Below are 144179 nucleotides of genomic sequence, written 5' to 3'. Positions count from 1 at the left end.
AAATCATTGATATAAATAATGAACAATAACGGCCCGAGACTTCCCTGTGGAACGCCACATTTAACTTCTCTGACAACGGAATCATTGTTTTTAATTGTAACAAATTGTTTTCTTTCAACTAAATAACTCTTTAACCACTCCAAGGCCTTCCCACGTATTCCATAATGCGATAACTTATAAAGTAAAATATCATGATTGATAGTGTCGAAGGCCTTGGAGAAGTCCAAGAAAATACTAACTAAATGAGAATGGTTATCGATTGCATGAACAACTCAATCAACAAAATGCAAAAGAGCATGCGTAGTACTATGTTTCTCACGAAAACCAAACTGAGAATATTCGTAAAAACTTCATGTACCTTCAAAATAATTGATCATTCTCTTGTAAATAAGTTTTTCTAAGACCTTAGACAACGACGCTAATAATGAAATTGTGCGATAATTGCTGACTTCAAACTTATCGCCTGTCTTAAATATTGGGATTAATTTAGCTAATTTCATTTTATAAGGAAACACACCGTTAAAAATTGACAAATTAAATATATGAGCAAATGGATCAGCAACCGAAGAAATAACACCCTTAGGTACAAAATCATCTATCTCATCATAACCAGAACTTTGTTTATTTTCAAAAGAGGAAACTATATCAATAATTTCAAATCTGTTAGTTGGTATGAAAAATATGGAATCAGAATTACGCTGACCTGAAAATTCAGTAAAATGAGCCTCTGTTGCAGGAATGTTTTGAGCATAATTTTCGCCTATTTTTGAAAAATAAGAATAGAGAATATTTGCAACATAAAGGGGATCATCAATCAATTCATCATTCAATTTGATTTTATCAATGTCAGAGTTTTTACTCGGAACATTCATGGCCTGTTTTAGAACTTTACAAGTATTTTTCATATCAAACTTATATCTCGATAATTGCTTACAATAATATCTTTTCTTTCCAGAACGTAAAATCATTGTCAAAGTATTTTTGTATGATGTATATCTATTCTTCGATCGCTCACTTTTTTTTTCTCCAATTTGTGCTTTATATAATACAAACGATTTTTCCTATTAATTGAACGAAGAATTGATCTTGAAATCCAAGGTAACCTAGGTGTCTTTGTATACTCTGTTCTATTTCTTTGTTTTGGAATTACATCATCTAAATGATGATTAAAAATTTCCATGAAATTATAAAAAGATATATTAACATCATCGCTGCCAAATACTCCTGACCAGTCAGCATTCTCGAGAGCAACATCAAAACTAGCTAACTTTTCAGGTGAAACTCTACGTCTAAACAAAAGAGGTGAAATAGGTTTAATATTAGCTGGTGTTTTAAGAGTAAACCAAGTCATTATTGCAAAATGATCAGTCATATCTGAAATAATTATAAAAGTATCGGGGAGGGGTAGAATATTACAAAACAAGTTATCATTGAGGGTGGCAGAGCGATCTGTAACACGTGTGGGTTTAGAAATAAGCGGAAGAAAGGACGAGGACAGAGGTGTGTGAAGAAAATCACTAGAGATATTATCATGCTCAGACTTCAGCAAATCAATATTGAAATCGCCGAGTAAAAAGCAATCCTTATTTCGGAAAACGTGTAAATTATCCAGATCTGAAAAATAAGTTAAAAAATCATTGACGTTTGAATTAGGAGGTCTGTATATAATGCCTACCATAAAATTTCTACATCCTGGGATAAGAATTTCTATAAACAAAGATTCAACAACATCGTCCATTCTAGAAATATCTTCATGAACAATAGTATCAAAGGAACGTGATATGTACAATGCAACGCCCCCTCCATTCTTATCAGGCCTATTGTTAACAAACAAATTATAACCCTCAATTGCGAAATAATTTTCTGCATTGGAAGCTAACCATGTCTCACTTAATCCGATAACGGATATCGACTGACTTGCATCAGATTCTAATAAAAATTTTGAATCATCAAAACATTTATTCAAACTCCTTATATTCAAATGTAACAAAAAAACGTGTCCTCAGAAAAAAATATGAATCACATCTTTGCGTTGATTCACTGTAATATAATTGCACAACATATTTTGAGTGAAATCTTTACTAAAATCATGAGGCAATTCATTTGCAGCTGTGTTCAGGGTATCGGTAACAAAATCATCGTAAGGGATGGTTCGTGTACTGGTTAATGGGTCAGAGTCTAAGCTTGTGTTCCTAAACAATTCAAAAAAGTCATCTTTCGACACGGAATGAAATGGAGCATTCAGAAAATTAGCCATAATTACAAATACGAGACGAACTTTAAAAGTCTGCGTTATCAACAAAACTAGGATGTCGTGAATAAGTGGACGATACAAGAAAATACCCAGTCGCCAGAATGTGGCAAGACGCTGGAGTAATCTACGAACATGGGTGACGTCAAAATCATGATAAGCAGAAGATCGCTGAATAGACGTAGAACGTGAAACGAGAAAGGGCAGAAAAAGGTAAGAAAGAACACTGAGAAGCATCTACAGAAAAAGACATAGAACACACACAACACAATAACAAGAATAAATCCAGTGTCTCTGTGGGCTTCCGAGACGACAGCAAAAACATACATACACTAAAATTTGAGCCGACATTAGACAAGGACAAAAGTAGCTTGGCTATTACATTCGATCAATTTCCGGATCATCAACAATATACGATAAGTACAGCTCCAAAAAACCCAGGCCAATTACATTCTCGGGCACTTGTGATCAAGATCGTTTATCAGGAATTATTAGATATGAACATTTGATACTTATTTGCCTTTAGATCTTCAGCATCATAATATTCACTCTGATTTACTGAAGATGAATCTTAGATGATGACACATATAAAATTTCCACATAACTGTCTTACTCTACGTTATCTAAAAGCGATATACAAACTTTTCAATTCGCTCATCCGAGAAAGAACATGTGTTAGGACTCTGAATGATGGCCTCCTCCAGGGTGGCTGTAAACTAACTCCACTCTTTTTTAACATATACATGGTGACATGACAATCACTTCATGTAGGAAGTTTGCTCGTGCAGATGATCTTGCCCTTACGTCTCATAGAAGGTCCTTGGATGACATCAGCCGAGTACTAACCGATCTCAAGGCAATAGAGGAGTACTTCACCTTCTGGAGACTTTGCCCCAACCTTTGCAAGATTACCATCCGGCCCAAGCCTTCCATCTTTGTAACCATCTTGCCAACGCTATGTTCAAGGTAGCCTTCTGTGGCAAGCCTTCCAAGCATAGGCTAAGGAAGTCCACCCTCCTTCACTGGCACTCGATTATTCTCCCTCCTTATGCTGGAAGGAAAGGATGGCAAGTGTCACCAGTGCCGTCAACGCATACCCGGACCTTCCAATCACGATAACCGGGGGGGGGGGGCATTTCATGAAGCGTTTTGTCTGACAAATTTGTCAGGATTTTAGTAGCTTCTAACAGTTTGTCAAAAAAAAAAAAAAATCTGACAAAACGCTTCATGAAATAACCCTCTGAATAACCTGCCATCAATGCGTCTGAAATCCCACAAGCCAACATAGATCCCCCCCCCCCACCCCGTCACTTGAAAGCTTTGACCTCAAAACTGGGTGGTGCAGATGCTGGTCTGATGCCATCTCTGACACCACCAAAGTTCTCTACAACACTGTCTCTGGCCTGGCAACAAAGCCAATGGGCTTCAACGGGTGGTGAAGCAGGTCTTCATGTCTTCATCCTGTTTCTATGGCAAATAATCACCCTCTGACACCTGAGGTAGTGCTGAACATAATCAAATGTGGTTGCAATTAAGGCAACTGCAGAACTGATATTTATCTTTAACCTGAGAATCCTGCAAATTTGGGGCTGATGTCGCCTGCTGCCAAATATCCAATTAAAGAGACCTTTGAAGACAATAAAAATGACAGATAAGACTGAATGACCTCATGCTGTCAAAGTGTACGCTATCAACATCTGGGAACTGTGAGAGAACTGAAAGAGGTACCTCATTGCTCCTCGGTTGTACGGTATTGCGTTTGGACAGTATCGTTTATGCCTTCACCAGTTTTTGTTGTTTTAATTCAAGAAGAAAATCAAGCTTGATCGATAATATCAAGGCGGTATTCCTAAATTATATATCAAAGTGATGGAGGTTATGATCCATTTCAGATTCGCCCCCTCCCCCACTCCTTGCCACTAAAAAAACAACAACAAAGTAAAGGGTTTTTAGTTTTGTCATTAATGTCCGATGTGTTTTTGACCACAACCATGTATCTCTGCAGTACTGCATGGCATTTTTCTGTATTTCTTATTTTTCTCGTAATAACGGTTTTAGGGGAATGCATATTAGAAGCTTTGCTTTCTATCTTCCCCTCCATTTTCAACATTATTTGACAAATACCATGCATCTAGGCTTCTTAAAGTAGAAATTCAAAGAGCACGAAACACAAATTTGATAAGAAAATATTGAATTTGAACATCTGTCCTAGGTGTACACAAAATATCGAGAGAAAAGAACAATCCCAACTATAACCCGAAGTGCCCCGATGATTAGTATTACATTTTTATATTCAATGACCTGCATGTACAATATGATGGTATGTGAATTTATGTTAAAAATCGTAACGCCTATGAATATTTAAGGCTCAAAACTCCATTCACAATTCCTAGTAAAAATCCTAATTTATCTAGTAAATTGGGACATTCGCATCACGAAAGAATAAATTTTTGTTAAGAACATCCTTCAGATACATGATCAGCACTAAATCTTAGTAAAAAATGTCTACAGTTGCATGTCAGAAAAAAAAAAAAAACACAACACACCAGCAAATCGGTTTTCTATTTTCACATATATGTATGCCATTCATATTGTGCAGGAAAATAAGAGTGGCGACCATTTTGAATTTTTGCATTTAGAAGAATAAAAATACATGTAGGCCCTCTATATTGTAAGTGGCACCCAACATATTTGTATTGCACATGCAACACTTTAAAACAGCGTAGGTACACGGGACTGGAAATACAGTAAATTTGTTCTATACGCATTTCCATGCATATTTTTTTGCCATTCATATTGTATATGACCATAGGAATGGCGGCCATTTTGAATTAAAAATGAGCTTTAAATACTAAATGAAGCTAAATGAAATGAAAATCCTTTTGCAAATGCAGATGGAGTAACTCTAGGAACAGAAATGTACAAAGTTTGGTGGAAAAATCGGTCATAGAATGCACATTATTGAGATTATCACGGCCAAATTAGCATATCTGGCAGCCATTTTGGATTTTTGCATTTTGCCGAAAATGCTCAAGGTTACGCGAGTGGCATCAATCAGATTTGGAATAAGCACCCTCGAATCGACTAGAAACCATCAAAAAACATTGTATCGAAGAGCTTGCAACCAAAAGGCGCTAAATCCATTCCGGCTACTTTCGAGTAAATTGATGTTTTTTAATTACACATATTACAGCTTGTTTATTCATTAGCTCTATGCTCCTAGTGGAAGAGCCATCACAGTAGGTAACAAAAATGCACATTAAAAAAATCCTGCACACACCATTTATTTTTTATGAATTTTTATATTTCAGATTTTTTCGGATTTAGCGCCTTTTGGAAGAAATCATGGATTTAGCGCCTTTTGGAAGAAATACTTTTGAGTTGTTCAATAACATTGGTATTAGGGAATGTCATTAATGTGCAATCCAGGTAAATACTAGATAACTGCATAAATTTACATCACAGTAGCCACACATACCCACACACACACACACACACACCCACACACACACACACCCACCCAAACACACACCCACATACACATACACACACAATGCACCAAAACACACACACATCAAAATGTGAAATCTTTCCGAGCATGCTGCTTTTAATTTTACTCATAATAGCAGCATACTGTACACCTATTCATTATACATTCCACACATGCAAAATACAACTGCAGCAGCAACAACAACAAATGAAATACTTTGATCTCCTAATGACACTTTGCACTGAATATCATGAAGTCTAAAGAAGGTACAGTGACTCAAGGAAAGTGTGGACTTGCAGAGATTGTGAAATCATGTTGACTGATAGCATTTACTTCAGGTGAAAATAAAATACAGGTTGTCATGCAGAAATCTGACTGCAACAGACATGAAAACAAATCACTATGATAAACCCTCACATTGTATGCTTTACCTATTAATACTAAGAAAGCATCGCAAGGCTTTGCTGGAGGCTTTTTGATTTGGACTAACCAAACATCTGTTAAAAAAAAAAAAATGTCAATTTGCTAAAACTGTAGTACTTATTAAGAAGGCAACAGATGCACATGAAAGCACATCTGTGGACAAAACTCTTTGTTTATACGTTAAGTCAACAGTAATATGGCCTACATCTAGGCATCTGTACTGTGAATCACATTGTCTTTTTTTTTTTGGTCTTCTTACCATGTTCATTTCTAAAAAGTAAAAATGGAGTCATTTACAGCCAAAACAGGAGGTTTACCGCATGAAATGCATACCATCAAGTCCATGGCAGAATATCTCAACTAGTTAAAGTGCCTGCCCTAGGAATCATAATGTCTTGCCATAAGCTCGAGTCAGAGTTCCCTTCATCATTGGTGGCCACTGTTGCTTTATCCTAATTGCCTGAGATGTCCACTGTATTCAATATCAAGGAAGTCATCAAAGCACGGGCCACTAGGTCAGCCCCTCACCCAATTCCTGTCCACCGCCTCAATGCACGCAATATCACCTTGATGTTGTTTTCCAGGGATGTTTTCTCCTCCTCTCAGCTTACGTTCAATGATGTCAAAAACACACAGCCACTCGAAGTACGTTGCACCTACCGGCATACTCAAGAAAGCTTGATTCAGCATTCAATGAGATTAAGACCACTGTGATGGTTCCGTTGTCTGGTTCAGTACGCATGAGCTCAGAAATGAACGATAAGCTCTGTGATTTCTCGCAATCCTCCCGATTCACTGAAGAAATCTTGGCCTTTCATGTACTGCTATGAATGCATCCTGTCACCCTCCTGGTATAAGGCATGGTAAATGTCATTGATGTGCGCTTCTTCTTCTTCTTGCGTATGAGGCAGCGGCAGCTAAATAACGTCCCTCAGTTCTTGTAGCCAAGTTACAGTCTCAGGAGTAGGGTGTGTCAGGTCCATGTTGTCAGGAGGGCGGAGATCAGGGCACTCACTCAAGATGTGTTGAGCAGTCTGTTCTGGTGCACCACACTGGCAGGCTGCTGACGGGCGTAGCCCCCACCGATGCATGGCTGCGTTGAAACGCCCAACTCGGGTTCGAATCCGATTTAATGACACCCACTCCCTCCTTGGGAGGTTTGCTCCTGGGGGACAGATGTATTGGGCGTGACGAGGAGTTGGGCAGGTCGTTGGGTGTCTTGCCAGCTCAGTGACACTTGCTGCTTGCAGATATGCTGTAGGTTGTATGACTTCCAAGGATGATTTGCCATTAACCTGAATTGGGAGAAGAATAAGAGAATTCAATCAAAAGTAATTAATACTGATGGCTTAGAATTCAATCAAAAGTAATTAATACTGATGGCTTAGAATATCTGTCCACGTGTAGCAAACACAACCTCAAACTTCCAATTTTGATACATTTCTCAATAGCTTCTAGACAGCCATAGTGATTTGGAGCAACACTTACTCTACTAAAAGACCAAAAAGAAAGGGACTAGTTTGATTTACAGATTTTTTAACATAATTTTTTAATGTTTAATACAACCATAAAAAACCCACTAATGCAATCATATCAGGATTATAAGATCCATCAGTGAATATTAGACAGGCTTTATCTAATTCTATCATTACCAGGGCAATGCACCTGTGCTGCATAGACCAACTCGAACAGTTAGAAAAGTAGGTAACCAGGTCATTACCATTGCAACACAGCATAAGCAGTACTGTATAGACTGACTTGAATAGTTACACGCTGTAGATCTACAGAAAACTTAACTGAGAAAATGAGTCAAGGTAACTTCATTTATTGATTACAGTTCCTTCAACAGATGATTAGTGACATACTTGTGAAATGGACCCCACCACTGTCTCTCTATCATCAGTACTAAATAATACGGCAGCTTACCTGTTACATCCCCACCATGTGGTGTTTAATATGGTGCTTTCTTGCACAATACAGGGCTAATACTGAGGTATGTGGCCCCACCAAACGACACTTTAATATGCATGATTGATACAGCAACAGGACCAGTTTCCACTGCATACAATGTAGCAATACACTTCATTTGGCATACTCGTGAAGTAGGCCCCACCACTGCGTGTCGGTACTAATACTACAGCGGCTCGCCTGTTTATACTCGTGAATTCAGCCCCACCGTGTGGCGCTCATCGGTACATAAGCACGGCGTTGGGGCTTTCTTCCACAGTATACAGAAAACTTGTGAATGCGGCCCCACCAAACGGTGTTTACGAACAATTGATACAGAGGCGGGGCCGATTTCCACAGCATAGTCCTCCCTTTCTCCGTTTTTTTTTTTTTTCTTTGGTCTTCATGTTTTATTCTTGGAAAGACTCCCTAATGTTCCTCGACTAATTCAACAGCCAATTCAACTATAAGTACAACCCTAACCTAAACTTAAACCCTAACCCTAACCTAACCTTGCTTAATTGCTAAATGCACGAGTGCAAGCACACTGCTGTGGGGCCAATTTCACAATTTTGCCCTTCATTCTATCCTTGGAAAGACTTCCTCATGACCCTTGATCATTCTTACCATAGGTATACAACCCTACGCTAAACTAACGGCATACTTGTTAAATAGGCCCCACCACTGCATGTCAGTATTGGTTCACAGCAGCTCGCCTGTTTATACACATGCAGCCCTGTTGCTGTAAGTCCACCCTATGTTAGTAACGTTAGTAGTAATTTACCTTGCTTGGCATTGCATCGCCGAAAAGTACCCTGTTTATACACACACAGCCCTGTTGCTGTAAGTCCACCCTATACGTTAGTAGTAGGCCTACTGGTAATTTACCTTGCTTGGTATTGCATCATCGAAAAGTACCGGTAAATTTACCCTGTTTATACACATGCAGCCCTGTTGCTAATTGCTGTAAGTCCACCCTATAATATCAGGTAATAGCTACTAGTAAACTTAGGCCTATGTTAGCTGGTTAGTAGTACAATTTACCTTGCTTGGTATTGCATCGTCGAGCAGAACCCGTATATCAAAAGGTTTAATTTACTAAAACATATTATATAGTACTAACATTTAATAGAGCTCTAACGTTAGAGCTCTACACTACATCCTTGTACAGGTAAACATTTAGCTGGTAGCCAACACGTAAAATACATAATTTACATTGATGCACGACGAGCCCTGTTTGTGGTGCCGGTGCATGGTGGGGCCGATTTCACAATTTTCCCCAGCAGATTATTGATCCCATTGAATGATTAATTATAAAATTTGTAATAAAACCCAAATTTGACATTCTACGTTGCTCATAAATCAACTCAACATGTTCAAAGTAGAGTATGATGCCCATCTCGGTCCCAACACCAAGATGCACATATGGGACTGACTTAATCTGGGCGTCGTACAGATAAGTAAACTCACCTTTCACAGCTGTATTTCCACTGCTTAGCCTTGCATTTCTTCAACACTGCTTCATTTTTCCACTTTTCGTACCACTTTTTAGATCACCGGCAGTCTTGGGTCTTTCATCCATTATGAAACTGTCATGTACTTTCGACTGATAGCCATGGTTCTGTACAGCACTACAGACAACAGTGGTAGTGATCCATGACCGTGAAGAATTGCCATTGAACTATGTAGTGCAGTATCGCTGCATGTAATAGTACGTGTTGCATGTTCTCATTGGTCAGAGCACCCCTAGCTGGCGTGCTCTGACCAATCAGAGACCGGAATAGAGAAATTGGATATAGCGCCTTTTGGTTGAAAGCAAAAATGGATTTAGCGCCTTTTGGTTGAAAGCGTGAATTTCATGTTTGATTTTTTCATATTTCCTCAAACAATTTTGATTGAATTTTTAGTGCCTTATATGCACATGACAAAGATCTGTTCGAATCATGCGAAAGATGGAGTTCGATAAAAATTGGATTTAGCGCCTTTTGGAAGCAAGCTCTTCCAAAAAAAAAACAAGGTTGGGTGCCTTCTAGCCTGGACTACTTCCTTTCCTGTCCTTTGTTCTTCGTAGACTTGTATTGTTATCGTCTTCTCTCTTTTCGGTATATACTGTCTCGCGTCTTTATGTTTGTGGATAATTGAATGTGTGTACGAGTGTGTTGTCCTTGTCATATTTTCCCGGTACAGGCGGTTCAATGAATAGTGTCCGGGCATTAGCATTGATACTTTATTTTTTTTTTCCCGACCTGCGTATCTTAAAATAACTATATTATATGTATATTACTGCAGATGATTTATACAATAGTTATAAAGAATCTTGAATTATACATTGTTTATTCATTAATTATCTAGCGATCCACGTCCCACAAGCTTTGCTTTTTAGTGGATCACTATTTTCCATAATCGAATTTATTTTCCGCATGCCCACGAAGTATATATGCATTGTTTCTCCTAATTATTGTTGTTGTTATATAACTTATCTTGTATATTACATGGATCTTCTGCAAATGTTTGAACAATATCATTTCATGACATGTATACTTTGTACTATGTTCTGATTTTCGTTGATTGGAAATAAACTATGACTGAATTGAATGTGTGTGTATACACATTCACTAGCACATGCATTTGCACGTACACAATAATGCACAGACATGTACAATGATTATTATACTCTTGAGTTCATAACCTCAGTTGATTTAAGACAGATATTTCAGTTACTTCAAATATTTCGATGTCATAACAAGTGAAAATGGGTAGACAAAGAAATACAACGACTGAATTACAAAAGAGAAAAAGAAACAAAGAAACTCAAATGAATGGGGGTTTGAATGTCCTTGTTACAAATTCCGGGACAGTTTTACCTTCTAATAGCAAATAAGCTTCCATAGAGTAATTCCACAGAAGAGTGGTATACAGAATATCAACAGACATTTTGTAGAAACAGAGAATTTCAAGGAACACATAATGCAGTCAGTGTAGTATATGAGTTGGTTTGATTGGGGGGGGGGGGGGGGGAGGGTAGGTATCTTCACCGGTTTAATCCGGTAGGCAGGAAATAAAGAATGATGCATGCCTTAAATTCTCTGTGTTGTAAACCGGACAAACACCGGAAGTATACTAATCACTTTAACAGGAGTTATAAGTTATTATTCTCTTGTCGAAAATTTTGATTGAGGGAAATGAAACCGGAGATTAAAGGAAGCTACTGTTCGTATGATCTACAAACCTCAGGGATAATTTATTGTAACATATGGATACCACATAAAGTTTTCCACTGAATGCAACGGATATAGCCGTGTCAATCCCAAGTGTGTATGCAATTTACTAGTAGTTGATACACACACTCCAACACACACACACACACACACACACACACACACACGGATTCTCTAGTAATACTACACTAATATCACCTACTGTATGTATTCAAGAAAAGTTATTGATAGTATACAACATAGTTAGCATTGAATGAAGCGAACGTGACGCTTTATAAAGTTATACGTGTATAACAATTATCAACTCCCTCTGCATGTTTATGCACACTGAGTTGCGCGTTCGAGAAACATGAACTTGCACGTACTTTTGAACTCATATTAATGAATCGCTCCGGAGTTCCACTAATCACCACGGCAAAACGATCGACGTAACGAACATGGGCTCAAAGGCATCCAAACATTCCAAGTGGCCAAAAGATGAAGTACCGTCGACTGCTGAAGAGCGATGCTGCCAGAAAGAGCCTGGTGAAAATGTGAGTGCATATCATGGGCGTAAATCCCGGGGGGGGGGGGGGATGGGGGGATATATCCCCCCTGAAATAGAGGAGGGGGGATGGCCTGTACAATCACCCCCCCCCCCCTGAAATTGGAGAAAAAAAATGGAGGAAGCAAAAATGTGATTGTATCAATTTTGGCATATTGCATGACGTTCGTACGCCCGCCTTCAGACAGTTAACAGAGCTGAACAGTATTCTATCTTGTAGGATAATGTATACATAATTTTCTCAAAGCGCTCGCTCGCTTCGCTCGCTCGCGAAGAAAGTAACATCGATAAAAGGTATGGTCCAGACGTTGACAACGTCAAATAGCATAGGATTACATGTAAACTGGTATGCTATGAAGCGAGCAACTCGGGACCATTCTGCAAATTATGTACGAAAACAAACAAACAATAACAAAAACTATACCGCGATAATTTTAACCCCCCCACCCCACCTCCATTTCATGAATCATTCCTGAAACGATGATGACTCTGATACATCTATGGGCATACCCAGGGATGATGATCAGGGGCGTCGAATCTATCTCGGGGGGGGGGGGGGGCATTGGCCCAGCCCCTACGGAAATGTTGGGGCAGACAAATCATTTGTCCCCCAAGCAATTCCCGAGATGAGGACAAATCTCGAACTTTCTTTATGGAAAATTGTACATCTACCGCCAGAATTATGCACCGGATCGCTGAATTGCAATCATAAATATGCAAAAGCTCCGCTACTGTGTCCCTTTCGATAGACTTTGTACACTTTTGAGATTGACGTTTTATTTCCTTATATCATTTTATCAAAGAGTGTGCAGCAGATCTTTCACTTACAAAAGCTCCCTCACATTATGCAAAGGCGTCGATGGAGGGGGATGGTTCCCCCATAAAAGCTATAAACGGCAGTTTTTAGAATGTAATGTCAAAATTTTCAAGCTCGCTCGCTCCGCTCGCTCGCTTTTAATCATCATACCATTCGTATGATGTTGCTGCCGGGTAATTGCCAGCAGTTGCGCCCGGTGCGCCCCCACCCCCTTAATTTCCGAAGCGAAAAAATATAGCTAAACGGCCGTTTTTGGACTGTACAATGTCAAAATTTTCAAGCTCGCTTGCTTCGCTCGCTCACATTTAATCATCATGCCATTCTCCTGATGTTGCTGCCGGGTAATTGCCAGCAGTTGCGCCCGGTGCGCGCCCCCCCCCTTAATTTCCAAAGCGAAAGAATGTAGTTACAAACGGCAGTTTTAGGACTGTAAAATTTTCAAGCTAGCTCGCTCTCCTGATGTTGCTGCCAGTAATTACCAGCAGTTGCGCCTGGTGCGCCCCTATCACTTCATTTCCGAAGCGAAAAAAGTACAGCTACAAACGGCAGTTTTTGGACTGTAAAATGTCAAAATTTTTCAAGCTCGCTCGCTTCGCTCGCTCGCATTTAATCGTTTTGTCATTCTCCTGATGTTGCTGCCAGTAATTGCCAGCAATTGCGCCCGGTGCGCCCCCCCCCCCATTAATTTCCAAAGCAAAAAGAAAAAAAAAAAAAAAATATATATATATATATATATATATATATATAGCTACAAACAGCCGTTTTGGGACTGTACACTGTCAACATTTTCAAGCTCGCTCGCTTCGCTCACTCGCATTTAATCGTTATGCTATTCTCCTGATGCTGCTGCTGCCAGTAATTGCCAGCAGCTGCGCCCGGTGCGCCACCTTAATTTCCTAAGCGAAGAAATGAAGGGTTTGTTTGCAAAAACCGATAAGTCCATTTTTGAAGATTTTGAAGTATGATCTCTGTCATAAAGTACAAAATGATACCTTTTAAATGATATATTGGTCACTACATATAAAGGTATATTTTTGAAGTTATGGTCAAAGGAAGCAAACATTTTCTTATTATTCTCCTTATTTTTCTTGACCTTTAATCGCAAATATCTCCATTTGGCAAATATGGACTTATCGGTTTTTGCAAACAAACTCTTCAAATATAGCTACAAACGGCTGTTTTTGGACTGTACAATGTCAAAATTCATGATCGCGTTCATGATATTCAGTGTAAGAATAATACAAGAAGTTTATCTAAATGATACCATTTTATAGGCATAATTGTTCAATAATAATCTACATAAAAAACCCTCCCACAGTGAAATACTGAAAGCTGAAATACCACGATGTAGTCATTCAATTATTTATGAATATTTCTTTTTCTTACTTGTTTTTTGATAGGAAAAAAAAAATTCACCAAAAGTGTGTACCAGATCGCTGAATTTCAGGTCTGAAAATGCCAGATTTTCCTCGTGTTGGAGGGGGGTACACCCCTCCCACACCCTCCCCCCGATAGGCCGCTCCGCTCCCTCGCACAGATATTCAAACCCCAAGTCCCTCCCCCACCCCCATCAATAAAACGGAACGATGCCGCTGGGATGATCGCTTTATTGAGGCAAGCTCCCCCCCCCCCCCCCAAGGGCTGCGCCGGTCCGGTTATGGGCTTGTAATTGTGATGATGGTGACTATCGCCAATCATTTCCCCCCCCCCCCCCCCACTCCTCAGTACGGATTTACGCCGTTGGTGCATATTCACTGTGCTATAAATTTCTAAAAACTAAAATTTAGGTTGTGATATGACGACAGATTCATGTAGAGAGGAACCAATGCGATAGAGGTGCACCGTACAGATGCACTCACTCTAAACTCACTATATTTACAGGCTTGTTAGCCTTATGAATTACGTCGCATTTCCCCTTGGTATCTTGAGAGTAATCAGTTCATTATAATGAACAGATTTTATTCTAATAATGACCAAGTATCTTCTATAGACAGAAATTTAGACAGAAAGTGATTGCAAAATCTCTCGTATAATTGATGAAAGAAATAACGGCGATTAAATTTCGGTTGAATTACAGACTTTTTGAATTTGAATTCTTTTCTTTTTCTGGAATGTATCACTACTGTGTTAAAAGTGTGTATCAAAAATATTGCAAACAACCTGGGTCCCAACAATTATTATTGCACTACTAAACTTCAGCTCTCTGTTAACTGTTCTTGTGATTGATTGTGAACGTTCGCTAACTCCGCATTATCAGTACAATATTCCGTGAATTTCTATTACAAATTAGAAATCACAGTCTATCGAGTGTGACTTGCATTTAAAAACAAATCACTTGATCTATAGATCTGTATAAGCCGATTTAAATTATCCAGGTTCTTGTGTGAGCGTGTGTGTATGTATGTGTGAGCATTTAACCACTACTTACAATTTCGGAAATTTTGTAAATATGGTGGTCATGATCACGTTTGCAACGTTGATCAGTGAGTGATTTTATACGATACGGCGCCTATCAACTGTGGGATGTGTACGGGTGGATTAAGCAGGATAAACACTGATATTATGACTAATCGAAAGTTGACTTTGTATGTAAATGAAAACACAAAATGTCTACGAAAACATCAGAAATAACATCTACATCAACAACAGAACTCACAATCTGTAATTCGCATCATTTCGGTTCGAATTTTATTTTCATTCTTCTTATCTACAAAACATGATATATACCGCATTTACTCACGGTGTCCTATATCTACCTTTCAATCGAATGGCCCGGGTTCGGGCAGGAATTAGAATCAAAAGAGTTTTAAGCCCCTTTTACACTTTCACGGATTGCATCGCGTACTAGTATCACACATCACAGATCGTCATTCCATGATTATCCGTGTTGTTTCCGGCATGACCATGACGACACCGGGAAGTCATCCGGCATGCTCGTGGAAAAAAAAAAAATAAGCTTGCTTAATTTTTCACCCCGGAGTTCACGGATAAAAATCGATCCGCATTCTTTCTTGAAGACACCGTGCACTCCGTGTAACATCCGTATTCATTCTGAAACATTCCGTTAACACATCGGGACTGAATTTCCGTGTATTTTGCCAGTACGAGCTCATAAAGTTCTTGAAATTTGCTCACAGGCTTCCCCCATCAATTCAGTCATCAACTTCTCATACTGACCGTAAAGTGGTTCCCTGAGAAGCCAAGCTTTGATCCTCACATTCCATCTCCTCGCTGTTTTCCTGTGTTTTAATTGTTGTTGTTGTTGTTGTTGTTTGTTTGTTTTTTAATGCCACGATGTTGTTGCAAAATGAAAACTTCTACATTAAAGATTTACCTTTATGGTGTCGACAAGAGAAGAATGTGCTGTAGATTTTCCGGTGTGCTTGCCATACTTAGCTTTGAAGACATATCCTCCGAGAAGGATAAATTTTCAAATGAGCCTCTACAAACCCAAGTCATCTGTCAACAGTTGCCTCCTTGCTCTAACTCGATGTCCGTGATAGCTACAGTATATACGTATCCCTTTTCGGCGTGGTCCGCGTTGCTACCTTGACTGTCCGTGTAGACACCGTACAAATGTCTTGTCCGTGTATAGGTTCCTTAGTCCGTGTAGACACAATCGTATCTACACCGGTATTGCGAGGGAAATGGTTACACGCCGGATCACGTACCACGAAATATCCGTAATGATGGCTACAATGGTTTTACAGTCTTCTCTATAGTCATGCTTTTATGTAGAAACAGACAATCAGATCCTTGGATAGGACATAAAACATAAAATGGAGGTCTCGCGTATGAGAGAGTCACAACCCTTGCACAACCCTTGCACAACCCTTGCACGTAGGCCTATTAAATCCCGCTTCATTCACCCATCACAAAGAGCAGCTAGGATGCATAACCCGGTGAGCTGCACTTCACCGGGTCATGCACCTGTTCCGTCCTAAGTTCTCGTAACAGGACCCCATATGGAAGACCAGGTAGTGCAGCTAAATATGGGCTATCCAGCCATCTTTTCAGATCTAAAATGAAAACAAACGAATAATAATGGAGTCAAGATTTATATGACAAGACGACAACGGAAGAGAGAAGTAAACACAACGAAGACATCCACCTTTATCCCCGGTCACACAGCGCTTTACGGCTTAACCACGGCCAAAACCCGTCTAAAAATGGTCTCCCGTGAAGGAGACGATGTTGTTCGCGTTGATGTCGAGTTTAAGACGAGCTACGGTCGATTTATAGACGTGGCAGGACGCGGGGAAAAATCGGAACAGCGTCGGACGCGGTAAAAAGTTTTGAACTGCTCAAAATTTTACTCCGCGGACAACCACGTGGTAAAGACGTGCAACACACGTGAAACACATGTGATAATCCGTGTTCCGGCAGTGATAAAACTTGGGGAGACGCGGTAAGACGCGACAATTAGGGAGCTTTAAACTTTGACGCGCGGACGTTTGAGCCGACGCTTACGCTGAACGTTCTCCTCTCCCTGCGTCGTGTGGAAAAGTAGCTTTAGATTACGCTGGGACGCAACGTATAAAAAACAAAATTGCGCCCCCATATGATCAGTGCATGAAGAAGCTCTCTACGTCGCAAACTGTGCGGACGTGAAAATAGCCCAGTACGCGTAGTGAAAAATTCAGGCGACGCAAGCTAAAAACAGATTGACTTTACGCGCGCTACTGCGTACGCTCAGAACATGTTTTTTTCCTTCGAACGTCCGCGGGTCTAAAATCTAAAGCTCCCTATTTAGCGGGCAGAGCACGGTCATCTGACGCGTGTTACGCGTTGGTATCACTGGAAATAGCGTGTGTTTAGCGGCTTATCACTGACAAATTGATTTTTCCGCGTACATACACGTGGCTGGACGTGGTTAGCCGTGCTTAGGCAGTATTTCAGCAGTGGAACAGCCGCCAACGGCCATACCCCATACAAAGCACGGCCAAACCAAAATTGACCAAAAAATTACCACTTACGACCACGTCCACCAGATTTTCATAACTTTTTGTACGTGATTTAGACGTGGAGTGCTGTGTGACAGGGGTATTTAGAAGTATTATCGAGATATAGTTGAGCATCGTGAAAGTGAAAAGGGGAAAAAATAGAGGTTTTGCAACAATGACTTGAAGAGAAATAAAGCTGGACAAAAGCGGTCATAGCTGCACTCATCGGTGTCGGCACTCGGGTAGTTATAGCAATAACATTATGTTCAAATTTATTTAAATTTCCATCAAATAAACAGAGAAAATTAAATACAATGTATAAGCAGAATATATTTGTGACAATTGCAAAAACGTAAATTAACAAATTAGGGGGTCTTTATGACATAATGAGAACCAAACTGAAACCCCCCCCATAATTATATATATTTCTTAGATATATACATATGCATGGTACAAATTAAACAAGGACAATGAGGGATGGGAATGGAAATGGACATGAGGCAATGTAGAGCTCATATAAGTGAATAATAAGGGGAAAATCAATCTCTTTGATTTTTCTTTTACCTGTTTACGTATAAATTTTTCTTGAAAGTGTAATATTTGTGTTTAAAGACTGACGTATTTCGCAATCAATTCACACTGAATTGTTCCATTAATAAGTACAACACTAGGAACGTTCTAAATATTCACACACCATTTAACTGGAATACAAAAATTAAATCTTCTATATTCTACAATGGCCCTATTCTTTGGAATACCCTTCTCCCATCAATCAAGAGCAACAATATCTCAAGTCGATTCAATTTGTCAAAAGGCTTTGTAAACTATTTTTGGATGAAATGTACCTGAATTTATATGTATAAGTATGCAATATCGCTTCCTCTGCCTCTTTTCTTTATCCTTTTATTGTTTCTTCCGCATTTATTTCATCATTTGAATTTGTTTAATTATTCCTCCGTTGAAATGTAATAAGGGTTGTTTGAAGGGGATCATTTCTAGCAATTTTCGTGTGTGCTTTCTACGATCCCTCCATTTAAAATGTAAATACAGTGGTATCAAGACAATTGTATTTGGAATTTTGTAAATGTTCTCATGTTTTGAAATGGAAATGAACGAATGAGTGATTGAATGAACGAATGAAGTGAATATGTTGAAGGAAAATAAGTTATTCTGAAATCGTTAATCAGGGAGTTCCACAACCTTGGGTCACCGTGAATAGATATAACAAAATATAACAAGAGAGTTCAACCCCAGCGCGTCAGTTTGCGAATGTTGTTATTATGGGGTCATCCCACTAGACCGACACCCACAAGTCATACAGCCCACGAGTTTGTGATTGAAAACAGGTCCTTGAGTCATACTGCTCACGAGTCATACAGCCCATTAGTTCGAAACTAGGCAAATGAAGCCCATGGCCCAAATTCACGAAGGTGGTACAATTGAAACCATGGTTTAAACCATGAACAATTTGTATGGAGCGACAAATGTTGCATAGCCTATTTCGTCGGCGAAATGTTGTCATTTCGTTAACTATACGATCCCTTTAAGGATCAATTCCTGCACCTTTCTCAATTCCTTCCTAAATGACCATTTGAAGGTTAGTCTGAAAAGAAAAGGTAAAATCTAATTCAAGATTCAAGATTTAAGATTCAACTTTATTTTCACTTCCATCAAATAAACAAAGAAATTATATACATTGCATATTTACAGGATATTTGTAATACTTGCAGAACGTAATTTGGCAAGGTACATATGAAAATGAGAAGTACATTTGTAGATGCAATTACGTCTTTGTTAATATATACATAAAGCGTATAATACAAGTCAACTAAGGATGAGGATGGAAGTGGAGGGTCCCACTAAGAAGCAGAGCTTGTACGATATGGGACCCTCAGAAAATACACAAGACAGCAATATAAAACAAAATAAAACGAACCGATGTCAACTGACATCAAGATGATTGGGAAGGGAAAAAGAAAGAAAAGGAAAAAAAAAAAGAAAAAAAGGGGGGGGGGAAAGGGGGAAAAACTACAGCACATGCCATCGTGGACGCAAGCAATCTAGATTCCATAATGTAAAATAAGTGATGAAATACAAGCTGGATTGAATGTAATGCAAAACATTTTTTTATACGTAATTATGTTGGTAAGAATGCAGAAGAAGAGAGAATAAACACATCGTTATATTTAGAACACAGACAGGAACATAATTAGAAGGAGGACTTATGTAAAAAAGAATGATGACTTGACTGAGATGATAAAGGGAAACTAACTCAGTTGGATGTTGTAAGATTTCAATAAAAATGATTCTAATTTATTCTTGAAGGAGTTCAGAGATTGAGCTGTTGTAATATTGTTGTGAAGTGAATTCCAATACTTTGGCCCATCGTAGATGAATGTGTTTTGCGCCAACAAAGTTCTCAGAAATGGCAAATGGAAGTCATTTGATCACCGTGTTGGATAATTGTGAACGGATTGATTTCTTTGAAACATTGTTTCAAATATGTTTGGAAGATTATTTTTGTTATAATTATACATAAATTGTCCTAGATTAAACAAACACAAATCATTAATTTTCAATATTTTTATGCTCATGAAATAGTGGGTCAGTATGGGACAAAAATGCAGTATGACATATGACACGGAGTGATTTCTTTTGCAATATAAGTAATTGTCCCCGCCGAACGAGTTCGAGCAGGGGACTATGAAACGGGCTCCGTACGTGTGTGTGTCCGTGTGTCCGTCCGTCTGTCTGTCCGTCCGTCCGTCTGTCTGTCTGTCTGTGCGTCCGTGTGTGATCAAAATGTTCAATTTGCTACTTCTCTGTCATTTATGAGCCAATTTTGATTCTGTTTGCTTTATATGATAGCACTACATGGGAGCTTTGAAACTTCTACATAGAATTTCAGTTGTGACCTTTGACCTTGACCTTTGACCTATATTGTACATTTTGCTTCAAAATGCTGCTCCTTCGCCATTTCTAACCCGATTTCGATTCCGTTTGCTTTATGTGATGGCACTAGGTGAGGGCTTCAAAACTTCTACACAGAATTTTGACCTTTGACTTCTTTGACTTTTGACCTTGATTTTTGACCTATATTGTACATTGGCTACAAAATGCTACTCCTTCGCCATTTCTAACCCGATTTCGATTCCGTTTGCTTTATGTGATGGCACTAGGTGAGGGCTTCAAAACTTCTACACAGAATTTTGACCTTTGACTTCTTTGACCTTTGACCTTGATTTTTGACCTATATTGTACATTTTGCTACAAAATGCTACTCCTTCGCCATTTCTAACCCGATTTCGATTCCGTGTGCTTTATGTGATGTTACTAGGTGAGGGCTTCAAAACTTCTACACAGAATTTTGACCTTTGACTTCTTTGACCTTTGACCTTGATTTTTGACCTGCCTTGTACATTTTGCTACAAAATGCTACTCCTTTGCCATTTCTAACCCAATTTCATTTCCGTTTGCTTTATGTGATGGCACTACAGTCTGTAGGTGAGGGCTTCAAAACTTCTACACAGAATTTTGACCCTGGACTTCTTTGACCTTTGACCTCGATTTTTGACCTATATTGTACATTGGCTACAAAATGCTCCTCCTTTGCCATTTCTAACTCGATTTCGATTCCGTTTTCTTTATGTGATGGCACTAGGTGAGGGCTTCAAAACTTCTGCACAAAATTTTGGCCTTTGACTTCTTTGACCTTTGACCTTGATTTTTGACCTATATTGTAAATTGGCTACAAAATGCTATTCCTTCGCCATTTCTATCAAAACCCGATTTCGATTCCGTTTGCTTTTTGTGATGGCACTAGGTGAGGGCTTCAAAACTTCTACACATAATTATTGACCTTTGACTTCTTTGACCTTTGACCTTGATTTTTTACCGATATTGTACATTTTGCTACTAAATGCTACTTCCGGCGGGGACATATTTTACGCACCGCGTAATTTCTACTTTTCCTTGTTTATCTAAAAATGTTTTATATATATTTCCCCACGCGAGAATACCGTAATTTAAATATGGCAATATTAAGGATGAATATATTACAAGCAGGGACGACAAAGGAAAACAAAACTTAAGCTTATTAATTATACCAATATTACGTGAAATAATTTTACATATACTGTCAATATGAAATTTCCATGAAAGCTTATTGTCAACTGTTATTCCAAGAAATTTTACATGGGGAAACATTTTCGAGTGGAGTACCATCTAAAACAATATCAACAGGTAATGCCTCAGTAGAATTACTAAAGAGCATATATTTTGTTTTTTGAAGATTAAGAGATAGCTTATTTGCTTTTATCCACTGGGCAACATTTTCTACTTCTGAATTTATTGTATTAACAAGGGTAAGAAGATTATTGTGTGAAAAAAATAGATTTGAGTCATCTGCAAAGAGAATAAAAGAAAGAACATCTGATGATCTACAAAAATCATTTATGTAAACATAAACAACAGTGGACCTAATAAACTTCCCTGTGGCACCCCACATTTAATATCTAATATTTGTGAATTACAACCATTTAGAGAGACATATTGTTTCCTGTTGATGAGGTAGCTCCTGAACCACTCCAAGGCCTTCCCGCGCACTCCATAATGATGTAATTTGTTATTGAAAGTGAAATATCATGATTGATGGAGTCGAAGGCCTTGGAGAAGTCCAGGAACAAACCTATCAGATGGGAAGATTTATTGATAGCATGTGCCACTTTTTCTATAAAACTCAATAATGCATGTGTAGTGCTATATTTCTCCCTAAATCCACACTGAAAATTCGAAAAAATATTATTGAATTTAAAGAAATTAATAGTTCTTTTATAAATAATATTTTCAAGAATTTTTGACAGTGCACTTAGCGAAGAAATTGGTCGCTAATCATTTACGTCTAATTTGTCACCTTTTTTAAACACAGGGATGACTTTTGCTGTTTTCATACTTTCGGGGAAGGTGCCGTTAAAAAGGGATAGATTAAATATATGAGCTAAAGGATCCGGAATTGACGATATTACCCCCTTTAAAAGAAAATTGCTGATGTCATAGTGTCCAGCACTTTTTTGGAACTAAAATCAGAGACAATATTAATTATCTCCTGAGTGTATGTTGGATTAAAAAATATTGAACTAGAACAGCAGTGGAAATTTGATCTAATCGGATTATTGAACTTATGTACAATTGTGAAGTTTTGCTTATTTTCACAAAACAGTTCTAGAACAGTCTAGATGAGTATGCAAATGTGTGATCTGATGATGTCATCGCCTCACAACTTGCCATAATAGTTTGTATACCGATAATTTTACAATTCTAAACTTTGTTGATGCTGTTGTTGGTGATGTTAAAAGGCAGTATGCCCCAGTTGCCAATCTCAAATCCGGATCATTAAATCACTATATTTAAGTCATCCAGGCAAGAATAACTTTATGTTTCACATTCTTATAGCAGAAAAAAAAAATACGTTTAAATCAGTTAATTTTTTGGACGCCATCAAAGTAAAATTGTGACGTCTTTTTTGCCAGTTTTTGAATTCTTATCACAGCGTTCTATTGCTCTCTTCGTCTATCACTTTTCTTGTTCTTTTTTCGGTTATAGTTTCTTTTCCTTTTTCTATGGAAGCTTTTCATTCGCACGTAAAAGACGAGATTATTCTTCGTTCCCCTAGTCGACGTTTTCGGGACTGGAAAGACGAGAATGTGAGATCTAGAGATCTCGTCTTTTCGACACTTCGGGTCCGACAAGGCGAGGAAGCGTGATGTGAAATCTTGGGTGCACGTCACGAGACCGACACCCATGAGTCATGCAGCCCACGACTCATACAGCTCAAAAGTCATACAGCCCATGAGTTATACAGCTCACGAGTCATACAGCCCATTAGTTCGACACTAAGTTTACAAGGCCCACGAGACCGACACATTAAGGCCCGTGTTGTATCTGTCGAACTCGTGGGCTGTCTTTACCTGGTGTCGAACTCATGGGCTGTATGACTCGTGAGCTCTATGACTCATCATTACTCATTGACCTTTTTTCGATGTTGAACTCGTGGGTGTCGGTCTAGTGGGATGACCCCGAAGTCTTGTCTTCTCGACTTCTTGGGCCCGAGAATGCAGGAAGACGAAACGCATTGTCATGTCTCTCCTTTACAGTATCGACCTATTCGGGCCCGAGAGGGCTAGAAATTATTTTTGTTTTTTTCAGGTGGCATTCGAAAGCATATGTATCTTTCCCTCAATCGTTCTGTCTTGTTTCTACATAGAAAGCTCCCGAGCTACCCGAGAAAAGAAGTCGCCTCTTTGTCCAGTATGAGGAAGGAAACCCCAGAGTGTATGCAGATTTTGGGGCCACACTTTTGACCAAGAACCAACGTCATCGTTTGGTGGGTGTGGACCCCTCGGGAGTAGCACACAGCATCGGATTGCGGTGAGTTTCCTTTTGAAAATAAGATGACAACTTTACTGCATATTACATGATAGAATCAGTTTCCTGTACATATAGAAAATAAATCATTTGTTGGATTTAAGATGAGTGTTTAGGTGTTAGACTGAAATGGTGTAAGTTTATGAGACATATTTGATGGATAAAGATACTGTATGTATTATGTGAATATTTAATATCATTTTATGAATGGACGAGGGGATGGGAAAGGGTAAACGTTTGGCGTTTTTTTTTTTTTTTTTTTTGGGGGGGTATTTTTTGTATTTTAACCAACGTATTGTATTTTTGTTTTGTTTATATAGTTATGATTGCTAATGTACAATGTATGACAACGTATGATGATGTATATGTGATTTTATCGAGCACGGACCAGCTGAAGAACAGCCATTGGCTGAAGCCGGTTCCATGCTAAAATAAAATAAACTGAACTGAACTGAACCCTATTGCACTTACCATATTAGGACCGAGTAAAAAAAAAAAGTCTTTTCTGTCACCATTACGACCATGGTGACCGTCTTTGTCTCATATGCTAGATGAAACAGCATTGCGCATTTCATCTTACTGATTTCTGTAATTTCTGACATTTTAAATGTCCAATTTCAATTGAGTTATCTTTCAATAAAATGCTAAAAATTAGAAAGCTAGGAATAACAATGAGACTGTATCAGAACATCCCCCAGAGGGCAATCAGCCCGGTTAAATACGGGTTAGTGATAGGCTTAGAGTTAGAATTTGGATGATTAGGTTTCGGATTGGGATTAAGGTTAGGATTCAAATTCAAATTCAAACTTTATTTTCACTTTCTTTTTTCAACGGAATGTACAAGAAACAATATTATGAATTTGACATCAGGAGAAGGATCGGGGGTAATTGTCCAGGGGGTAATTGACCTAGAACCGAATGAGACATCAAATAAAATGATAAATGTTTATTTCAATAGATGATGAAAATATAAAAATATCTAGAAGATAACTACAATGAGTGGTTATCGTAGTACTGATAATACCACGATGTTGAACGTAGTCGATAGTTGTGATAACAATGGTAGTTAATATGATGATTATGAGGCTAACAACCGATTTAGGCCTTATCTCCTTGCCAACAGTAGTTGGAGCGAATTCTGTATATCCTCACTATCGTTCATTCACGGCGCGTCAGAGAAAATCTGTTTTGAAAATAGGCTATGATTCCTCTTCCTATCTTTCTCTTTAAAGTTACAACGATGAAATCTTCTTCTTCAATGGCGTAAACGTGGAAAAGGTCATCCATGAGTCTCTAGTAGAAGCCATCAGAGACATCGGACCGAGATTGCTGTTTGTTAGTACATTCTTATCTTTTTTAATTTTTTGTCGATTGGTTTTTCTTTGGGTTATCATACATTCCTTTTTTTGTGGGGGTGTTCGATTAAAATTGGAATTAAATAATATATGAGCTGAATCGTCTTACATGCTATGAGTTTCTGCAAAATATACGCTTATGTACAAATAAATGCAGCTATAAAATCTTGCAATTGAAAATAATGATTAATTGTTTCAACGGAAAGAATAAAGAAAATCTGTGATTGAGTTAATATACCACTCTCATAATTTTACTCGCACAGCAGTGCTAGAATAGACATCCGCAAGTAAGATAATAGTAGATATACTGATACTGAAAAAAAAAATCGGTTTTCGGTGTTCTTGAGTGTTACGTCATCCACTTGAACATGATTTAACAGGTTCGTAACCAAAGCTCAACAACTATTACATATATCTGCCAAAATGTATATACAAAAATGTCTTTAATACATATATTATCAGTGTTTTGTTTTCCACTGGCCTATTGCACTTTTCAAGAGAATATATCAGATATTTTTTATAGCTCTGATAAGTAAATTGCCATCCACCTTACATTGTCTGTACTTTTCTCTTCTTTCAGTAATTTTAATAACTCATTCATTTTACAAGACATTGACGCCCTTACGATGTAACGGATTAGGCATGTGATGTGTCTACAAAATTAACGTTCCTTCACATACATGTGCAATGTCAAAATTGCTATCTAAATGCAGCGATACCTTGACAGTGGTTAAAAATCTAGGAAGCTAGACTAGCGTCATAAGTTTAGGATTCACAAATACACAAATTAGTGGGATACTAATCTCCAGATTTGCATCGCGATCGCAATCTCATGATTTTTGCACGTGTGGACACAAAGCTCCCACAGGTTAGCGCGATCAGCATCGCGATGCTAATCCCTTGCAAGAAATCTTGCTCTATCTCTATATCAGCGCCCTAATTTGGCCCGCGGTGACCATGTGAACGCTAGACCAGATAATGTCGAGATTTTATATCCAATCATTGAAATCTCACATCAAAACACACCACAGCACTGTGAGGTGCAAGAACAATACATATACCGATTTATCGGTCTTCAGTTGGAATGCCATTTCTGTTCCTGTGAACGCTAGCAAAAGATCTGAGAGATTAGGAGCGAACGCTTGCAAAAAATCTCGAGATTAATGCCCCAGTCACATAGACATTCAGGATCATCCCGGACCACCCCGGATCTGATCCGGGGTGATCCGGGGAGAGATCCGTGTTGACGCCTTGGACATCCGTGTATGTCCATGTAGATCCAGAGGCATCCGGGAGGCCAACACAGCAACTTTTGAAGGTCAAAAACATCCGGCGTCATCCGGGTATAGCCGTGCTGGCAGAGCAATCCGGGATGGTCCGTGTGGCTGCCGTGTAGCTGCCGTGTTGATCCGTGTAGATACCGTGTTGATCCGTGTGTATAGATACCGCGTTTGTCCGTTAATGCCCCAGTCACATATAAACACGGATGCTCAAGGATCTACACGGTGATCCGGGGACGTCCGGGGAGATCCGGGGAGATCCGGGGAGATCCGGGATTTTGGTATGACTGTACACACGGTATGAACACGGCAGCTACACAGATAAGGCCGGAAGAGCGCGGCGTCTACACGGACAAACACGGCATCTACACGGATCAACACGGCAGCTACACGGCAGCCACACGGACCACCCCGGACTGCTCTGCCAACACGGCAGTCCCCGGATGACGCCGGATGTTTTTGACCTCCAAAAATTGCCGTGTTGGCCTCCCGGCGTCAACACGGATCTCTCCCCGGATCAGATCCGGGGTGATCCGGGGTGATCCGGGATGTCTATGTGACTTGGGCATTAGATTCCGCGCTCTTCCGGCCTTATCCGTGTAGCTGCCGTGTTGATACCGAGTGTGCAGTCATATCAACGCTCGTCGACACTTCACCGAGGTCGAAAGTATCCCGGATCTCCCCGGATTACCGTGTAGATCCTTGAGGATCCTATTATGTGACTGGGGAATTAGGAGTGCGTGTACGTGTGAATGTGGCGTTCGACCAGTTGGGGGATTCACACGTGCACCAATTGGCGGGTTACAAATCTCGAGTTTTGTAACCCGCTAGGAAACTCGAGTTTTTGCACGTGTGGACAAAAAAAAAAAAAACCAAACTAGAGATTGTAATTTGTCATCACTGACAAATTAAGGTGATCCGATTTCTTTTTTAATCAATGATTCGAATCGTGATAGTGCAAAGTCTCAGCTACAACATACTAAAATCTGAGAGAAATTCACCGAAGCATAAGTAAGATAGTGCTCGATAAAGAGAGTCATGTCAATTTTTACATCTAAAAAAATTCCCTCCCATAGAGATAACACGTCATAGCGAAAATAGAAAAAGAAGTACATATGACCTTTGACCCCACTTTGCACAGACAAGATGGCATCTGAGCAAAAAGTGGTTATTTTATGAAATGATCCCTGTAACATGGTCTTTACGTGTGCAAAATATGGAAAAGATAGGACATGTATTCACCAAGATACAGGATGAAACATCTATGACCTTTGACCCTAATTCACATACCCAAGATGGCGTCTGATCAAGTCGTTGTTATTTTATGAAATAATGTTCGTGACATGAACTAAATATGTGCAAAATATGGTGGTGATAGGGTATGTTTTTCTTGAGTTATTGCACATAACGTTGCAAAAAGAAAGAAATATTTCAATACATCGAAGATAAACTTTAATTTCAAGTAAGTTTTTTGACGTGATCCCGACATCGTATGAAAAAACGAAGGGCACATTCACGATAGCCCAAAGTCTCAGCTACAACATATTAAAAATCTGGGAAAAATTCACCGAAGCATAAGTGAGCTTGTGCTCGAAAAAGATAGTCATGTCAATTTTCACTTCCAGAAAAACTGCTCTCCCATAGAGATAACACGTAAACTGGTCAAATTTGACAAGATTACTTTGAATCCATTTTTATGAGGTGATGTCTTCATCCAATCAAAATGCTGTTATTATATTAATGAGAAAGCATTTAATAAGCTACAACATACTGAAATTTGTGTGAAAATTGGCAAAGGATAAGTGAGATACGCTCGAGTGAACTTGAAATTTGATGACGTAATTGGAAAAATTTACTTTTTTAACTTTATTAAGAAATTTGATATCTTTTAATCATTTTTTCAGTATCGCCAACCCATGAAATGATATGTACAACTCATCAGCTTTCAAAATATGTAAAGAAAATGGGGGGGTCACCGCCCATCCTGACGAGTAAAATCGGATTTAAAATTGGCGGTTTTTTGGCATTGTTGCACTGTATATCGCCATTGACGCGCGCGCGGAATTTCAACTTTGACGGGCCCGTATGACGTCATATTGAGTCGGATTGACTTGAAACTTGGTAGAAACATTCGTTGACATTTCAGACATCCGATACGTGTGAAAAACGGGAAATTTCTATTGCATATGAGCTGTGCGTGCGTATATGCGCGCGCGCGTACGCGTCCGTCGATTTTTTTCTGAAATACTCCAAATGACCTGAAACGTGTGCAAAACAATTTTGAGCTCGATTGGAGCATGTTAAAATTTCAACGCGCGCGTACGCGCTCGTTTACTATGAACGTGACTAAATTTTATGAAATATATCAATAGAGCTTGACTTGAACTATATGATATGTAAATTTCATTGAGAAAATCCATTCCATTAATGAGATACGAATGTGAACGTGTTTTCAGATAATGGCGTCATAGTGACGTCATGGTTGACTGATCACAGTGATACATTAGATCTGTCGTCCTTATGACGTGATACATATATGGTATCAGTTTAGAAGTGATAGGTGAATGACTTTTTGAGTTAACCTCTGCACAACATTTGAGGAGAAAGAAATAAAGAAGAAGAAGAAGAAAGAATCCGTACAGATACAATATAGGTGATCCGAGAGGATACTCGGATCACCTAAAAAAAAACCCAAAAAAACCCAAAACACCCGAATATCAGCAGCGCGATGCTTAACCCAAGATTAGAAGACATCCATGCTCCTATTTTTCAATTAGCACGCTAATTTACCCCGCCGGTAAGTGTGAACGGTCGGGTTTACATACTCGACTTTTTATATCCCATCATTCAATTCGAACCTCATAACAGCTGAAAACAGCGAGGCCAAAGAGGTCCTTGACCTCTTTGGCTCACCACAACAACAGCGCGCGTACCACACTACTTGTGATGTGCATAGCCAAAAAAACAACAACAACAACAACAACAACAACAAAAAAAAAAAAAAAACAACAACAGCGACAAAAACAAAAACAAAACCCTAGTATGGGCAAAGAGAAGCGCAGGCAGTGAAGCGCGATCTGTGACCCAGTTTGCGACTAAGTTTAGGAGTTATTTCGATCGGCAATTAGCGGGTTATTTCTGTCTATTTGAAAGTGTGAACGGTTGCAAAAAAAAAAAAAGGAACTCGAGTTTCCGACTGCGCTCGGTAACCCACTCTTTTGTACGTATGAATGCAGCTTCTATACGCAATTAGCGGTTTATTTCTTTGTATGTGTGCACGGTTGCAAAAAACTCGATTTTCTGAGCGCACTCGGTAACCAGCTAATTTGGAGCGTCTGAACGGTTGTAGAAAAACGCGAGTTTCCGAGTTAGCTCGGTAACCCGGTATTTTGTAAGTGTGAATGCGGCTAATGTGTGAAGCTTCCATTGTTTGCTCGGATAAAAGAGCTTGAATAGAGTGATATCAATTGTGACTAGCCATGTTTAGACGTATTTCTAGTCGGAGTAAAATTTTATGGCGCAGCAATTTGAATTCAAATTTATGCTTATCTTAAAGGGTGTGTACAGTTCTGGTCGAGGTGAGGATTTAGCTTTTAACGTTTTGCGAGATATTCAGAAATCACTCTATGAGATGTCAAAGAGCATGCAGTTCTAAGGGGTATCAAAAGTTTATTCAATAAAAATCGGTTTTGAAATGGCTGAGATATGCAAAAACAAGGTGAAACAAAGAGATCCTAATAAAGTTGTGGCATGTCGCCTTTTATTATTAGCACTTTTTTGGATATCTCGGCCATTTGAAAACCAATTTTCATCAAATAAACGTTGAATCCTTCTTAAAATTACATGCTCTTTCATATTTCATAAAAGGCTTTTCATTATCTCACTTAGGAATGTTCAAAACATGAATCCCCACCTCAACCAGTACTGTACAGTCCCTTTAACCACGACCCTGTGTCCACACGACGGTCGTGGTAAGAAACTCTGACCAATTTACCACGGCCTTCGTGGGGATCACCGTGGAGGGTCGGTGTAACTTTCCGAAGTGGTAGCGCCGCGCACGTCGACCATATTGTTTTTTACCAGCGGTATTTATCTTCTCCATTCTTGTTGATGAGAATTTCTGAGCGCTTGCTTCTCCGTCGCGATCGACTAGGTTAGAAAATAATGTACTGCACGCGCACGTGTACTCGCATTTGACTCCGGCAGTTTTACCTAAGTTGTACGAGGTTTTTAAGGTCATAGATACTCCGAGGGCTTGTCCGCACTAGCAATTTACTCCGACAGGCTAGTCATGGCAGCGAGATACTCCTGAAAAAAAAAAAAATCAGGAGTATCTTGGTCGGGCGGAGGAAGGGATCGTGGTAAGTTCCCCCGAATGGAGGAAGTTACCACGACCTTGTTCAGACGGGCACTACTCCGACCTTCCTCCGACCAAGCTTCCTCCGACCCTTCCTCCGAAGTTACTCCGACCAAAACTCCCTTCGTCTGAACGCAGTTACTGTCAGGGAGCTTGAAATGAACAAACAATGCTTTGGAATGCTAGCCACACGGCCCAGCTGTTCGGGCCCATTCGTTTTTCATGGCGTGTTGCATGACGTGTCGCAGAGAACTTGGCTCGTGTTGAGCAGGGAGGTTTACAGAGATGGAGTGGCAACTCTTCGTAATTCATGCAAACACAAGTTAGGGTTCAAGGCGTTACAACTGGATGTCTAGCATACGCTTTGAAGTCATGCTCGCCACCGCTCTAGTTGCAAGATGAAGTTCGGAGACGAAGAACGCATTTCACCTTTCGCTGAATTACAAGCTTTATTCACCGTAAAATTTTAAGTGAAATACTCGAAATGATTTAGAATAGTTTAGGAAAGAATTCAATATTATAAACACGTGTTTCTAGTTTCTTCGTAATGCGCAAATCGAAATGAAATGAAACTTAGGCCCTCTTAAAAACTTAATGTTTTTCTATAATGCGCGCATTTCCGCATGTTAGTTTTTCTTTCTTTTAATCTAGGATAGTTTGATCTTTCAACTAAAGTACTCCTCTGAAGCGTGTTCCAGCGTGCTTTTGAACTATTTGCTGTTAAAACTGTCAGTTTCACACTGCATTTTGATTCGCTGCTCCAATTCAAGGTACACAAATCCATTGTTGCCATTACATTAAAAGAGAGAGCGAATTGCAGTAGGGGCAAGTATTTCTAGATGTTATTGGTGCTCTCTTTTGTCAAAGCACCTGGTTTCCACCTGTAGTTAAGCGCATAACTTCTCGGCGGTGCCGCGCATGACTTCAAAGGAGAGCAGGAGTTGCATCTCCTTATTAAGCACCTCCCTGTTTTGAGCACTTCTTCTTACCTTCAGCATAACGAGCGATTTTTATTACGTATACTTACTGAAAGAGGTTGCGAACCATATCCAATGCAGTTCTGGAATGAGATTATCAAAATCAACTGTGCAGCTATGAATGAAGCAACTTGAGCCGAGGCTTGATCTCAAGCAATAGCTGTATTTCAGGTATATCTTCAATCGTCATCGGTATTATAAGTAAAAAACAACAGACATTACACACACAAGGACATAAACGAGGGAACATTTTCTGTCTATATGAATTTAGTAAGCCCATGCATTTTCTAAAACGCTTATCTGTATTATCTAAATTACTGAGTCAGCAGGACTGGTAACAACATAATGCATAAACCAATCGAGTCCTTACCAGCTAATGTCCTCAAGATAATGTTTAATGCCTCTGAAAAACTGCACGCGAGTGAAGCTGAATTCATTGCCTCCAATAACTTAAACACACTCTCTCAGAAAGGATTCTTAAGAATAATGTATTGCACACAAAGGCATCTTATATTCCGAATGATATTATGTACACGAAAGCACAGTTCATGTTTGTGATCAGTTAAAAATTGAGCTATTCTCCATAGATATAAAAAGGGTAAGTTGTTGTTAAAGTATGTGCACCTTTTTTAATCCTTCCAATTCAATATTCGTCCTTCCGTAGTCTTTTCTCTTCCAGACATGGCCATTCATTGAGGTTTCTGATATATATATATATATATATATATATATATATATATATAATTTTTTTATATAATTATATGTATAATATATATTTATAGTCGAGTGTAAGATACCTGAAATACTGACCAATGGTTCGTTTGTTCCTCCGTGGGATAGGGATGACTTGTTTTTCTGCTTAATGCTCTTTAGATGCGCTTTGATAACGCTTTTACTTGAGGATTTTTTTTTTTCATTTTTCAATTCTCTTATAGGGTGCGATCCGGATCACGAAACAAGAGCAGGGCTCCAAGGTGGAGAAAGGATACGTGTATGTTCGTCTTGGGGCTGGGGGTAAGGAGAAATATGCGCAAGCTGAATTCTTATTGGGCTTTTGGATATGATGAAATGAGAAAGAAATGCAACTTAGTATTATACACCTCCCCTTAAACCCCTTATCTCTATCTCTCTTCCTCTCCCGCCGAGTCTTTCTTTCTTTTATAATTCCTTATCAATATACTCTCCAAATTTATCTTTATTTCTGCTCCAATCAGAAATTACACAATCATGTCATACATAAGTCATTTAAGTAATAACAGATAGATACAGTATGTACCTAGGTACAGTGTAAATGTGCATGTTATCATACAATGTCATTTAACTGTATCATGTGTGTGCGTATGTTTGTGTGTGTGTGTGTGTTTGTGTATATTATTTATGCGTGCATGCATGTATATTATTAGTTGACCATGTAATACGTTATGCATCGTAAATCATCTGCAACTCAGCTTGGAATAAATCGACTGCGCAAGATGATCCTCAAATCAACCATCATCAAGCAACCAACTCTTAGAATTAATAGTTGTTGGCATCCATTCGTCTCGAGAAACGATGGCGTGGCACAAGCTAGGCAAGAAGTTTGCACTGCCAGCAGATGAAGTCTGTTGGGGCCGATACTGAGACTGCCCGTGCCCTTCTCCTAGCTCTCCTGTCGGTCTGCTGTACGTGCCTTACACCTTCAACTCTCTTAACGCCCTCCCTGACGGTGTCTCTCCATAGCGGACAACTTCAGCTACACCTTCCCATGTGTTGGTGTTGATGTCCAACATCTTCATGTCACGTTTGCACACCGCATCTTTGTAGCGAAGATGCGGCCTTCTCATGGGACGAGACCCCTCGCATAGCTCTCCATGCAGCATGTCCTTCGAGATGCGACCTGGTTCCATTCGACGCACATGACCCAACCACTTCAGGCGTCTCTGGCTGAGGAGTGAAAACATGCTGAGAATGCCGGCACGCTGGAGGACCTCTGCGTTAGTCACCCTATCCTGTCTCTTTAAGTGCAGGAGTCGTCTGAGACAACGGAGGTGGAAGGTGTTGAGCCTCTTCTCTTGGCCAGCATAATATGTTGCCCAGGACTCAGAGCCGTATAGCAGGGTGCTGAGGACGCAGGCTTGATAAACGCGGAGCTTGGTGTTCTTGGTCAGCTGACTGTTGTTCCATACGCGCCTGTTCAGTTTGGCCATGAGTGCGGTAGCTTTCCCTATCCTATTGCTTATCTCATTGTCAAGGGAGAGGGAACTGGAGATTGCTGAACCAAGGTAGGTGAAAGAGTCCATTTCTTCCAGATGTGTGACATTAATGGAGATGTCTGGAGGAGAGTCAGTGCCTTGGGTCAAGATCTTAGTCTTTTTCAGGCTGATGGTTAGTCCAAATTCTTAACAGGCATGGGATAGACAATCAACAAGCCTCTGCAATCCCGCTTCTGTGTGCGATACCAGAGCAGCGTCGTCAGCGAACAGCATTTCTCGGATAAGAACCTCTCTAACTTTGGTTTTGGCATGCAGTCGGGCGATGTTGAATAGCTTCCCGTCCGCTCTGGTACGGATGCAGATGCCCTTTGTGCAGTCGTCAAAGGCATATACTGAAGGAGCATGGAGAAGAAGATTCCGAAAAGTGTCGGTGTGAGGACACAGCCTTGCTTCACACCGCTGTTCACAGGGAAGGCATCAGAAGTTCCCCCGTTTAGCAGACTCTACTTTGCATGTGCTCTACCATGTCTACAGTAGACATGATCTTCTCACTACGCCAGCTGCAGGAGAAGTGCCGTGAGCAGCAAAAGCCGCTGTACATTGCAATCATAGACCTGATGAAAGCCTTTGACCTGGTCAGCCGAAGTGGACTCTTTAGTCTCCTGCAGAAGATTGCATGCCCCCCGAGACTGCTCCAAATTATCATTTCCTTTCACGAGAACATGCAAAATAGAATATATATATATATGTTTATATATATTATGTTTACACACACACACACATATATATATATATGTATATATAGATATATATGTATTATGTTTACACACAAACACACACACACACATATATGTATATATATATATTATATATATATATATATATATATATATATATATATATATATATATATATATATATACCTGTACCTAGGTCGAAAGCTCGGGAGAATCAAAGGCAAAGTTAACATACTGCAACGTCTGCCAGCAGTCATCCCTTCGTCACAACTATAATAGAACAGAACTCAAGCAATGTATCAGGCTCTCAATACCAGCAATTTAATTAAGGAAAACACAAATTTTCGTGCCCCCTGCCCTTTGTCAAGTGATTTTGATTTTGAGAGAACAATAAGAAATCATTATCAAAATCAAAATCAAAATCAAAATCACATGACAAAGGACAGGGAGCCCGAAAGTTTGTGTGTTCTTCAAATAAACTGTTGGTGTTGACAGCATGGTATTGTTTGAGTTCTCTGTTCTATTTTTGATATTGTGTACCACCACGTGGACTACGAATTTCTTTATTATTATAATGTCTGTATATTCAGAACAGCATACGCTCACAGTACAAAGTGCATCAACCATCTGCAGTTTTGCCTGAGGTGCACATGATATTTCTAAAACGATTTAATATTTAATCACCGGACCACGCTTTGGAACGTGTATTATAGGAAGGGAAAGTTAAATTGAATGTCTTACTCGTTAAACAGCCCTTCAAACCCGTTTTTGTTGGAACCTGACAATTCTCTGAGAATTTCAAACTAGGGAACTCTAAAAGGAGAATGAAACCCAAATATATACTGTAAAACGAGGAATGTTCGTATGCATTTTAATTTCGCGAATTTCGCGAGCGCCAAGATTCGCGAAATTAAAATGCACGCGAAAGTTCTTGTCTACACTATATGCACTGAATGCCAGTGGCAGTTCGCGAAAATTCCATGATACAAAAAAGGCCGTCGGCTCCAATTCGCGAAAAATTCATGCCGCGAAAACATGTTTTACAGTATGAGGATTGAGTGAACGCAGCGATATCACTAACACATCAGTGAAGCTTGAGAAAATCGGTTCATTCGTTTTATACAAAGGCTTGATTTTTTTTTTTTTTATAAGTGGATAGTGCCGCCAGTGGGGGATAGGAAAACTACAACGTGTCGTGACGTCAGGCATGGACAACAATGAAAACAAAAAGAGAATTAGACATTTTCATTTTCATTTTTCTTTTTTTTTTTTTGCATAATGGAAAAGCACTTGACTTGACTTGACTTTAAGTTCCCAGAACTGGAGCACTATGACAAACTGAGGCTGATTGCAATTTTAATGAATGTTTTTATTTATTCATTTTTTTTTGTCTGCAATCCTTTGTCCAGCAAACAACGTGCCAAAGATTGAGTTCCAACAGATGGGGCTGATAGAGGTTCAAGGCTTAGGAGTGAAGGTCGAACTGTTTGTCCTCCCGGTTGGTGAGAGCTTCCCAGAAATCAACACCACCTACGAGTTGACCGGGTCGGCTGAAATCGAGCTGAGCTTAACGGCGTCAGGAATGAACTTAGCTATCACCTCCGATGGAGCGTCTTTCATTCGCTCTAATTGTGAGTACAGGCCTACATAATTCTAAATATTGGTATATCCCGCTCTCCCTCTCTCTCCCTTCTCTTACCCCCCCCCCCTCTCTCTCTCTCTCTCTCTCTCCCTCCTCTAACATGTCTAAGTACTTCCTCTATATAATCCACATAACACGCCATTGTCCGGTCAATGTCTAGGCTTTTACAATGAATCTAGCATAATATTACATTTTTGAGAGCAATGATAATTATTCGTCAATCTAAATTAAAATTCGTCCATTCTTAAAATTTCCAGTTTTGCGATCATTCAGATTTCTTTGAATAAGCATGTATATAGCTGCAATGACATTAGAAATGTGAAGTTCGTGTGAAGGAAGAAGTAAAATTGGTTAGGTTAGGGGAAGTCCAGTTCATGTCAATGAACTAGCGTTCCGCAATGACCATGGTGTTCTTGAATTACATCAAATCTAGGTAGAAATTCCACCTATTTTGAGAAGACGTCGTTTTGATTATCATTGCCTTTATGGTCTCCTACCCGGTGTTCTCATAATTCACTTTGATTATTCCTTACATTTGCTGTGAAAAAGACCGGTTTTGCAATGAAAATAGAAAGGACTGAAATATAAGGAAACAATCATGAAAGAAAGGCAAAAGAAAGAGAACGGATAAGCAAAATGAAAAACATGAAAAAAAAAAAAAAAAGAAGCAAGAAATTTGATAAATGATATGCATGTTGATGTGAGTATGCACGTTACGGTAAAAGATGTCTAATGAATCAACGGGTAAGAATCATGCAAAATTCTAAAATTAGTGAATAAAGACAAAACTTAAAGCTCGAAAACATGTCTGTAAGCGGTGAGTTCTCAAAACAATTGCCAAAAAAAAAATCAACTAATACCGCTGCAAATTACCGACGTTGTTTTCCTTGTGAAAGTTGTTGGTATCTGTTAATTGGAATGGTTGGTAGACACGATACAGAAGCATTTTTCAAGTTGAATGACCATTATTAAGACTTTAAAATCCTGTATCGTAAATATATGCATTTGCAGTTTTAACCCTCAATGTATATCTCAACCGTCCACTTTATCGACAGTCAGCTTGTGTAAGTACACCTACAGGCCAGTCAACCCCGATACGGTAACGATTGTAGCCATGGCAACGGTTATCAATGGTACAAGCTCAGCGCAGTATTGCATCTATGGCGCCACAGCGGGAATAATTGATAGTCAGGTATTTGATTGGTATGCTTTTTTGGGGGGCATTTTTTTTTACTGAATTTGTGGAAATAAACTTGAATTGACTTGAACATAATTGTATTGATGTCGATTTGATTCTCAACTCACTCATAGGTATATTTGTACAGCAATCATACACTAATGAGTCCAACATGCAAATTGTCTTTTATTTACAATATCGCAAAGAAGCCCAGGTGACACATTTAGTAATGACATATGATTTTTTTTTTTCTGAAGAAGAGATGAAGAATTGATTGTAACTTTTTTCATGTCATTTCATTTTCTATCATTTTCAACAACGAAGATTTAACATACACGTAATGACCCAAAATCGGTACAATATTGTACCGAAGGAAAATACTGTGAACTGTCTATCTCACTGTCGCGTGGCTTTTTCTGACTATATCGAATTAAAGATGTTGGAGTTGGTGCAGTTTTTCATAACGATGTGGCAGTATGACAGGATAATGATAAAGCAGTATATATAACATCCTTAAATATTGTTTATTCACGTCATTCTATCGCCGGAGAACACCAAATGTTCTAAATATTAGGATCATCATATATTGTACAAGGTCATTCCATGTCAACTGAGAATCGAGAGTTATAACTCCTAAAAACTCAGGAAATGTGGTCGTTCTTCTGTTTTTACAAATAGTGCTACATTATCAACGATTATACAATTTGTTGAAAAGTAGAATGAGATTGAAGGGTGTAATGAAATGTCTTTTCAATGTTTAATGAAAACTTGTTTCATCTGAATTACTTAGATACTTGATTTACTTCATTATTAAGGATATCAATTAATGATTCGATCCTCTTGTGTGAGTAAAAAACATTTGGATCATCGGCGAATAATATTAGACTCAAAAGAGAGTTTTTGATGTCACTAACGTACAAGTGTACGTAAAAAAGACAACAACAACAACAACAACAACAACAACAACAACAACAACAACAAAACAATTTCCGATAATGGATTCTGTATAACGTGAATACATTGTCACATTTCATGTTGAATTCCAGGAATTCCCTGACTACATGAAAACGATTTACAAACCACCACTCTTCTTCTTGCCGAATGAAAAGCTGTTTCGTTTTGTGGTGGACGGACATAAGCAGGAGTCAATAACCCCTCTCGCCAACACGAGTAAGTAACTCAACTCACTAGACAAAACCTTCCCCTATCATGAATGCGCTCTTTGGTACTATAGTCCTGCGCGCCCACATATTTTATCGAATACTACGACATACTATGATTGCCTTTACCTGCATGTGTCTTTGCCTGTGTCCTGTGTCTTTGTCTGTGTGTATACCTTGTTCCGTATTCCATATTCGTATGACCATCTTGTGTCGATTTCGTAACAGTGTGACCGTGTCAGCTTTGCCACTGTGCAAAGTTTGTGTTCGTTATGTTAATTAGTGTGGTTTTGCGTCTCAATGCACACTGGGTACATGTGTGTGTGTGTGTGCGTGCGCACGCGCGTGTATATCGATTCCATGACATATTGATAGGTATACATACAAGTAGATTTTCTTTTTTTTTTTTTTAATTCTAACCGTATAAAGGTCTACGTACCTACAGCATTAGCGATAGAGCTTGTTATAGATCCTACGGTGCAAACGCTAAAGGCCGTGTCACACCTTTCCGGGCAAGCCTTGCGTACGACTTAATTGGGAAGAACAACCCGGAGGTCCCTGCAGATGACCCGCACATGACAGTACCTAGCACGTATCTCATCCGTAGTCGCCCGGAGGTGCGCACGTAAATCTTTTCACCCGCAACTATGTTTAGGCCCTGTCACACCTTTCCGGGCAAGTTACGCGGGCTTGTTGAGTGTAGGGATTTTCCAGCATACCGCACAATTCCTGAGGGCGGACAAGGATTTGAGCGAGTCAGTGCATGTGTCTTACTTGCTGGACGCGTTCTACATACATTCTACTTATATTGTGTGACTTTTGTACCAGTCGCGTGGGGGCTGACAACTCAGTGCAGGAATTCCATTGGAGGAATGGCAGAAATCCCACAGAATATCATTATCTTGGCTGCATACGGGACTGCGAAGTACTCATGCGTGGGAGTTGCCTGTGAGGTGCTGCCGCTAAGGGCCTCCAACTGGCGTTCTGCGTGGACCTCTCCGGGCATCCCCGCCACTCACCCGGAAAAAAAAAATTTAGTCATGCTCAAAACTTGGCTGCGGTGAAATCGGACTTGCGTGAGCACCTCCGTGCAACTACAGGCGAGATACGCGCTAGGTACTGTCAGGTGCGGACCAACTGCGGAGAGCTCCGGGTAGCAAATTCGTTTCCCCGCAAGTCAAGCCGCAAAACTTCCCCAGATGCGGTATTACAAGGCCTTGAGCATGCTCAAAACTTGTTCCGAGTGAGTCATAGGGGTTCGCTCGCAGAGGTACACGCAGAACACCAGTATGAGACCCTTACCCAGCAGCACCTCGCAGGCAACTCCAACGCAAGTACATCTCAGTACCTGTAAGTCGCTCGTAACAGAAAACGGATCGGTTTCAAAGCTCTCACGCAGGTCTCACGGAATACACGCAAGTAGAAGGTAAGAAACAGGTGCGAAACTCGTAAACATTCTTGTCCGCCCGTGGAAAATTCTCCTGCGTGTGGAAAATCCCTCCTCGCAACAAGCCCGGTTTAGCTTGCCCGGAAAGGTGTGACACGGCCTTAACCCGTTCCTTACGAGAGCCTGGTGGCCTGTGTATTAAGTCTATGGATTTTCAGAATTCAGTATGGAATGGGTTAAGACGATGCTAATTAGGGGGGAAAATGGTGTTCTGCACACGCGCGAGACAGCCGTTTCCATCGTTTCGGCATTCGCGTCGCAGATCTAAGAGTTCGCCAGTAACCTCACGATTAACTGCCACTAGATATTTTTTTTTTATTTGTTTCGTTCATATTTGTTTTTGAAAACATTCTTTCCTTATCATAGATCTGAATCTGGATAGCCGTGGGTCACCAGATTATGAAGCCATTCTGGGAGATCAACCGTCTTTTGTGACAATCAGCAACAAATTCGACTGCACGCAGAACTGCACGATCACTACTGACGCCAAGTGCAGTGAAGTTTAAAGCGAAACTTGGCATTTATGTTGATCAATCCCTTGACTGAAATTCATTACTTGTTCAAAAATACAGGAAAAAATATTTTTGTTGAAATGTATTAGGTCTTCCATTTCTGATGATGCCCTTTTGATCTACAAAATCAATTATTCAAAGCAAACTAAATTATTGCCACGATTATATGGAAGAACATAAAGAAATGTCATATTCAAAGCCTTAACATTCTTCAAAATGGATCAATGCGTCCTGTACTAAACGTACAAGCTATGCTCCCGCCTGAACTTGTATGCATAACACTATCCACCGATAAACTAGATAAGAGAGAAAATAAACATACATGTACATGCTCCAAACGTGCAGTAGGGCCTATAGATATCAGCTTTATTTTGAAATTCCGACATTTACAATCCTGTTTGCTCGGCCATATTCAGGAGAAACTTAAATGAACTGCGTGTAGTGGTAACATCTTTACTAATATTAATGTAATATTGATGAAATTCATTGACTTCCAGTTTTAGTAACTTGCAGAAGCATACACTTGTCAAAATGCGTGAGATCAGACTGTATAAGATGTGTAGTGATTGAACTGTACTCAAAGGCCAAAATGCTGTAAAGTTAGGTATTCATGGCTGAAAATGTCAGTTACTACCAGTTACTTAGCAGTATGTTTCAATGTTAATAGCAGATTTCCTCTCTGCGAAAAAGCATCACAATAAATTCTCCTGTGTTACACAATATTATGTTGTCAAATAACATGAAACGAATAAAAGGGCCTACATACCTTGCGTACAAAATTCCCTTTCGAGAAACATTGCCGTAGGGCCTATAATATTCTGGTTGAAAATTAAGATGTTTGAGATTTGACCAGTATTGACCAATCCTTGATCATTGTATACAGTTCATGTGTTTAAATATTGTCTTGGAAATTAGTATTACGAAACTGGAAACCCACTGTTGTTACTCCAAAATTACTCGCATTCGCATTCAATTCTACTGATCTATATCTGATACAGATTCCCTGCTTTATTGCCAAAACAAATAAAGGTCCGAACAAACTCACATTTCACCAACGGCATATTCATGTGGCAAGTACAGGCCAACACAACGACATATTTTGCTTCAACTCAAATATCCACATAAATTTAGCTCGTCAACCCAGAACTGGTCCATCTCAGAAAATAATCAGGCATAACGAACCCGACGTCTGAAACAACTTATCCAATCGATTAGAAGCAGTGTACTTCACACATCGAAAGTACTTGTTCACGACGTGTATGAGGAGTTAACATTGGTCTCCTCTATTTTTTTTGTCATTTGTGAAATACAATAGAAATGTCATGTGATTTGACACGTCGTCCTTATTTTCTTTCCATTGTCCTTATTTTCTTTCAAAAGACACTTTGAATTGATAAGTCTTTATATCCTTTAAAATGTATGGCATCAAGTGTAATTTTGATACCATCCTTTAACGGATCTTATTCTATTGATTCTCAACTTCTTCACTCGTAGGAAAGTTTATGTATTTAACGCGGTGTGCGTTTCATGTTTCTGATGTTTACATGATGGTTGATCTATACATTGTGTCATTTGGCTCAATGAAACTTCTCACGTTTGATTACTATTGTACTGTATATCTCATGTTTTCCATTCTTATGTACTTTTGTGTTGTCTTTGTAATGCTACACACTATTGTTTGCTATAATACCATTCGTGCCTATATGTTTTATATTGTGTTCATTGATCTGTCCTTCCCAGCTGGATGAAAGTCAAATTAACACATGTACCGCTTTGTATCATGTATTTTTTTTTTAGTGGAAATTAATAAATGGTAAATGATAAATGATAAATAAACATAAATAAACATAAACATGAACACTCTGTGTTGCTATATTTTTTCTTTTTATGTACACTCGGCCCCTTGGTAGAAAAGTTGGAAAACTAAACGAGCTATACACCCTACTTAGACCAGGCGTCCCCTAGGGCGCGGACAAAACGCGGACAAGACCCGGAAAGCAAGTTTGGTATTCTGCACTCGTTTGGCAACCTGTCCGCACGTTCCTGAAAGTGTCCGCTCACTGTCCTAAACATGTCCGGCGTTTCCGCACTTTGGGAGAGAGAAAAATTTCCGCGTCCAAATTTTGATCGAGACCAAAATTTGGACGCGGAAATGAACTTCCTGACACCTTCGGCAACTTGTCCTGACGATGTCCTCAGGACATCCCGCCTGTCTGGAACCCTTCCGCTCCTTCCGCAAACGCTCCTGAAAGAATCCCGCGGTGTGGGGAAGCTTCGCGAATGAAAGCGGAAGACACCAGGAATGTTTTAGGACAGCGCGGAGCCGATGCGGATCGATATATGTAAGTGTCCGGAAGAGATGCGGACATTTTGTGATCAAGACATGAAAGAGTCAACACGTTCCGTGAGCGAAAGGGTTTTTGGAAGTTAAAGAATAATACATCAATGCAGCATCATGTCAATGAAACGCAAAAAAGACCAGTAAGTTACAATGGAGCGAAGTCCCCATGCAAGCCCCACAGCCAAACCTCAATTCCACTGATAAGGAAAAGGTAAATATCATCTTCTGCCAACAGTAACTAGGAAAAAGAGGAAGCAGCACTCTCCGCTCCGAGTAAACTTTTTTTTTTTTGCGTTCTTTTCAGAAGTCATTTTGATTTGATGGATTTGTAACAGTTGCCGTTACATCGTAAACATATAGGACAGGCTGATTTGCACACTTATTCCGCGTCTGACGCGGACAGGATGCCGAAATGACAGAATTTGCTTTTGCAACCCTTCCTAGACTTGTCCGCGCCCAAGTGTCGACGTCCGCCCTTAAAGAAGATCGAATGAGTAAATAGAAAAAAGAAATTTCCTTATAATAATGATAACACACACAAAAAAAATGTTTCTTTTTGCATGACATCACACTGTCCTTCATTGCCACATTTGAACATCATACACACTTTCACGTGGAGCCACAACACAATACAGAGACTTCATCTATAAGCATGCAGCCCAAAACCGATGTACACATTATTAACAATCCGTCGCCTTTGCCTTTTAGATAGGGACATCTGTCTGGTAAAACTGTGTTTATGTATATTATGTTACGGTATACGAGTATAGTAACGTAATGTGGTCTCATCCAAGTTAAGCTCTGTCCGTAGTAACGGCCTTCTATATTGATTATCCCCCATGTCCGGGTATGATGTCTCTGTTTTCTATTATGTTATGTTATGTTATCAGGAACAATCTTGTGAAGTTGAAAAGTCCTATATTGATATGTATCTCTCACTTTTCTACACTTTTTTTTTGTATCAGCATGAAATTTTGTTACTATAGATTCTTACTTGGAGAGAAAAAGGAATACAGAAATTGAACCAAAACATACCAAATCAAATTGTGTTTTTTTTTCTCTCTCTCTCTTTGCTTATTATGTCAAAATCAGTAACAACCATTTGGAACGCGATATCTTTAATTCTAAAGCACATTACACACACACACACACACACACACACACACACTAACACATACACACATACACACTGGTGGTTAAAGCTGGTCTTACATTGGCATCATCTTGCTCTGTTTACGTTTATTTGATTTCATTTTGTTTTAAGGGTCTTGAACAAGTTTCCCCTTAGTTAGCTTGACTCACCAAAAAGCTTACACAACACATTGATTACTGTTTGTGGATGCATTAAAGAAAACTGGTTAAATTAGGGCTCTAAGTAAAAAAAAAAATCGATTCACATAAATTATTTTAACACCAGTTAGAAACAAATCTTGACATCGAGTTAGTTAGAAACAAATCTTGACATCGAAACACAAACAACCATCATAGTTTGTTTCTGTATTTCATGTAACCATCTCGTTGTCTGCTTCTGCATTTCATGTATTCACTTTCTACATGAAATAAAAAAAAAGAGACATTCTAGGATGGTAATGCAAGACAATCATGAAATGTAGAAGAGCCTAAAATACAGCGATTTCATCACGGATGGTATAAGAAATAAGGACTACCAGTAACACAAATACAAAGTAACATAATTATGTATGTATAAAAGAAGAGTTTCAATTCTAAAACTGATAATGATCATTTTCATCAATTTTTATGATTTAGATTGCAGCTGCTAAGAAATAAAGAAAAAAATCAAAATACGTGATGATTTCATCAATGTCTTCAAAATTATTTCTTGTCATGTAACGAGTGCAGTATCATTGAAAAGACTGTATTTTTCTTTATTTCGTGATGACCTAAAAACAAAATTGGTGTTTGTTTGTTTTTTGCATTAACAGTATTCATATTATGTGTATGTATTTATGTGTGTATTATAAATACATCTAAACTATGCACATGCATTTGCACGTATACACCTTTCCACACATCATAGCCTTTAGTTCATAATTCTAGTTGATTTATTTAAAGACAGGCATTAAGACATCGATAACGTCAATTATTTTCGTTTTCACCATGTTCACAGCGAATGGAAATGGGCAGAGAAAATGTATAAATACTGAATTGCAAATAATCATCACAGCACAACTCACAACGTCCTTACAACACTATGCATCCTCTCCACTGCTATTCACTGTATAAAAGGGAATATAGCGACATAGAGGTTTACTTTAAGATAATCTTATTTTATGTCGTAAGTTTATCTGGGGCCATCTTTATAGTCAAGCTTTGCTGATGGAGATGGTCCCCTGCTTTTCCAATTTTCCTATTTAACATTGTATATAGCCTACATTCTTTAAAGGACAAGTTCACCTTCATAAACATAAGTATTGAGAGAATGCAGCAATATTAGTAGAACACATCAGTGAAAGTTTGAGGAAAATTGGACAATCGATGCAAAAGTTATGAGTTTTTAAAATTTTTGTGTTGGAACCGCTGAATGAGGGGACTACTAAGGCTCGTGATGTCATATGAGTACAACAGTATAAAGAAAATGTAAAGAAAATTCAACATATTTTCACTTTTTTCGCAAAATACAGAGCACTTGACTTGCCTCTTTCTAAAGGCAATGTGAATGATATTACCCATAACATATGTCAGTAACGAGTCAAGGGAATGTGTACTTTTTTAAAAGATGAAATTTTGTGAAATTCTCTTTATATTTTCCTTATATTATTGTACGCATGTGACATCATACACTGCACTAGTCTTCTCATCCAGCAGTGACTGCACAAAAACTTCAAAAATTCATAACTTTTGAACGGATTGTCCGATTTTCCTAAAACTTTCAATGATGTGTTTTTACTAATATGGCTGCACTCTCTCAATCCTTATGTTAATGAAGGTGAACTTGTCCTTTAAACCAAATTCGAAGTGTTCCTTATCGCACAGTTTACCTTCAATTAGACATTGCTTTATATTTTTCTAACCATGATTATGTTGTCTTTAATGATCCACTATGTGTATTATGCATTGGAACAATTCATGTAATGTATGGTATATTGTCAAATTTTGTTATATTTTGTATTGAAAACGGAATGGAGAAATAAACTGAACTGAATTAAAATTAAAAGAAAAATGAATGGGGTGCACGTCACGAGACCGACACCCACGAGTCATACAGCACATGAGTCATACAGCCCACGAGTTCAACACAAAGCAAACAATGTCCACGAGACCGACACATTATAAGCCCCGTGTTAAAATGTTCTTACTCGTGGGCTGTGTTTACCTAGTGTCGAACCCGTGGTCTGTATGACTCGTGGGCTGTATGACTCATTGGCCTTTTTGCAATGTCGAACTCGTGGGCTGTATGACTCGTAGGTGTCGGTCTCATGGAAATGACACCGTTTAATGTCCCTGTTAAAAATTCCGGAACAGTTTTACCTTTCAATCGGATAAGAATCACAACAGTATCACGATATCCCTCTCACGAAGGGATAAGTACCACTACTTCCGCGGGTCAGCCCAGCCCTATGGCCGGAGAGCATGGGAGTGACCCCTTGGCGGTCTTCCCAACTAAGCTCCGAGCGACACTACCTGTTGGCCATAATTTATGGGTGTCGCCGGCATGCGGGCAAGACCGCTCTTCGCACAATACTATATTGGTCAACTCGGGTCTGTAACTCTGAAATCATAAAACTCCCCAAAGCCGAGGCAAACCGCTTTCCTGTGTATCACACCATAAGCGAACAGAAGAAAAATAAAATACACCATATTAGTTAACCTTAAAGGCATAATTTACCATTTGCAGATGAAACAAAAACCCAGAATTAGTGCTTTAAAATAGTTCTAAAATGTGAGTTAGGGATAGAAACAACCACTGTCAAAATTTGAATCCGTATAATCGATATTACGTGTTGTTAAATACACAAAATGTGAACAATAGTTATAATAAAAATGTTTACAGACTAAACCATATACAGTTACGGTTTATTGAGAAAAACTTTGATATCTCCTTATATTTCAGGTTTTATTGCAAATATTAAATATGGTAGGATGTTTTATGATACAACAGACCTACACATGTGCATCAAATGTGATATCTTGAACATTTTTGAAATCACTGCTCCCAAAGGTAAACTGGACCTTTAATTAACAAAGTTCTGTGTGTATCGGCGTTGGACAACCTGCCTTCTCATGCAGTGACCACGAAGATAATGCCATCAATTCCTCTTAAAGCTGTCAAGCATAACGCGATGGCTGCTAGTCTCTTGCCGACGCATGAAGTTTATTGGCCCTGAGAGACTTCGCCGACCTTGTCTCGGCGGTCGGCCAAGACATGCTAATCCATGTAGTAGTCTTGTCCCGGGAATCTCTATGATAGGTGTAATAGTAATTTCATCTTTGTATTTGATAACAATTATTGATACATGTAGTAACACTGTTAGCAGTGGCGTATCTAGGGAAAACGGCGCCCGGGGCAAGCGCGAAAATTGCGCCCCTAATTTCTGAAAAAGTGTTCAACCCCAACCCCATATAAGTCCACATGATATGCTTTTTTCAAGCACTTAAAAGGGGTCTTTTGAGATTGATTTAAATGTAATGAGTGTTGATAAATTTTGGCGAGCGAGCGCAGCGAGCGAGCCGAAAATTTTTGTATTTTAGCTTACAAAACATGGAATTGTTGTCATTTTGTGCTTATTAAATCTTACAATTCTAATAAAGATGTAGTGACGGCCTTATAGATAACGATTTATACCAACAAACTGAGGACTTAGAAAAAATACTCTAAATTAGCACGCGCGAGTAAGCCGAAATTTGTATATTTCCGCGTCATCATCACGTTTTGTGCTTATCTCTCTCTTTTTTCTTTTTTCTTTTTTTTTTGGCGAGCGAGCGCAGCGAGCGAGCCGAAAATTTTTGTATTTCAGCTAACAAAACATGGAATTCTTGTCATTTTGTGCTTATTAAATCTTACAATTCTAATAAAGATATAGTGGCGACGATAACGATTTATACCAACAAACTGAGGACTGAGCTGAAATTTGTATATTTCCGCGTTATCATCACGTTTTGTTCTTATCTCTTTTTTTTCTTGGATAAATTGTGGCGAGCGAGCGAGCGAGCCGAAAAATTTTGTATTTCAGCTTACAAAACATGGAATTCTTGTCATTTTTTGCTTATTAAATCTTACAATTCTAATCAAGATATTGTGACGACATTATAATATAGATAACGATTTATACCAACAAACTGAGGACTTGAAAAAATACTCTAAATTAGTACGAGCGAGTGAGCCGAAATTTGTATATTTCTGCGTCATCATTACGTTTTGTTCTTATCTTGGGGTTTTTTTTTGCGCCCCCCCCCCCCTCCGTTTGTTCGAAACCGTTGGCGCCTTCTTTTGATCCAATTGGCGATCGCTTCAGAACGGAAGATATTGCAGCCGCTGCTCTGTGAAACATTTTGCCTGCTAAATATAAAATGACATGTGTGAACACAATAGACATTGTCATTTTCCCCGCGTCATCATCACGTTTTCTTCTTACCTTCTTTTTTATATACGTAAGTTTTGGCGAGCGAGCGCAGCGAGCGAGCCGAAAATTTTTGTAGTTCAGCTTACTTACAGAACATGGAATTCTTGTGTGAACACAGATAATAAACATTGTCATTTTGCCCGCGTCATCATGTTTTGTTTTTATCTTGTTTGATTTGGTTTTCTGCCCCCCCCCCTTTCGGGGGGGGGGGGGTTTCTTGTTCTTGTTCTTGTTCTTTTCTTTTCTTTTCTTTTTCTTTTTTTCTTCTTCTTCTTCGTTTTTTTTTTCTTTTTTTTCTTCTTTTTTTTTTCGTTTTTTGCGCCCCCGAGGAGTGGCGCCCGGGGCACGTGCCCCCCTTGCCCCCCCCCTCTAGATACGCCACTGACTGTTAGCCTTGGACAAAGGTAACTTGATACTGAAGCATGTCTATCAGAGTAGACAGCATCGAGTTGCTCTGCTTGATTTTGTCCAGTTGCCCCTAACCGTTAACGGGCATTCAGTTCCGCATTCGGGAAACACAAAGTTGCACTTTTATGAACTCGAGTTAGATCTCTCTGTGGTGGTTGCACTCTTTATTGCCTCCTCGCGATCGACGTAACGAACATGGGCTCGAAGGCATCCAAACATTCCAATATGCCAAAAGATGAAGTGCCGTCGACTGCTGAAGGGCGATGCTGTCAGAAAAAGTCTGTTCAAAATGTGAGTACAAATTCCAATACTAACTTTCTGATGACCAGACTGAAGCGTTGTAGGCCTACTTATATAGATTCATTATCTAGAGAAAATTTTGCGTTGGAAGTGACCCGTATAGATATGCACTCACTTTGGCATACTCGTGAAATAGGCCCCACCACTGCGTGTCCGTACTAATACTACGGCGGCTCGCCTATTTATACTCGTGAATTCAGCCCCACCGTGTGGCGTTCATCGGTAGGTAAGCACGGCGGTGGGGCTTCCTTCCACAGCATAATACTCGTGAATGCGGCCCCACCAAACGGCGTTTACGCGAAATTGATACAGCGGTGGGGCCGATTTCCACAGCATAGCATCTTTCGTCCTCTCTTTCTTCTCATAAGGACTCCTTAATGTCCCTCGACTAATTTAACGGCCAATTTAACCATAAATACAACCCTACCTAACCCTAAACCCTAACCTTAACCCTAGGCCCCTAGGACCTACCCTTGCTTGCTAACGCACGGGTGCGCGCGCACTTATGTTGCTAATTTCGCACTCTTCCGCTTTGTTAGCTTGAAGAATAATAATGAATCAAGTTTGTTGTAAAAAGTATATTGATGTTTAGTTTTAACTGAGAAATTTAGTCAAAAATTATAAAATCTCTCATATATTGATGAAATAATGGAGAGTTAAACGTCTGTTGACTGGTTGGTGGACGAAGTGCAAACTTTTATTAATTGGATTGCAGCACTATACTAAGTTATATCGGTTGTTACAATTCGACAGATCCCATGATCATTAGAACTAAATCTTATGCGTTATGTGAGATAATAATGTATTGTTCTTGTGTTGGAAGACTTCCTTATGCCCCCGTAATTTTGCCATACCACTCTACACTACAGTGTATATGTACACCCAACCCTTGTTTGCCTCGGCACGGATGCACGCACTCGTTAGGGGTCTTCGGCAAGAAAAAAAAGGGGGGGGGAGGGACGTTAAAGAAGTCTTGCCCTTGTGTTAAATCACGAATGTTCGTCACCGCCACTCAAGTACATAAATCGTGTGTGCGGTTTTTTGAATATGCAGTATCATAATCATTACTATTTTTGGCGGTGAGGGAATGGACTAACATCAAGCGACTGGCAAAGCTTTTTACAGGCGAGATTACATGCGTCTTGACAATTGGTGCCACAAAAGTTTGCCTCAATACGGGAAAATACAGAGAATATGCATGGGAACTATCGAATGTATTCCCGTGGTATAGCATAATAATATAATCCTTATAGAAACTGTAGTCTTAGTTCCCGAAGTAAAACAACACTATTTCTCTTTCGTGTCCTCTAATATTTCAGGAACACAGACACAGGACGCTAAGATCAGGGTGATATACACTTCATGTCTTAAAAAAAAAAAAAAAAATCCGATTTGGTCAGGTATAGTTGTGTCGCAAGTCTATAATTTCAAAATGCATTTTCTCCAACGCCAGTTAGTATAGTGATCACTTTTGTACGACTACAGTAATGTTGATCAGTATCAAAAAAGCGAATTGATTATTATAATTGTCAATGGGCTCTCCCTACATGTAGTGTTTTGTTTTTGTTTTTTATGAGGAAGCTGTGTTCTTATTTTCCTGTTTTCCCACTGACGTGAGGAGTCTAAATTGGCGGAAGTCACAAGTTGTCCCCTTCCTGTTCGTATCCGCTAACCGAAACAGAATCTCAATTAAAGGTATCATTTACCATTGGGAAGAGTGATTAAAAAAAAATGTTTGAGTTACAAATCATATTTGATGCCTATGTGTAGATTAGTTGTATTATAGAGCATGTACCACGTAAAAATGTTGCAGTAAAGTCTACAATATTTGGAGATATCACTATTTTCCAGAGTAAGCCATATTATAACTGTAGAAGGTTCAGTCTTATGAACAGTTTTATTATAAGTATTGTTCGCATTTTGTATATCTAGCATGTCTTAACATTGATTATACTGATTAAAAGTATTTTTACATTGGTTGTTTCTATCACATTCTCACGTTTTAGAATTGTTTTGAAGCACTAAAGCTGGGTTTTTGTTTCATCTGCTAATGGTAATGCCTTTAAAGGGATCGTATAGTTTTGGTTGAGACCTAATTTTAGGTTTCTAACATTTTTGGTGAGATAATGAGAAAATCCTTATGAAATATGAAAGAGCATGTAATTCTATGAGGAATTCAGCGTTTATTTGATAAAAATTGGTTTTGAAATGGTTGATATATCCAAAACAGAGCGATTCTAATTAACTGTGGGACCCACGTTTTATTACGATCACTTTGTTTTACTTTGTTTTTGGATGTTTCAGTCATAACAAATTCGATTTTCATCAAATAAACTTTGAATTCCTCTTAAAATGGTTGCTCTGTACTATTTCATTTCATTTCATTTCATTTATTTCCACTTTCATATTGGTTTACAAACTTTGCATTAAAAACAAACAGACATACAAACAAATCAACAAATAAGAAACATGGCGTCAAATATGAAAGTGGCGGAATCATGTGAAGCACAAAGTAGGCTTATTGAAAATGATCCCTTAAAAATATCTTCCTGTAAATATATGTAATCATTTATAATCACTTGTACTTGAATTGAAACAAACATAAATACAGAATGAGATAAGATCGACACACAAGGGGGCGCTGTGGCATAGTGGATAAGACTCCCGACTCCCGATTGGAGGACCCGAGTTCGAATCCCGCCTAGTGCTTACGTCCTTGGACAAGATGATTTAACCCACTGTGTCCCTCTCGACCCAGGTGTATAAATGGGTACCTGGCAACGCTAGGGTAATAATAATAGCAGGGCCCTCTGGTAGAGCAGTGGCAACACTGAAGAGGCTACCGTGGGTAAATAAGACCTTATTATTTATTAACTTGAAATCAATCAAAAAACATATAGTAGTATATGTAGTAGTAGATATCATGAAAGAAGAGAAGAAAAGAAGAAAACTCCGTATTTAATTATTCATCAACTTGTAACTTAATTGCATCAAAGAGATGTTGTTTATATAATCTTTTGAATTGTCTTACGGTCTTACTGATCCTGAAAACTATATTCAAATTATTCCATAAGTGTTTTCTTGATATCTCGCAAAAAGTTAAAAGCTCAATTCTCATCTCCACCAATAACCATCCCTTTAAAGAATCACATGTTTCAAAGCGTGAAATCGAAAGCAGTACAGAAAGGGGGCGGGGGGGGGGGGGGGGACACAATGATTACCATGCAGAATTAAGTTCTTGTTTGCTTGTTCGCTTGTTCTAAATCCGGACGTTGCCGGAAGATGGAACAAGGAATCAGAGCCAAATATGATAATATTATCATGTGGATTCAGTGCACATGCAAATATATCAGAACACATCAGCTAAACTTTGTAAGTTTTCATTTTCATTTTCTGTCGTGAACAAGCAACATTATTGATTCCTGTTATTTCCGAAGGCAGGGAAATCAAATTATCCATTATCCTATTACATCAAAGTGTATATGTGAGGAACAGAAAGAAGGAATGTGTAATTTTCATAGAAATGTACTTTTTTTGTGGAAATCTCTTCGTATTATTAGTCTTTGAAGCCTACTTATTGTCGCCCTCCTACGGGAAAATGAATTGTTGCACTCATGTCATCCAGTGATGGTGGCACTTGGATTTCGACAAAACTTTTAAAGATCATAACTTTTGAACGAATTGCCAGATTTTCCTGTAGAGTATGTGTTACATCAATATTTCTGCATTCATTGAATATCAGTGTGTATGATATTCAGGTGCATAGCTTCTTTTTGATAACATTAAGTATGATGACTTCGCATTTTGGCTGTAGTAAAGAACGAATACACTTTCCTTCAGCACGCTTGGGTGTTGCTACTCGCCTCCCTGTTATGATTGAGGAAAACACTGTACGGTGTAAACTCGATAACAATTCCTTGTGATACAGCTGTGAGTACAAAGGTTTGTCTCCTGTCGTACAAAGTTAGCCTTTCTGATAGACTCAAATGTTTTTATTACCACTGTATATGGTCATGAGAGAGACGGAGAGGGAGAGAGAGGATCAAAGCCAACGGGAGAGTCTTGGTTCTTGCAGGTAGCTACTGCATGGTGACCATTAGCAAAAGATTTACAGCGAAGTGTATGATGCCACTATCACATACACATGTAGATACAAGTTTTGAACTATACTGAAAGGCGCCAATTTAGCAATGACAGTCTGACGGAAAATCATTTATGTGAAGAAACTGATATGCAATGGAACCAACTGTTATATCAAGTCACAACGTCGCGTAATTTCTGCTCTTTCGCATGTTGCTCATAATTTTACTCAATTGCCCCTTTGTCCCATGTGGAAGGTAGATATTAATTTTGTGGTGGAATATAGCCTACATAGGCAGGCGAGCACGTATATTGCATGAGCAGATTATAGCATGAGGGACGAGCGCCACGTTTACATAATATTATCAGGGCAATTACCCCCGAGGGCAATTACCTCGGATATACCCCCGAGGGCAATTACCTCGGATATACTACTGTACTAGTTAGCGAAAAGATTAGAATAAAGATTAGGGTTAAGGATGGGTTTAGGGTTAGAGTTTGGGTTAGAGTTAGGGTTAGGTTCAGGACTAGGATTAGTGTCAGGATTAGGGTCAGGGTCAGGGTCAGGGTCAGGGTCAGGGGAAGTGTCTGGGGTAATTGCCCAGAGGGTAAATGCCCTAGACCCCCACGTCAGGGCAGACGTCCACTAGGGAAGGAAGGGTTGCAGAAGCAAATTCTGGCATTTCGGCAACCTGTCCGCGTCAGACGCAGAAAAAAAAAGTGCGAATCGGCTTGTCCTGGGGACATTCCTAGGAATGTCAGCGGACTGACTGCGGACATTCCTGGGAGTGTCCTAGGAATCACTCCGGAAGAGCGCGAAATACTTCGGAATATGCCAATCGTAGCCGGGCAGCGCGGAAACATCTAGGTTGCACCAGGAATGAACGGGGACAATCAGGATGTCTTCCGGACAACATAAGTTAGACATGCGGACAATACCAGGAAAATGGAAAGGTATACATTTTACGCTGACTTTGAATTTTCCTCATTTGACTGCTAGCCGTCGTGGAGGTCACACCAGCCGAAATCCGCTTTGCCCTTTTGCTTCAAATACCAGCTGTGAGAGATGCTGAGATAGCACTTACAGCTCACAGGTCAGTGAGGCATAACGGACCTGATACATCTAATGCTTTACCCGACTCCCTACAAACACGAACAACTCTGTCTTCTTTTAAAGCTAGTTTAAAGTAATATCATTTAACTCAATATATTCAGTAAAATAGAGTATTATAATTGGTATGAGTTTGTTTATGTTTTGATCTGAACATATTAGTATTATCATACTGATATACTAAATAGTAATCATATTCAACAAATTGACCCCAACAAAAACATTCAATTCGATCACCTATTGCACTCGCACAGCACTCGCATCTTCTTTTCCCTCAAAAACATACTATTGTAATGTAGAAACGTTTGTGTTACTCCTTTGCCATTTGGTTATGTTTGGCTTAAATTTGTCACATTGATGTAATTAATGTTTTATTTGATTTGATTTGAGAAGCAAAACAAATACGAACGAACGAATGAGCATTGGTCCTGGTCCGTCTAGGATGGCCGTTATCAAACAAGTTAAATAATGTTCAAGCTTATAGCAAAGTAGGTCTTACTTTTAACATAAGTATATAAGCCCTATGCCTATTCATATATTATATAAAAAATGTCCTAGTTCTACTGTTGTGGTATTGGAGTTGGGCGGTCACATTTAATGCGAACTAAGCAATGCACTATCATGTATAGATGTAATGACAACTATAAAAAATACCTTATTAAAATGAAAATGACTTCTGAAAAGAACACAAAAAAACCCCCAAAGTTTACTCGTAACGGAGAGTGCTGCTTCTACTTTTTCCTAGTAACGGTTGGCAAAATGACCTAGTTCCATTTTTGTGGTGTTTGAGTTGGGCGGTCACATTTAAAGCGAACTAAACGATGCACTATCATGTATAGATGTAATGGCAACTATTAAAAATACCTTAAATGAAAATAACTTCTGAAAAGACCGCAAAACACCCCCAAAGTTTACTCGTAGTGGAGAGTACTGCTTCTTCTTCTTTCCTAGTTACAGTTGGCAAAATATCCACTGCCTTCTGCTTTGCTTTGTTCATTTGGGACTTGAAAATGCTGATATTTATCATCTCCTAATCAGTGGAAGAGAGGTTTGGTTGTGGGGCTTGCATGGGGACCTCGCCTCCCTTACTGGTCTTTTTGCGTTTCATTGACATAATGTGCATTGATCTATTTTTTCAACTTTCAAAATCATTTCGCTCATGGAACGTGTTGACTTTTTCATGTCTTGATCACAAAATGTAGATCCGTATCGGCTCCACGCTGTCCTAAAATGCTGTCTTCCACTTTCATTCGCGAAGCTTCCCCACACCGCGGGATTCTTTCAAGAGCGTTTGCGGAAGGAGCGGAAGGGTTCCGGACAGGCGGGATGTCCTGAGGACATCGTCAGGACAAGTTGCCGAAGGTGTCAGGAAGTTTATTTCCGCGTCCAGATTTTGGTCTCGATCAAAATTTCGACGCGGAAACTTTTTCTCTCTCCCGAAGGTGCGGAAACGCCCGTACATGTTTAGGACAGTAAGCGGACACTTTCAGAAACGTGCAGACAGGTTGCCGAACGAGTGCGGAACACCAAATTTGCTTTCCGGTTCTTGTCCGCGCCCTTTAGTGGACGCCTGGGGACCGTTTCATGAAACTTTTTGTCAGTGATTTACACTAAGAACTGTTAAAAGCTACTGAAATCCTTGCGTCTGATTGGCTAATAGCAAATTTGTCGGTGAAAACCTCCGACGAACTCGTTGATGAAACATACCCCCCCCCCCCCCCGTCTCAATAAGAAAGGCTGATATGGTCGAGCTGCTCACATCCAGCGGAGAGGATAGAATATTGTATAGGGGTTAAGACTAACTGGGGGCAATGATTTAAAAACTTCCCGGATCCAAGATACTTATCTGACCACTGGGTCGGCCGCCATATTGAATTTGGCTGCCCTAAGCACGCACATTTAAAGATCCCTACCTTAGATTCTTATTGACCAGTGGAACCTATATTTTTGTACACATGGGCCTTTGGCACACCGTTGGTTGCGTATTCACAGCTCGGCGTAGTCGGTAACCAACAGTGCTGCGTAACTTTATGCAGACATGATGTAAAATTTGAAAGCCCTTTTGCACACTCTAAATACTAGACTTGATTTCACACTCTATAATATGCAGAACGCCCCTGTACCAGCCGTGAGAAAAAGTCGTCTTTATGTGCAGTACGAAGAGGGAAACCGCCATGTCTTTGCTGATTTCGGGGCCACACTTCTGACCGACAGCGAAGCCCACCGCTTGGTTCACGTAGACCCCTCGGGATTGGCCTATAGCGTTGGTCTGCGGTGAGTCTGAAACGCATTCCACTCACAATTTCAATATTGCACCCTTTATGTGCAAGTGGGACAATGTCCTTTCCCATTTCATCACTACCTGGTTGTAAGGCATGATTACCGGTATTGTCCGTATGTTTGTATACACCTCTCATACATAGACCAATCAAAAGTTAATCTGAAAAGAAAGAGTAAAATTTTACAACTATAACAGTGAAAAAAATGAAACAGTAAAAACATGCAGTCAATATGAATATGAAAATGGCGAGTTGATATCATCGCCTCATAGCTTGGCTACTACAGTGCGTATCAAAAAAAGGGGGGATCCAACTTTGGAGGGGTACTGTTCATAATTTCCAGCTAATGAGGAGCGCAATATTGGTCAATGTTGGTATAAGAAAGTGGAACTCTTCCTCTGTCTATTGACACCCAATTATTCAATAAATTCAATAAATAACCTTTTATGATCCATATCCTTCAACCTGGCTACGTTGTCGATAATGTGGTCATTCCCATTATCAATTTTTCTCTCTTCATATTCAAGTCATGGTCTGTCGCTGGGAGTTGTAAGTGTTGAATAATATGAACAGAGAGAAATGTGTGGCTTTGCCTTTGTATAGGAGTGACCAAGTTAATGGACAATTGGCCATGTTAAAGATTATGGACCCTAACATGTTAGAAGGAACCCTTAAACACTGCAGCAGTGATGTAATGTAGCTGGCCTATTTGGCCACTTTCATTAACAGATCTCATCCATTCAGTAAGCACGTGGTAAGACATTCATTCATGATGACACTCACACTATTTGAAAAAGTACAATTTTTCATTGTTGTCTTTTAAGTTCATGTGCTCACTCATGTATGACATTTGCCAACATAACTATAAATCAATGGAAATAAGAAGAATTCCACTATTGTGGAGTTATTCACTATGCATTTCACGTGACAACTCGAATATTCTTATTCTCTATTTTGACACACAAAAAAATCACTGCTCCTCATGGCGAAGAGTATTCGGGACACTAACTAATCATAATGAATGTCGTAAATCGTCATGCACATGAATTGCTCATCTAATTTCATGTGCAGATCATAGAACCTCCTTTTTGTTTTAATTTTCAGAGAAAATTATGAAATCCTAGACATGAATGGAGTGAATGTCCAAGACGTAAACCACGACGCCCTGGTTAACACCATCAGGGATATCGGGAACAGGATGGCGTTTGTGAGTTGTTAAACTTCTCAGATATCATGTTCACGATCATTGTCAACGAACTTCGTAGAATAAGAACGCTGTCAAGCTATGATAATTATGCCCATACGCGGCATAATTCCAAACCAGCGCAATAATTTGCGAAAAAGAACAATGCACTATAAGGGGCAAAATGACCTACACTGACACTTAACAAGAATAGCAACAAAATCACTAGATTTTGGCACATTCCGCTTTGCCGTCAAAGGGTTTTGGTCATATCGTTAACCGGATTTTATAAAATCTTTTTCATGAGTAAAGGCTTGTCGAAACTCGACAGTTCTAGTCAGGTGTTTTGGCAATGAAAATACTAGATCCACGGTCCTCCCCTGGTTTCCGTGCAAGACTCACACAGATCAGTGGCCTTCAGTCGAAGGTGTATTATCAACTACATAATATAATGTTTTTTTGCCTTGATGAAATAAAGAAATTGAAACTGAATGTCCTTATCATGTGAGATGCACAGAGGCAAAAATGCCGAAGACAGGACAGGCACGAAGTGAAAACTCTTTGTGGCTAGATAGTCGAATTTGACCTTGACATTGGCACTAAATGGTGCTACAATCCAACAGGTAAATATTTATTCAGAGTAAGATGTTAATCAATCAAGAGATGGAAGGCCACGCATGGCATGATGCTTTTCCTCCTCCCCTTTCCTCCCACCTCTCCTCCGCGTCACCATTTCCTCCTGCAAATTCAAGAGATTTTCGAGGTGTCTTCTTGCAGCGTATACCACTTTTTTTTCGACACTTTCCATTAAGATATAAAATAACCTTGATTTCAGTCTGTCTTGAGTCCATTAGATACCAGCGTGTCACCATATCTTGTTAACATCGACAGTGCTATTGCTTCCGCTACTGCGCTGCTGCTGCACGCTGCTGCTTATTTTACTTCCAAGTGAATACTATGACAACTATGGTAAAAATAATGAAAAGACAACGTGATATGGATAATGTTAATAATGAATAGTATAACAATGATTATGATAGGTACAATGTTGATTGAATAGTAAATATGGTTATGATGATAATGATATAAACAATAATGATATTTGTTATTGTTTTTGCTATAATGAATGTTGTTATCACTTTTATTTTTTATCATCATTATAATAATTATGATATTCAGCATTTACAATGCGTCATCTTTCTTGCAAAAGTATTCCGATTCAAAGAATTCTGATGAATCCAAGGAATAAAAGTAGATGAATATGATGATTTGTTACGTGTACATGCAAATACAACCTGTTTTCATCTACACTTATTGTATATTGTGTAAAATTAACAGCATTACAAAGAATGCTGACTTCTAAACAACTATACGGAATGTGTGTACAGATTGTGGCTGCGGTGAAAGCTGAGGAAAACATCATTGAAAAGGGATACGTGTACTTTCGGCTTGGGGCTGGAGGTAAGAAGTTGAGAATGCTACATGTATCCGGATCTTTGGTAGTTGTCAGTGGTCGTGGCGTAGTGCAGAACGTTTAAGGACAAGTTCACCTCCATATGCACACAAGCGCGCCGGAACATTTTTGTTGTTGTTGTTGTTTTTTTTTTTTTGGTTTTTTTTTTTTTGGGGGGGGGGAGGGAGGGGGAGATCCTCGACGGGGCACAATATAGCTCTTTTTACACTTGTGTTTCTTAACCCCGGACTTTCTCTGACCCAGGAGTATCGTTAGTCCCATACCAATTTTTTCAGCTTTTTACACTCGCCGATTAGTCCCGTACTATCTCTTGTCCGGGGCTAAGGAGAAAACTGACCTTTTTACACTCGTATTTCTTAGCCCCGGACTTTCCAAACCACATGAATATTCATGATTACGCTGTGTACTGTACACGTACACGCACACACCGGCAGCACTTGATTAACTCGTTTCTGATTGGTCAGTGAGGGTCGAACTTCGTCTCCGTCGCTTAGCCCAGGATTATTTTTTCGTTCTGTTTACACTCACTTGCTTGGCACCGCAATTGCGGTGTTAGCCCTGCTATTTTGCAGGGCTAAGCCCCCCCCCCCCCTCCCCCTTAGCCCCACCGTTGGTACGGGACTAAGTAAAAATTTACAAGTGTAAAAAGCCCTTATGTGACGGTGTGAAATCCTCGGCGAGGTAGCGAAGCGACAGAGCGGGGGTACCTCGGAATCAGTAGGTACTGAGCTGTTTGTAGAAACAGAGTACAAAAGTCGCGTTTATAGAATATTTGAAAGCAAATTTATAGGAACCCCCCTCCCACAGTAGGGACTTTTTTTGTAAAACAACAGAGTACAAAAGTCTCGTTTATAGAGCATTAAAAAGCAAAGGTCTAGGAGGTTAAACATAGTGAAAAAAATAGTATGAAGGGCTATGATTATGGATTATTATGGGAAGGGTTACATGTTATATCATGTGAGGGGTGAGATCCTCGGCGAGGGAGCGAAGCGACCAAGCAAGGGAAGGGTGTGTGTGGGCCCCCCCCCCCCCCACGGTAGGGACTTTTTGTAAAAACGGAGTACAAAAGTCGCGTTTGTAGAGTATTTAAAAGCAAATTTCTAGGGAATTAAACATAGCAAAAAAATAAACAAACGTGAAGGACTACGATTATAACATACGGGGTACATTATGTGACGATGTGAGATCCTCGGCGAGGGAGCGAAGCAACTAGCGGGGGAGGGTGTGGGAGGGGGTATCACGGTAGGGACTTTTTGTAAAAACAGAGTGTAAAAGTCGCGTTTTTTATTCAAATGTCAGGGAATTAAACGTAGTAAAACAAACATTACTCCGGACTATCATCATAACTTCTGACAACTATTCATATTGCTATATGTATACAGGCAGAGCGAGCGAACCACTTTCACTTTGCCATTCGACTGAAATGTCTTCATTAAAAGCTTAATCGTGATCGCATTGTTCGAGCAATAAAAGTGTTCTTATAATGTTATACATGGCATAGAAAAAAAAAAGTAAAATGTAAGATTTACTAAAGGTATGTTTCAGGGGGCACACTCGAGGAGGCGAGGCCACCAGCTATTCACTGAATTTACTCATAAGTAAATATTAATGTATAGATATTATAATGTATATCCGTAGTGATTATGATTTATTATGAATTGACAACTTTTAGACAAGAAAAGTGCATTTATTGTTCATTTTGGTCTTTAAACAATTAACTAATTATTTGTTACAGGGGGCACTCGTCCCCCCAATAAAAAAAAATAATGGAGGGGGGGGGGGGGGAGGGGTAAGTACCTTCCCTGCCTTCCCTGCCTTCCCTGCCCCTCCCCTCCCCCCCCCCCCCCCCCGCGCTTCCGGCGCCCTTGTATGCAAATGTCGATTGATTGATTGCAGCAATATTAGTCGGACATATTATCATTGAAAGTTTGAGGATAATCGGACATTTCGTTCAAAAGTTATGAATTTTTGAAGTTTCAGTGCTGCCATGGATGGATAATATATTATGTTCAGAACGATATGAAGATAAGAGCACATTACTTGCGTCTTTCCGAAGGCAGGGAATGATATTGCCCCTATGATCAGTCAGTACCAAGTCCAATGCTTACGTTATAAAAGGAATGAAATTATCATTATTTCCCTTTATCGTTCTATTCGTGTGACATCACAAGGCACTGTAGAAATCTCCTCATCCAGCAGTGACTGCACAAAAATGTAAGATAAAAAAAAAATTTAACTTTTGAACATTGAAGGTTTCACTGATTATAATCATGCTCCATTGATTTTGCTGCATGCAGTTAATCACACGTTTATGAGTCTGTCCTTTAAGCAGTGCATCGCCTTAATCGTGGAATGTGTTCAAGACAGGTCGAAAGGTGCTCCAAAGTCCACGTATTGCCTTGTACTTTCACCCTCGACGATAATGTGAAAATAAGCCTGTTTGTATTTGCAAATCAGGTCAGATCATTGGTGTCAAAAACTAGCGGAGATCGGATAGACAAGTAGTGACAAAAGCAAGTGAAGTGTAAAATAATATAGCTTGAAGAATTATAATGAGCATAATCGGATATTTCGGTTCTTTTGATGATGACGACAATGATGATTATGATGATGATGATAATAATGAAGATGATAATCATAGTAACAATAATAGAATAACTTATTGTACTATTTATACAATGCCTAGTATATAAATCCACCTTATGAAATGCTCAAGGCGCGTACATTAAGATTTTGTGTTATTAATGTGGGAATGATTGAAATAATGACTATGTCGGAAAATGAAAGAAGAACAAAACAGGATATGTCCATGTTTGTTTGTTATTTATTAGGTGATCCGAGTATCCTCTCGGATCACCTTCTGTATCTGTACTGAATCTTTCTTTCTTTGTTTCTTTCTTTATTTCTCCTCAAAAGTTGTGCAGAGGTTAGCTCAGAAAGTGCATTGCCTCTCAATGTCAAACTCATACCATATATGTATCATGTCGCAAAGACGACAGCGCAAGTAAAAACATAGTGATCAGTCGACCGTGACGTCACTATGACGTCATTATATGAAAACACATTTTCATGCATATCTCATTAATGGAATAGAATATTTCAATGAAATTTACGTCACATATATTTCAAGTCATGCGAATTCTACTCATATTCTCAAAATTCGTTTTTATCTCAAAACGCGCGAGTACGCGCGCGTTAAAATATTTGTATGCTCAAATCGAGCTCAAAACTTTTTTGCACACGTTTCAGACCATTTGGAGCATTTTTGAAAAATTGAAAAAATTGGACGGACGCGTACGCGCGCGCACATATTCGCACGCACAGCTCATATGAAATAGAAATTTTCAATTTTTTTCACACGGATCGGATGTCCGAAATGTCAAGGAATATTTATACCAAGTTTCAAGTCGATCCGATTCAATATGACGTCATACGGACCCGTCAAATTCAAAATTCCGCGCGTGCGTCAATGGGGATACACAGTGCAACTATGCCAAAAAACCGCCAATTTTAAATCGGATTTTACTCGTCAGGATGGACGGTGACCCCCCATTTTCTTGACATATTCTGAAAGCTGATGAGTTGTACATGTCATTTCATGGGCTGGCTATGCTGACAAAATGATTGAAAGATATCAAATTTCTGAATAAAGTAAAAAAAGTAAATTTTCAAAATGACGTCATCAAATTTCAAGTTTGCTCGAGCGTATCTCACTTATCCTTTGCTAATTTTCACCTAAATTTCAATATGTTGTAGCTTATGAAATGCTCTTTCATAAATGTAATTACACAAATTTGATTAGATGACGACATCACCTCGAAAAAATGGATTGAAGGTAACCTTGTCAAATTTGACCAGTTTACGTGTAATCTCTATGGGAGTGCAATTTTTATGGAAATGAAAATTGACATGACTATCTTTATCGAGCACTAGCTCACTTATGCTTCGGTGAATTTCTCTAAGATTTTAATATGTTGTAGCTGAGACGTAGGGCTATCGTAATTGTGCCATTTGTTTTTTCATACGTTGTCGGGATCACGTGAAAAAAACTTGGTTGAAATTAAAGCTTATCTTCGATGTATTGTAATATTTCTTTCTTTTTACAACTTTATGTGCAATAACTCAAGAAAAACATACCCTATCACCACCATATTTTGCACATATTTAGTTCATGTCACGAACATTATTTCATAAAATAACAACTACTTGATCAGACGCTATCTTGGGTATGTAAATTAGGGTCAAAGGTCATAAATGTTTTATCCTGTATCTTGGTGAATACATGTCCTGTCTTTCCCATATTTTGCACACGCAAAGATCATGTTACAAGAATCATTTCACAAAATAACCACTCTTTGCTCAGATGCCATCTTGTCTGTGCAAAGTGGTGTCAAAAGGTCATATGTACTTCTTTCAGTTTCTTCGTTATGACGTGTTATCTCTATGGGAGGGAATTTTTCTAGATGTGAAAATTGACATGATTGTCTTTATCGAGAACTAGCTCACTTACCCTTCGGTGAATTTTTCCTCAGATTTTAATATGTTGTAACTGAGATTTTGCGCTATCGTTCCGTGCCCTTTGTTTTTTCATATGATGTCGGGATCATGTTACAATACTTGGTTGAAATTAAAGCTTATCTTCGATGTATTGAGCTATTTCTATGTTTCTGCAACTTTCTTTGCAATAACTCAAGAAAAACAGCCCCTATCACCCCCATATTTTGCACATGTTTAGTTCATGTCACGCACATTATTTCATAAAATAACAAATACTTGATCGGACAATATCTTGGGTATGTAAATTAGGGTCAAAGGTCACAAATGTTTCATCCTGTATCTTGGTGAATACATGTCTTATCTTTCCCATATTTTGCACACGCAAAGATCATGTTACAAGAATCATTTCACAAAATAACCACTTTTTGCTCAGATGCCATCTAGGTTGTGCAAAGTGGGGTCAAAGGTCATATGTACTTGTTGCTGTATCTTCGTTATAGTGTATACAGATTTGGTACCAAAGATGGCAGATATGACTCCCTTTTCTAAATGAGAATCCAAACATCACACGGCCAATGTCTCGAACACAGATGAAACCTGCATGGCCATGCCTATTGCGATCAGGACTTGAATCATTGATTAAAAAAAAAAATCGGATCACCTTAATTTGTCAGTGATGACAAATTACAATCTCTAGTTGTTTGTTTTTTGCTTCTTTCTCAAGAAATTGGGAATTCGAGGGTAATTTTAAGAACAGGAAGGATTTATTGATTTTTATTATTTTTTTCATTTTTTTTAAATTTATTTTATTGTATTTTTTTATTTATTTAATTTCATTTTTATTTATTTATTTATTATTATCTTTTTTAATTATTATTATCTTTTTTTTTTGGGGGGGAGGGGGGGGGGGGGGGGGGACTCGGACGGGTGAATATTCCAGCTTCCGGTGACTGTAATTATATAGTAATGATGTATTCACAGACATTGTTCGGCTGAGGTTTCCTACGGGATAAAATCACAGTCCACACAGACATGAGTAATATACGTGTCTATGATCTACGTAGGCCTAACGTATTGCATAAATTGACTTTGAACTTTTCTTTACGTAATATTCACGCTGCTTTCCCTTTGTATGTAGTAATTACATAACATGTATGTTTTTGTTGCTGTTTATTTGTTCGTCCTCTTTGTTCACTGGTCGTTCTCAGAAAACAATATTCCAATGGTGGAATTCCACCTGAAAACGTTGACCATCGTCGATGACAAGGAATTCGTCATCGACATCCCTGTCTTACCGGATGGAGAAGGTGTCACGACGATCACCAAGTATGAACTGACTGGATCCTTCGACATCGAGCTCGAGTTGGAGACTCCGACGGGAATGAATTTGGTCATCCTTCAAACCGAAGCAAAGTTTATATCACAAACCTGTAAGTTCAGTTATAATTTTCCCTTAGTCAGATGTTAGTATACTTTGAGGAAATCAAAACCAAGGTAATATAAGTGGTTTAGTGAGAGCAGCAATAACAAGTATGAACGTATCGTTACAAAAATGCGGAAAATGGGATAATCTATATATTCTAGATTATGAATCTTTAAAGTTTCGGTGCCGTCGGTCGGCAAAACAATGTAAAGAAAGTACGAAGAAAATTGAGCATTGTTATTCTCACTTTCAGAAAGCTGGGAGGGGAATATTACTCTTTGAAAGGAACTGTATAGGCCTACAGTACTGGTTGATGTGGGGATTCAGGTTTATAACATTCCTAAGTGAGACAATGAGAGACCTCTTATGAATATATGAAAGAGCATGTAATCTTAAGAAGGATTCAACGTTTAATTGATGAAAATTGGTTTGTTTTCAAATCACTGAGATATCCACCAAAAATGATAATAATGAAAGGCGATAGGCGACGCCTTTATTAGGATCTCTTTGTTTCACCTTGTGTTTTTGGATATGTCAGCCATTTCAAACCGATTTTCATCAAATCAACATTTGATACCCCTTAGAATTGCATGCTCTTCGACATCTCAATGGAGTGGTTTCTGAATATCTCGCAAAATGTTAAAAGCTAAATCCCTCATCTCGACCAGAACTGTACAGTCCCGTTAACATAAGCGAGATATGCAATAAAGTACTTTTCTGTGGAATTTTCATCATAAAATGTTCTTTATAGCTGCTGTCCTATCAGCTATTAGCTACTGTAGTAGTTTTCTTATCTAGCAACGGTGGCACCGAAACCTTAACCAATAATGCATAACTTTTTGATCGATTTGCAGATTTCCCCCGACCCTTTCACTGAATGATGTGTTCTGCTGATGTTTAGCCTGCTTTAACTCAATCCATATTCATATTGGGTTTTGAGTGCTTATGTCGCACACCCTTCTAGACTTTATCAGTCCCCTCCCGTTGAAAACTTGCGTATCTATCCATTTTTCTATTGATTTTCCTACTGAAAACAGCTCGACTTTGTATGTACAAGTACAACCCGTCGACCCCCGAACAAGCCACCGTTATCGCCATAGCAACAGTGTCATCATCTGCGCAACTCTGCATTGATGGCATCAGTCCAGCGCCAGTCAGTGTGACGGTACGAACAACAGATTCAAACCATTTTTGCTTTCGAATTCACACTTTATTTGTCCTAGTCATGTCGTAAACTGAACATGTGCAAATTTGGGTAATGATAGGCAATGAGCAATACGAGATAATATAGTGCAGCTCGAAACAAAATAATGATATGATTTACATATAGAGAGCACACACTTGGCGTTCAACATGGCATGTATGACATGCGCATATAAGATACCCAATGCCTAAAGAATATAGTCTTACTGTCGTTATAGAAAATAATGATGACTTGACTTAGATGATAAAACGAAACTAACTCGGTTGGATGTTGTAAGATTTCATTAAAAATAATTTCAATTTATTCTTGAAGACGTTCAGAGATTGAGCTGTTGTAATATTGTTATTGTTGTAAAGTGAATTCCAGTACTTTGGCCCATCGTAGATGAATGCGTTTTGAGTCAACAAAGTTCTCAGAAATGGCAAATGGAAGTTATTTGATCGCCTTGTTGGATAATTGTGAACGGATTGATTTCTTTGAAACATTGTTTCGAATGTATTTGGAAGATTATTTTTGTTATAAAATGGTGAAATGATGCGGGAGATAAAAAATAGTTATTACTGAAATTCATTTAATTCCTTAGTCTTAGAAGGAAATCTACTTAAAAACTAAGAGCCTATATAAAAGAACAAGATCTTTCAGGATAGAGAGAAATAACAGATTGATAGAGAAAAAAAAAAACCTTGGCACAAAGTTAAAACATTGGAGGTCAGTACAAACGAAATATATAAACACGCATAGGCTATACAAATAAATAATGTACGCACATATTCACTACCGTAGCCGATACACTGCTATCATTATACAGTAGTTGAAGTTTATCAAGTTGGACGCATAAATCAACACAGTGGGGGATTTAATGTTTCAGATGTTTTTACCTGCATCGCGTGGCAAGTGCATAGGCCTACCATGCCAATCAGCCGAAATCGACATGCACTCACATCAACTCGCAACACATATACCACATGTTCGCGCACGATACATTAATCTAAAAAAAATAATCGAGTTAGAATATTCCCTCTTAAAGGAGTGAATACAAGAAAGAGTGAATTTAGAGGGAAATTGGAGTGAATTGTGAGTGAAAATGTTCATTTTCACTCCTTTTGGAGTAACCTCAAGGATCACTCCAAGATTTTGGAGTGATCCCCGAGGTTACTCTAAAACGAGTGAAAATGAACATTTTCACTAAAAATTCACTCCAATTTCACTCTAATTTACAATTCTTTTGTAATCACTCCTTTAAGAGGGAATATTTTCACTCGACTTTTTTGGAGAGAAACTGCCCTAACTTTATTGTAAGCCATTCGCCTGTCAAATCGTTGTCATTGCAAGACTTATCACAGCACAACGCCACAAACACCAAATTTGTTTGGTTCGACTTGATACGCAATTACAATCGTCACAACAAATATCTGATACGAAAATGAACATTTTTTTTATAATGTCAGTGCTATCAAATATTTTGCCAATTTGCCAATGCATAATATATTTCTACGTATGTTTCCACCCCAGAGCTTCCCCGATTTCATGAAAACAACTGGTTCATCTCGCCCATCGATAACTCCAAACAACAAAATGTTTCGATGGTTAGTCGACACGCATGATCAACAGTGGATAACATCACTATTGAATCAGGGTAAGTTGTGTGTCTAGTATTTGGAGTCGAGCTGTCCTTTACACCCGTAATCGTTAATTTGAATTCATCAACTGTTACTAATAAAGCAGGGTTATCAATAACCGAATTGTATATAGGGATGAGTTATGGCGAGTTGTGGCGGGTGTTGCCTGAATCAGACACTAACGGTAACTGGCGTAAAACTTTTCATGTAACTCGAGATAGTAATTTGTGACAATAAGACGCGACTCGGTGTAACTCTTCTTGAAATCACGAACAAAGGGATATTAGCCCTCAATTTTTGATCGAATTCTAAACTTCAATCTCCCTGCAACTTACCGCAGTTCGTGATAAACTTGTAATAGACTCGCATTATTCGTAACAAAATCGAGATGAACTATATAACTCGCAATAACACGCCACCTTCAAGTCTATCCGAGGAGGCCATCTGAGTTTCCACGAGTGGAGCTAGGCCTACTTAAGCACTAGATTGTGTTGCGAGTCATGTTAAGTACTCCGCTCTTGGAAACTCCTTTGGCACTCCGATATATTTGGAGGAGGCGTCTTTTTTACAAATTGTATATAATTCGTCTCGAGTTTGTTAATGCAGGGTGTAGTAGGCATAATGCGAGTGTTCTACGAGTAGCATTAGTTGCGGCGAGTTTCAACGAGTTGGTATAATTTTAGAACATGTTCAAAAATGAGGACCTGTTACGACGAGTTACGCGAAGCAGAGTCAAGTTGTCGCGAGTTATCCAAGAGTTTTACGCAATTTACCACTAGTGTCTCATTCAAGCAATTCGACACAACTCGCCATAACTCGCCACTGAATCATTGGACTTTGTGTTTGGTTGTAACCACGCTTTGCAACAGTAATGACAATTCTTAAATTTCTCCCATATTTCAGACATCTTGATACCAAATTATCTCGTCTGCTATCAATTATTTAATCACCATCCCTATAGACAGTACATATTTAGATACTCTCTTGTACGAGAAACAATAGCTGTGGTTTATTCACATAGAAGTCTCAGGCATACTACAAGCATCCCTCAATGATGACCCTGCCTTTCACATTACTTGATATCAAAGATGATATTCCCTAGATCTGTCGGTATTACAAATTATTGTATATCAATATGTCAGCATTAGATTTTTTTTTTACAGGATTGATTATATATCATAATACTTGTATGTTTTTCTTAATTTATAATTTCAATTTGCCAAGCAGTTGTTCAGATATTATATGGCCTATATATTTCAAAATACTTGTATGTATTTCATGAAGTCTTAAGTTGACATTGGCAAATAATTGTCTACATCACCATTCTTTACATTTTTTTTTTCTGTGTGTGTCTTTGTGTGTATGTTTTCATATTAGGTGTGTACCTGGGCGGCGACTCGGGGAATGATATGCTGGCGGTATTGAGTAACGAGAATTCCTTCCTGAAAGTGAACGAGCAAGACGACTGTACCGACACGTGTACGATTAAACAATCCACCGATTGCAATGAAGCCACGCCCTCTCAAAATTGATCGCGACTGATCGAGTCCAACAGTCGCGATCTATATACCATTAACCAACCTACCAATCAATGGAACCACGCCCTCTCAAGATTGATCGCGATTCGAGTCCAATAGACATGCCCTAGGATTAATCAATCTACCGACTAAAATGAATCCACGCCCTCTCAAGATTGATCGCTATTGATCGAGTCCCACATATGTAATCTATCGTTTGGCCGACAGTAGAGTCTTAGCTCAACGGAGCCAGTCTCTCAAGTGAGCTATTGCGATCATTTTTTTTTTAATCGTATGGTGTCTGCTGTGTTGTATCTTATGCGTAAAATTGTAAATTTCCAGCTTATTCTTCAGAAACTTGTAACAAATTTTCACCAAACTTGGTAGATAGCACTCCTATGATATTAGAATCTCCATTTGTTCAAATGGGCCCCGAGAGCCGTTGGACACAGATGTTGTTCCGGGGAAACGTGCACACACATACACGCACGCACATGCACACACATACACACACACAAACCAAGAGGCAAACCACATCTCACTTGTCAGAAATTGACGCGACGGAGTTGATCGTTGTGGGTTTTACTTTTTATATGTTGACAATAAAGTATCACAGTACCATAATTCCGTGAGTACCCTGCTTGAGATATCAGAAAAAATGGATATTGATGAAGCCAACGCAAACTTCAAATCTAACATCTGGATGAATTAGGTCTTCATTTCATGCTTGCTTAATTCCTCAACGGTTAGGTAAGATGTATCAATGTAGAACTATACGATAAAAATAATAAATTGACATCATTCATATTGGTAGTAATGCATATTGGTAGTAATGCATAACTCTTTGATTATCTTGGAGAAAATATCAGACTCGGTTGTTGTTGTTTTTACGGAAGAAGATTTCAATAAGATTTTAGTAAATGCAGGAAAAATAAGTTCATGCTTAATTATCAACGAAATGATTTTCATCGCATAGTCGAAAATATTTCATAAATTCTTGATTTAATCTGTGTTATGTTTTGTTGTGAAAATGAAAATAAATGAATTGATTTGACTCTGAACGAGGAAATTCACCTCCAAAATATGTAAAGCTCCAAAAAAAAAGAAAAAATAATCCCTACAGAACGTTCCGAAAATAACAAAATTGGAAAAGAGATAAAGGTATGACATTTTGAAATATCACATTTTTTAGGAAAACATTTCCTGACTTGTACATATGCGAGTACGCAATTAATGAGGGGGTTAATAATGTCATGCCCTCGTTTTATTTCCCTTTATATGAAATTCGCAATAAAAATGTAATTTTTACGAGTAAAAACACATTTCCATACCACGTATATATGTATATATCAGAGGTAACGTTTGTTCTTTCTTATGTTGGATGATTTTAAATCAAGTTTAATATAAAAACATTTCCATACAACGTATATGATTATGTATATATCAGAGGTAACGTTTGTTCTTTCTTATGTTGGATGATTTTAAATCAAGTTTAATACTTATACATCTTAAGTATGAGATTCAAGATTTATGTCATTTCTATATATGAAATAGAAAAGAAATTTGAGAGTAGGACATCATCAACTTGCCGATTTGAATATTCATAAAAACTGGTCAAGAAGTGTTTTCTCAAAAATTTTTTTGCAATTTCAGAATATCATAACTTCCTTATTTCTCATCTGAATTTTATCGCTTTGCACTTTTCTGAAGGAATTTTCTTTTCCTCTTCTAATCAACTGGAACAATGTTTGGAGTGGATTTGTGCTGAAAATGTTACTATTAAATTCCGGACCAGTTTAAGGTTGAAATTTTCTAGAGAATCTTATGAAATTGTGAAATTTTGGTAATTTTCTCAAAAATACTTCTTTAACATTGGTAAATTCGGATATACAGCCAAATGAGTTTATAATGTTATTACCTCACATCTTGCCATTGCTTGTACACGTATCTCGTAACTTCCCGGGCTTTTTTTAGTTGTTCAATTTATTGCAATTCTGGCCCTAGTCAATAATCCTAGTTAATCTGACTGCTCAGTACTTTGAGGTTATTCAGCCATATAGCAGAAGTAATATCACGTTTTACACTTTATTGCAAAATACACTGTAATTGAAGTCTTGTCAGATTTCTGTACACAATCGAAATTGTGAGGGAATGACACCATTACCTCGCTCATGAACATAATCTATTCATGTTAACTATTTGAGAACTTAAAAAAAAGAAACTTCACATTTCTTAACTTCCTTACATTTTCGTATACATTGTATAGTTGACCATGCAAACGTTTACTCTTTCTTTTCGCACTAGATTTTGTATAACTGGCAGTAGAAATACAAAACAGACACATTAACAAGCAGACCACTCTCAGAGCACGCATCTCATGTTATGTACATTCAAGACTTTCGGGCAATTTTCATTAAAAAGTAAACAACGGGAACAACCAGCTGTCAAAAAACAACAACTTCTTTTTCTATTTCTACTCCTTCCTTCACGGAAATATATTACTCAGAATGATAGCTTGACAGGAAATCCGTACAGGAAACGATTAGATTATGAGCAATATCGCTTTGCCATGACAGAAACTATAGACTATTAAGCGATTGTCAATTTAAAATAGCTTGTCTTTTAATCTACATGGGTCTCTTTTTCCAATAAAACAATGATATTGTTCATTCGGTTTATAGAGGAGATGCACTTGCATGTTTTTTTTTCCAGCTTTAAGATGTATTTCGATATACATGTGTTGTGTACTAGAAACTGACTTTGTGCTATTAGTGTATTTGGCAGATTTGATGTGATTTTTTTTTCAAATAAAATCTGAAGTAACTAATTGAAATGCCACGGGTGTTACGGGGTAAACCTGCTGTTTTGTTGGTGCCTAATATTGCGTTCGTGAATTCTGGATCATGCACGGGATGTACTTCTTTTATATGATAATGGTTTATGTATGTATACACACACAAATATATATATATATATATATATATATATATATATATAATATATCAAGTGTAAAAACGGTCGTATAAACACCGCAAGAGCCAAAAAATTGGACTAATTAGTCCAATTTTTTTGGCTCCTGCGGTGTTTATATAACGACTGTCTTTACACTTGATATCTATTTACTACACACCGACGCAGAACTTTCATATATATATATATATATATATATATATATATATATATATATATATATATATATAGTGCGATGATGCTGATACTCGTACCGTACGCCTCTGTCATCTTAGGAAGAATTATAGTCGAGACAATGTAATGGAGACAAAGGATGTCGCATGAAGCCGGCTGTTACGAAGCTTTCGACCTTGGTCTTCCTCAGCTTTATTATCTGTTTATGAAATGAAATTTCATTTCATAAACAGATAATAAAGCTGAGGAAGACCAAGGTCGAAAGCTTCGTAACAGCCGGCTTCATGCGACATCCTTTGTCACCATTACATTTTCTCGACTTGATTTATAAATATATATATATATATATATATATATATATATATATATATATATATATATATATATATATATCCATGGCGCTGCTTCGGCGTATTCAAAGTATTTTATCCTCCAAATTCAGCAAACAAACAGAATACACACGAACACTTACAAACACACACAAACACACACCCGACACTTGGCACACCAAGGCACAGCGTTCATTATTCACATAACACTCTGTGACAGAAAGTTGAATGTATTTTGATCAGAATATCATGACATCGTAATTTTGCGATGGTACCCCTGAACATAATTGGTGAAGTGTCGACGAGTGTGCTCCGCACACCATTCATGCATGACTTTCCAGAAATCACATTGAGTGGTTTCGTGCTATACTTTACATACTGACATTTCAACTACAATGCAGGTCTATTTATATTTCGTCATTTGTTTGATTGGTGCTGTTCATTTATGATTAAAGGCAAGCAGTAAAGGTCATTTCCTTTTTTTCTGCTTTGGGAAAACGAAGAAGAAACTGAAACTGAAATAATCCTCAGCTTTCTTTGCAGAATGTTTTCAAGCCTATATTAATGCATACATGTTATATTCATTCTTACATTGATGATCATATTACAAAGATATGATTTTAGAATGCACGCATTGATAACACAGCTTGGACGACTTAAGTTCCTGCTTCCTCTCCCCAAACTGATATATTATACTTTTTGAGGTTTCGTTCTGACTCTCTGTATATTTTATGAACTTGTTCTCTTACAAGATGTGCCGTTCATTCGGAAATGGCAAATTTCCCGTCTGACTAGAAGATATAAGAAGAAGAGAAAACATTGTACATTATGAGTTAAATAATTATTATAAGAAATAATTTCTTGTGTGCAAAGTCGTCCAAAATATTAAAAAAAAAATGAAGAAAAAAGCATATTATATCAATAATGCTTCCACTCTGACAGGATCATGTGTAGACATGTATGATAAAAGTAAATTCTGGTTGACTCTCAACCTTCCTATATCCTGTCACCATGGAAAGAGGTACCAGCAGATTCCCCTCCACCAAACTTCATTCAATCTATGATTTCCATAGTTGTACATTATTGATAACAGCAGAACAAAGACTAATTCTGAAAACTAAATGACACTTGATGAGGTAAATGTTACGGAGTGTCATGAGAAAATGGTTACACGTCAATGCCAAGGACTCTACCATTTCATCGAAATTTGACCAATATTTTGTGAATATACGAGTGATTCTGACTTTTCTATTCAAAGGAAACTCTTGTTGATATTTTCTTGTACGGCGTTGCCTTCTTCAGAACAGCAAAGTCGAACGCGGAGTAACGATTATTCCCGTTACGATGCTGTCGACCAGGAGGTGATCTCCCTGTGTCAACTAAAGTCCTGCAATATTTCTCATGCGACGTCGACGATCTTAGTCCTCTTCCAGGGCTTGACCACCGGTCAAGGTGAAGTAGTGACCCCTCCTCTTCAAGAGCTCGACATGACTTCCGCTCTCCATGACGACGCCGTCTCTGATGACGGCGATGACGTCGGCGTTCTTTACGGTGGAGAGGCGGTGGGCAATTACGATGGAGGTTCGTTCTTTCATGGCGTTGTCGAGCGCGTCTTGCACGATCTGGAAGAAAAAATACACATAGCCATATACTTTTTGTGAACATAACGATCTAGCGATAAATGGAAGTGTTTCTTTGATGTTGCTGTTGTTTCTGTCCTTTTTTTTTTTTGCAAAAATTAAACCAACCGTATCTTAGGCAGCTAGGATACAAAGCTCACTTTACATATAGGATGAAAGGTCATTGATAATGAAAGCGTATAATAGTCACAAGTAATGTTACCTTTACGTGTTTACACTCTTCACATCAGAGAATTGGGAGCTGGAGAACTTGGGAAGGATAATGGACACTTGCAACCAGCGTTATGTTGAAGTGCATACTATAGTTGCGATATTCAGCATTAAGATTTCACTGACCCGGTATTGTTAATCCGAAACCACCAAATTTTGGTTGTGGTTGGAGACATTCATATCCCATTATTCCAATTACAATAACAAATTACTAACAAATAAGTTAGACTGAAAGTAATCGTAAAGAAAACAATTACACACAACAGCATGAGCGTAAGAGAAATAAACAGATGGACAATGTACATGTACTGTGCAGGGAGGCTAAGGAATTTCCTTAAAGGGTCATGAGTAACCTTTTGTATACATGAACGGGATGTACCATGTCTTTATCTCATGAGGTGCAGTAAATGTTTTTTTTTTATGAATTCTTTTGGGTGATTAGTCATGATTCAACGACGTGATTGATACAACGGAGAATTGTTATACAGCAAGAAGATTCCTAAATTATACCTTTTCGCTCTCCGTGTCGAGGGCTGACGTGGCCTCGTCTAGGAGGAGGATGCGGGGGTTCCTGGCCAGAGCTCTGGCGATGGCCACTCGCTGCTTCTGACCCCCGGACAGCTGGGTTCCTTTCTCACCCACCAGTGTGTCGTAACCCTGTCATGAACCATATAGAGGTTTTCAGTGGGTAAGAGGAAACCTTACTGTCAGACATCAGGATTGATCTGTAGTAAGACGTTTTAGTTCATCTCCGAAAACTCATGCTTCAGTCCTCAAGTGTAAATGATTTCAGATCTTATCGTGTACGGAGTCTTATTTTTTTTTTTTAGGTCGAATTGTATACCTTAAGCGTTATATTATTCAAGATGAGGCAACCATTGTTAATAAAAATTCCTTCTCAGTGAGAGTTTAAATTCCCCACGGAAATTACCATAGCATTTGAGTTTCAGACATTTTTTTAATATGATGTAGTCACATAATGCGAAGAAGATTTGGAAGAGACAGGTCGGAGGAGGTGCTTGTTGGGAAAATTTGCTTGAGAAAGCCTAGGAGGGCGCCCTATAAAATCGGGCAAGATGATGAGATGTGTGAGCGTGCTTGCTGTAAGAGTGAGGTAAGTCCAATCATATCCATTATAGCCGAAAACCCCAGATCAAAACTGAATGATAATGACGATTAAGATACAGTCTCAAGCAATCCATGTGTTAAAGGTTAAAGGAAATGTCTAGGCCCTATGATGGTTCAATGCCTGATTTCAATCATGTCAACAGATGGCAAATGCTGATTTGTTAAAGAATGCTTTATTTACCTTTGATATTTGCTATATTTTAACGAGCTTTACACATGCAATCGGGTTTCCTGTGCTGCAATATTGATATTCATAAGCATTGCGTTGCCAACCTGTTTTTACTCTCATTTGCAGCGTTGCATGCTCGTATAACATAACTATTATGCGGAAATAAATGCAATACAAAACCATACAAAATACCCTATAGCCAATCAGAATTTAGGATTCAGAGATTTGCGTTTAATTTTCAGACTAATGTTTGATATCAACTTTTATGCAACAGAGCTCTGATTTCTTTCTCCTTGGTCTTAAATCTCACCATGGGAAGAGAGGAGATGAAGTCGTGGATGTTGGCCATCTTGGCCACTCGCTCGACGCTTGTCATGTTCATCTCTCCCTCTACGCCATACTGGATGTTCTCCTTGATGGAGCTAGCGAAGAGGATTGGTTCCTGGCTCACGATGGCCATGTTGGCTCGTAGCCACTGGATGTTGAGGTCTTTGATGGACTTACCATCCACAGACTGTGCAGGAAGAGTAGGAACGCTGATATGCAATTACTTGATGTACTTTTGATTAAGGTCACAACAATTTATTATGATTAATGATTAGTGATTAATGAAATGGAATGGGGTTCGTTGCTTTTGAATGAAGACTGGAAATTTCAAATGTACAAACTGTATGGCACTTTGTGAGGGGATCACATTATCACATCACTACTTGCATATATATTCATTTTGACTGTTCAAGAACTGTTTTTCTGAGGAATTAGCGAAACTTCAAAATAACTTCCTTATTTTCCACCCGATTTTGATCAAATTGTCATTGTGCTAAGAACATTTTACTTCAATTTTCAGATTAACTTTCAACTGCACTGTAATTCCCTTCTAAGAGGCCGACTTGCCCATCTTTATCAACTCATACTCTCGTCTTTACGTCTACATAATTGATACGCTTCGGTTTAGACCACTGTACTGACCACTGTCCCGTCCAACGGGTCGTAAAATCTCTCCAGGAGGGACACAAGGGTGCTCTTCCCGCACCCGCTCTCCCCGACCAGGGCCACCGTCTGTCCCGGTCGGATCGTGAGATTCAGGCCTTTCAGAATCGGAATATCGGGCCGAGTCGGGTAGTTGAACTTGAGATCGGTATAACGTATCTCTCCATCTACATCTTTCTGAGAGAGCAAAAAGCAAAACAAAAAGAAACAAGAGAGAGAGGGAAAAAAAGAGTCTGAAAGTCAAAACTGTACTCTTAGATCCGTTACCACGTCATCCTGATTACGTCGCAGAAAACACCAAGAAAACTACCGAACAATGTGATTTGTAAGAAAGATTTTCAATTAGCAACGGTAATTAGGTATTCTTTCATAAATTTGGAAGAGAATTAACTATCTGGTTATTACTTCAGTCTTCAGAATTTACCTGTTTTGTCAATGTTTTGTGTTCTCCACGCGAAGCTGTATTTCAAAGCATTTTTTCTTTTTTTTTTTTCCATTAACAACGACTAATGGTCCTGCCTTCCTCTTGTTTTGCGTGAGTTCTAATATATCGATAGGGGGGGGGGGGGGGTGATGGCATTATCATCGGTGTGTTAGAGTCCGGCGATCAATACAAGAAATAACAAAGCAATAAGATATCGCAGTATAAGCTAACACTTCAAGCAAAAAAAAAAAATGACCACGAAGGCAGGAAGTCTAAAAGTAAACTCATTACTATCTAAAACCGCAATAATCAGAAATTATATAAGCTCTGTTTTAATACTCGTTTGAATTTAGTTTACCTATGATTTGCCAGAGTCACAAAGCATCTCACCAGCATGAACTCTTTTATGATAAAGAAAAACTTCGTCCTTTGCAAACAAGACAGGAATATCAGTATAACACTAGGCAACAAAGCACTCTGTTGAAATACGAAAGCGGCGTTTGGTTTCGTTTTCGGAAAAGCTTAAATCGAAGCGGTAGCGTCTGCCATTTTTGACAAGATGATGTCGTAGCAGGCATACCAACATTAAGTATAATCTTTTACAGAAACTTGTAAGAACATTGTTGCGAGAAGACAAACAAAAGGAAAAAAAAACATAGCCAGGGAATTGCGTAAATTGTTAACATTTTAAAGGAAAATTATAAAAGATGCAGGGTGCTAAAACTCACGGGTGTGGTACCGCGCGTGGAGTAATTGTCGATCAGCGGCTCGGTGGCGAACAGGTGCAGGAGGAGATCGGCCGAGTGTCGAGCCTTGGCATAGTCTGGGAGGAGGGCCATGGCACGACCCACAGACATTCCACCGAAGGCGAGTCCAAAAATTACTCTATATGGGGAAAATTATTAATATCAAATGATATCTCAACTTATTGAGAGGAGTCATGCAAATGCTGTAGGATTCGAAGCTGTACTGTTGGTGATGAAATGTTCGAATTCGGTTATTTAATTGACGGCTATGTAATGATTTTCGTATTTTTGAGGTGGTTTGCTGTATTTTGCTTTGTTCTGTTCTAGTTGTATACTCACTTGAATACGTCGTCTCCGTCCATTTCACCGATGGACACCAGGTAGCCCCCGAAGCGGAAGGACACTGCGTAGATGAAGAAGATCATTGCTTGCGAGACGGCGAACCCGAGGCCGTTCATCTGGCTGTTTATTTTGCCCTGCCTGATTGGGACGAGGACGACACATTCGAACGCTAGCATTAGTGACATTTTGTAAGGGCTGTAGACTGCGTGTTTCATTCGTGTATCGTTTTACAAATGCAGAATGATGAAATACGAACGATATCAAATTCTTTGAAATAAATATCAAATAATAACAGCTACCTTCGAAAATAATTGTATGACTGTGAATACACTGTTCTTTTACGGGGTTAACCTTTTGTTGTTTTCGGATCGTTCTATAATACTTTCTTCATTTGGAATGTGATTAAAAAAAGACTCCTTCATGGTTAAGATGGCAATGACAATAGAAAGGTTACAGTGGTCAGCAAACAGGTTTTTGTTTTTTTTCTAACTCAAGTGAGATAAGTGGGGTAGTTTGACATACTGATGGTAGAAAGGTTTCTTAGGTACTTGTATGGTCGTTGCAGCTGTTCGTCGTAGTTCTTGATCATGCGGTCTTCCAGTGAGAGCGCCGCCACCGTCCGGACGTTTTCTATTGCCTCAGCAGCGATCTGTCGACAGACATCGATTTGATTTGTGCTAAGCTGCATATTATTCAAGCATAGTCGATTTTCAGGCATAGACGTACTGCAAAGACTGTCAGTCCCTACAATTTCTCAACTTGGCATTCGAGTCCATAATAATGACGATCGAGCAGTTCAAGGGATGGGAGAAGGATTTATTGTTAAAACCCTTAAGATAACATCATCGCATTGTTCCGACATCAACCGACAAGATTCTGTAAAACGGGATTTTAAGAAAATTGAAAGACTTCCATCAAAATAATTTGAGCCTGCATGGGCCCTTCGTACATTACACCATAGACGGACATTGCGGACATCTATTAACAGCTTTAAAAAAAAAAGGATGTGTATTACTGATGAGTTTGATCAGTCGAAGCATACTATATTCCGCTTCACTCTTTGTTGAATGGAATGAAAGAAAAATATTGTTTCATGGCAAAACAAGTTAACTCTATTATTGTCGATATGAGATTTTCGACTAAACCCGCTGAAAAAAAATAAGGAAAATGAGAAGAAAATAAAAGAAATTTTATCACAACTTCAAGAATATTCCCTGTGATACTTCAAGTGAGGTACTTCTGGAAAGGTTTTATTTTGCTCTGCCTGGTGATGGACTTACATTAAAAGTGTATATAAATGGCGATTAGCCCATTTTGCAATCAATATCTTTAGTTCCACACACAAATCGCAACGCCAAGAAAAAGGAGTGTCACTTACGGGCGTGGTCGCATGATTATAGCGAGCTTTTAGTAGATCTGCGACGTGAACGCTTTAAGACGCAGTCTCCCAGCGGCCCGGGGTAGACACTTAAAACAACCCTCTCGCGCATGTGCAGAACACGATTTTGGGACTAATTAACAGAAGAATAAATTTGCATAAACCATAGTTTGAATTTAAACCATTTTCGTGAATTCGGACCATTAAGCCGAGTACCTTCCCGGATTCCTCGATGAGGGCAGCATCGCGGGTCTGTGAACCCTGCAAGATCTTCATCTGCAGGCCGCCGGTGAAGGCGAGCACGGGGAGACAGGCGAGGATGAGCAGAGCCAGCTTCCAGCCGAAGATGAACCCGATGGCGAGGGCAGCCGTCATCGTCACCAGGGACTGTACGACGATGCTCAGTCGGGCACCGGTCGCCTAGCGACAGATATGATGAAAGAGTTATTTCTGCTCATTTAAATTCTTTGCGAGGTCCGCAGTCAATTACACCAATTACACACACGCACTTGCACACACACACACACACACACGTCATGACCGAAACAGGCATCACAAAACCTCAGTACACTTAAAAACGTGGGGAATTTGCATGTATGCCTCATGTTATTACTGTGCGTGGGTTATTGCATACGTATCAATATCAAATGCTACAAATAAACAGTTCAGTTCAGTTCGGTTCGGTTCAGTTTATCTTTTTTTCATCAAGCAAAAAAAAAAAGAACAAAGTATAATCTAACATAAAGAACAAAGTATAACACAATAGAAAGAAACAATAAGAATTAGAATTAATGAGTTCTTGCATCGATCTGTTTCTATTGCAACTGATTGACAAATTGCCTTACACAACGTAATTATGAACACAGTTTGGGAAAACTCCATTCGAAAAAAGAGGTCAAAAATTGTATTCGAGCAAAAACAAAAGTTTGTCATAACTTGTTTTCGTTATATCAGAGCCCCATTCACGAAGTTTGCACACCACAATAGTAATGTAATTCGATATACGTCTCACCCCTTTAACGTTGGAAGCGTCCGCCGACAACCTCGTGGCGAGCGCCCCAGTGCTGTGGGAAGGCTGGTCGAAGTACGCTACGTCCTGCATTATTGCAGAACAATTAAGATTGAGGAAAATCATGAATATGTAGAGCAAGCAAGGATTAAGCAAGCTAGACAGACAGACGGTACAGACACAGAGAGAGAGAGAAACAAGGGGCAGATAAATAGGTTAGATTACAAAGTATAGATTTATAGATCATGAATAGATAGATGATCGTGGATAGATTAGAGGGATGGTGTGTGAGTTTAGATTGAGATGAGGTTCAGGTTTTAACTTTGCGCAAGATAAGTCAAAACCACTTTTATGAATATTCAAAGAACATACAATTATAAAAAGGATTAACTGTTTATTTGATGAAAATTGGACATGATGAGAACAATGTGAAAATGTAACAACAGCTGTATTGATGTTTAGAATTAATTGTTAATTTTTCCTCCGGACTCCATTTTTACTAGTGTCTACGCAATAAAATACAATACTTTCCATGCATTAATTCTTTGCAATAAGTCAGCAGCTAAAGCATAAGGCAAACACTCTGGTCGTCAGGATTTCATGAAAATAAGAGATCAAGCTTGAACACATAAGTTTAACTAGGACTGCCAACTTTCCGACACTACTATGGAGGTTACGGAGAGCAATTTGGTGAAACTTGCGTTTTACTACCATCTTTACCAATTGATCACTGAAACACCGGGCACCGCCCGTCTTATTATTCCGTATAAAACGCCCGAAACTGCCCGTCCGTTTTTAAAATAGTTTTATGCTTTACCATTTTGTGTTTTCATATAGAATATATAATTATAAAATTTGAAAGAGGTCAAAGGTCAACAAAGCATGTCAGAATTATTTCTGTGACACACCATTCTCTTAATAGCCTTTTAAATAAACATAACCTATAATAGACAAAAATAAACCAGCTGTGAGCTATTGCACATAATCTAGAAGGTTGTCGAAATGAGAGCAATGTTGCTGTACCTTCCAGGGAACCACAGGACATTATGTACAGAATTTTCATTTGCTAAACGGTAAACAGACATAATACCAAAGGGAGACACTATTCTCTTGCCGGGATATAAAGAGATATCCAAGTGTGAGGGGAGTCTTCTAGTAAATGATGAGGAAGACTTGGAAGCTCTGGTATACCAGGGAGGTAGAAAGAGAACATCTCCTTGGGTGTACTCGTCACTTGATCGTGTAGTGAGTCTACTGCGGTTGGGGTCGTCCCATGAGACCGACACCCACGAGTCATACAGCCCCCGACTTCGACAATGAAAAAAAGGTCCATGAATCGTACATCCCACTAGTCATACAGCCCATGAGTTCGACACTTGACAAATAAGGCTCATGCGTTCGACACTACATAAAACAGCCCGCGACTTCGACATTACAACTCTGGGCTTAACTCATAGGCCTTGTTTGCTTAGAGTCGAACTCATGGGCTGTATGATTCATGGGTGTCGAACTCGTGACGTGTACCCCTGCGGTCGATTACCTGTCGAAGAATCGTCCAGAAAGCCTTACGGCGGAGGCGGAGTGTGAGCTCCTCCCCCGACACGGCGAAAGCACTCCCAGTCACCGTGTTGCAGATGAAGAGAAGCCCACCCAGTGCCAGGAACATCAACGACCAAAAGATGGCTTCCTCTTGGAGCTCGTCCGGCGGGAGGCTAAAGATCTGCGCGGTTAGCATGGTTTGTTCGAGAGCAGAAAATGTGATACTTTTAACATCAACAATCAATATATTTGTATATTTGTATGAAGCATACCCTTCGTATTGTATTGCATCTCTACAACGATTCAAAAGGAAGTCATTATTACCACAGGAAAAGGCATTTGAAAATTAAAGATTTAAAAGAGAAACTGTCAAATTGTTTTTTTTTCTCATTGATAAACAAGAATATCGCTTTTTGCTGGGATCCCTTTATTTTTCTTTTTTACAACTGTCTATGATATTCATATTCTCTCATTTTTTTTTTGGTCAGTGTTGCATCTTTGCTTAATAACTATAATTCAAGGAAAGCATGCATCACTAGTAGGATACCAACAGTAAATCAACGTGAGACAATGTTCTACGGATCTGCCAAACATGTATCTTATTAAACTGAAATTCTGCGCAGGGATCTTTTTCCGGATATAATCAAAATTCCGTGAATAAGGTCATATTGTGCGCATGCGTTAAATCCGCCACTGAATATTTTCCGTATTCCGTGATATGACGTCATGATATTACACAGCTAGCTGCGCGTGTACGTTTGCGCGCATAAGGCATAAGTCATGCAGCTCGCGAGACGTAAGTCAACATGGCTGATGCTCCAGTCACACAGTGCTTTACGATGGGTTACGTCCGCCGCGGATAGATACGGATGAGTGGACGCAGGGGGACGCAGCGTGGACGCAGGCATCCGCAGGGACGTATGTAGACGTAACTGTCCGTAACTCATCCGTAAAGAAACGCAAAATGACGGCGCCAAGCCTGCGAAATTTTGAAATGTTCAAAATTTCGCAGAGGGACTCCACGGATGCAAACTTACGCAAGTAACCGTAACCAAACGTAACTATCCGTAACTGAACATAACTACCCGTAGCTTGGACGCAGACCATCCGCAAAAATTTTACCTCCCGTCCGTTTGCGTTTGTTTACGTCCACCGTAAGTATCCGAAATTAACCGCAAGTTAACGTATCACAACACTTTCGTCCGCTTACGGATATTTGCGGACATGCAGTCACGGATGCTGAGGACGATTACGTCCTTCAACGTTTTCTGTTTTCCACTCACATGGGAACACAGAGACTCGTGGGAAGCCACACAATTCGTGTTGCCAAGCTGCAGGGCATTTACCTGGAGGAATGCTACGACACAGTCGGAGCGGTGGAGAGGCAGAACCGCATGGTCAAAATTAATTATGAAATTTCTCCCACAAATGGTCATTTTTTAAGTGGCACCCATATACACATGACATCGGTTGACCCTTGGTGCTGAACTTTTTTTCTTGCACTCTTCGAATGTATATTTTTCGAAAAAGGCAATATTTTGGGTAGGGGATGGGGTGACAGCATTTTATTCACTTTTCTGGCCGGGGAAGGTGTGGGACAGCGATAAACCATACAAAATGAGAACGAATTTAGTATTTCTCTGTAGTCTTACCCACTTTACACTCCATGGAATGTGTATTGCATTTTTATATAAATGCAAACAGAAGAAAACTGACCAGAAATGAATATAAATCATTAGTGGAAAAATGAGCAAAGAAAATGGGATTCCATCGGGATAGGAACCCGAGACCTCCGGATTGCTAGCCCGGTGGAATCCCAATTTCTTTGCTCATTTTTCCACTTACTATATATATATATATATATATATATATATATATATATATATATATATATATGTGTGTGTGTGTGTGTGTGTGTGTGTGTGTGTGTGTGTGTGTGTGTGTGACCGTGCACCTCAAAACAAACAAAAAGTCGCCAGACATGAATTTTCAGTTAAGACCATATTCTGAAAGAGCAGACTTTAAGCTTTAAAATTATGTATAACTTAAATCAAATGGACTCTCCTAACCTATCTAAATATTGGAAAGAAAGCACAAACTCAGGAAAAGTGTAAACTGAGAAAAGAGGCTCTGAAGTACAATGTCTATTCAAGCGGTTAATCCTTACCAAACCGTGCTGGCTGTGCGATGAATGGGACAAAAAAAACAGGAAGTAAACCACCAGAGTAACAACAATGAAGGGATTATCAAATTAAACTGAAATTAAGCATGCCTCATTAACACATTCTGTCCATAATTAATGCCAACTTTTAAAGCAGTAGCACTATCCTTTCAAAATTTATTAGAGTTGAAAGTGCAGAGTGTGGACAAGGTTTTTCAGAAGTGAAAAAGGGATTCTAAAGACACACATAATCACACAATTCTACCAAAAATGTTCGAGATAAATTGCTAAAAAACACACTTTCCTGTCCAGTTTTTGAGACCAAATTTTAGCATAATGTAGAAGAAGACCTGCTCTTTTAGGAAATATGGAAAAGTCAAGTTCGGCTAGGTTGACCCATTTCACTTATTTTCAGTCCTCACGCAAAATCAGTGTGTGCGACTTTATGTTCGTTTTGAGGTGCACGGTCACACATATATATATATATATATATATATATATATATATATATATATATATATATATGTGACCGTGCATATATCAGTACTCGACACTAACGGTGGCCCGGTGGCCCGGGGCCACTAAAAATGAAAGGCGGGCCACCAAAATTTTTTGAAAAGTGTCATTTATTTATGTTAAGATGTTGCAACCCATGTGCCTGTCAATAAATATTCATACTTCGTCTTACCATTCAGCAGTCAAATTTGTTTAAAGGATGGATGAAAAGGACTGAATGAGTGCCTGAGAGTGAGTGTTGCGAGTTTGTTGAGGTTTATTTATGAGTGGACATGTCCAGCTTCCAATTCTTACTATGATAAAACTTAAATATTTGACTTATCAAAAAAAAAACAACAACAACAGGAATTTTAATGTTTTTTAGTGTATTTTGGGGGCCACCAAATTTTTCTCTCGGGCCACCAAAAATGTGAAATTAATGATTTTGGTGGCCCCATCGGGCCACCAAATAAAAAAGTTAGTGTGGAGCCCTGTGTGTGTATATATATATATATATATATATATATATATATATATGATTATATATAATTATGTATATAATACATATATATGTATATATATATATATACACATATGTATATATATATATATATATATATATATATATATATATATTATATATATATGAATATATATTGTACTTGGGTGTGGGAGGGGTGTTTGAAAGTCCTTATGTCTTTCTTTTCTGGAAATTTGATAAGCATTGCTTTATTATAAAAATTTCCATAACATAACACAGTAAGTCATGAATATCGCTGCACAATGACAGCGTAACCACAGTTTGTCTATTCCATGACTGTAAGTAATATTTTCTTACTCTAATGTCTAACTTATCGATCTATATTGTATTTCATTTGTGGCATAATTATGTTATGTCTTTACATTTATGATGTTTATTCATATCTGAGTTGCATAGATAAAATTCAAACTTCAAGTTCAAAATTTCATATATCTTTTATTACCGTAAAGCAAGTTGAAAGGAATACGTTTTTTTTTTTTTTTCACAACTTGTACTTACTTCAATTTCAGTTTTCCCAAGTGTACAATATAAGCAGTCCAATATGTGATAACCCTGCTGTCATAATACATTGACTTTGCAGGGATCGTCAGAGAAAACCATATTGTCCATAATTATTTATAACAATCTGTAACTATCCGTAACTATCCGAAAATATCCGCAACTCTCCGCAAGTGTTCAGAACTATTACGTGCCAATTCGTAAGAATATCCGCAAGTGGACGCAAGTATTCGCATCTGGTCGTATCTGTCCGTATCGCCCGCATTTTTTCCCCGTATGTTTTGTACAAATTTTCTGGTGACGGCAAAGGATCCGCGGGAGTCCGCAGAAAAAAATGACTTTTTTGGACGTAACGCCGGACGCAGAGCATTATGTGACTGGGGCCTGACAGCCGACGATTTCAACATTATTCACGTGAGGAAAATCAGCGAGAAGAAGGTTAGCCTGTGTAACTTTACCAATGAGATTACACTACAGAATTCATGTAGATCTACACTTCAAAAGATACAATCTTTACCCCCTGCTTGTTCTTACGAAATACGGGAAATATCTACGGTCTGGTGCCATATTCCATTCGGCCTCCGGCCTCATGGAATATGGCACCAGACCGTAGATATTTGCCCGTATTTCGTAAGAGCAAGCAGGGGGTAAGTAATATTGTATTTAGGTTTCGTGGCACAAGACTTTCTGCATGCATAATTATAATTGCACCTTTTGCATGAGAGACAAGGCGTTACCACGTTTTATGGGGAGGGCTGTGGGTTGGGGAGCGAGTAATGGCAGTCGGGATGGGAGAGTTAACAATTATTTTCACGGGCTTCTTGTTATGTTGTTTTAGTTGATGTAATGATGTATCAATACTGTGTTTGTATATGATATTATTATCTTATGCGTATTATTGTTATAGAATGTGTATGTGTCTGTATTTACTTATATTAGTTTCATAGTCAGGAGTTTCAAAATGTGATTATTCATCTAAAGTTGGACCACTCGGAAGACCAGCACGACCATGAAGGCTGAGCTGAGCAGGGCAATCCATCCGTTTATCTTCTGTTTTATATCCCAGTAGTATTGTATCATTGTTACTTTGTGATTTTACGATGAATAAACAAACAAACAAACAAACAAACAAACAAACAAACGAAACATTAAAGACTTGGGTCGTCATCGACCTCTTTTTTTGCAACTCACCGCAATGACCTCACTGAAGAGGATGGCGAAGGCAGGGTAAGCGATTCCCTGGATACCAGCGAAGATGCAGCCAACGAGGATGACGTGCCACTCGGGACCATTCAGCGTCAGGATCTCCATGTAACCGACTTGCCGGACACCTTCCTCCTCCGCCTCCTCTTCCTGTTACCATGGTTACAGCGAGAAAGCGAGGGCAAAAACAAAAATGGCAACAAGGTAAGGCACGCAGCAATTAAAGTGAGCAAACAAGGTTGTAGGCATAACACGGTGTATATCCCCCATAGAGTGTCTAGACCAAAGTGGCGAACTATTGGTCATATCCATGGTAGCCCCTTCCATGCTAGCGTTGTTCCTCCAAGGGGAACCTGTTACGATTATTACCCAAGCATTGGAAGATATTTATCTACACTCCTAGGTCGAAAGGAACATCAAAATTGTATGTATAAACAAAAAGCCCAAGGACGTAAGCCGAAAAATAAAAGTTACAAAATATACTCTGTTTAAGTACAGACAAAAAAAAAATCTCAGTTATTATGACAAGTTAGTGCGAGACGTAGGCATTGTGTACTAACAGAAATTTGATATAATCAGGTAAAATAATTAGCGAAGAAAATGTGCGAAATTGCTTTTGAAAATGCGGTGTCCAAAATTTACCTCCTCCTTCTCACTCTTCCCGCTGCTGGCGGAAGAGATCTGGCGGGAAAGTTTCTGCGAACTCTGGCGAGACACTTGGCGGGGAAGCGGACTCTTGACAGATGCCTGTCTCTCCTTTGACGTCGCAGACGACTCTCCTGTTATCGATAATTATCCATTTATAGATTTCGAGAATCATCATTGCAATACAGTTGATTACAGAATAAGTGAAAGAATACAAAGTGAGCCAACAACGACATAAGACAATCGTCATTCTAGACTTTTCCTCGGCTAAAATATAATGCTTGCTGCACCATGTCGAATAAATGATAATAGTAATAATGATAATGATGATGTTGCTGAACAAATTTTCGTCGCTTGCCCGGAAGAAGGGAACGAGCGCGCGAATACGCGTAAAAATAGATTTCGAGAAAAGACCTGCATGAGGTAAGATCATAAGCAATATCATAAAATTTGTAGATTATTCATTATAGCCACTTTAGCTAGTACCAAATTGGAATATTATCTGTTCACTTGTGAATTTTCAGCAGTATTGATATTCAAATATCAAAGATATAGTCAAGTGAAACTTTAAATTGTGATTTTCTCGAAATCTATTTTTACGCGTATTCGCGCGCTCGTTCCCTTCTTCCGGGCAAGCGACGTGATGATGATGATGATGACAACAATAATAACATGAGCAATAATAATGCTAATGATGATAATACTAATAACAATAATGATAATAATAATAATAATAATAATAATAATAATAATAATAATAATAATAATAATAAAACTTGTAATAATTTTTCTGTCCATCCGCTTACCGGCGCCATCCAAAGCTTGAAGCGTGACCAGCTGTTTGTAGACACCACCTCTCTTCATCAACTCGGCGTGGTTTCCGAATTCCGCAATGGTTCCGTTGTCGAATGCGTAGATGACGTCCGCATTCTGGATTGTGGTGAGACGGTGAGCGATGACGATAGTGGTGCGACCTTCCGATGCCTGAAAATAGTAGCAGCAGTTTAAGTACAGATAAGATGATAGCTATGTAGTGTATATAATGGGAGCGACACTGATTTTAACAACTGCGGTAGTAATGACCATTGTAAAAAAAAAATGATTAAGTAATGAAGATAATAACATAATTGCGGTCATCGTTATCATTCACATTGTATCATCTTTAAAGGCGCATTTGGAAAGGAAGAAAAGCGAGAGAAGATATTTGATATGCTACAGCCATCGATAAAATATGTTTAAAGGGATCGCATAGTCTTGGTTAAGACTTAACTTCAGGCATTTATCATTTCTGGTGAGTTAGTGAGAAACCTCTTATGAAATATGAAAGAGCATGTAATTCCAAGAGTGATTCAATGTTTATTCGATGAAAATTGGTTTCGAAATGGCCGAGATATCCAAAACAATGTGATCCTAATAAAGTGTGGGACTTACATTTTATTACGATTTCTTTTGTTTTATTTTGTTTTTGGATGTTTCAACTATTCCAAACCCGATTTTTATCAAATAAACGTTGAATTTCTCTTAAAATGATTAAGTCTGCACTCTTTCATAAGTGTGTACTATATCATAAGTGTTTTCTTGGTATCTCGCAAAAAGTTAAAAGCCCAATTCTCATCTCCACCAATACTGTGCCATCCCTTTAAGCTATACAGTTGCCCATTTTCACTTTGGATTCATTCGTTAGTTTTGTTTTTGATTCGCGCGAAAGATGCACCTAATGTACCTTCCGTGGGTGGCATATCTTTGAATATTACTCCACGCTCGCTCCTTACACATCCTTCCAATATATTCTGCATTCTGCAGTGTCTATAGTCTTTAAGAAGCCAAAAATTTCATCGACAGTAACAATGGTCCTACCTTGTCCAGAGCTTGCTGCACGACTTGCTCGCTCTCCCTGTCCAGGGCTGACGTGGCTTCGTCCAGGAGTAGAATGGGCGGGTTTCTCACCAGCGCGCGGGCGATAGCGACTCTCTGCTTCTGTCCCCCAGACAGCTGGGCGCCGCGCTCTCCGACCATGGTGTTATAGCCCTGCAATGTGGTAGAATCATGAAGAAAAATGAAAGTAAAGGACATTGACCATTTCGTTTATGGATCCAACGCTAAAACGCATCGCTAGGGAAGTATTGAAAAAAATGAGAGACGTAGAAAAAAAGACCCCAATCCTAAAGATAGATAACAAACATGGAAATTGAGCGCAATCAGGCTATTGAGAGGGTAAAAGCTGGTTATATGACCGTTATTTGAGAACAAACATAAAACCAATCACATAATTCATGTCCCAATTTTAAGACACAAAAAGACAAAAAAGTAAACATTTTTTACAAATTAAGAAACATTCACTGATGACTTGAATTTGCTGTTATATACAAACATCAGAGGCCTACAATCAACTTCTTAATTTTAACAACTATGACAAGCGAGACTGATAGATTTCTTATAACCTGTCTCAGCAGATTTAAAGTAGGCCCTACATGTACGTAGGCGGTTATTTCACTATAAATCAATAAACTGTCAGTACAATGTGTCTCATGGATTTGTCCCAGCCGGTAGCAAGATCCAAAGGACCCGGATTCGATTCCCGAGTCGAATAACTGGGCCATGTTGCGTGTAATAATACATTCTCTCAGTAGAAGGAAAAACGCTCTGTTCATCTGAGTCGGATGGAACATAAAAAAGAGGTCCCGTGTGTGAGAGAGAATAACAACTCACGCACGTAAAAGATCCTGCTTCGTTCATTCATGACAAAGAGTAGGGTGCATTACCCAATGAGGTGGTGGTCCCGCCTCACATCCAAATGGACCCCATTGAAGACCAGCTAGTGCAGCTGCAGGACCTGCATAGGGGCTATCCAGCCATCTCATCAAATGGAAAATGACACAACACCCCATCCCACCCCCACCCCCACCCCCCACCCCCCCCCCCCAAAAAAAAAAGAAGTGGTGGAGATCGTCACCTTGGGAAGTTTAGAGATGAAGTCGTGGGCGTTGGCCATCTTGGTTGCCTGGACGATCTCCTCCTTCGTCACGCCTTCGCGGCCGTAAGCGATGTTCTCCTCGATGCTGCAGTTGAAGAGGATGGGCTCCTGGCTGACCACGCCGATTTTCTCTCGGAGCCATCGGAGGTTCAGTTCGGTGATCTCGCGTCCGTCAACCAGAATCTGACAATAGTTCAAAAGACTAGTTAAAGTCATTGTCTTCTTTCATATGTATCCTTTGGCAGATCGAAGAGAATCATCTCTCATAATTGTCACCATTCATGTCATGAGAAATAATATTCTAATCGTACCCATTTTCTGCTCAAAAAGAAGAAAAAAACATCCACAACAAGTTAACGCTATTTGAACTTGGATTGATGCAGAGACGTTTCTTGAATATAGTCAACTTCTGCAAATCTACCTCTGATATAGTCACAGATTATAAATGTTAATACCGCTGTCAGACAAATTTGATTTAATTGCAGATTTAATGGTGCGCTATCCCCTCCCCGCAAAAAGAAAAAAAAATAGACAAAGAAACTAGAAACGTCGCTATGGCGACTGGTATGCCTCCGCCATAATGCATAATTTTCCTAATAGCTCTATAGTATGTCTTGACAATGTGTGATGACAGTTTAACATAATTAGCAAAATATTGAAATGACACGATTGTCACAAATGTGTTTGAATGTTCACTTTCCTTGAACTAGGTTTAATTGGGTGAATGGCTACACTTTCTAAAAGAGCATTTATTTGGAGATTTTAGGATTTTTACTTGATTTTTGACTCCTTATAAGTTTTATGAATTTAGTAATTTTCAAAGGATGGAGAAAAAGTTTGATATCAGTATTAAATAGTTAATTGTTAGCATTTTAACCTGGCCTTTGGCCCTTGACCTTTGACCCTATGACCCTAATATTCCCAAGAGAATCACTGTCAGGCAGAACATGCATAAATATGTATTAAGTTTTATGATGATACCTTGAGTCACTTTCGAGATATGGAGAAAGAAGTGATATTTACCACTTTCACATGACCTTTGATATTTTGACCGTTGACCTTTTTGGCAAAAGACTCCCCAGAGAATCTCTATTGTGTAATACATGTATACACTTAGTTTCAAGAAAAGTACTGCAAGCATTGCATGAATATGAGGGGAAAAAGTGAAATTTTGAGGAATTAACCTTGACTGTTGACCCCTGACCTTTGACCCATGACCCTAAAATTCCCTAGATAATCACTTCAAACCAGGACATGAATATGTACCAAGTTCCATGACGATACCTTGAACCACTTCCGAGATATGGAAAAAAAGGACATTTTAACATTGTCATTTTACCTTTGACCTTTGACCTCATGACCCTTAAATCTGTCTAGAGAATCTTCATTTGGTAGTACATGAATACACTTACTCTCTAAAAAAATCGAGTGAAAATTTTCACTCTAAAAAGAGTGAATACAAAAAAGAGTGAATTTGGAGAGAAATTGGAGTGAATTTTGAGTGAAAATGCTCATTTTCACTCATTTTGGAGTGACGTCAGGGATCACTCCAAAATCTTCGAGTGATCCCTGACGTCACTCCAAAATGAGTGAAAATGAGCATTTTCACTCAAAATTCACTCCAATTTCACTCCAAATTCACTCTTTTTTGTATTCACTCTTTTTAGAGTGAAAATTTTCACTCGATTTTTTTAGAGAGTAAGTTTCAAGAAAATACCTTCAGGCATTGCATAGATATGGGGGAAATAGTGAAATTTTGAGCATTTGACCTTGACTTTTTGACCTTTGACTCTAAGCTTGTGCACCCAAAAGTTGATAGGCACAACTTCGCCTACTCATACACACACATGCCAAGTTTCATTAGGATACCTCAAACGATTTTTTTAGTTACGCTGTTCACAAAATTGATTACGGACGGACGGACGGACGGACGGAAGGACGGACAACCCGAAAACGTAATGCCTCTGGCGACACTTCGTGGCAAAGGCATAAAAACATGAAAAAGGAGAAGAGTATTGTAAACACGTAAATTTAAAACACTGGTAGAATTTATGTTGTCACCCGTCAAAAGCACGCTGTCGCGTTTGATATCACATCATTTCAATTATTTTTCCATTTCTAACAAAATCATGATAATTAAATCATTAACACCATAATCATGATTATTCTTTTGAATACAAAAAATATATGTAAATCTACATGTGTATATGAACTTCTTACCCGTCCTGCATCCTTGTCGTAAAACCTGAGCAGCAGGTTGATGGTGGTAGATTTGCCACACCCACTGGACCCCACCAGGGCCACGGTCTGTCCCTTCCGGATGCTGAGATCCACGCCCTTGAAGATCGGGACGTCGGGTCGAGTAGGGTAGGTGAAATGCACCCCTTGGAACTCGATGTTACCAGTTATCTCGGCCGGCTTTTCACCCTTGGTAGATCGGGTATCTATTTCCGGATCCTGGAAAGATGCGATACGCCTAACACATGTAACACCACTGTCTAAAATATGTAGTAGCATTCCGATGAGGAATAATGAAAATCTGATCGGATCTAAGTAAGTAAGAACTGAGAAGTAAAATCGACAAATTGCCACTGTTATATATAGGCACACATTATCTCATATTCCGCTAAAAGTTATTAGGGAACATTAATTTACATCATTAGCTAGAATCGTTTTTTTGTAAAAAACAAAAGAGTTGAGACAATGGATCATGATATGTATCTTAAAGGTAAATTCTACACCAAAGTTGCTTTAGAAAGATCTCTGTTGAATTTGGGTTGGGGGTATTGGTGTTTTTTTTTTCCGTATTCATTAATATCATAATTTCGTACAAATGGCAAGAGAAAGTAGGGATGATTTCAATTGAAATGGAAAAAAAAAAATATTAGGGGGCTTTATGATTGAGGATGGTTGGCAGTATAAAATTACGACTTCCACTATCCGTCGCAGTTTACCGCGTCGATGATGTCGAAGATGGTGACAGCAGCGCCTCGGGCTGTCGTGATCGACGAGAGAGACGGACCCAGGTTCCCGATGGAGAAAGACCCCATCATGACGCAGAAAAAGACCAACATGACATCACCACCTGACAATCGCCCGTCAGCAACCAACTTGGGACCATACCTGACAAAAAATGACACTATTTTGAGATTCTTCGAAATGTTGTTTCTTGAATATTGCTCTACGTATAGATATGACCAGAGTAAAACGTGTAAACAAACACACTAAGTTATGCTATATACATGAAGAAAGAAGTTTTGTGCCGCGGACATCGTTTCATTTGTATTCTTTTTCTTTTTTATTCTTCGACGTTTGATATCCCCAATTCACAAATTGTCATTCCTTCAATTGCATATAATAAGTAAGAATTAATCTCACATCCGCATCTGGGAATCTACACCCTACAAGCAATGCTTCTATGTACATTCCTCATATTTCACATGTTATATTGTCTGAAAAGATGTACTTAACAATTCATCCATGCTTTTGTATTGTTATGTTTATGGTTTATGTATTTGTTGAAATGTGGAATATGGAACAATAAAACAAACAAACAAAAACAAACAAAATAGATATAGATAGATAGATAGACAGATAGATAGTTTTATCTACTGATTAATTGATTGATTGTTTGATTGATTGATTGATTGATTGATTGATTGATTGATTGACAGTGAACAGGCAGACATACAGAGTAATAGATAGATAGATAGATAGATAGATAGATAGATAGATAGATAGATAGATAGATAGTAGACAGACAGATAGAAAGATAGATAAATAGATTGATGGATGAATATGAGTTGTCTACAGTATACAAGCTCTGCTTTTTCCCTCAGAGCAAGGATAACGTGCTCAAGTTAGGTTTAAATTTAACTACACATGCTTTTAATTCGTTGATTACCTCGAATGTTTATAGTTCAATCAACCATGTAAGATAATTTCTATCATTCGTATACATTTTTATGATCTGTTGATGAATGAAAACATGAAACAGAAATTGAGACAAATATGCCCTAGATAGATAAATAAATAATAGATAAATAGATGGACAGATAGATAAAAAGTAGATAGATAGACAAAAAGAAAGATATAAAGAAAGATATATTAGTAGACAGATAGATAGATATACAGACATATAGAAAGATGTAAAGATAGATAGAAAGAAAAAGCCATAGACAGAAATATAAATATAGATAGATAGATAGATAGATAGACAGATATATAGGTATATAGACATAAATAGATATAAAGATATAGAGATGGATATAGATATATAGATAGATATATATAGATAGATAGATAGATAGACAGATATATAGAAAGATATAAAGATAGATAGAAATATATAGATAGATAAATAGATAGATAGACAGATCGATATCTCACCAGAATGCCAAGGAATAGGCTCCGAAGACGATGAGCATGGTAAGGCCCAAACCCAAGCCTTGGGTAACACCTTTCATGACTCCGATCTCCTTCGCCCCTTGCAGCTCGCGCTCGTACCTGTGTATGATGGGAAGTGGATTGATGAACAGATAATTGAATGCATACATGAATGAATGGATAGATAATAAATATACATAGATACACACATACATAAGTCAACAAAGAGATAATAAACATATAAATACACAAATATATGTAGATAGATTAGTAAATAGATAAGTGAATACACACATACATACATGTGTGTATTCATATCCGACTACATCGTAATAATGTTTATTTGTATGCTTTAACCCTAACCAGGCCGGGCTTTTTTGGGTGTTCTGTGGCCGGGGAGGGGTTGATTCAACCCCCCCCCCCCCGAAGATCTCGGCCGTCGATCGCGCAATCGCCATGAAATTTGGCACGTGCATTACCTGTGGCGTAATCTACTAAGCTATATAAAAAGAAATGGAAATTTTCGTCATAATGATTAATTATGCTAATATATGCATAAAATCATACATTTTGCTCTAAATCAGAAATTAAAGCACCTAGAATCCTAATTTTTGGTGAAAACATTCTTTGTAGCATTCCTAACTATATACTTGAAAAAAAAATTGGTATCAAAATCAATTTCTTATGTATTTTATTGTTTTATTAATTTCTTATGTATTTCCTTGTTTTTTCGACCTTTTGTTTCGTCATTTTGTTTCCGCAAAATTTATGACAGAACCGATTTCAAGCATAATCATGCTAAAATTAATTAGTTTCAGCCTATGAAAGTGAAAATAATCATATCTTTATGAATAAGAAGAGAAAACTCCATTTGCATAGACCTTATGCACAAAGTCACGTTTTTGAGCCATTTTCGGTCTGACAGGCATGTATAAAACGTTATGCAGCGTCGTAACGGTATGCGCGATTTTCGCGAAAATGGTGTCAAAAGATGCACGAGACATGAAAGTAAAAAGTCAGCGAACGGCGCGGTCAAAATTTTTCGCGCGGCGGAGTAGTCACGAAAAATGTCGAGGGGGGGGGGGTTGATTCAACCCCCCTCCCGGCCTTTTTAGGGTTAATGTATACATAAATAATAAAATGGACATAGAAACGAAAATAAATGTACTGAGTAGTTGTTCTTGTGTACGGTAGGAAAAAGAACAATGATTTGATGAATTTACAATCATTATCACTATTATGACACATTTATAACGTATTCGATATATAGGCCAATTCGTATTATATACTCTTTAACATACCGCTATGATGATATAGTCGGGTACCTAAGGGGGGGTCACCATGCATCCCCCCCCCCCCAGGACTCCTCGAAACTTACATTTTCAGGATCCTCATGACATACCAAAACATAATCAAGATGTTAACAGGAACGAAAAGTGGCTGTCCTAGGTGAAATTTAATATATTCTATTGTTTTTCATAATTTCTTATGTATTTCTTTGTTTTTCAACTTTTTCAACTTTTGTTTTTTCTTTGTTTTTCTATTGGAAATTGTCACTGACCACATTTCTACCATAATTAGCACAAAACTAATCAATGAAAGTGATTAATTGTAAAAATAATCAGGTTTTCATGACCGTCATGACAGAGCACCTGTTTTCCATAGGAAATGTACACAAAAGCACAAAATTGTGCCCGTTAGACTTATAGCGCGAAACTTTGAGGGGGGGGGGGGCCGGATCCCCCCCCCTCGTCCTTAAAGGGTTAATGTTGCATGAAATAAAATCAATTTTCACATAATTTCATTTTTAAGGAGGTGGTATGCTTTACTAAGTATTTATCCATGCATATCTTTCTTTTTGATAAACCGACAGTCACTTAACTTCGTGGGTGCGTTTGACATAAATGTATTTCTTCTGTTTCCACGACAACAGGGTGTGCTACACATGTATGTGCTTACATGTAGGGCCTACATAGTAGGGTACCTAAGGGGGGGGGGGTGTCACTGTGCACCCCCCCCCCGACTCCTCGAAACTTACTTGAATTTGTTTTGTTCAAGTCTCACGCAACTTTCGAGACCAAATTTGCAACTTCCCCGCATACTACCTTGTGCGAAGTCTGTCGTCCCAAAACGGGCACAATTTTGTGTGTTTGTGTACATTTCCTATGGAAAGCAGGTGCTGTGTCATGAAAGTCATGAAAACCTGATTATTTTTACAATTAATCACTTTCATTGATTGATTTTGTGCTAATTATGGTAGAAAAGTGGTCAGTGACAATTTCTGATAGAAAAACAAAGAAAAAGTAAAAGTTGAAAAAGTTGAAAAACAAAGAAATACATAAGAAATTATGAAAAACAATAGAATACATTAAATTTCACCTAGAACAGCCACTTTTCGTTCCTGTTAACATCTTGATTATGTTTTGGTATGTCATGAGGATCCTGAAAATGCAAGTTTCGAGGAGTCCTGGGGGGGGGGGGGATGCACGGTGACCCCCCCCCCCCCCTCAGGTACCCGACTAATAGATCAAGGTGTAGAAACTGCATTGCGCAAGACCTGCTAATTGATATTGAGTGACATTTAGGTCTTATTTGCTTATACGTGTAGATTTTATTTGATAGTCATTCCCCGCCCCTGCTGTGTAAGGACAATGGTAACGTCAAAGTGATGAAGTCATCGCATAAATTCCTTGATATTATGATAATGATGGCAGTGATGATGATATTGTTATTACTATCATTATTCTCATCATCAGTGCTCTTGTTCCTGCAACTGCTCGTCTTCATGATTTCACTTTAAAAATTTCCATCAGCATCATGAGTTGTAGAGTGAAACTTAAAGCCTTTCTCATGCAGACAAGGAGACGGAAACCACGCATCAGGCATCAAAGTAGACAACATTGACAGAGCTCTTCTCCTATTAGTCTCATCCCAAGTCACCTCTTCACTTCTTTCTGCTCCCCGCCAAAGGCGATGACGGTCCTCACGCACGATAACACTTCCTCCGCCACGCTGCCCGCATCGGCATACGCTTGTTGCTCCCTTTTGGCGAATGACGTCATCCTCTATATACAATGTATGTGCAAAGACCAGATTATATTATAACAGATTGCATAATCTTGATACCGGGCATCATTTCTATTTAAAGGAATAGTATATTATTGGTGGAGATGAGGATTGGACTTTAAACTTTTTTTTTTTTTTTTGAGAAATACCGAGAAATCACTTATGAAATAATACAGAACATACCATTCTAACAGGAATTCAAAGTCTATAAGAAGGAAATCGGATTCGGAATGGCTAAGAAATCCAAAAACAAAGTAAAGCAAAGCGATCCTGATAAAAGATGGATCCCACCTTTCTGTTTTGGATATGTCAGCCATTTCAAAACCAAATTTTCACCAAAGAAACGTTGAATCCCTCTTGGAAATACATGCTCTTTCATATTTCGTAAGAGGTTTCTCACTATCACACACACACACACACACACACACATACACACAAATGTTAGAAAGCTGAACTTAGGTCTCAACCAAAACTTTACGATCCCTTCAAAGGGACTTTATAGTTTTGGTTGAGACCTATACTTCAGGTTTCTAACATTTTTGGTGAGATACATCGTAATGAGAAACCTCGCATGAAATGTCAAGTGAATGTAATTCCAAGCGGGGTTCAATGTTTATTTGATGAAATGTTATATTAAAATGGGTGATATATCTAAAACAGAGCGATTCTTATTAAAAGTGTGACTCACATTTTATAATTCGATTTTCCATGATAATGAAAGACCACTTGACTAACCGCTTTCAGAAAGCAAGGGGAATAATTACTACCCTTAAAGGTAGGGGATACCTTTTACAGACCTCCCAAAATGCAGCAAAACATTAAATATGAACCTCAGGGGACTTGTTTAGGCCACTGCTGAGAAATTTGGAAGTCAACATTTATCTACAATTTGAATAATGCACAAAACTCAACTACTCAGTAGTTCTGTGTGTCAGCCACACTTAAGCCTTTTTGTTGCAGTCTTCTGTATTTTTTTTTATCTATAAACACAAATCTAAAAGTATAAAAGCTGATGTAATAACATATAGAGTGTGTGGCAAGAATGTATATAGAAATGTTTGTGAGTTTTGATGAACTTTCTTCACAAAATATACATGATGGACACACATGCAGTGCATGGGTCTGCAAAGGTAGCCTAGTAATGTACTGGAAGTTACGGTGAGCCCCGAAAAAAATTCAATTCAAAATCTAACGGTCAATAAAAATGTACTAAATGTTACCTTCCACTTTCAATACTTTATAGGAGTTTCTAAAATGATACTCTCTTCAACATACCACTGTACTTATACAACTCTTCATTTAAGGCATGCAAATGGGATTCCCTACCTTTAACAGTGCTTAACATAATAAATGTCAATATCAAGTTGATGGAATGTGTAATTTTCGTGAAAAATTTTTGTGGAATTCTCTTTATATTTTGTTAATATAATTGTCAGTCCACACATGACGTCATAACCTCTAGTATTCTCCTCATCCAAAGGTTCCAACACCAAAACTTTAAAAATTCATAACTTTTGCACTGTTTTGCATCGATTGTCCGATTTTCCTCAAACTTTCACTGATGTGTTCTACTAACGTTGCTGCTTTCATTCAATCCATCTATCTGTTTGGGTTTGGGTTTCCTTTAAGTCTACAATAGTGACACAAAGATCGTGAGATACTTCCCCGCCTTCTCGAAAAATTTTCAGGTCCGACAAGGCAAGAAGGAGAGATCCGAACTCTCCTTATTGTTTCAACTTCTCTGGTCTGACAAAAGAAGGAGGCGAGATATTAACGGCTAAATGTGAGGTCTCGCTATCTCGACCTCTTTGTATCCGAGAAAAGAAGAAAGCGAGATCTGAGGTCTGGAGAAGGTAAGAAGGCGAGGTGTGGTTATGAGATCTCGCCTTGTCGATTTAGCGGACCTAAAAAGGATAGAAGGCGGAAATGACTCCGATTTCATGATGGCACTCATAATTCTGCGCTATTAAACCGTTGAGGACGGGCTGATTTTGCTACAATACGCACTTCCCATAGACCTCTGCCCGAGTATACTCGGGACTCGTCCTCAACGGGTTAAAGTGGCGTTTATCTTGGCAATGAGATGACTGCCACTTTTAGTGAGTGATAAAGTCCCGGCTGGAATATGATAGGGAGCTTTATAGATTTGCGGCGCCGACGTTTGAGACGACGCCTGAGCTGGACATTCTCCTCTTCCCTGCGTCGCGTCGTGCTGAAAAGTAGCTTAGATTACGCTGAGATTCAAGGTATACAAGGTAAAATGGCGCCACCACTATGATCTGTGCATCAAGTACAATATGTAGCTCCCTACGTCGCAAGTTTATTGTGCGGGAGTAAAAATAGCCCAGAGCGCGTAGTGAAAACTCTATAAATAGATCGCGTCCGGTACCCAATTCTGCTCATGCTCAGACCAGGGGTGGTATTCTGAAAATCTTCCTAAGTTTCTTCCTAAGTCAGAAACGTAAGTTTCTGACTTAGGAAGAAACTTAGGAAGAAACTTAGGAAGATTTTCAGAATACCACTTAGGAAAAAATCCTGACTTAGGAAGAAATTTCTTCCTAGGAAGGATTTCAGAATACGACCCCTGCTGGGTTTTTTTTTTTTTTTTTTCCCGTCTGAACGTCCCTGTCGTGAAAATCTAAAGCTCCGTAATTTAAAGCAGCGACCGTCCATACTCACAATGGATACAAAGGATCCTGCAAGGGCCAAGAGAGGTGACATGGAGAGGAGAACAAGGGTCATCTCCCAGCTCTTCCAAAACGCGATTCCAAAACCTTGAATAAAGATAGATAGAGAGATGCAAGTATAGATAGATGGATAGATAGATAGATAGATAAATAGACAGACATACAGATAGATAGATAGATAGATAGATAGATAAACAGAGAGATGATAAACATAGATTAATAGATAGATAGATAGATAGATTGATTGATTGATTGATTGATTGATAGATACAAAAATAGATAGATAGAGGGAGGAAGAGATGGAAAGAGAGATGCGCAGATAAAATAATTTTTACTGAAAGATATACATAACTAGTGATAGAGCTAGAATATACATTTCTTTAGTGAACAAGTTGGTTTTTATCCGAATCCAGACAGAGCATACGCAAAACACGCTTTCTAAGATAATAACTTCCCACTATTTTGACAGTTCGGTCGAAATCTTATATCAAATCATACTTACAGAAAGAGGTATAAGAATGGGTTTCACTATTAAATGAAAGAGAGATGTATGTTAAGAGAAAAAAATATTGTGTTTTTTAGAGAGACAGGGTGGGGAGGGGGTATTGCCAGTGAGAGACAAATGATAAAGGTGAATGATGGTTAATGAAAACCTTTGTCTATTATAAATCATAGACACATTGGGATTAAAAATAAAAGAAAATTCACAAAAGATATCTTTGTGAATCACCACTTTATGATTTGGAAGAATGAGGTTCGTTCTGAAACACAGTTCAAGTTTCTTTGTACACACGGCAGCATAATTACTGCAGGTCAATATGCAGAAACTGACTTGTGAAAACAAACGTTCATATTCTTAAAATATATTGCCTATATTTGGGAATGAATGAAATATTTAACGATTCAGAGGTGTATAATATCACTGCAACAAAGTAGCACAATAAACCTAGACCAAAACAGAATCCAATGTAATCTAATGAAAGACAGGTTTAACTCTCCTTAAACCTTTTCTGTTCTAGAGACTTAGGGCAGTATGCACAAAGCTATGTGGTCTTATATGCCAATTGATGATCACTTAAAGCACACACAGGGTTATAGGGGAAATCTAGTCCAAATATAAGTTAGTCAGATAAAAAAAGAGAGTAAAATCTTACAAGGTCCATGGTAAAAATGTGACTGAATTCGGATGAAAAATAAGAAAGTTATGACATCTTGAAGATTTGTTACTTTCTGAAAAAAAAAAAATCTTATGCTGAGCAGCGGATATGAATATGCAAATGAGTGAGCTTACCATGTACTCTCACAATTTTCCATTGATCGAGTACACAAAAGATCTTAAAAATTCCATGTTTCTGTCATTGCTGAAACATGATGTTATTCCTGGTTGAATAACTTCAGATTAGTGTTAGGATTTGCGCCTTAATACGGGTACTGAAATTTTCAAGGTTGTGAGGGGATGACATGCTCACTTTGAAATTTGCATATTATTCATATTGACTGTTCAAGAATGGTTTCCTCCCAAAATAGCGAAACTTCAATATGTCATAACTTCTTTATTTTTCGTCCGATTTTGATCAAAATTATACCGTTGAACTCGTAATTTTTTACTCATTCTTATCAGAATAACTTATATTTGGACTGGATTTCTCCTTTAAGATACGCAAGCAAGGAATGATGAACTTGATAGAATGTCTCAGAAATCAGACTTACTGGCAACAAAAGTGGCTACATACTGCAATGTAATGGATATCTTGTCTCCCAGGCCCTCTTTCACTCTTTCCATATCGCTGTAAATCAAAGAACAAACAAAACAATGAAACTAGTGGACACTAGAGAGCACATCATTTCCACCCTTATTGCGATTTCCATCCTGAAAAAAGAAAAGGAGATAAAAAGTAATAATGATAATGCTAAATCTTATATTCAGACAGTGATCAGGATGACTACGAAGATTAACAACTACTCATGTGGCATTATCAACTCATCCTAAAATTTTCAATCAAATCCGTTCAAAAGTTTATAAGTTATTTTGCAAACAAACAAACAAACAAACAAACGAACGAACGAACGAACAGACATGAAATATAGTCAAACACTATGAACAGACATGTCAATACCGGCAACAAACATAATCTCCTTGGCAGAGATAATAGTCAGACTATTCTCTTCCACGCGGTGTAAGTTAAAAACTAAGGAACGATTAGAACAAACTACAATGACAAAAGAGGCTAACCGAAGAGGTAGGGTGGTATCTACCAGAACATGAGGTTTGCGAATTTTATTGTGTGATTTGTTCTCTAGCGTTACACTCAGGTTGAACCCGCTGACATTGGTTGAGGACGAGTCCGAATCTACTCGGGCAGGTGTATATGGGAAATGTGTGTTGTTGCGAGTCCGAGTCTACTCGGCCAGGTGTATATGGGAAATGTGTGTTGTAGCAAAATCAGTCCGTCCTCACGGGTTAATGAGCAATGTCTGTATCGTATAATTGGTGTACTATTTTAAGTTTGTGTCATACATTTTGTTTGTGCTAAAGAATCTTTGTTCCATTAGCATCAATTATATCACTTTCAGTAATCTTAATGATCAAGTTATATTGTATTGGTGTGGGTTTTTTTTTCGAGTGATCAACGTTTTACAAGCTTTACCCAGGGTAGCCTCTTCAGTGTTTCCACTGCTCTACCAGAGGGCCCTGCTATTATTGTTACCCTAGTGTTGCCAGGTACTCGCACCTGGGTTGAGAGGGACATTGTGGGTAAAAACATCTTGTCCAAGGACCTAAGCACTAGGCGGGAATCGAACTTGGGTCCTTCAATTCGGAGTGGGGAGTCTTATCCACTATGCCACAGCGCCCCCTGTATCATGTACTACTTTTGATGGAAATAACTAAATATTAGCTATTGAAGAATCCGCCCAATCCTCTGATGTCTCACTCACTCAGCTAAGCGTGATGTAAGTTCGCCGCTTTTATGAACGTCAAACCACTTGATCTCCTGATGAAGGATCGCGTCGAAAAACGCTCCTCGAATTTTGAAAATTTGCCGCTCACACGAGAGATTCCAGAGTGAAGACTGCCGCAGGAGAAAAAAAAAAAAAAAGAGAGGTACAATCAGAGAAATAAATACATTAAGATAATTTCGTGGGTCTAGAAGTAGTGGTTTGACTTGGGGAGAGTACAATGACTGTCTGATATCAACAAACAAAAACCTGCCATAGTTTAAAGAATCTGATGTTGTGAAATGGGTAGCACAAACAAACTCATTTTCTTCCACGGCGGTACCGTATCCTCTTCGGCTCTTCGAACGCCCTCGAATTATAAACGATTGTTGTTATATTATATTGAATCATCGAATTTGAATTGCAGCTACATGTATATTGGGGGATTAGGTCCTACATGCCAATATAGGACATGAGTGCGGTTAGAAATAAACATAGATGAAGATCATACATGCATGATCATTTTTTTACGGGTCTTGACACTCTCACACGTAATTTACATTTTGAAAACTAACGATTTGTTTCAAGATATCCCCGTCATGTTTACGTAAATGAACAAACATGTTTAAAATGATGTCAGTGATGATTATGTTCATGTCTTACATTTCCTTCATGTTACGGAACACACTAGTTCAGGATACAAGAGTCCTACTGTAGCATGCACACTCAAATCCTCCTTGTCAAAACTATGAAAACACATAAATCATGGCACCATTATTATTTTGCGAAAGGTTCGCCTACCTCTAGGTATGCTAGAAACATGGTAGCGAACCCTATGTAGGCGAATATGAGCGCGTAGTCTTGCATGGCATCGTCGAACTCCTTGGCCGGGTCGTAGTCCGGTGGGAACGTTGGTGGAGGCAGCGTCGAGTTGAACAGGCCCGTGTCGTTCCTGTCGTATTCGATGAACTCATCGACCATGCTTGCGAAGACGACGTTGAGCAGCGGCATTGCCGAACCGTGTCCGACGGCAGCAATGGACCCGATGAGCAGAAGGAGGCCATCGAGTGAGGTGGTATAGCGGAACTTAACGTACAGTCACAACAAAGGGGTTGAAATTACTTCACAGAGCGGGGAAAGTTCTAGACATTTTGACAGAAATTCGAATCTCGCCTATTGTGAACATGTTCTGGCGCCCCCTCCCCCGCCATCGTCCGTTCTTCATAATATCTGTTTAAACCTATAGGTGTAAATAGCTGTCTGTGTGTGTGCGTGTGTGTGTGTGTGTGTGTGTGTGTGTGCGTTGAAAGGGGAAGGGCGGACCTGCTCTCTTTATCTTTTATTCGTGTCTGGATATCTAGCATTTATTTACTTGAATTATAGACATTATTCAAAAAATGTGTTTACGAATACCGTAACGTACATAAACTCATGTATGTCATTTTGTATGCATATAAAAGTATCCACGTAAAGGTATTGTTTGTTTGAGTTGCTTTATTTGCTTGACATGAGCAAGGATTACCTTTTTGTTACAATTTTATTTCATTTCTGAAACTGTACTGAATACATTGTTCCATGAAAAGCACAGTAGAAATCTGTTAGAGGTGAAACGCGCTTCTTTTGCCCTACTGCTGCTGTATCATTTCTTCAGTAATTCAATAATTCATTGAGTGTATCATACAAATAAGTTATGAGTACTCCACGCGCGCCCGACGGTATACAGGCACCCTAGTAGTAGTGTGGTGCAAATGCTTGACTTAGTGACAATAAGTCAAGCACTAGCATCATTTAATAATCATCTGTCTAGAATGTTTACCTTTGGGAGCAGTGATTTAAAGAATGTTCAAGATATCATTTTTGATGCATATGTGTAGGTCAGTTGTATCACCAAAGATCCTACCATACAAAATTTTGCAATAAAGCCTAAAATAAAAGGAGATATCGCATTTTTCTCATAGTTGTAATAAAAATGTTTCCAGATTAAACCGTGTACACGGTTTAGTCTGGAAACATTTTTATTGTAACTATTGTTCACATTTTGTATAACTAACAATACTTAACATTGATTATACCGGTTCACATCTTTACATTGGTTGTTTCTATCCCTAACTCACATTTTAGAACTAATATGAAGCACTATGCTAATGCTGGGGTTTTGTTTCATCTACGAATGGTAAATGATGACTTTAACAAGTGAAATGAAGCACGTTACTTGCTCAATACATCATTGTCGTGACTTACCATTCTTGCAAAAGATATTTTGGGTGGATCTACTTTCTTTTCATCGTCTCTGTATAGGGGGAAAAGGATAGAAACATTACTCACGGATGCATATTATTGTAATACCTTTACAGTCATTTGAAATATAATAAATTCAGCAGAGGGATAAAATTCAAATATTCAGTTTAAATAAAACAGATGTTTCTTTGGTATCAACAATTGCAAGCGACAGAAATCATTTTCTCGGTGGAAGTATAATAACGACATTTATGTTTGCATCCAGTTTGCGTGTTTTCCTCGCTCTTTTTATGTTTTTGATACCCCTTTAGCTTGCAAAATGATGAAACCTAAGCACTTACGTGTTATAACAGCGCCGATTTATTATTTTTGTTATAAACTTTATCCTCTCTCTCTCTCTCTCTCTCTCCCTCTTGTTAGATAGCCCAAGTTGTATTTTTGACGATGTTTGTGATTATTCGGTTAAGCGCATGTACATAATCTTCTCAGGGCAGAAAAATATATGAATAAATAGATAAAAAGATAAGTAAGTTAACTGCAGCGCCCTCTTGCGGGCAACATACGTATAATGTCCGGTTTTCTGCAATTAACTCTTCTTGTCCCTCCCGACTCCGAGAGGGGAGCACTGGGGGGGGGGGGGGGGGTAACAGCAACATCTTCAATAGAAAAAGAATAACTTATTTTGTTCTGGTCCGTCCCAAGCAATTCATCTCATTCTATTTCATTTAATACTATGAATTGTGATCCAATAATACCGAATGTGCACAGTAAATTCATCAGACCCATTCAAAGGCAAATAGAAAAGATAAAGTTTCTAAAGAGAAGAATTTAGAGTTGGTGTCATTGTCTGAAGTGTTAACCAAAACCGTAATTGCAAAATCCTTTTCTACGTAACAAAACTACGAAATAACTTCAGTAGTGCTGCCTAAATGCACTAAATAGCTTAAAGGAGTCTTTTCAGAAATTAGAAATTGACTATGTAATAAATCCCCCAATATGCATCATTATTGGAAACGTTTTACTGCGCTAATTGAATTACTGAGTACCCAATTTATTAAAGAAAAAATGAAATTCGTGTGAGCAACTTACGTATCACTGCTGCTCTCCGTTCCCTTATCATTGTACTTATCCACCGCGTTCCCACTGGCGTCCCCTCCTTCCACAGGCTGGGGACCCATTTCGTCCATCACGAAATCATTGGTCTCTTTCGACGACGGCTTGAAGTCGACGTCCATCCGGTCCGTTTCGAGGTCATTCGAATCCTCGGGACCCATCTTTGTCGAATTCTTGACAGTCGTGGAACTGAAAGGAAAATTCAAATTGTGCAAACCGTTAGCGGTGTCATTGTTAATTCACTCTTTTAATCTAGAGATACCTCAGGGTACGGGCTGTTGCTTTTATTCCTTTTTATCATTAATTCCTCATTTCATTTATCTATGTATTCATTTACTTTTATATGTAATTAGTTTTATTTCTTCTTTGGGAGGGAGACTGTTGGGTATTAAAATAAAGACCCAAATTCTAGAGAACTGCTAAATATGAAATACGCACACTCACTGATACAGCACACACACACACACACACACACACACACACATACTTACACACACATACATTTTTTACTAGGCTGTGAGTCCACGTATAATGTTCGTGATGATGGATAAGATTATTGTGCATTTTGTTCGGAAACAGAATATTTTGATAAAATATCATTGCATACATTTCGTTTCCTTTTTGATACGATGAGAAGTTACTGATTATCGATGATGAACAAAGAGTCCAAATGCAATGAACATTAGCCTAATTTGTATTTCGCATTCAACATGAGGTCTATAAGCATGTATTAGGCCTACATGATAAATTTGTTCCAAAGACATGCATACGCAATAGCACCAAATCACTGATTACTTTTTAAAATCATACACTAAGGCTATTAAACCAATGCATATGGCTTATTATTCTACGCCTGTATAATGTGTATTCATTCATATGATTATGAAGGTACCTCTGCAGAGAGGGGAAAACATATACATTACTATATTGCTGCATTCACTCAATCCAGATTTAGATTTAGATATCATTCCCCTTAAAAGTGTATTTCTGTCAACAATCGCTCTCACAGAATTTGTCTTTTCCACTTGGATTAATAAACGGTTCTCGTTTAGCCACAGGTACGAACTAGAGTTGAGTTTCGTAACTAATCTGTGCAAACAACCGTCATTCGAGAAATCTTATCGCGAGATAACATATTGAGTGTGTTGCGCAAGGTAATATTTGCTACACGGGGATTCCGTCTTTGAAACTGCATTTTGTTTGAATCCCCGTATAACTCTCTGTATATTCAATTCAATTCAATTCAATAGTTTATTTATTTTCCATCATCAAAAAGAAAAATAAGGAAAAAGTTGACATGATCCAAAGTGATACAATTTTTTTTCATTTCTCTTACACTCGTCTGATAAAGGTTTTTTTTTTTTTTTTTAATACAATATAAAGTGTATACACGAATGATGTCGTAAAAAAGAAACAATGCACTTTGCCATGGCAACAAAAATAGTAAATAATCACAATGATGGAAAACAGTGTTCCACTAAAAAAGCCAAGCTTGTAAGACGTGGAACACTGGAACAAAACAACGACAGCACCAATTTGTTATACCAATAAAACATATTCATTTTAAATTCTTCTATATACTATTGTACATTTTACTCATTGATCGATGCTGATACTATGAACAATACACAAGGATTTTTAGAATGCAAACGTATAAACTATGTAACATATTTTATCACATTTGTGGCACAGACACTATGGGGCCAGGTATGCCAGGAAAATTGAACGGAAAGGAAGATATGCAATCAGCCACAAAAAAAAACATAACGACGACAACAACAACAAAACACAAAACACAGAAATAACAGAACTTGAGGAAATGCACTCAAACAGATACTGGACAACGAAGAACGAGGAAAAAGGAGCAGGGAAGAATAGAGAAGGAAAAGGAGAGGGAAAAGGAGAGGGATGGAAAAGGTCTGTGGACACACTACAAAATCTCAAGGAAAAGTGAAACATGATGGGTTTTTTCATTGAACAGAATTAACTGGTATGTTTAGAAAACAAATATTTTTTGAGTTTATACTTAAATGTAATTAACTTCACAGATTCTTTTAGATCATTATCTAAGCTATTCCAAAATCTGGGTCCGGTATAAACAAATGTATTTTGAGTGTGTACAGTTCTCACTAAGGGAAGATGAAATTCTTTAGATTGTCTCGTGGGATAATTATGTACGTGGCTGTTACAGTGAAATAAAGAATAAAATATTTTGGGTAGATGGTTGCAGTTGTAATTAAACATAATTGTTATATTGATATAATATATTGATATATTATATAGTATATTGATACTACCGAGCTACGACTGTGGCTTAGAAATTCAATATTCCTATCACCGAGGGTGGAACATAGTTTATGTAAAGGTGATTGAATGTCACTAAAAATGAAATTTTCAAGAGATTTTGAAAATAAAAACACCACTTCATTCGTATATATTCTTTCTTAGTTTTTTCGATGCGAACACTATTTTCTTATTTGGTTTGTATGACATAAGTAAAGAAAAAGAAAGGAATGGTAAGTATTTTTATGAGTGCACAAACATTATACGAGCAAATAATGCATTCTATGAATACTTTCGCTTTATGCGTATTAAGCGATATTGCAAAATTAAAGTAGATCTTGAAGGCAATTCACATCTTACTCTCACCTCGTTGCGATCATTTCTTAAATATCTCGTTTCTTTACTGCAAGATTAAATACCCTCAACCGCCTCATTGATTGCCAGCAGGAATACGTGAAAATAAAAGCGCAAAACCCATGGTAACCAATACGTATAAAAGGAACACGCCAGATCAACAAGAAATAGTTTCATAGTATGTAGGTTAAAGTGTTACTTTTAGTTTATTTTGGATTATGTACTGCGTTACGAATGGTGTTCTTCCCCTGAACGTATTTGTCATAAAAGTTGATGTAAGATATTTGTTAATGTTCCAACAATCAATGAGTATAAACTTGTCATCGCACATGCATAGTCTTTGAAATCTCATATACGTGTGCATACGTGTTAGCTATATTTTGTTGACTTTGTTACACGTACGCACGCACCGGTTTAGCACATCATTATAATCATCATGATTAAGGTGGCGACTTGTTTTTTTTTTTCAGGAGGGAAGAATAATCGCAGGAAATAATAAAGATTGTATCTGGTGTGAACGGATACTCATTATTTTCACGAGTCAAAAATTTGGCGAGAGTAATAAGGAATAAGGACGTACTACCAATATACGATAGAAATTAAGCCGCAGCTACGAATGACGTATACTCTCTGACCACAACAGTCTATTAACTCTTTTTGTGCCAATGAGAGAAACTGTGCACAGAGTTTACACATAAAACCAATGGACAGGATATAAACGCGACACACAAAGGGTTAAATCGTATTTGACAGCTTCACGGATAAGAAATAGAAGCTTTTGAATGCCCTGCACTTCGGACTTTGGACAGACGATAATCTTTCTCCATAATTACACTATGTAGCAATCGCTGGTGACGTGCTTGTCTTCATACGACGTTATTTGTTGGGTGGACCGCTGCAGCCCATCGGATTTAGTCCATGCCCATAGAATTCTTCGAAGAAATCGGCTTCTGCAGTTGTTCTTTTCTCTTTCTTGAAGTCTTGCTAATAATATCTCTCTCCTTATTCTGTCTGTCTGTCTGTCTGTCTCTGTCTCTGTCTCTCTCTCTCTCCGCATGAGTGTATAACTTTATATATATATATATATATATATATATATATATATACTGACAACTTTTGTCACAATTTATCATTTGTTTCTGGCCAGTTTTCCCTTTCTTTGTTTCAATCAAAAATTACTAGATATATATTAATATACCGATCTACCAATCTATGTATCCATTCCCATCCATCTCTCCGTCCATCTACACTCTAAAAACGCAAATGTTGAATCAACATTTCAAAGGGCCGAGGAGTGACAGCATTTTTGAAGTGTTGCATCTAACTTTTAAGATAACATTTTAAATGTTAAATCTAGCAGTAAAACCAACACTTTGAAAATGTTGTCACTCCTCGGCTCTTTTAAATGCTAATTCAACATTTGTGTTTTTAGAGTGTAGCTGTCTATCTGTCTAGTATACCAATCTATCTCCTATTTATGTAGCTAACTGAAGCTAGTTTTAGCTAGCTATCAAGTAAATTAAATAATTAATTTAATTATTTCTTTAATTTCAGTTTTATTTCACCGGGGTGGTCTCTTTAAGACCTGGAAAGGTCCTGTCTAGAGAGCCCTGCCTTACACATAAACATAAATACATAAACATACATCACAACACACATTTTTGACATAATGGAACGGTAAAAAATGAAAAAAAAAATCTACACATCTGGTAGGATTACCTTAATGTTAAAATGCAAACGATCAAAATATCATTTTTTAAAGGAATAAATGAGACTATCTAATTTGTTTTAATCTAATATATCTAATCAGAACTCTCTCTGTCTGTCTAACTGTTCATCTAGATTTCTTTGTCTTCATTGCTTGTTAGAATGCAATTTCAATTAAAGTAGACTTTAAAGGGATTGTATAGATTCAGTTGAGATGAGGCTTCAGGTTTCCAACTTTATTTTGATGAAAATTGGTTTTGAAATGGCTGAGATATCCACAACAAAGGGATCCTAATAAAAGGTTGGGCTCGCCTTTTAGGATGTTTTTTTTTTTCTTTACTTTGTTTTTTTTTTTTTGATATCTCAGCCATTTCGAAACCGATTTTTATCGAATCAACTTTGAATACCTTTCAGAATTGTTTGCTCTGTAACATTTCATAAGTTGTTTCGAAAGTGTCTCTCTATACCATCCCTTTAATCATGTTGATAGAGTACTCTTTCTGACCAAATGAATTGGTCATGATGGTGGAAGTTTCTGAAAAAAAAAAACAACAACAACTTGTATTGCTTCCGCATTCAGATTTTGTTGCTGCAAGAATGTAATTACGAAGAATGTATACTTTAGACCAAATAGGAGATGAAAGGTTTCTAAGTGACGAATTATCAAGCACAAAAAATATCAATATAATTTGCGGTAATTTCTTGTTTAGATGTTGTGTGCAATGCAATGGAAGACATGGATATGTGGTTGTAAAAATAACAGCACTACTCTTTAAATATGAATTAATTCATGTGAAACTTTTATTCCCTCTTTTCATTTTGTCCTACTCTGCATAGATCATTCTGGCCTTTTTTGTTTTGTTTTGGACTGATTTCTACCTATACCCATTGAAGAACTTGTAAACAGTGCGAAACTGCATCTTTCTCGTGAGGCAATTTTCATCTTGTACTTGTTGTAGGGGGATGCGAGAAAAATTAAAGAGAGAAAAACGAACCAAGTATAGATGCAGATGCGAAGTCAATTGCTAAGAAGCAGATTTTGTCATTATAGGGTTGGTTCAAATGAAATCATTATCATCTTGTTAGCTTTATGCCATATAAGTCATGCTTGAACATTTAGTGACATTGCATTTTAAAACGCGAGCAGGCTTAGGAGATTAATGAGCGGTGAACCATCTAGTCCGTTAATGATTTACGAAACAGGAACACCGTGTATCAGCCGCGTTAGCTCTAATGGAGAAAATCCGCCGACAGTGCACATAAAACATGATCATCCTGTCCCAAACAAAATTTGAAACATTCCATTAAACCTTTTTGTTTTTCACTCTACAGTAATGTGCGTACGTTACCCGCAGCATCACGTGAAATAATTCGTGGAGATTGTTATTGTACCGGAAGAGATAAATCGCCTCAGAGTGTTGCGAGCGTATAACATCCACTGAACAATCGAACACTCGCGTTAGGTGGTTGCCCGAAACATTGCTTGACAAGTTTACTGCACGTAACCTAGAATGCTTTGCCTCTGTGAGAAACGTATCTACTATTATAATTCATGAGGATGGAAACTCTAGATCGAAACAAAATGTGACCTGTCAAATAATCTTCCCGAGTGATTTATTTCAGCATATAGCAGATAGAAGGAATCAAGGACTCTCGGGTACTTTATTCTTATAGTATTTGCTCCGTCACCAGTATGGCATAATTCCTGTCTTTAACCCATCATCAACTGGTCATGGCCCCGTTGCAAGAAAGTTGCAATCAATTGCAAATAATTGCTAATTTTGAAACAACCATTCTGATTGGCTCAGGTCTGCCCTATTAAGAAGACATGCATGCAACAATGATTTTGATTGGCCAGTGACAATCAGTTGCAAGTTGCGTTTAAACGCAAAGTTTCTAGCAACGGGGCCCTGGTCTGTTAGTCCACTGTCACTACGTACTCTCTGTCTCCATACACGCTTTTCATTTCATATGCAGGATCCGACACAAACTTTTTTTCTTCGTTGGCCCGCTCGGGCCACTAAAATCTGTGAATATAAAATTTCGGAGGCCCGAAAGTATAGATAAAGAGCTTGCTTCCAAAAGGCGCTAAATCCATCATTTTCAATGGATTTAGCGCCTTTTATGGAAGCAAGCTCTTCAACTGTAGCCGATATTTGCCAGAGACAAAAGGAAATTATAAAGATTTACTTTGAATTTTAGCTGCCCGATCGGGCCATCCAAAGTTCGCCGTTTTTGGAAATTTGGTGGCTGAACATTGATAGTCTTTAGTGGCTTCGGCCCACAGGGCTATAATACCGCTAGTATCGAGCCCTATGTATTATGTGTATATATATTTTGTATACACCAGGAGTTGTTTGTGCAGTATCGTCGCGAATTGCGTGTTTATTCGCATCGTGTCCTTCGCATTATTTTTTTTTTAATGGAAGTGTTGAATCACCGATATGATTTTAATGGTATGAAAGTAAATTAACCGTGCGTCACAAGTGTCTTGCGTGATCAACGATTACAAATTTTGCGTCTCACGCTTTTACTTTTCACAAATCACATGTTATGGCATGCACACTCGGCCTATGTCGTTTTGTATGTCTGTCATTGTCTGTGCAGGCATTTCTCGCTGACTATATTTTAAAGGGCGTATCAATATAATTACGGATCACCTGATATCCCCCCCCCCCCATTGCAGCCTGGATTTGGATTTGAAAGTCATTACACAAGGGATTATCGTAGGACATTTTGCTACAAATCTATGGCAAATTCCTAAATGAAGTCGGATTTTACGTAATTCTTATTCCATTGCTAACCAAAGCACTTGTATGCGTGTGTGTGTGCATGTGTGTGTTCACGCTTGATTTTACATCTATTCATGTTCAAATTTATTTGTGTTAACATCGACCTCTCAGTGAGAGAGCCCTGTATAGGAGAGGATATAATGTGTGTACATTTAACTAATTTAAAGAACAAGTTCACCTTCATTGGCATAAGGATCGAGAATGCAGCAATATTAGTAGAACACATCAGTGAAAGTTTGAAGAAAATTGGACAATAGATGCAAACGTTATGAATTTTTTAAACTTTTGTGTTGGAACCGCTGGATGAGGAGACTACTAAGGGTCGTGATTATGAGTACAACAGTATACAGAAAATGTAAAGAAAATTCAACATATTTTAACTTTTTTTCGCATAATAAAAGAGCACTTGACTTGCCTCTTTCTAAAGGCAATAGGAATAATATGACCCATATATGTCAGTAACGAGTCAAGGGAATGTGTACTTTTTTCAAAAGATGACATTTTGTGAAATTCTCTTTATATTTTCCTTTATTGTTGTACGCATGTGACATCATACACTGCAGTAGTCTTCTCATCCAGCGGTGAATGCACAAAAAGTTCAAAAATTCATAACTTTTGAACGGATTGTCTGATTTTCCTCAAACTTTCAATGATGTGTTCTACTAATATTGCTACATTCTCTCAATCCTTATGTTAATGAAGGTGAACTTGTCCTTTAACGAAGTCATAAAAATGTTCGCAGAAGCTTTTTAATGAATTTAAGCTCAAGTAGGTATACCACTGACGACGTTCACACAAACTTGTAGGACTTACAATGTGGTATAATTTAGGGTGGTATCACGCAAAGCGGGCTGCATTACTGCACAGGCCCGTAGCCAGGGGGGGTGCGTCGGGTGCGTACGCACCCCCCCAAATTCTGAAAGGTCCAATTTTTCATAATAACGGTTTTTAGCAATTCTCAAGATAACAATCCAAATAAATATAAAGACACATTATTATGCTACGTAAATGTGGAAGAGTACGTTTAACAATGTTAAAAATAATTGTACGAAACCCTTTTGTTGTATGAACCATCGGATCGTCCCCATGCACACAAACACAAATGTTATGTATCAATTTGTGCGAGCTATTATTATATTGGCACTGCATGCCATGGCCCTTGGCGCGTGTGACCGGTGTTTTTTTTTTTTTTTCCACTGGCCGCCCGAGTACGTGCGATTCGTGGATGACATTGAGGTTGACACTTGCATTTTTTCACAGGAACAGAGGTAAGTGGATGAAAATCTAATAGCCTCAAGTTTACGTATAATGTTTTTATTATGATAAAAATTAAAGAAATTTCCTCGAAATTATAACTATAATCGAAAACCTGAGACATTTTATATCTACGTCTCACAAAGATATAGTACATGTATATAAGTACATGTTGGCATGATAATGCCTGGGGATAGATTATTATGTCAACTATTTTCCATTATGAATGCATGCTCCAATCAAATTGTGAAAAGGTGGTCATGAATAAGCATTTCTTACGAACGATCAGGAGAGACAAAATGAGTCGGATTGGATTACAATTCTCACTTACAGCTTTGTAGAAGTCTGAGTCAACAGTATCACACAGTACTTCAAGACGTATTATAGTACAAACGATTTCTTGAGCCTGCACCGTTTCAGGCTCTGTTCTGGATACAGCGGTAGAAACTCATTCTTTTCTTTCTTTTTTATTTTATCATTATTTACTAATCTCTTTTCTAACTTAACAGGTAGCGGATTTCTTTGCAGGCCAAATTCGGAAATGTAGTGTTGATTATTACTTATACATTTTCTCATGTTGTGACAGTTCTATTGGTTCTCATTTTAAAGTGAGCCAAAACCCAAAAAAAAATTCACTTATAATTTCCAAAGAGTATTATGCAGGCACGCAAACTCATTTTAGTTGTATTTCATATAAATGTAATGGGTAAGAGGGTATGAGAGAGAATGGAAAGTGCTGAGCTATGAAGTAAAATGGTAAAGTAAAAAGTTTGTCAGATAGTATTACAAAAGAAACTCATTCTTTTTTGTTTGTTTATTTTATCATTATTTACTTATCTCTCTTCTAACTTAAAGGTAGTGGATCTCTTTGCAGCCAGTGGCGTATCTAGGGGGGGGGGGGGGGGCAAGGGGGGCACGTGCCCCGGGCGCCACTCCTTGGGGGCGCAAAAAAAAAACGAAAAAAAAAACGAAGAAGAAGAAGAAAAAAAAACGAAGAAGAAGAAGAAAAAAAGAAAAGAAAAAGAAGAAGAAGAAGAAGAAGGAAAAAAACTCGCCCGGAAGGGGGAGGGAGAATGGTAAGGGGGGGGGGGGGGCAGAAAACCAAATCAAACAAGATAAAAACAAAACATGATGACGCGGACAAAACGACAATGTTTATTGTGTTCACACAAACATTCTATGTTCTGTGAGCTCAAATACAAAAATTTTCGGCTCGCTCGCTGCGCTCGCTCGCCAAAATTTGTATAAAAAAGAAGGTAAGAACAAAACGTGATGATGACAAAATGGCAGTGTCTATTGTGTTCACACATGTCATTTTATATTTAGCAGGCAAAATGTTTCACGGAGCAGCGGCTGCAATTTCATTCCTTCTGAAGCGATCGCCCATTGGATCAAAAGAGGGCGTCAACGGTTTCGAACATACGGGGGGGGGGCGCAAAAAACAATAACAAATCAAACAAGATAAGAACAAAACGTAATGATGACGCGGAAATATACAAATTTCGGCTCACTCGCTCGTACTAATTTAGAGTATTTTTTCAAGTCCTCAGTTTGTTGGTATAAATCGTTATCTATAAGGCCGTCACTATATTTTGATTAGAATTGTAAGATTTAATAAGCAAAAAATGACAAGAGTTTCATGATTTGTAAGCTGAAATACAAAAATTTTCTGCTCGCTCGCTGCGCTCGCTCGCCAAAATTTGTTTAAAAAAAGAGAAGAAGATAAGAACACAACGTGACGATGACGCGGACAAAATGATAATGTCTATTGTGTTCACTCATGTCATTTTATATTTAGCAGGAAAAATGTTACACGGAGCAGCGACTGCAATTTCATTCGTTCTGAAGCGATCGCCGATTGGATCAAAAGAGGACGCCAACGGTTTCGAACATACGGGGAAGGGGGCGCAAGAAAAAAATCAAAAAAGATAAGAAAAAAAAACGTAATGATGACGCAGAAATATACAAATTTCGGCTCACTCGCTCGTACTAATTTAGAGTATTTTTTCAAGTCCTCAGTTTGTTGGTATAAATCGTTATCTATAAGGTCGTCACTATAATTGTGAGATTTAATAAGCAAGAAATGACAAGAATTCCATGTTTTGTAAGCTGAAATACAAAAATTTTCGGCTCGCTCGCTGCGCTCGCTCGCCAAAATTTATATAAAAAAATATAAGAACAATACGTGATGATGACGAGGACATTTACAAATTTCAGCACACTCGCGCGCACTAATTTAGAGTACTTTTTAAAGTCCTCAGTTCTTTTGGTATAAATCGATATCTATAATCCTGTCACTATATCTTGATTAGAATTGTAAGATCTGGTTAGCAAAAAATGACAAAAATTCCATGTTTTGTAAGCTGAAATACAAAAATTTTCGGCTCGCTCGCTGCGCTCGCTCGCCAAAATCTATCAAAATTCATTACATTTAAATCACCCTCAAAAAGATCCCTTTTAGGTGCTTGAAAAAGCATCATGCGGACTTTGTTTAAAGTCCCTACCGGGATGGGGTAGGGGTTGAACACTTTTTTTCAGAAATTAGGGGCGCAATTTTCGTGCTTGCCCCGGGCGCCGTTTTCCCTAGATACGCCACTGTTTGCAGCCCAAATTCGAAAATGCCCAGAGACAGCTAGTAACCAAATAACCTACTATAATTTAATAGATAAGAAATAACCATTCCAGTATGTGTCTTAGTGTGCACAGTAAGACAGATCAAATCAAATAGGAAAACATCTGAGCACTAAGCCTGAGGTCTGAATTTGCACTCAACTTCTTCCAATGGCTAACGGATGTTTAATTTTTGAATTTCACTGACCTCCAAATTTCACAAAGAAAACCTTCTTAGCATGATGGTTAATATCACATTTGACTGATATTGGAGATGTTTGCGAATCGGATCTACTACCTTTAATATTATTAATCTAAAATGATTATTTGAAAGTTCGGAAATGCTGGAAATATCCTACCACAAGGAGGTAAAATATAAATGGTTCACATTTACAATTCATTTTGTTTTAAAAATTTTCTCATTTATTTTCGTTTTTGACAAACTCGTATACCAGGCTTCAGGCCTGCTAACGCGGGTATACAATAGAAAAAATAAAAGTTAAAACAACACCAGGAAAATCACTATTCTCAATTTTGCGGCGCGCTACGCGCGCAGAGTCTCGAACACAATTAAACTTTGCAACTTCCTGGCAAAATGAGTTTTTACTATTTCCTAGATGAAATACCGTAACGCGATTGCATGCAACAGACAAAAATACAAATTTCCTCGAGACTTTAAAACGTCATTAAAACAGTCAAAATTTACAATTTGCGGCGCGCTTCGCGCGCAAATTCTTATACAACTTTTGTAGTTCGGTCGTCCAAAGAAATATATATATATATATATATATATATATATATATATACAATAGTGTGTGTGTGTGTGTGTCATCATTGGTATTGGTACCGAAGGTCCGTTTTTTAGTGACCGCACCCCCCCCCCCCCTTGAAAAATCCTGGCTACGGGCCTGCTGCAGATATTATTTCACTCACTTCTATGCACTCAACAGGAAATTCGAGTTGATCACAATTTCATGAATATGTAGGCCTACCTGTAACTTGAGATTCTCGTGACTTCTTATTACACGTCATGAAGTATGATGCAATGAAAAAAGTGGCCGATCAAAACCATTGATGACATCTCAGTAAATATAAACATTCTACTAAACTAATAGAAAAAGGGGGCTACCAACCTTTAAGATGAGAAGCCGGAGAAGGAGGAGGAGGAGGAGGAGAATTCAGGGGGCGGGGGTTCAAATCCACCGCAGATTTTCGCTTCGTTGTCTCGGCCTGAATCTCAGTTGAATCCTACGACAATAAAGTCTGTTCAGCGTGGACGTGTTTAAGCGCGCTTATTTTCAACTAAACACAACAGCACTGAACTTTCCGCTCGTCATGCAATGTGCATGCATGTGTCGCTACGCACCGGTCCGACCTTTGCTCAATAGTGTCTCTCTCATCGGTCATCTCGGTGAAGCAATCGGGAAGCTTAATCGTGATCTTATCTCGTAAATGTCCGTGCTATCTTAGGTCCATCGGTTATTCTTACAGAGATTCATGAAATTACGTCATTGCTGCAGTGCCGCAATAACAGTCTTTGTTAACGAAAATAATCGAGAATTTCTTGTATAGACTATACAATGTATATTTGCGATGACTCATGTTGACAGTAAAACATTAATTTATTTCTAATATTTTGACAGGAACTTCCCGAAATAAAATGTGTCTATATTATTATTTGCCTGTCGCAGCTACTTCATGATAAGTAGGCCTATATCAGTCGAGATAAGATTCTAAACGGATGCGCCATCAATTACGCGTGTAGTGTACTATTCGTGATGAGTATATAGGTACATAACGACAAAAAACAAACAAACAAACAAACAAACAAACAAAACAATATTGAATCCACAGACAGGATGAGAATGAAGACACAAGTTCGTAGTACTTCTCTGAGACATTTGATTCATTTTTCTGACCAATATGAAAACTTACAAGGAATTGATTTTTTCTCATTCAGTGTTGTAATTCCGTTTAGGCCATACACCAAAGTGTACATGGTGTACTAAGTATATTTACATTTTTGTGATGATCACAATAAGATTGCCTCATCAGATAGTAACACTGTACTGTCTCTAAACATTTCTGTACTCTAGACTTTGGATGAACATTGAACGCTCGGATGAAATGTGCTTTAATGAATAATGCATGATCCCTCTGTATAGTACGCCACGCCCCTCCCTATATGAAGAGGCGTTACAACTACCCCCCCCCCCCATTACCTGTAGTTTATTCAAAGGAAAAGATCATGGGCGTTTTATCCCTCCTTTGCGTGTTCTTCCAAATTAAGGGTATCAGTGTTATTATTACGATGGTGTAAATAATGATTAATTAGAACCATAACACTGACATTGTATTCTGTCGAAATTTGCGTGAATATTGATATAATATTTTTTTTTACAAAGGGATTTAGTCATTTTATTTTCTATTTATTTATTTATTTATCTATTTATTATTTATTTATTAATTTATTTATTCATCTATTTATTTATTTATTTATTCATTTACTTATATATTTATTTATTTATTTACTTACTTACTGATTTATTTATCTATTCATTCATTTATCTATTCATTTATTCATTTTGCGGAGAGGCAGTTTTTCAATTTCGATTGATACTGTCAATGTGAATTCGTATCTATCATTGATCAAGCTATCATCATGAGCAACAATGAAAGTATGATCAAACAAATACCAGAAAGAATGTTTAAGGCTTATCAATTAAGTTCTACTTAGGCCCTATATGGGATTCATAATTCATAATAATCACAGTCATAATGTCCGTTAAAACTTTTAGAACTACTTAATGATATCCACAACATCGAAAGAGTAGTTATATGATGCACTGGCATTGACTGGTGTAGATTTGGGACTGTCTTGTTTATTTATCTATCTATTCATCTATTTATGGGTTTTTTGTTTTCTTTTTGTGGTCGTATTTGAAACCCATGGATCACACCTCCTTGATCACACCATCACACTGCCTGCGATGTACGCTGTTTCTGGCATAGCGTTATGTAAGATTCTGAGAAATGTAATTGAATGATAAAGGCACGGTCAAGGTTCTGCAATAAGGAAACTCATTCCCAATGTGCAGGTCATCTATAATTATAATGCGCTTTTGAGAAAAAAACAAACAAACTTTGTGACTGTGGGCCAATAGAGGGAGCGAGAAAGAAGGATGGGAGGGGGGGGGGGAGAAAAGCCCCTATTGGATAGCAGTGAACCCCCTGCAGGATTAAGAGGATAATTAGTGTGAATGTCTATTGTGGGGCCAAAAGGCGGTAACATCTTGAGTCATTAGTATAGAGTTACCAGTCTATCAACTTTCCTACGAAAGCCCATAACGAACAAAAATTACCCAAGCCAAAAATGCATCTTAAAATGTATATACAATACACCCGTCCATTAGTAGCGATATGTATTAGCAATAGGACAGTCCTGTGTGCAGCAACGCATATTTCTTTTGTTACATAAAAGTCTTGAAAAAAAGAATTTTAACATGCATTGTTGTTGCTTTGTTTTGTTATTGTTTGTCAAGAAAAGACTTGAAAAGGGTTACTTTATGGTGGATACAATGCATGAAAGAGAATCTTAAAGGGATTGTATACTCTTGGATGAGGTTTTTGCGAGGTAATTAGGCTTAGAAAACACTTATGAAATATCAAATACCATACGGGCAACGTAAGAGGTATTGACAGTTTATTATTATTATTATTATTATTGAAAGGGCTGTGATATCCAAAAACAAAGTAAAACAAAGTGGTCCTCATAAAAGGTGATTCCCACCATTCATTGGGATCTCTTTTTTTTTTCTGGATATCTCAGCCATTTCAAAATCAATTTTCATCAAATAACTTTTGAATTCCTGTTAGAACTAAAATGCTCTTTCATATTTCATAAGGCAGTTGTAAGAGCTTTTCCATTATCATCTCACAAATAAGTTGGATACCTGATGCCAAAAAACTCAACCAAAACTACTCTCTTAAAAAGAAAAAAATCGAGTGAAAATATTCACTCTTAAAGGAGTGAATACAAAAAAGAGTGAATTTAGAGTGAAATTGGAGTGAATTTTGAATGAAAATGTTCATGTTCACTGATTTTGGAGTGACCTCAGGGATCACTCGAAGATTTTGGAGTGATCCCTGAGGTCACTCTAAAACGAGTGAACATGAACATTTTCATTCAAAATTCACTGCAATTTCACTCTAAATTCACTCTTTTTTGTATTCACTCCTTTAAGAGTGAATATTTTCACTCGATGTTTTTAGAGAGTACAGCATCCCTTTAAATTCAAGACTTCAGAAGTACGAGATATGGCAAAGATCAACTAGTGCAAGCAAAGATTGATAGTTAAGAGGAGTGGTATTGTCTTTGTATCAGGTCATGTATTTGTAACAGTTGAAAGAGAAGTGAGCAAAGATTCGTCGCAGAAGACATAAACCAGACCAGACTGGCAAGAACTAAGCTCCAGTTGGCGCTATTGAACGACAAGTTCACCCAAATGATTATAAGAATGTGGATTGAGTGAAGAAATTGATAAAACACATCAGTGCTTTTTTTCTTTCTACGAAATCGGACAATCTCTTCAAAGTAATGAATTTCTAAAGTTTCTGTGTTGCCGTAGCTGGATGAGAAGAGTAGGCCTACTACAGTATGTAATGCCATGACATGTGTAGGCCTATGTATAAAGAAAATGTAAAGAGAGTTCAACAAATAATATGTCATTCTTTTAATGATAAGTATGCATTCTCTCGACTTTAGGGTAATTTATCGTTCTTCCTGCTTTCTGAAAGAGGTGTAGTCAAGCGCTCTTTCATTTAGCAATATTTAGTAGTATAGGTTTTCCCGGCCAATTTCGCACTTTTGTCAGTCCATTTGATGAAAGGTTCATTCAATTTAGCGAAAATCCTCGTCACTGCACATTCTGTCATTCAAAATTGCAACTTGTTCGTTCAATTTAGCATTTCGGTCAATGAAATTCGCAAAAGTGCCTTTCGAATTCGTAAAACGGGCATTCAAATTGGCACGTGCTCTTCAGTCATCAAATTCGCCAGCACTGGCGGAAAATGGTATTTCAGTCATTCAATTTCGCGTATGGGCAGTCAAATTCCAAATATGTTCATTCAAATAGGCGTAATGTTATTTCTATTTTGAAAAGGTGAGAACCGTGATTTATGCGTATTTAAATGTGAATTTTTGTTTCATCCACACACTGTTAAGTATATAGTAAAGGTATCTTTGACCCTAAATAACTCAAATTTGTTGCTCTGTAACGCCCCTCTTCTTCCATACATGTTATCAGAACTATACATGCCATGCTTGCACCAGTACCATAGATTCACTTCACTTTCTTATGTCCAGTCATGGCAGCACGAGTTAGATACAGACGTATCTCTCAAGAAAACAGGGAAAGAATCATAGAAGCATTTGAGGGTAATAACCTTGACAAATTGATGGCTAGAGCTGATCCAAGAACTTTTATTTATTCCTAATGATAATTAACGCAATCTAGCATGCACCACCAAATGAAACTAATGAAACATGCAGATGAAAGAAATAATCATGTAAATTGAAACCTCCTTCTCCCAATTATTGACAAAACAAACTTAAGATCAATGTATCTGTGAATGAAATAATGCTATCGAACATTATAAACACATACACTTATTTTGAAAGTACTGTTGCAAAGGTGATATCAGAATAAAAGCATAAACGTGTCTGCTAAACTGACTGCAGTAAATGCGAAATTGGATGCCTAAGCATGAATTCGAATGAACGAGCGCAGCGTTTACGTGATCTCGTGACTATATGGTGCTAAATTGAATGAACGATTTGCGAAATGGTGCTTGTCTTACGAATTTGAACCGAAAAAGTGCTGATTCGAATGATATAAAAGGTAATTTGAATGCTCCAAAATGAATTTGAATGAAAAGGTTATAACATTGAAATACCGAACATGCCGTCTAGGCTAAATTGTGCTAAATTGAATGCAGCAATTAGGAATTGGACTGAAAAAAGTGCGAAATTGGCCGGGAAAACCTATATTTAGTATTATGAAAACATGTTGAATTCACTTTATATTTCATTGATATCACTATACATAAGTGACAGCACAAATCTGTCTTAGTCGTTTCGGCCAACGATGGTTGCACCAAAATTTAAAATATTCAAAACTTTTCAACGGATTGTCCGATTTCCCCCAAACTTTCACTGATAAGTTCCACTAATATTGCTGCATTCATTCTATCCACGCATAAAGAGGACAGGGACTCTTTTTGAGGGATCCTTTATTTTGTAACAATTGGAAGAGAAGCGAACAAAAGTGCGTAGACGTATATCTGGTAGTAAAGCCAGTCCGGAGTTAGGTCATGGGCACATTGGTATGAACGACCTTTCTTTTTTCTCAGTCGGTTAGGGGCACATCATTCGTTTTTAGAGCGACATAATGCATAAGCTTTACGTAACAAGTGATGGGAAGCATAAATCGTGTTCAGACAAAGAATGAAGTTGCTTAGACCAGATGACCGGAATGATCCGTAAATTAACACTTGGGAAAACATCCATTTCATTATTTTGCATAAGGATTACATCAATAATCATTACACCACAGATGCTTATCCCAGTGAATTACATATTTCCCCACTGAGACGTGTGTTGAAATTCAAAAAAAAAAAAAATCTGTAAGATTGCTGGGAGAAATTAAATGTTTCACCTTCACTAACCTGAAAAAGTGAGATATACCCTTTCATTCATCAAATTTCCAAGGGGCGTTCTTCAGCTCAAACTAGGTCCAAGGATTCGCATAGCCAGATTACGACTTCTTTCCACTCAAAAAAAAAAAGATAAATAAATAAATCACCTATTATCTGTACATGCACCCAATCAAATAATAGTCCCTTCAAATTCCATGAGAAAAGCTTTCATCTTCCAACCAAAATGCAGTTTGTAGAGGAATGCATACTCAATATCTGCAGCTATTCATTTTTTTTTTTTGCCATACTGCATTTTTTCTTTCAGATTTTTAATCAATTTTTCTTCATTTATTTTAGTATCTTTGGTACGATTTTGTGAAGCGGTCAGGGACATTCCATTTTATTTACAGGTGTGAGCCATTTACTACTCCAAGGAAAAGTGTCGTCAGAACCAGACCATACTGACGAGAGCTGAGCGCCAGCTGGCGCTCTTTATAGCTTCTGCACGGCGCAGCTTGCTCCAGCACACCTCCCTGCTCCAGCGAACTGCGCTCCCGATTGTCGGTGCCGATAACATAGGTTTTCCCGGCCAATTTCGCACTTTTTTCAGTCCAATTCCTAATTGCTGCATTCAGTTTAGCACAATATAGCCTAGACGGCATGTTCGGTATTTCAATTTTATAACCTTTTCATTCAAATTCATTTTGGAGCATTCAAATTACCTTTTACATCATTCGAATCAGCACTTTTTCGGTTCAAATTCGTAAGACAAGCACCATTTCGCAAATCGTTCATTCAATTTAGCACGATATAGTCACGTGATCACGTAAACGCTGCGCTCGTTCATTCGAATTCATTCTTGGGCATCCAATTTCGCATTTACTGCAGTCAATTTAGCAGACACGTTTATGCTTTTATTCTGATATCACCTTTGCAACAGTACTTTCAAAATAAGTGTATGTGTTTATAATGTTCGATAGCATTATTTCATTCACAGATACATTGATCTTAAGTTTGTTTTGTCAATAATTGGGAGAAGGAGGTTTCAATTTACATGATTATTTCTTTCATCTGCATGTTTCATTATTTTCATTTGGTGGGTGCTAGATTGCGTTAATTGTCATTAGGAATAAATAAAAGTTCTTGGATCAGCTCTAGCCATCAATTTGTCAAGGTTATTACCCTCAAATGCTTCTATGATTCTTTCCCTGTTTTCTTGAGAGATACGCCTGTATCTAACTCGTACTGCCATGACTGGACATAAGAAAGTGAAGTGAATCTATGGTACTGGTGCAAGCATGGCATGTATAGTTCTGATAACATGTATGGAAGAAGAGGGGCGTTACAGAACAACAAATTTGAGTTATTTAGGGTCAAAGATACCTTTAATATAATACTTAATAGTGTGTGGATGAAACAAAAATTCACATTTAAATACGCATAAGTCACGGTTCTCACCTTTTCAAAATAGAAATAACATTACGCCAATTTGAATGAACATATTTGGAATTTGACTGCCCATACGCGAAATTGAATGACTGAAATACCATTTTCCGCCAGTGCTGGCGAATTTGAATGACTGAAGAGCACGTGCCAATTTGAATGCCCGTTTTACGAATTCGAAAGGCACATTTGCGAATTTCATTGACCGAAATGCTAAATTGAACGAACAAGTTGCAATTTTGAATGACAGAATGTGCAGTGACGGGGATTTTCGCTAAATTGAATGACAAAAGTGCGAAATTGGCCGGGAAAACCTATATTGTAGCTCGAGGTCCAGTGAAAAATCCTTTTGGAAAGGAAAATGATATTGCTTCGTTTTCTTGAAATGGTGGCTAGGAGAGTAAACAAACAAAGAAACGGACGAACGAACCTGGTGTCTAAATCATTTTGATCATGACGCCCTCACGCGCATCCTAAGAAAACAAGCTGAATATTATCATGCATCATGTGCATGGAAATCATATAATTTTATAACTAAAATGATATTTTATACATGGGTCCCAAACACTTTTATAAGTCTAAGCTCTCCATTATATAATGAATTATGATTATGTTCTCTGCCTTCAAGATTACGTCATAATTGGTATACGCATTCTTTACTACTAGTACTTGTATATCGATTTGTCTTTATTGCTACGCTCGAATAGGCCCCTGAATACGTAGGATTCTACTTCAAAATGTTAATGATACTCAAACCAATGCATGAAAAGAGTTTTAGTTCAATAAAAAAAAAAAAAATCAGTTTATGATCAATTTTGTGTGAAGCCAATAATGTACACAGAAGAAATAAGCCAATGTTTCATCACATCCACAATTACCCGATAAAGACAGAAAATAAGCAAAAAGGTGTGATTTTATACTTTTTCTATATTGCATTTCTTATTATACTGTGCTTTTTTTCAACTTCTTGTTAAGTTCCGATCAGCGCATTGCGTATTATGACATAATAGTCATATTAAGTGAGGTCAAGATACCTATCAAAAGAAGAGAGCATTGCATACCAACCGCCATTACTCACACACACTGACATTTACAACCTTTGGCAAATAAATACCCAGCCGAATGATTGAGTGCGTATTGTTTCAATTCAATTCAATTCATTTCAGTTCAATTCAATTCAATTCAATTCAATTCAATTCAGTTCAATTCAGTTCAATTCAGTTCAATTCAATTCAATTCAATTCAATTCAATTCGATTCGATTCAATTCAATTCAATTCAATTCATTTATTTTCATTCTTCTTTTTCCAACAAAAAATAACACAGAATAAAACGGGAATTGTATCATTAAAATAAACATTCGACTTTCGCAAAGCATAAATGATACCGATAAAGATATACATGCATACTGGCAAAAAACACAAAGTTATGATTCAGTTGAGAAAAAAAAAAAGAGAGGTCCACTAATAAGCAAGCTATTGCTATTGTGCTTTAAGATTGCTATAAGATTGCTATTGTGAACCACTCAAACAAAAAACAAAAAAACCCTATGAAATACTTATTTGCAAATACTTAGCACAAATATAATATTCCAGACAAGACCGAACAAAACAGGAGAAACACAACAACAACATGACACGACTTGACAGAATTGATGGAAAAAAAAAAGAGAGTGCATACACGCCGAACAAGGACACGGAAGAGGTAATTGAGGAGGTGCTTCAGACAGCTGATATGGCTGCACACAGCAGCTGTGCAAGGATTATGATGGCTATTTCATTATATGAAGTGATTGATTGATTGATTGATTGATTGGTTGATTGATTGATTGATTGATTGATTGATTGCTTGCTTGATTGATTGGTTGATTGATTGATTGATTGATTGATTGATTGGTTGGTTGATTGGTTGATTGATTGATTGATTGATTGATAGTTCATTGATTGATTGATTGATTGGTTGATTGGTTGATTGATTGGTTGATTGGTTGATTGATTGATTGATTGATTGATTGATTGATTAATGGATGGATTGATGGATGGATGGATGGATGGATGATAAAATGCAACCTGGAACAGAGACCTGTACATAAATGTATTGTTGGAATTTAGCTTCTTCTTCTTCTCTTTTCTGATTACTGATTACTGAAAGTGATAGTGATAGTGATTCACTGTCTTCCAGGATTCAGTTTAGATCTCAGTCTTATTACAATCTCCGCAACGATAACACCACTGTTGTTCTACCAAAACCACGAACCAACCGTATACTCAGCTTCCAAGCTCTTTAATGATCTCCCGTTGGTCTTAGGACAAAAAAAGACTTGTATGATTGCAACAATTTATATTCAGCTTACATCCAAGTGATAATTTTGTACATTCAAATATTTGCTCACAGACAGGTCTGTCAATTCATTGGTTTTGACCCCCCCGCCCCCCTCCCGTCTCGTTAAACGCTCGTCTATCATTTTGAAACGTCTTGCGTAGCTGTTTGCACTGTGATATTATGATTGCTATTTTTCAAACCTTCGTATATTTCTGTAAAATTCTTTTCCTCAGTTCTCATTTTGATTTATTTTGTTCATTGTATATACTTTTCATGTGACGCTTTTCATGTTACACATTGTATACTTTGTGACTTTTTTTTTCATTTTCTTTTTTGGCGTTCGTTTGTAGTGATTATTTCTTGTTTTTTATTTGCATTATCTTCATTGTATGAAATTTATGTTTTGTTATCATTTCACGGCCTCGCTAAAAAAAAAAAAAAAAAAAAAAAAAAAAAAAAAAAAAAAAAAAAACAGATTACAGCTTTAGCAAGCTTTTTACCGTGGTTGAATAAACAAACTCAAACTCATTTAAATGATTTGTAACAGTGCAGTGTTCATATCCGTTACTCACTTATCGTTATACACCACTCTCGATATTTTTAGCTTACAACTGTATTGTGTATTTTCATGTAGAATGTTTGTCAGTACTGCAGGGCGCCTTTGGAAAGCAGTTTTACAACCCACCCAGCCGTATGAAACAAATAAAACCGAATCAATAAATAATCGTATTAAGTGCACTGGTCTTACAGTCAGGACTCAGTGGACGGTTCTGTTGTATTTATTTTCTTTTTGTATTTTACTAGATATTTAGGCATCTATGATATAATGATAATATTATTATACTAAAAACATACACAATAAAAAAGATAACAGAGGATGATAGTTACAAAGTGTGTATACGTAAAAAAAGGACGAAACAACAACATGAAAAACTAGATAGAAGACCAAAAGCACGTTTGGGTGTTGGTGACCAGCGTGAATGTTTATGACCTTTATCAGGATATGGTCTACAAGACAAGACAATTAAGTGTATACCATTACGTAATGCAAACAGATTAGAGAACACGACTAATAAAATACAACAGTCTTCAAGCTAGACACCGGGTAGGGTTTGTGTTGCACTTCTGTTCGACACACACACAAACACACACACACACACACACACACACACACACACACACACACACGCAAACACATCACGTACACACATTATTGTTTATACCTAGTATGTATTGAACTGACAATGATTTTATAGTAACCATTACTTTTTTCTTTTTTTTTCAAAACAAAACAAATTGGTCCTAGTGAGAGATGGGTCACACCTTTTATTTCTTTTAGGCCGCTACTTTGTTTTTGGATATCTCGGCATTTCAATACCGATTTTCATCAATTAACATTTAATTCCTCTCACTGTATGCTCTCTAATAATGTCAAGCGGTTTCTAATTATCTCGGATAAAGTTAGAACCTGAATTTCCATCTGAACCAAAATTATAATATCCCTTTGACCATTAATTTTCGTATCGGACGTTATTTTGATCAATGTTCAGCAATCAATATGATTAATGCATTTAGATTAATTTATGTCTACAAATGGAAGACAATATGCAACGCGTTCTATATTATACATAACAACCCTAAAATGACTATAATCGTATCCCGATGTGCCCTGATATGATTTCTTTATTGAAAATAAAGCCCTATACTCGAACAAGTTATTCATTTCTCTCCACATAACAGTGTTGTTAATTCATTATTCATACAGTATTTCATATCAGCGATGAGTAACTGATGGGAATAGATGCAGCTGTTCTCAGTTCAAAAGGCACTGCAATATAAGGACCCCTTAGGCAGTAAACAGGACTAAAGGTTAGGATCGCTCCCTCCCCCTTCCAGGCCCTGCGGCACCTTTTCCCTCACCACCCTTTTCTCTTCCCGCCCCTCCAGTCATTGACTTTGCCCGATATCAAAATGTGGTCATCTCACTGGTACAAAAATGTTGTACTGCATATTAGCTGCCTTGGGCAGTTCTGTCTCTTCGCACCTCCCTTGATTTTACTGCGCATCTTATACGGAAGAAAGTTTGGATGCAAGTGGTTTATTTTCATTTTCATGCAGAAAAATTTTGGGAAGAAAATAAAAAAGGTCAAATTACCACACAGAATTATTCCAGTTTACTGCTAAGCTATTTAAAGAAAGCAATAACATGCCAAAGTTAAGTTATGAATTTAGCAATTCAGAGGCCTTTTGAGAAACCTGCAACTGATGTCCAGTGTTCTATGAGCCTAAAATGAAAGATCAATTTCTATTTCATGTTCCGTAACTGCTAGTAACAACATTGGACTCGGCCAGCGGTTAAAGCCTATACAGCTAAGAGTCACTTAGAGATCACTGGCATCAACATTTTGGCCTTGGAGCATCTGCAAGTAAAACAATTAATGAATAATTGAAAGACAACAATAAAAAGGATAACTTCTGATGTCTGACGGAGGGGCAGTCTGACCATACTGTCTTTCTTGATTTATTATGTTGCTCCGACTCGAAGTGCAACTCGTACTTTCATTTTCACAGACATGGGCGGGAGGTACAGTGATGAATAGAGAATTGAATAACGAGAGGGTGAGCTCTTGCAGTGAGACACTTTTTCACATGCATAACTGTCATGAATATTATCATAACTTTTGAACACATCGCTTTCACATTGACTCAATCTGCTCCTCATTCACCAGGGTCGTGAGATTTCGTGTTTATTTTTTGTTTGTTTTTGTTTGTGCCTAAGTTTTCGTTGTTATGTGCAAAGAAATCAAACATTAATGATCTGAAGGATTGGTTGAAGGAGTTTGAATGGTATAGATCATAGATGTTAACATTTAACCAAACTAGAAGGCTCTTTGTGAGGTCATGACTCGTACAGAATCGTGTCGTGTCTAGACCTTTAGACGTTCAAGGACTTTATAGCCCCCCCCCCCCCCCACACACACACACACACACCCACACACCCCAGGAAAACGACAGCAAAGGCGACGGAAACGATTTTCGTCAGCTCTTGGTGCGTTCGAGATGCACTGTGTAAACAATTTTGGCTTACAAGCAGACATGACAATTAGAGGTGTTTGATGACGAGTCATGGGGGTCTGGTTGTTCGAGTCTAATTTGAATGAGGCCGAAGTGTACACAGGGAGGGGAATGGTCTGCTTCTCATCTCGGACGGACAGCGTACAGAGAAGAGCACGCCGCCGTTGGTTGTCCCTCCCTGTGTAACATCTCCTCAACAAGGGATATCCTGCCTGCTGCGAGCTGCTTGCCAATTCCATCGCCGTCACTTGGGGAAGACTGTGTAAGTAGCAATTAATTATCCTTGTACGCAGCATCACGGTTTTCGTTTTCTTACAGAAGGAAACAGTAAAGGTTTTTACATCAATAACGAACAACAGATAGCGCAATCAGGAATCAGTCATACTCTGTTAAACGAAAGAAAGAAGACCGGCTCGCTCCCTCGCCTGGCCTGGCGGCCTGGGTACACCCAAGAAGGTACTAGGCTCGTCGAGAACCTGATCCGATCCATGGTCACTCACCTATCATAGTACCTCCCTAATCACACGTAACTTGTCTTGCTCGACGCTCGACATCATTCTATATTTATAGGCATAGCAGGCCTTCTTTCCAGAAGAATTAATGTAAAGGAAAGATTCTTTAGCGTAGTGTACGAGACTATGATGTGGCGCCACGTCAATTACATGGGCATATTGTATGGGTATACGTACGTATAGCAAAAGCATCTTATGATGCTCATGCATCTGATCAGCTCAGACCCGTGTCCACTCAGGGTGCTTAGGTCCCCGCCGCAACGCCATGTATTCCTGCCGTAGGGAGCCGAGCTAGGAGAACACTGCATTAACAGTTTTGTCAAGGTGGTTGGAATTAGTCCACTGCGCGATATGCGAGGAGGTATAGGCCTACTTCATGTACAATTGTATTGTCATTTGGTGCTGGGGTTAACGGTGTTTCGAGACCGTGATATTGAGTGGGTTAAACATTTATGAATATGCTGCCCCCCCCCCCCTCCCTCCGCTCTCATCCCCTCTTTCTAAAATGACGCACACACATACTATGTGGAAGCTTGGGAAATGCAAATAATGTAATATCGTGTATAATTATTTCCACCATGCAAGGGGTGACGTACTCGCCTTGCTTGTTCGATATACTATCTTCAAATTAAACCTCAACCCCGAAAAGAGAAAGTAGAATATAAATATATATATAGAGTAAGAAACCGTCCATTATCCCACCTCCCTGATTAAAGATTATTTTGAATGCCTTCCATTTTCACGTACAATTCAAAATAATAGGTGATGGTTCCTTGCAGCAATAATTATTGTTAGAGGAATTCTTTATTTCTAATCCCAGCAAAGATGTTAGATGTCATGTTGTGAATGAATTACTGAAATAAAATCGCTGAATTACATAATATGACAACTAAATTATTGTCTTTCCATTTTCACGTAGGCCCTAAATAGGTGATGTTTCCGTGCAGCAATCTATTGTTTGAGAAAATCTTTATTTCTAATCCCAGAAAAGGTGTTAGAAGTCATGCCGTAGGAATGACAGAAATTATAATCGTCGAATGACATAAGATGACAATTAAATCATTGTCATTTCAGTCGTGTAACGCATGTAAAATATTCACACAGTCCAATATTTCTTTAAAGAACATAATTGTATAATGTTTAGCTTTTTTTTTCCAAAGCGCAGGTTCATGTGTGTGTTTGTGTGTGTGTATGTTGGTGGGTGGGTGTGTAGGTGTGGGTGTGATCGCGAGTGCAAGGGGGAGGGTGTAGGGGATGATTTTGACTATGGACTATCCTTTGCTGATATCGTATAATTGTCAATAATTTATTCGAACGTCCGTTTTCTGTCCAACATGGCGTCTCAAAATAGATGCCCATGACATAATGTTATCTACCGGTATTTGCTCGTATAACATGAACAGTTCGGGAAAGGTTGCCGTTTATACATTGTGTACTTTTCTGGAAATCTTTATCTTTATATCCATGGAGATGTTTAGTAGCTCCAAGGAGCTTCATGATTGTGTTTGAAGGCTCAGTGGTAGCTCCATTATCTACCAAATGAGGTATAGAGGCTCGCCTAAGGAATAGTATCGGCCTCCTTGGTCTACCCAAGGGATTCTTCGGTCTACCTAATTCCCAGGGAGGGCAAGGGTGTGCATGCCCTCACTATATGTGTGATCTTATCTCCACAGGTCTACCTGTATACGATACATGAGTCTACTCACAATTAATTCATCACTCTTGTTTGCTATAGAGGGAATGAAATTAAGTGTCTTTTAGGCAGTCATTATACAGTACAACATACCACCTTGTTAATCTGGTCTCTTGGCGTTTACTATACAGAAAGACAATGACAAAATTCTATAATGCAATATTGTGGCGTCATGTTCTTGACATATAATGGTTGTGAAGCTAGTATCGATATCCTGGAGGGATACCGATACCATTCTGACGTCCAAACGGTATTAAGTATTATTATAGAGTGTGAGCTTGCTTCTCAGTGTGTGTTCGATTTCACTCATAGAATTATGTGATGGTCAGTTCAAAGGAGGTTCGCCTCTAGGCTCGCCTTGTACCTCTTGATCTTGGTCAATCTCACCATGAACAATGTGGAGCTACCTATGTACTCTATATGGTCGCACCGAGGAATTAAGTATATTGAACACTTATTTGATACTGGTATCTATCACCTTGGCCTCACCATGGAGTTATCCATCAGCAGTTAATTTATAGGACTCTACATGAGAAACCAAAATATAAATGTATTACAGTTGTGTTACATATTTTAGGTTATCCTTTTCCTTAATAATAAGACATTTCAATGAAAGGCCTAAAACATGAATTATTTCATAATGCATCTTAATGTCGTAACAGTTTCCACTTTCTCGTGACGAAAAGGGAACTAGAAATTACAATTTACACACCATTTCCAAGAGTTCTGCATAATGTGGACATAGTGAGATTAACATAGCGTGACCAGAATAAACACTCCAAATTAAACACTTGTAGAACTCTCAACACTTAACACGTGCTATACACACCGGATGTTTAGATGTTAAACAAAGTGTTTAGATTTTCAACACTGTGTTTAGTTCATAAACATGTCGCATGTCGCATTTTTTACAGTGTAGGCTCCATCTCCCGCTTTCTCTCTCTCTCTCATCACCCTACCAAATTTCAGCTCGAAGGCGCTGTAGTTTACTTGTATGTGTGCTCACAGCGTGCACTCTCTTCCCACCTCCCTGCTCCTATACTGTAAAACATGATATATTCGCGGCGTGAATTTTTCGCGAATTGGAGCCTACTGCCCTTTTCGCGGCATGAAATTTTCGCGAACTGCCACTTTCATTCAATGTATATAGTGTAGACAAGAACTTTCGCGTGCATTTTAATTTCGCGAATCTTGGCGCTCGCGAAATTCGCGAAATTAAAATGCACGCGAACATTCCTCGTTTATATGCCGTTATAATTTATGCCACCCGCCTCTTGAAGCCAGGAACTAATGCCGCTTCAAAGGTGCACCGTAAAAAATCAGGCAGGCGACTGAGCAAACGAATATTACGTAATGGCTAAAAAAAAAAAAAAAAAAAAAATAGAGTCCAGAGTTCGATTTTCATTCCTTCTTTTGTCGTCCGGAGTGGTTCTTCCGTGGTTCTTCTTTTTTTCGATATCATAAAAAGACGAAAAGGTCGAAAAGGCGAGGACTTTATCCCATGTCATTTTTCGGTGGCACCTATACAGCTTCAGCAGATATGTTGTATGCTATAAATGTTCTGGCCTGAAACGCATAGCAATAAACAGCGGTGTTTTTTTTGTTTTTTTCTGTAAGTGTTCCGTGATAATGCTTTTTTTAAGCATCGTAAATATTATAGTTCAAGTATGTATAGAACAACAACTTGAGAGTTAAAAAAGAGAAACTCCGGACCTGTTACAAGTTTGTCTGATAAGAAAGAGTATAATCTAAGTAACACAACTGTGAACAGTTTGATCAAAATTGGATGAAAATTGAGGAAGTTATGACATTGTGAAATTGCCAATTTCCTCAAAACACTTCTCAACAGTCAATATGGATATGCAAATGAGTGAGTTGATGATGTCATCCCCTCACAAATAGCCATTCAGCCCTATAGTATTTACACAAAATCTTGAAATTTCCATTTTTTAAGCATTTATGCCCTAATCTCTGATTGATCATTGTTGAGTTTTTCACACATACATGAATAATATCATGCTTAACGCATTGATAGTAGGAAAAAAAAGATGCATTTTTATATATATATATTTTTTTGGGGGGGGGGGCGGGAGTGTCAATAACATCATCAGTTCACTCATTATTATGCATATTCACATCAACTGTTTGAGAACTATTTTGCAAAATTTTCGATTTACTGTTGTGCTTGTAAGATTTTTATACTTTTTTTTTGGGGGGGGGGGGGGGGAATTTCCCTTTACTGCAGCTTTATGGTTATCAAAAGAACTGAGAAGCAGTGGTAAATCTTTCCAACTCCCTGCTTCCAGGGGCCCACACTAATCTTATGCAAGTGTTATTATTTATTAGTGGGTTTATATTGTGTTGTCAGCATTTGATGATGGTATAGATCTGAGCTGAAATAGGATATACACATCAATTTATACATGTCGTTTAAGTCATGATATTACTAGTATAGTGTCGACACCCTCTTGTCTATACGTAACGCGCCTCGCCATGAACAATACACACAGTGGGCACATAAACCAAGATTAGCATAGAGTTTCGATTCTTATTAGTTCGAATATAATCTATGATGCTGGGCAGTGGGTACACTAAAAAAGAAATTGACATTTGCCAACATCTACGTCTCCCTTTGTACAATCGGGGGAGGGGGGGGGGGTTTATATGATTGCGATACGGGGAGGGATGGACTTTTATAGAAATATCATGTGCAATAATCTTGCGCCAGGACATCTAACATAAAGAAAGGTACAACACAAGGACTAGTGACGTCACGGGTCTTTTAACAAGTACAAGAAATGTCTTTATTTTAGTGTTAAATGACTGCAAGCACAAAAAAAAGAAAAAAAAAGGATTTTTGTATACATGAAGAAAAATAAAATGGACTGAAGAAAGAAACACTGTCGGAAGCCGTTCTGCAGCCGTTCTGGAAAGGTATGAAATGACTATCGAATTGAGTGGAATTTAATGCGGTTTAGCTGAAAATTAAGATTTTTGGATGACCAGCGCAATAGTAGCTTTATTATTGTAAGTTTTATGATAATTGTATTTTTTTTTTATCAGTATCATTGTTGCTGTCATAGTGTTGTTATCAACATCGCCATTAACACTTTCCATTACTACATGATTCGCTTTAGTACAGACGTGAAATTTCCAATTGTTTGAAAAAGACACATTGAGAACACAGATAACACGCGTCAGTGACATTTGGGTCTGAATGTGTTACTACTATTAACTTGTCTTGTAAAGGTTTCAGTCAATAAAGTGAGGATAATCACCCGTTCACATAATGCACCATAGCAATTAATTACGCGTTTGCACACCTACGCACCATTTTAGATTACGTCTGCTTTGAACAACTTGTCCAGCCATCCAGATAGATGACAATTGGCGAGAATGGCGCAGTCTCAACTGTGGGGTAAAGCTAGTTTCGGACATTACTTATTCCACGCTGAATACCCGCGAAAAATGGAATAAAGATTGGAAACCTTTCATTAGGAAATTGTATGGACTCCGCACCGTGCTAACGTCCGCATGTTACTCAGTGACCAATGTATACTCGAACTTTGAAAGAACATGTAGACCATCAGGGATTCAAGAGCTCATTGTATCACAAGGCTCCCTAACACCGTACACAAATTTCGCAATTCAGCTGCAAATATAAGGCGATCGCTAATTATCTCAATAAAACGTCACGTTGACGATTCATTTTAGAAACGATTTAAAAAAAGACTGTGCATTGTTTAACCTTTTTTTTCTATTTAGTTGCGCTTAACATTGATTATACTGGTGGACATTTTCATGTTCATTATTTTTATCCCTAGCTCACATTTTAAAACTATTTTGAGGCATTTAGGCTGTTTTTTTTTTTTTTTGTATTCACAGTCTGCAAATGTGAGCAAAGGACTGTTAATCTAAAAATGAAGTAAGATTTGTACAGTTTTTTTTTCGAGGGTTCATGTGTTCATCCGAAACGATTTATGAAAACAAGGGGGGGGGGTCGTTAATCCGAAGCCGAAGTATAGGTCTGTGATTCCGAAGGTTCGATAGTACGCTCTTAAAAAGAACACACAAACAAACAAACCCATACACACACACACATAACCGGTGTCACAAACTAAGGGAGCACCTCTACAGGTGCAACTCTTCAATTTTCTGGTCTGTAAGGTGCAATCTTGCACCCATAAAGGTTCTCCCAGTATGGCACTGGTAAAAGTGCAAAGTTGAACCTTAATTTTTTTTTTCGAGGGCACGCATGTTTTTTTGTTTTTTTTTTCAATTTTTGAATTAACAAGCCTCTTTTGTAATATGTGATTAATAACACATTACATAACCAATTGTATCATCTTTTCTTCCTATTTTAAAAGTCCCAAAAGTCGACATATATGAGTGTTTTTTAAACCGAAAGTCGTCACTGGGGTGACAAGACCTTGTATCTCAAAATTTGGTGAAAATGACTGTTTATAAATTAATGGTTAGATAATCAGTTAAGTGATGTTCTGTCCAAATTCTATCTATCTTACCCCCCCCCTAAAATGAAGGTGCCAGGGAAAAGTGTCAGAGGTAAAATGTCAGAAGTAAAAATGTCAAAGGTAAAAATTTCAGAAGTAAAAATGTCAGAGGAAAAAATGTCAGAGGTAGAAATGTCTGACGTAAAAATGAGGCAAAAATTTCAGAGATAAAACATTTTTACTTCTGAAACTTTTACTTCTGACATTTTTACCTCTGACATTCTTTACCTCTGACATTTTTACTTCCGACATTTTTACTTCTGACATTTTTACTTCTGACGCTTTTACTTCTGACATTTTTACCTCTGACATTTTTACCTCTTACATTTTTACCTCTGACGGTATACCTCTGACATTATTACACCGAACCAAAATGAAGCCACCACTGCATGTCAAAGGAATGTCTATCCCAATCAGTGGCGGATCCAGGGGGAGTGCACTGGGCGCGTCCCCCCCCCCTTTTTTTTTTATTTTTGTTAAAACAGAAGAAGTGACAAGAAAAATGGAGAAGGGTGCGTGCGCTAGCTCCCCCTTTGCTTTTGTATAGGCGCCCCTTTTTACGGAATTCCTGTATCCTCCCCTGGATAAATTGAGTGCTTTGGCTGCCATTTTTTTTTCTGCTGTCCTGAACAATTGACATTTTGTAGATACGAGGTCTTGTCGCTCCAGCGACGATATGCATGATACAGACCTGAGTTTTCAATGAAGAATTAAAGAGCGACATCTTTCGGTGAGCCTGGGTTTTTCTTCAATGCGATACATGAAGTACATGTATATAGTACCAGGTTGATGATTGTTAAGAAATAACAAGCAAAATAGCAAGCAAAACTGCATCAAATTCCCTCTTCATTCTGATGGTAATTCAAATTTTCGGAAATTATAGGGAATTCCGGATCAGTTATGTGTTAGTATGATAAGAAAGATTAACACTTTAGAAACACAATGATGAAAATTTGATAAAAATCCGGTAGAAACTAAATCAAAGGCAGATACGAAGTTGTGAATCTTTGCTAACTTTTTCAGATCAGTTCTATACAGTCAAAATGATTGTGCAAGAGAGACGACTGAGTAAGATTGTGATGTCATCGCCTCGGAGCTGCTTGTCATTTATTGTGTGCATAAAATCTTGAAATTTGCATTTTTTTTTTTTTTTTTTGGGGGGGGGGGTTCTAATTATAATAATATATCTTTAAATACTAAAGATAATAGGCAGGAACATCGTTTTATTTTACACTTTCATGGTACAAACACACACACACACAACAACAACAACAACAACAACAAAAATCGTAAGTTTTTTTTTTTTTTTTACATGATCAAGGGAAAAGTGTAAGGTGATGACTTTATCAGTTCACTCGCTTTCATGATTTTATTTTAACCGTTCAAGAACTGATTTGCAAAGAAATACCGACATTTCACAAATTCATAACTCCCTTTTACAATCATTCGATTTTGACCACATTTTATCTGCAGCGAGCTGTGCTTGTAAAATTTTGCTCTGTCTTTTCGGGTGCTATTCGTTATTCCGAAGGTTCGATATTCCGGAGGTTCGTTATTCCGAAGGTTCGTTAATCCAAAACACGCAAATTCCCTATACCTAAAGGTTCGTTAATCCGAAAATGAAAAAGGATTCGTTAATCCGAACATTTGTGGCGTTATTCCGAAGGTTCGTTATTCCGAAGATTTGTTCATCCGATCTCCGAAAATAAAATTAAAAATAAACGAACCTTCGGAATAAGGAATCTTCGGACTGGAGAGCCTTCGGAATAACGAACCTTCGGAATAACGAGCTGTAATAACCGTCTTTTCAAGCGAACCTATCTGACCCGGATGTTCATAATACAGTTTTGGTTGAGATGGGGCTTGAGGTGTCCAACGTTTTTGATAATTATTTTATATTTGTGTGTGTGTGTGTGTGTGTGTGTGTTTGTGTGTGTGTGTGTGTGTGTGTGTGTGTGTGTGTGAGTGATGAGAAACGTGACCTTCTTTGCCAACGAGCAAAATAAGCACAAATTTCGCACACGAACCAATGGACAGGAAATAAACGTGGCACGCAAAGTGTTAAGCAGAGGGGTCGTGGAAGGTTGAGATATTAATTTTCTTCAATATTTGTCTCCCTCTGCAAATGAAATTTGTAAGGTCGCAACTGCTGATCTGTAATTTTAACAGACATATATCGTGCCACTGCCGGAAACCAGGGATAGCCTGGTGGTAGTGTCGCTGCCCAGAAAGCAGTAGATGACAGGTTTGAGTCCCGTGGTTCTTTTTTTTTTTCACACATGTTTGTTAATTTACAACTCAGCTGTTGCGATCTCACAAATTTCATTTGCAGAGGGAGACAAAGTTGAAGGAAATTCACATCTCAATGAGAAACCTCTTATGAAATTATGAAAGAGCGTATAATTCTAAGAAAATTCACAGTTTATTTGATGAAAATCGATTTCAATTGGCTGAGATATCCAAAACAAAGTGATCCTAATGAAAGGTGGGACCCACCTTTTATTTGTTTATTTGTTTTACTTTGTTTTCGGATATAGTATATCAGCCCATTCAAAAGCGATTTTCATCAAATAAACTTTCGAATTCCTCTTAGAATTGTATGCTTTCTAACATTTCATACAGTGGTTTCTAAGTATCTCGCAAAAAGTTAAAAGCTGAATTATCACCTGAACGAATACTATACCCCATCCCTATAAGTTAACACCGCATGCGCTTTCTGTGGCCGGCACAATACTATTAAGTATCCAATGAACATTGAATGCTGCATCTGCAGCCCATACAAGACATGTATAAGACTAAACGCAAAACGAAATTTTTCACCAATGATTTAATATTTTGTAGGATGCTAAATTTTTATTTTTCTGTTTTCGTTTCTGTGTGTTATACTTTATTAATCTTTTTATACTGGCTCCTTCTTTCCATGACTTCTTTCAATGATTGATTGAATCAATTCAGGAAGCGTCAATAGCGCCATCTGTAGAGAGAGTACGACCCCTAACATAAGAAGAAGCTTCTCATTTTGCGAGATAGATACAGTGTACTGTTTGTTTGTTTTTTTATAATTTTATACCAGGAAAGGAACTATTTATTTTGGTATTTGTTAAACAAACACGGACACGTGCACGCATGCATCTTACTCATGATAACAAACTTTACTTTCATTTTACTCACGGTAACACATTAAAAGCATAATCTACCATTTGCAGATGGAACAAAAACCCAGCATTACTGCTTCAAAATAAACTCCTCAAAATAAGTTATGCAATTAAAGTTTGATAGATTATATTTCTCTTATACCCGCATTATCTTCATTAAATATGACATCATAAGAAAGCCTGATTAATTATCTTAAAAATGACACCTCACTTGCTATGACTGAGTGTTCTTGGAATGTGCAAAACAGCTGAGTATGGGGACAGATTAAAAAAGTGAAAAGTTGCAATTCTGCTATTGATAATTTACAGTTTTGATGAAAAAAAAAGGGCCACTGGAATAAGCAATGCTGAAATGACAGCACTTTCTAAAACTCCCATTTCCTAGACATTAGATGACTGTTTGGTCAACCTTTATGTTTAATTTTAATCTGCAGATACTACTGCAGTTTTTAATTCATGGATGAAACCTGGAATCTAATGATAATCTCACAATATATTCTTTTCAAGCACATTCCTTCCCTAAAACGACAAAGCAAATGTGAATTAGACTTTTTGACATAACACGTTTGCTCTATTTTGCAACATTTCACATTTGACCTTTCCTCATACTCAGTCATATTGTGTATTCCAGGAATACCCAATCATAGCAAGTAAGGTGTCATTTTAAAGATAATTAATCAGGCTTTCTTATGATGTCACATTTAATGAAGATAATGGGGATATAAGAGAACTATGATATTATATTAAACTTTAATTGCAGAACTTATTTTGAGGAGTTTAGTTCTAAAATGTGAGTTAGGGATAGAAACAACCAATGTTGAACCAGTATCATAATCGATTTTAAGTGTTGTTAAATATACAAAATGTGAAAATAGTTATAATACAAATGTTTCCAGACTAAACCGTGTACAGTTACGGTATAATGAGAAAATCATGATATCTCCTTATATTTTTATAGGCTTTATTGCAAAAATTCTATATCGTACAATATTTTGTGATACAACTGACCTACACATATGCATCAAAGTGATATCTTGAACATTTTGTGAAATCACTTGGAACTCCCAAAGGTAAATAGGACCATTAAAGGAACCAAAACCCAAAGAGCAGTGTGGATTGAGTGACAGCAGCAACATTTTTGTAGAGCACATCAGAGAAAGTTTGAGGAAAATCGGACTATCGATGCAAAAGTTATAATCTTTTTAAAGTTTTGGTGTTGGAACCACTGGATAAAGAGACTACTTGAGTTATGACATCATGTGTGGACAACAATATAAAGAAAATAAAAGAAGAATTCCACAAAATTCATTTTTCATGAAAATTACACATTTCATCAACTTGTTATACTCACTTATAGGATAATATCATTTCCCCTGCTTTCTGATAGAGTTAAGTAAAGTGCTCTTTCATTAAGGTAGAAAAGTGATAGTATGTTGAATTTTCTGTACATTTTCTTTAGGCTTAAATTGTCCACACATGATATCATAAACTTAAATAGTCTCCTATCTTTAAAAATTCATAACTTTTGCATCGATTGTCCGATTTTCCTCAAACTTTCACTTGTGTGTTCTAATAATGTTGCTGCTTTCATTCAATCCACATTGCTCTTTGGATTTTGGTTTCCAAACTTAGGCCTACATGTAGCATGCAGCTGTGGTTGATGAAAATAGATTTCTCTATACAAAACTCCTTCACATGGGCGCTTAGCATGCTTTACTTCGTTTAACCCAAAACAGACCCGGCTTTTTTGGCTATGGTAAGTCGGGGGGGGGGGGGGGCAGTATCAATAAGAAAAAATAATACAGGATATTTTAATCATAACTTCTATAATAGGATATTCCTTATTTTGTCACAAGTGAGGTATTACTGGA

The 144179-nt window shown here is 38.1% G+C and overlaps 2 protein-coding genes and 1 long non-coding RNA gene across 3 annotated transcripts; 2 read left to right on the top strand and 1 right to left on the bottom strand.

Moving 5' to 3' along the window:
• Positions 1-25348: 25348 nt before the first annotated feature.
• LOC140239023 (uncharacterized) lies at positions 25349-36391 on the top strand. Its single transcript, XR_011901945.1, has 3 exons — positions 25349-25391; positions 32961-33039; positions 36364-36391. It is a non-coding gene; the product is annotated as an uncharacterized lncRNA (long non-coding RNA).
• Positions 36392-49336: 12945 nt separating this feature from the next.
• Positions 49337-70086, top strand: LOC140239282 (uncharacterized). The gene is made up of 8 exons (XM_072319157.1): positions 49337-49514; positions 56825-56988; positions 58098-58200; positions 59565-59637; positions 65356-65577; positions 66608-66735; positions 68287-68410; positions 69771-70086. The coding sequence occupies exons 1-8, from the start codon at positions 49419-49421 to the stop codon at positions 69923-69925; spliced, it is 1065 nt and encodes a 354-aa protein (XP_072175258.1). The 5' UTR covers positions 49337-49418; the 3' UTR covers positions 69926-70086.
• Positions 70087-74801: 4715 nt separating this feature from the next.
• LOC140238672 (ATP-dependent translocase ABCB1-like) lies at positions 74802-108063 on the bottom strand. Its single transcript, XM_072318573.1, has 25 exons — positions 107879-108063; positions 106793-106841; positions 105353-105637; positions 104552-104685; positions 103325-103401; positions 101607-101701; positions 98802-98926; positions 95865-95981; positions 94430-94598; positions 93696-93932; positions 91455-91658; positions 90359-90529; positions 89308-89485; positions 88499-88635; positions 87845-88006; positions 82960-83139; positions 81423-81506; positions 80627-80830; positions 79581-79681; positions 79030-79170; positions 78673-78829; positions 77500-77697; positions 76841-77044; positions 75744-75890; positions 74802-75005 (listed from the first exon to the last, which is right to left on the bottom strand). Exons 1-25 carry the CDS (start codon positions 108061-108063, stop codon positions 74802-74804), a joined length of 3945 nt encoding a protein of 1314 aa, XP_072174674.1.
• Positions 108064-144179: the final 36116 nt, after the last annotated feature.

This window comes from Diadema setosum, chromosome 15 (assembly GCF_964275005.1).
Source record: "Diadema setosum chromosome 15, eeDiaSeto1, whole genome shotgun sequence".
NCBI classification, from domain to species: Eukaryota; Metazoa; Echinodermata; class Echinoidea; order Diadematoida; family Diadematidae; genus Diadema; species Diadema setosum.
Note: the sequence above shows the minus strand (reverse complement) of the source record. Positions and strands in the feature narration are given on the sequence as shown.

Coding starts and splice junctions, on each gene's coding strand:
- LOC140239282 (XM_072319157.1), top strand. CDS start 49,419: ATGGGCTCGAAGGCATCCAAACATTCCAATATGCCAAAAGATGAAGTG. Junction 59,638..65,355: donor CTTTCGGCTTGGGGCTGGAG/GTAAGAAGTTGA, acceptor GGTCGTTCTCAG/AAAACAATATTCCAATGGTG. Junction 68,411..69,770: donor AACATCACTATTGAATCAGG/GTAAGTTGTGTG, acceptor TTTTCATATTAG/GTGTGTACCTGGGCGGCGAC.
- LOC140238672 (XM_072318573.1), bottom strand. CDS start 108,063: ATGGGTCCCGAGGATTCGAATGACCTCGAAACGGACCGGATGGACGTC. Junction 98,927..101,606: donor CAGGATCCTTTGTATCCATT/GTGAGTATGGAC, acceptor CATTGTATATAG/AGGATGACGTCATTCGCCAA. Junction 89,486..90,358: donor TGCAGCAAGCTCTGGACAAG/GTAGGACCATTG, acceptor TACTATTTTCAG/GCATCGGAAGGTCGCACCAC.